Source organism: Mustela putorius, unplaced genomic scaffold, assembly GCF_011764305.1.
Source record: "Mustela putorius furo isolate JIRA1106 unplaced genomic scaffold, ASM1176430v1.1 tig00003850_pilon_pilon_pilon, whole genome shotgun sequence".
NCBI lineage: Eukaryota > Metazoa > Chordata > Mammalia > Carnivora > Mustelidae > Mustela > Mustela putorius.
In genome coordinates, this window is record NW_025422002.1 from 14,864,607 (window position 1) to 14,991,933 (window position 127,327).

At 53.5% G+C, this 127,327-nt stretch overlaps 1 protein-coding gene across 4 annotated transcripts; it reads right to left on the reverse strand.

Annotated features, from left to right (window-relative positions):
- Positions 1-17,489: 17,489 nt before the first annotated feature.
- FBLN2 (fibulin 2) lies at positions 17,490-101,475 on the reverse strand. 4 transcript variants are annotated; one of them, XM_045063366.1, is made up of 19 exons: positions 101,351-101,464; positions 98,586-98,711; positions 73,479-74,834; positions 46,403-46,514; positions 44,885-45,014; positions 43,999-44,179; positions 41,307-41,510; positions 40,556-40,669; positions 39,837-39,938; positions 37,424-37,564; positions 33,154-33,288; positions 31,040-31,177; positions 29,138-29,281; positions 28,866-28,994; positions 28,308-28,433; positions 25,810-25,926; positions 25,215-25,343; positions 20,607-20,730; positions 17,490-18,399 (listed from the first exon to the last, which is right to left on the reverse strand). In XM_045063366.1, exons 3-19 carry the CDS (start codon positions 74,773-74,775, stop codon positions 18,042-18,044), a joined length of 3,681 nt encoding a protein of 1,226 aa, XP_044919301.1. In that variant the 5' UTR covers positions 74,776-74,834; positions 98,586-98,711; positions 101,351-101,464; the 3' UTR covers positions 17,490-18,041. The 4 variants fall into 4 exon arrangements, with proteins under 4 accessions (XP_044919301.1, XP_044919300.1, XP_044919302.1 ...); XM_045063365.1 differs by lacking the exon at positions 98,586-98,711 and having other exon boundaries at positions 101,351-101,475; XM_045063367.1 differs by lacking the exons at positions 37,424-37,564; positions 98,586-98,711 and having other exon boundaries at positions 101,351-101,475.
- Positions 101,476-127,327: the final 25,852 nt, after the last annotated feature.

Sequence of the window (127,327 nt, forward strand, 5' to 3'; positions counted from 1 at the left end):
CCTGACCCCGGCTCCCTCCGGCCCCGCTCACATGGGCCTTACTAGGGGGCAGTATGACCCAACCCCGTGCACTTCCCCAGGGGCAGTGGTGAGTGGTCAGACCAAGGGTAAGGTGGGGCCCCACGTGACCCAGGCGATGGAGAACTGCTGGGAGACCCTCAGGGCCAGGCTTGCCACTCACTGGCCCTGGGCTGCCAGCACGGGCTTCCCAAGGCGCCGCAGCGCCCTCTGGCGGCGTCCTGCTCCGACGGCGCCGGGCTCTGGCCTTGGGCGCCCGCGCCCTTCCTGCGGAGCGGGAAGCCGGGAGCGGGGATGCCCTGGGCGGTGGCAGGGCAGGGGCACGCCCCGGGAAGGGAAGAGGCGCTCAAGGCCCGGCTGGGAGCCGCTCAGGGCCAGGGCAGCTGGCTGGAGAGAGCGGCTCCCTGCAGGGCTGGGCCTCACCACCTGCTGGAGAGGGATGACCCTTCAAGGGAGGCCTGGGCTTCCTGCCCTCTCCCCCTTTCGTACCCCCACCCCCACCAGGCCGGGGCAGCAGCCCGGCGGACCGGAAGAGAGCAACCACACCCCTGAGCCCGGAGGTCTCGGACCTTCCGGCTGCAGCTTTGTCCTGGGGAGGCGCAGGGAGGGGTTCAAACTCCCTACCACCCAGTTGTGCCCAACAGACGGGCCCTCCCTTCCTGCAGCGCCCGAGGGGACAACGGGAACCCAGGGGATGTCCTCAGTTGCAACCACGCTGACAGCGTCACTGTGCCCAGCGGCCCTCCCCAGCGGAACCCACATTATGCCCTAGTGGGCACGGGAGCAGGGAGGTGGGCTCCCCATTGATTTTCTTAAAGCAGAACTGTGTGCAGATGGAAATGCCGGCGCTAGGGGCATGGAGAAGGGCAGGGCCATAGGACATCTAGACACAGAGGGGCGCCGACCAGTCGGTGGCCCAGATACCCTAGGTTCCTGTGTGCCCCATCCTCCACTACTCCACAGTGAACTCCGTCCTTTAACTCGGCCCTTTCAGCATCTGCCTCACTAGAAAGACAAAACATAGGCTCAAGGGTAAGAAGGATGGTCAGACTGTACGTCCCCAGTCTCGGTCACTCGCCCCTCAAATAGCACAGACCCCAAGCTGTGTTCTCTCCCAAAGCCTGGCAGCAGGTGGGGTAGCCCCTAGAAGGCAGTCCTCCAGGATCTAACAAAGGGAGGTTAATGCTCCCTCTGCTGGAGCCCAGTGCCTCTGTTTCCATGGCAACCTCTCTTCCAGGACAAAGGGAGGACTCAGAATTACCCACATCACATTAGCAGGCTGCTGAGGAGAGAGAGCCCAAGCCTCGGGGGGACACTGAGGCAGGACCATGCTCTGAGTCCCCTGCAGACCGCAGTATCTTCCCCATCCCAAGACTCATCACACCACCATGTCTGTCTACCAGCAAGCCCCAGAGAATAACTGTACAACTAAATATATAAAATAACACCAGTGAACGTGCTTTGAAGGAATTGTAAAAGGATAAGGAGATGGGGAATGATGGGGGAAGCAAGGGCTTATTGTAGATATGAGGTCAGGGAGGAAAAGACCCAATAAGAGGAGGAAAGGAGTCATATGAATATCCGGGAAACCATGTTCTAGAGAGAGAGGACAGTAAGGACAAAGGCCCTGAGGTGGGAACATTCCAGGTAAGCCCCAAAACAGTGAGGAGCACCACAGTGGGTGTGGAAAGAGGGATGGAGAGGAGGTCAGAGAGGTGAGCAGAGGCCAGAACTCAGAGGTCTTACAGACCACAGAGAGGAATTGAAGTTTATAGTGGGTGTGGTGGGAAACCATGGGGGGTGGGAGGAATTGAGAGTGGGCCAAGTTTATTTACAATAAATGTTCAGGCAGCTTTGAGGAGAAAGGGCTGTGAGGACAGGAGGGGCGCAGATAAGGGAGGTGGCAATCTCAGTGTTCCAGGTGTGACATGCTGGCTGGATCCAGGCTGGTAGCAACAAAGCCAGGGGAAGTGGTTAGGCTCTGAAGTGTTCTGAGGGCTGATTATGAACGAATTGCCAATGGCTGGATGTGTGGAGTTAGTGAGAAGTAGAGACTAGAGAAGAGGCTGGGTTCTAGAATGTTCTAAGGGTCCAGGAAGCCAGACTCGCTGATAGTTCGGATGTGGGAGGGCGGGTGGTAAGAGAGAGGAATCTGGCCACAGGCTTCTGAAGGAGCAACTACGTGACCTGTGGTGTCACCTCCCCACATCTCTGATCCAACTCAGGTTTGCCTGCCCCTCCCCGACCTCCACCCTTCTCACTATGATTTCTGGACCTCAGTTTGAGACCGGCAAAACCCCTAACACCGCCTCTTCTCTTAGTTTTTGCCCATCTGAGTTGTCACTCACTCGTGAGGAGGCTTCATCTGCAACTCCCAGTGCCTGGAGGGACAGGTAGGAAAGTGTGCAGGGAGACAGTCCAGCTAAGACCATGGGGATAGGGGTGGGGAGTTCTCCCAAAGTAAACGGAGTGTCAGGGTGTCTGATAGGACAAGAAGGGAAGGGCCCACCAGGCAGTCACAACAAGTGATGCCCCCTGCAGGTGCACCTGCCTGAGGAGGCCAGTGGGGGCCTGCTCCATTATGCAATTCACATTTGAGGAAACAGGCCCATGCTAGGGGAAGTCCTAGCCAGTGTGCCTCAGCTGGACCAAGGCTGGGCTGGCCTCAGGCCCCAACCGTAGGGTACTTCCCCTTTACCTGGCTGGTGGGTTGGTGTGGCCGGTGAGTTCTCATCCCACAGCAGTGACAGGGTGACTTGTGTTCACTTTGGGACAACAGGGGGGCTGTTGTCTCAGGACGCCTCTGCTCCTCCTGTGCCCTTCTTAAGCAGCGCCTGGTCCTCGAGCCCTCCCCGGTCCCCAGAAGGGGTGGCTCAGCACCGGCCCTGGTGACCAGCTCTCAGGGTGGGAACATCAAGGCATAAATCCTGACACGGCTGACAGTGCTCCGGGGCAGGCTCGGAGACCCACTGTCCTCTTCCTGTCCCCACCCTTCCTGGTGTGTTTCACAGGGTCAGAGTGGCTGGGGTGGGGAGGACGAGCTCATAAACCTTGGCCCGGGTCAGGCCAGAGCAGCCTTGAGCTTCCAACCCGATACATGGACAGAGGAACAGATGAGACCTCGCCCAGCACTGAACTTTGAGGACAGAGAGAGAGAGAGCCACTGAGGGCTGAGCCCCACTGAGGAGCCTTGGGGGCCTACGTGGAAGCAATGGCAAAGCACTCTCTCCCCCAGGTGCATACAGAGAGGAGCCTAAGGCAGACAAACTGGGGAGCAGTGCAGCTCACAAACAAGCCCCAGCCTAGGACTCCCCACCCTGAGTCACCCCAGCCGCTGTCACCACGTGCTCCTCCCTTCAGCCTGGACCATTGGACAAACTCGGATTACTACCTGAATAGCTGAAAAGGCCCCAGTCTCCTTCTCAACCAGCTCATGGAGGGTGGGGGGCAGAGGGCTGTGCACAAATAAGTTTTTTTATTCATTCAACAAACATCTATTAGTGCCTACTTTATGCTGCCCCTGGTGCTAAGTGCTGGAGACACAGGGATGATGTTTATCTGCATAAATCCTGAGATTTACGGGCTACCCCACAAGGATGTGTGAAGGCAATGGGGGCCAGAGCAAGGAGATGCCAACTCTGTGTGGGCAATCAGAATGGGGTGCTACCGGATGCATAGGAGTTCGCCCGGCATTCCCAGCACAGGAAACAGAACAGCAGAGGCATGGGGTTGTGAAGGCACTTGGAGGGCATTCAGAAGAGCTAGCAGCTGGGGTACCTGGTGCACAGGGAACAGACAGGGAGTGATAGGCGATAAGGTCGGAGAGGAGAGGGTCCACAATGCAGGACTGGGGAACTTGGACCTGATGCTGTGGGGAATGGGGAGTCATGGTGGGAGTTACACTGGAGAGACCCACGTTGAGGTTCTCCTCTGCTAGGTCAGCCTCAGGCATCTCATTGTCACCTCCTGACATGGCAGGTGAAAATAGTGAGGCTCAGAAAGATGCAGGCATCCTACCCCTCATTCATCTATGGCTGGACAGCCTATGTGGCTCTAGGCAAAATATTCGACTTCTCTGGGGCCTCAGTTTCTACATCTGTAAAATGAGAGTGGTCACTGAAAGGAGGGTGAGTTTGGTGGGTCAAGAAGGCTACCGTTGCAGCCCACCCTATCTCTCTCAGAGGAGGCAGGGCAAGCCCGCCCCCCAGACCACTGAGAATACCTGTGCAGTATCTCCTCTGGGGACCAGAATGACCAGGCTGAACAAGGGGCTGTAAGTCAGGCTGTAGGTCTGGCAGGCACCGGAGATCAGAATCCCCCATTCACACACTCACACCTCTGCCACCAGCACAGCGATGCCACCGCCCCCATCAGATGCACCCCGCCAGGTCTCTGCACACTCACGTTCGCCCGCTCACAGAAACATGAGCACAGACACAACCATGGGTGCCCTGGAGGCCCCATATGTAGGGTAGTCCTTGAGCTGGTGTGCTTACAAGAGTCCGTGGACACCTGCCATCCCAGCCTATTAGTGGTGTCTTTCTCCCTCAAGTGTACAGATCTAGATGATAAATTATATGGACAGATGCCTCATACAGGGCTCTCACCACCAACACCTTTCTTCTTCAAAGGGTTTCTCAACCAAGTGTGTGTGTACACCGGCCTATTCATGTACACGTGTGTGTGTGTGTGTACGCATGCGCGTTTGTAGATGCATGTGTGCACATGTTCGTGTGCACCTATATGCATGTTTGTGTATGTGCATGCACACATGTGTGTGGGTGTGTGTGTGAGCCACAAACATCTTTGGCAGTCTGGGTGAGTTTTTAAATGCCCATGACTCCAAAATTCTAGTTATCCAAATACTAGAACGAAATCTGTACGATGGCACTACGTGGGCTTCTGTCTTAACACGATGAAGAACACGGTCTGGAGGCAGGTCTAACCACCACGGTCATTTCCAATTTCTACTGATGAGCAGAAATGACATTTGGAGATATTCGAAATGTAGTGTGAACACAGCTAAGGCTCCCGTGGTTTGTTGTCTGTGTGAATCATGAAAGGAAACACTGCAGTTCCATTAGAGGTTAGTGATAAGCAAAAAATGTCTCGTGCCTTTCTGCTCTGGGATGCAGAGCCCCACCCAGCCCAGGCCGGCACAGACGCCCCCTGTCGGCGCCTGCGCGGCCGCTTGCAGTGCCCTAACACCACCGCCAGGTGTCACCATAAGCACCTTTAGCCGGCAGCAGACTCCGAGAGCCAAGACCTTGCTTCAACCCTGATGGGATCAAGGCTCCAGGGAGGGGAGCCCAGGGTCCACGGACCCGCCTCTTGCGACTTACCTCTGCTCTTGGGTATGCCCACTATAAACCTGAGAACTTCCGCTGCTCTCCCAATACGTTGCACTTCGAGGCATCCTGGAATGTCCGCCCTGTTCCTCTACCTGGGTAACTTGCTGGAGGGGGTTAAAACCCACCAGGGGGTCCACAGGACGCCTTCTCTGATGCCCTTGTAATAGCCCTTCTAAGGGCCCACAGCCACAAATGTGGCTTCCTCATCACTGCAGTGACTCTCTAAATGGTTGTACCTGTTTCTATGTCCAACTTCTGACCAGACTATGAGCTTCTGCAGCCCGGGTAGGACAAGGCCATGAGGGTTTTTTTGTTCAGTGTTGTAAGAAATTGCCAAGCTGTCTTCCAAAGTTGCTATACCATTCTGCATTCCCTCCAGCAATGAGTGCAAGTAAAACCATTACTCTGCATCCTCAGCTGCATTTGGTATTGTCAGTGTTCAGATTCTGGCCACCCTACTCTCTTCATACACTTGTCATCTGTTTATCTTCCTTGGTGAGGTGTCTGTTGAGGCCCTTTGCCCATTTTAAAACCAGATTATTCATTTTCTTATTGAGTTTTAAGAGTTCTTTGTATTTTCTGGGTAACAGTCCTTTATCAGTGATGTCTTCGGCAAATGTTTTTCTCCGAGCCTGTCACTTGACTCATTCTCCCCAACCCTGAGCTTTTCCAGTCAGGCACACCTGGGTGTGAATATCTAGGTGACGTTAGGTGAGTCACGTGCTCTAAGCCTCACTTTCCACTTTTGTAAAACAGGAACAGAAGCCCGCCCTTCTAGTTGGAGAGAGGCAGAGTGTAATCTTAGCAATGAGCAGCCTGCAAGCACAGAGGCTGAAACCCAGTGGGTGCTGCCAGGCAGATGCCGGTGGAAGCAAGTCATGTCGGTTCCCTGGCTGGTGGGCTTGGCGCACAGTTCCACCACCATTAAGACACCTAGCCACAAATGGTGGTCACGTGGCAGCACAGGTCAGGCCAGGTCAGTAAGTCCATTTGCCACATAGATTCTTATGGATGGGAATTCGTGGTCCCATAGGTCGGGCAACGGAGCAGACCCCAGGGAGACCACAGCCTTAGAGGGACGCACCTGCTGTCGAAGGGAGGGTTGATCACTCAGCCAAAGTCAGGGCACCACCAAGGCCACGTCACCTTGAGGACCACCCTTCACTTAGCATCCAATGCTTTTCCCATCTGATGTCCCCCAGATCTCCAGCCTCTGTTCCTGGTATCCCCTTCCCTCCAGCCACAAGGGGCTCCAGTGTGCCCCCTGAGGTACCGTGGTCCTCGTTGCCATCAAAAACACCTTTCCCTGGGCACCTTGGTGGCTCAGTCATTAAGCATCTGCCTTCAGCTCAGGTCATGATCCCAGGGTCCTGGGATTGAGCCTTGTGTTGGGCTCCCTGCTCAGTGGGAAGCCTGCTTCTCCCTCTCCTGCTCCTCCTACTTGTGTTCCCTCTCTCACTGAGTCTCTGGCAAATAACTAATCTTAAAACACACACACACATACACACACACACACACCCCTTTCCCTCAAATACAAATCAAACCACAATGACATACCACCTCACACCTGCCAGGATGGCTAAAATTAACAACAGGTGTTGTCACTAATGATGTGAATAAGGAGAAAGGGGAACCCTGTTACACGGTTGGTGGGAATGCAAATTGGTGCAGTCACTGTGGAAAACAGTACGGAAATTCCTCAAAAAGTTAAAAGTGCAATCAACCCTATGACCCAGCAATTGTACTACTATGTATTTACCCAAATGATACAAAAATATGGATTCAAAGGGGCATGTAGCCCTCAATGTTTATAGCAACATTATCGACAATAGCCGAGCTATGGAAAGAGTCCAGGTGTCCATCCACTGATGAACGGATAAGAAGAGGTGGGCTGTGTGTGTGTGTGTGTGTGTGTGTGTATTTAAAATACTTCCCCAGGGCACCCGGGTGGCTCAGTGGGTTAAAGCCTCTGCCTTCAGCTCAGGTCATGATCTCAGGGTCCTGGGATCAAGGCCCGAATCGGGCTCTCTGCTCAGCAGGGAGCCTGCTCCCTCCCTCTCTCTCTCTGCCTGCCTCTCTGCCTACCTGTGATCTCTGTCTGTCAAATAAATAAATAAAATATTTTTTAAAAAATAAAGTAAAATACTTCCCCACCACTAAAAAGAATGAAATCTTGCCATTTGTAATGACATCGTTGGAGCTAGAGTGTATTATGCTAAGTGAAATAAGTCAGAAAGACGAATGACTTCACTCATATGTGGAACTTAAGAAACGGAACAGATGAACATAGGGGAAGGAAAAAGAGAGAGAGGCAAAGCGTAAGAGACTCTTAATGATGGAGAACCACCTGAAGACAGCTGGAGGGGAGATGGGGGGTGAGCTAGGCGGGTGATGGGGATTGAGGAGAGCACTTGTGATGATCACTGCGTGTTACGTGTTCTAAGGGATGAATCGCTAAATTCTACTCCTGAGACTAATATTGCACTATGTGTTAACTAACTAGAATTTAAATAAGAACTTGAAATTAAAACAACAACAACACCTTTCCCTCATACCCACCTGTCTAAATCCATCCCTCTCCTTTGGTGTTGGGCCGAGCTTGGGCTGAGGCTTCAGCCACAAGGGGGCACCATTGCCCCACAGAGCTGCCAGAACTCAGCCCCAAAATGAGGATGGAGTGGCCTCCATCCCACAGGCTGCAGAGCAAGGGAAGGGGAGAACATGTGCCTAAGAAAACCATGGAATCTGGACAAGACAGAACTTTAAGGGCTCCATCCCATGTCCTGGCCTTCCTGGCCCACCTTGCATCCTTCCTGTGACGGGGCACTTACTTCCTATGGCCGAGCTGCCTGGCCCATGGCAGAATGGCTCTTCCTGTGAGAAAAGTCTTTTTCAGATGCCATGAGGTCTTAAGGGACCACTGAGGCTACCAAATCAAAATACCTTAAGAGAACCACTTTTCCATAGGAAACTGTAAGTTGATGTGAAGTGTTGGCTCAAAACTTTTCTGAATATTGTGCCAGCCAAGCGATGGAGCACCGGGGGCTCGGCTCACTGGCTGGGGTCCTGGTTTGTGGTGTAGCTCAGTGACTCAGAAAAACCAAGCCTTGGGGACCCAGTGGGGTGTTTAGACTCCCCCCCCAAAGTGCACAGGGGACAATGGTACTACTCGTCCCCGCAGTGTGGCTTGTGTGGGAAAGTGAGGTCATCGTGGGGACAGAAGTTACAGGAGGCTGAAATGCTGCCTTTCTGGAGGACAGCATTAAAAAAATGTTGTCAAAATAGGGGTACAGGTGCCCCACAACCTGTAGTTTGCTCCTGGTTTCATGTCCAGAGGAGTCCTGAAACAGGCCTCAAAGGCACAAGGATGTGGACATTTCCTTGTGCCAGGGTCCGAGGGGGTTGGTACCTGGGGACAACCTGGGAATCATTAGGGGGTAAATCGTGGGGAGTGCCCCTGGAGGACTCCACAGCAACAGACCAGACCCACATAGCAACAATGGTAATAGTTTAAAACAGTGTCTAGTGCAAAGCAGTGAAGAAACTGAATGATAACTGTAACACGGGACCGCTGAGGAATTAAAAATAGGAGCACAGGGGTGCCTGGGTGGCTCAGTAGTTAAGTGTCTGCCTTCAGCTCACGTCATGATCCCGGGGTGCGGTGATCAAGCCCCATGTTGGGTTCCCTGCTCAGCGGCAAGCCTGCTTCTTCCTCTCCCCTATGCTTGTGTTCCCTCTCTCGCTGTCTCTGTCAAGCAAATAAATAAAATCTTTTTAAAAATAGCACAAAGGGGGGCGCCTGGGTGGCTCAGTGGGTTAAGCCGCTGCCTTCGGCTCAGGTCATGATCTCAGGGTCCTGGGATCGAGTCCCACATCGGGCTCTCTGCTCAGCAGGGAGCCTGCTTCCTCCTCTCTCTCTCTCTCTGCCTGCCTCTCTGCCTACTTGTGATCTCTCTCTGTCAAATAAATAAATAAAATCTTTAAAAAAAAATAGCACAAAGGAAGGCAGTAGGGGAACGGGGGGGGGGGGGAAGAGTAACGTTACAATCAGAGAAATGTGATGGACACGACCTCAGCCAGCTGGTCAAGTTCAACGCCGAGGGTTGATCTGTGTGTGACAGTGATCTGTCACACTGACAGCTTGCAGCCTTGATATGGTGTGACGTCTCTGGGGTCTTCCTGTCCACAGACCATGATCCCAGTCCAATCATGAGAAAAACACCAGACGAGCTCCAGGGGCAGGGGACTTACGGTGAACCTGAACAACACTCCTCAACCTGTCAACGTCATCACAGACAAGGGATGTCTGACAAGCTATCAAGGTCAAAAGGAGCCATGACTAATGGTAACAGGGTATCCTGGATGTATCCTGGATAGTGTCCCTGGATGAAGTAGGACACAGGTTAAAAACCAAGACAATCTGAATAGGTGGTAGACTAGTGAATACTAGCGTATCCATATTGGCTCAGTCATTGTGATGAATGCATAGAGTCGTGTAAGGTGCTAACAAGAGAGAAAACTGGGGGTGGGGGGTGCAGAACTCTCTGCATTACCTTGCGCTTTTTCTGCAAATCTAAAGCTATTCTAAAATAGAAGGCTTAATTAAAAATTAAATACACGGTGCCTGGGTGGCTCAGTCGGTTAAGCGTCTGCCTTTAGCTCAGATCAAGCCCCACATAGGGCTACCTGCTCAGTGGGGAGCCTGCTTCTCCCTCTCCCTCCCTGCTGCTCTGCCTAGTTATGCTCTCTCGCTCTCTCTCTGTGTCAAATAAATAAAATCTTTAAAAAAAAAAACCAAAACACTACATACACACCCAGTCACAGTACTCGTTTTCTAAAGCTCCTCCTAACACAGAGATACACAGCAAGGTGTCTAGTTGGAGGCTGGGGGCGGGGAGGAGGGCAGGACAGATGCTGACCCAGACCCCAGGAGGAGTTGTGGGGGTGACTGGCAGCCCTCTAGCCCAGGTTCTAAAAACAAATACAACAGAGCCGGCAGCCCCAGGGGCTCCCTGCACAGCCCCCTGGGCACAGACACACGGGCCATCCCTCACGAGTCCCAGGAGGGAGGCCTGAGTGCTGTGATGGTGCATATTGGCACAGACACCCCCCTGTCCCTTGCCAGTGCAGGGGGCCCTGTCCCTAGTTGACTCAGCCTAGAGAGGGCAGGCAAACCCACGAAGCTGAGCCCCAGAGGCACCAGGAAGCCTCAGCAGGGAGACCAGTGGGCAGGCTGGGTCCTGCTGTAAGACGTGGAACTAAGTGTGCACACACGTGTGCACGGGTATGTGCGTGTGTGCATGTGTGTGTGTGTTTGCACAGTGGTTGGGCTCCCCCTCACCCATGGCCATAAACTTCTGCCCATCCCCAGGGTCTGGAGAGCAGAAGGCATGCAGAAAGTGCAGAACGCATACACATTAGCATGAATGTCACCAGTGTGGGTTAAGATAGTGCCAGCAGGCTTGTCCAGCCTGATGAGTAAGTCATTGGCTCGTTCCCAATAAGGGGATAAGGGGATAACGAAGAGAGGGGCCTGGACAGGAGATAGACTGGAGTGACAAGACCAGGTCCAAGGGCCTTACTTAACCCAGCAAGTCGCTCACACCCTCCAAGGGATCCATTCCTGTAGGGACCTGCCTTCACCCCCTAGAATCCATTCTCCAGACTGCAGCCAGAGGGACACTGGTGAAAGGCAGCCTGCCAGGCTTCAGCAGCTCCTCGCAAGGATCAGATCAGAGTCCTATCCCAGGCCTCCCTGTCCACCTTCTGGTCACGCCCTGCACTCCTCACCGAGTCTCTGGGCATGTCGGCCTTCATCCCCATCCCGGGAGCTTTGCATGTGCCCTTCCCTTCCCGGAACACCCTTCCCCACTCTTTACGGCCTCCTGTTGGGTTGTCCTGTTGCATTTGACAGAAAACACAACCAAACTAGCTTACAAAGAAAAGAAAGTAATGACAGAATTCCAACACCACTGTGACCACAGGCCTGGCAGGGCTTGGGGCCCAAACGCAGCCGTTGGGGCTGTTGGTCACCTTTAACAGTACTGGCTTCAGCCTCAGTTTCGCCTACAGTGACATGCGGGCAGCGGCTCCAGACCTGATGGCCCTTCAGATTCAAGGTCAGCCCGATATTCCCAGCAAAGTTCTCAGAGCACTTCATGGCCTCAGACTGCACCAGGGACCCCCCCTGGAGCCAAGCCCAGGAGCAGGAACACGAGCACTAATGGGCAGAGGCCCCACACAGATGGACTCCGAGGTTTGGGCAGGGAGCCCCAAACAAATCTGAGGTGCTGTGCGCAAAGCAGGGGGTTTGGTGCCACACTGGCAAAGGCAGATGTCCCACAAAGCCCACCCCTTTGGCCTCCCAGCTTCCATATGCCTCTTCCTCCCACCGTGAACTTCTAAACATGCTCACACATCGATCAAAAGCACACAAAGTCAAGCATTGCCCTGCCTAAGACTCGGCTCCCTGGTGGCCGTGAAATACGGGTGTAGCTCCTCACAGGTAAGTCACCCCACATGGCCAATGTCCACAGTAAAACAGGGCAGAGAACAGCCACAATAAATCCCATCGCATCAGTACCCTTGGCTTTCTGATGTGATCAAGTTCAAGTTCAGCTTGTCTCCTTTGTTGTGGGATCACAAGGGCAGCAGAAAGAGGTGGCCAATGCTATCTAACCTCCTCATTTTTCCTCCCAAGACCTTGGATGGTCCAGCAGGTGGACTGACCAGTGCCTTCGTTGCCTCCAGGTAACAAGAAGTACTAGCTTCCGGACGAGAGCAGGGTGCCCCTTCTCTCTACCACTCCGCCACATTTAGAGTTTTCCCTTTCTAACACCTCACTCCCGTTCCCTGTTTCCACATTGGTTGTGGAGTGGAAAGTGAGAGAAACCAACCTAAACCAGCTTACACAGAAAGGAGTCCAACATTGCAAGGACAGGAAGACAAAACCACTCAGTGACCACTGGAGGGATGACAAGCGAGGCCCCTTCTGCGGCCATTCCTTGGATTCTTCCTTTGGGACACAGCTTTGTATGGGGTCTCGGATTTAATATCCCACATCCTCACAGGTGGCTCCCCATTGTTCTAGCACGCTTCCCTCCAGTTGTGCCTTTAGAGAGCTTTTCCCTGTTCTGTGAGGCTGGCTGCCTCTGGGTCACTTGGTATGGGTTCCCGTGGCCATGGCCCCAGGTCTCGGCTCTCCCCTGCGCAATGGGACCTCAGTCAGAGCCCACGGTGCGCCGGAGGGCCAGACACTCTGAGCCTCCTGACAGCAGCTCTTGCCAAGTAGGCATCTATTCCAGAACCGAAGGAGGCCCATGGAGTCACCTTGCTACCAAGTGGTCTGCTGGTCTCCCCAAGGAAGAAAGACATACTAGGGTTCAGTGTCCCTCCCCGTTGCATTCAGAGGCTCCAAGACCTCTATTTGTGCACTCATCTGGAGTGTCCAGACATGAAGACTGGCTAACATCACCTGGTTGAGCCGTTTTATCCCTTTGGTCAGTTATCCTGGCTTCCCTTCCCTGGTAGACACTCACTCATTGCCCTTAATGCGTCACACAGAGATCTTCACACTTGGACCCACTCCCTCCACCTCTCAGCCTACAGGCCTCTGCCCAGAACCCTTGTCTCTAGCCACCCATTCTTTTCTTTCTAGGCCTCTGGCCAGATGGCCCGTCAATGGCCACTCCCCCTACAGTCCCACCTCAAGCCACTTCTCCTTCCACACAAAGAGGATGACAGGGACACACTGTCCACAGCACCAGCCACTGGGAAGCTGTTCCCTCTCCGCTGTCTTTCAAGGTCATTGCTGGATGTGGCTGTCACACAGGTGCCGTTCCTGTCCAGCCTGCACCTGTCCAGAGCTGACCCTTCATTAACCAAGCTCCAGCATCATCCTCCTCTTTCAGCTGGTTCTTTTGCACCTGCCAAAAGATACAACAGCTCTGGGTGACACAGGAGTGTGTCCCACCTGCTCCCGAAGCCCCCTCATGCCTCTGGTCCTGCTCAGGCTCGTTCCTGGACCTGTTTCCATTTTACGATGGCCCATGATGGACTCGTCTGACTTCATGGCTTGATGTGTCTGACAGACATAGCTTGTAGTGGGTGTCTGCAGGTTCATGGCCATGTGGCCCCTGTGGTCAAGTGTGTGGTCTCCACGAAGGCTCAGGAGCACACCACATGCTGTTTCTCAAGCAGTGGATGGCATGGCCTTGCTCTAGAGTCCCCAGGGCCTGCACTGTGAATCCCCCCTCCCTGGCATTTGCCATAGGTGTGTGTGTCTCTGGCCCAAGGAGCAAGGCTGCCCTCATCGCTACCTACACCTGCTGCGGGTCCCTTTCCAGTTCCAGCCCCACTGCAGAAAGTGCCCCCGAGTCAGTGAAGTCATGTTTATCCAGACTCTCATTCTGGCTCAGCTGGGCCAGCACCCTCAAAATCCATCTCAGGGGAGTTCCCCTGGCTCTCGTCATCACCTGCCAGATCATTTTTGCAATTCTTGGGTGCAGAATCTTTTCCCTTCTTTATCAAGCCCAGCACACTGTTTACCAGGCTGTGTTGGGCTTTAACCCTAGTTATTGGCCTGGCGACTCCCGAGGGGCATTTGGTGCCCTGCAGGGAACTGGCAAGCTTTCTCTGCCTCTCCAGATGTTCCCCTTCCATTTTCATGGTCTCAGGTGTCTTCCCCTGGGGCCCTTGTTCCCATGACTGACTCTGGCTGAGCAGCAAATGTCCCTGGGGCTCCGTGACTTCCACAATCAAGCAGGTCTTCCGACCGCCTCCCTCAAGGGGTGTCCGCCCTTACCCTGCAGGAGGTAGGTGTCACTGTCTTACCCCAGCCACTACCTGTTAATAAGCCCAGAGTTCTCACTGTCGCTCTGCAAACCAGCACAATGTAGCAGTAAGCTTTGTAAGCTTTGGTTGCTTGTGTTTATCAAATGCGTGCATCACCGCCCCTGCTCTAGCATCCCTTCCACTGGGACAGCCCGCTGCAGGTGAAATCCTTGTCCATTCTGCTGCCACCTCAGGCCCGTGCACGCCCCAACCCCCACCAGCTCCAATACAGACTCTGGACTCCAAAGGCATGGCAAGCCTCCCTGCTGGGTGATCCTCTGTGGGGATTATCACACATCGAGACTAGGAGGAGGTAACGCCATCAGGGACTCTACGGTGAGAGCATAACCAGAAACCACATCTAGACCCTACATGTTTCTTCCCTTGGCCGATTTTGATTTGTATCCTTTGCTATAATAAAACTGTAAGAGTAAGTAAGACACCTGCTTCAGTTGAGTCATTCTAAGAATGACCGAACCTGAGGGTAGTCACGGGATCTCGGAGTTTGCAGCAGGCTGATCCAATAAGTGCTGGCGGTGTAGATGGGCACAGTGCCGAAGCTAACATCCCTTCCAGAGGTGGAAGAAATGGAGCACCGACTGAGAGGGAGCTGCTGCTGAGAGTGAAGGAGTGGCTTATGTAATGAGAACCGACCAGGTTGAGCGGAAGGTGCAAACCTGGACCAGCCACTCTGGGAGACATTTAGTCGTCCAAGGGACAGTAGACTGGCAAAAGGGCTGATGACAACATGGGACCCAGTCTTCTTCAAGTGACACCCACCTTCTGTCACATTGTGAGTGGCTTTCCATGCTGACACCAATGGCCATGGCCTTGAGTAAGTCACAACATTGAGTTCCAGCCTCCGTAGGAAGCAACGCTGCTGAAAAAGAGCCGGCCTGAGAAAGAACAGGATTTGGCTAACCACTAGCTCATTTCTACGCTCACTAGTTCTGCCCACGTTTATCAGAAAGTTCACTGCCGCAGATCAGGCGGTGGAAGCAAGTGATGTTAAACACAGATGCCCAACATGATCACTCCACTGTCGGAACGCCTAGGCCAGGGCCCAGGGGGGCTAGAATTCAGCCTACCTAATGGCAGAGCTGGCCTTTGCCCTCAGCTTCCAGGAGGTGAGTTCTAGGCCCCTGAGAGGTCCTGACAGGACTGGCTTTGCCTGGGGACATGGGGCAGGGACAGTCTTTTAATGTGACTAAGGATGGGGCTTTGGGACATGCCCTATCAAGTCTGACCTCCCAGAGGGACCAGACACCATGGGTCGGCCATGCTGCGGTACGAGCAAAGCTGGAATAGAAGTGCTGGTACTGAAGGCTTCCTGGTTGGCCACACTCTGCATGGACCGTCATCCATCATGCCAGGAAGGGGACGCATCCTGGGGACATGGGTTCCTCCTGGATTCTGCCCTGTGCATCATGCCCCTTGGATGATTTGTTTGTACATTTCCACCCTAACAAAACTGTCCTCCTCAGGTTGGCATCCCCGGGGGTGATTCAGGTGAGCTCATGGACCTGAGGGTGCTCGTGGGGGGCCCCCGAGTTTGTGTCTGGCATCCGGAGTGAGGGCAGTCTTGTAGGGACTAGTCCCTCAAACTGTGGCTTGTCAAATTGTTGCAGATGTGGAACTCCAGAATTACAGAAGCTTAGCGCCTCTGAAGTCAGAAAGAAGTGTTCCAAGAGCCACTAAGCTCGATGCTGTTTGTGTGTTGCTCATTCTAGTGGTACAGAGCCCCAGGAGGGAAAAATGGTGGGCACTGCCATCCCGTGAGGAGACATGAAATCCAGGGAGGTGGCGTCACTCACTTGAGGTCCCACAGGGAGGAACTCGGCTCGGAGGAAGAAGCTGAGCCTGTATAGGCTAGGTGCGGCTCAGTCCCCTGCTGGCGTCCCTAACCTGCTCATAGAATGGAGGAGACCCGGTCCCCACTGGTCCCTGCCTGGTGAGCGCCGATGCCAGGCGTCGTGGCTAGCTCTGGTTTTCCCAACAACCCGGGAAACAGAAGGAAGAGAGATAGTAAGGCAGCGAGAAGGAAATCCTGGCTCCTGCCACATGGCCTTGGGGACAGAGCCAGGGAGGGGCAGGGAGGGAAGAAAAGGCCACAAGATGGTGAACCCTCCATGGCAGGCTTCTGGCAGGAAGCTCCGAGGCTGGCTCATTCCTGACGCTAAGAAGTTTTAAATAATCTCCACATCTTGAATTGGAAGATCTTACATCAAAAGGTAGTCCGGGCGCTTGTCTGGAAGAATGAGAGCATCCCGGCATTGGGGGTGTGGGTTTCCAGAAGGCGGCAGGTCTGGAGCTGTGTCCTGCCTCCTCTTCCTCCCAGGGCATGCACTACCGGTTCACCACCGTCCCCCACTCACTGCGCCTATCCATGTCCCACTGCCACCTGCCAGAGCTGGTGGCACACGGGGATGTACACACACTGTTGTATCCTGATACACGTCTCTCTCGACCCCCCACAGGTGTGCAGCGCAGTGAGAATGTCCATTCTAGTCTGGTTTTCAATGGCCACTGCCACCCACCACATATAGTTCAAGACCCCCAAGGTGGCACCCTGCCTGCATCGGAAATCCACTGGCTTAGCAAAAGAGCCAAGGGGAATTGCAATGTGCATGTCTGAGGGGACTCAGACCGGGGCCCGGACGCCCATGCGAACTTGTCCCTTCCCTTCTCAGCCCTCCTCGTGTGCTGCAGACTCAAAGCCCTAGAAACCTACACGGGGGAAGGAAAGATGAATTCTCTCAGCCTTCCTCTGTCTGACCTGTTTTCAGGCCCCAGTAACCAGGACTAGTACTGGAGGCTCTGGATGATACCCAGAGTGAGAAATCCACCACTGGGAAAGGAGGAGGAGGAAAAGGAGTGGTGAAAGAGGAGGAAAGGATCCTGAAGCTAGCAGTTTACACTGGGATCCCTTCACCCCAAGAGGAGAGTTCCTGGTAGGAGCTAATTCCGTGAACTAAGACACCAAGGACAAGAGCGCCTGGTGGCTCAATGGGTTAAAGCCTCTGCCTTTGGCTCAGGTCATGGTCTCAGGGTCCTGGGATTGAGCCCCGCATCCGGCTCTCTGCTCGGTGGGGAGCCTGCTTCCTCCTCTGCCTGCCTCTCTGCCTACTTGTGATCTCTGTCAAATAAATAAAATCTCAAAAAAAAAAAAAAAGACATCAAGGACAGTCTTGATCTACAAAAGGACACATTGGTCCAGCCAGGGACCCTGCTGGGACACATAGAAATCATTGTCAAACACAAACACTACAAAATAAGGGTTTTTTTTTTCTTTTTTCATTTTTTACTTTATAATCCTTTGGTACTATTTGAATATATTTTTTGCAATATGTGCATACTACTTTTATAATTAAACAAAACACTTAAAATGATTTAAAAAAGAAAAAAGTAAGGAACTAATCACAGTGGAATATGAAGTGGAGTATCAGCTCTGGGGTCAGGTCACTGAGTTAAGTCCAAACACCCCAATGGGTTCGCTGTGTTTCCAGTCTTGAGCCCTCTGACTCCACCCACGGAGCACCTACCATGACTCTGAACTGCCCTCCAAGTTTAGGCACGCTTCCTGTGGCCAAGCTCCCTCCCGCAGGGCAGGACACAGGGGAAGCCCAGGAATCCAGGAGGAATCGGGTCAGCAAAATTAAGTTAATTTACAGAGTTATATAGTAAAAACCGCCACCATAACCTGGCCCCACATATGCAGCATTCAGCAACCGCAGAACAGCGTATGCTGGTGGGTGGCACAGAGGTTGGCGCCAGGGTCACTGAGGAAGGATCCCAGGGGTTCCGTGGCCCCGGCAGGGTGCTCAGGTGGGCGTTGGTGCCTCACAGCGCGAAGGTGGTGAAGAAGATGTGCATCTTGGCCAGGAAGGTGGTAACGGAGCCCTGTCGCCAGAGCTTCATCTCCACGTCCAGGGCGAAGTCCCGGGGCTCGCGTACCAACCGTTGCAGGTAGACCAGGCCCGTGTAGGCATTGAGCGGCCGTGTGCCAAAGTAGCCCTCCTCATTGCCCTTGGTGATGGTCAGGGAGATGGTGTCACCCGCGAAGACGGGCACCGGGCTGATGCGGAAGATGTGTGCTGGCACCAGGAGACCCGTCTGGAAGTTCAGCTGGTAGTAGGTGATGCGTGCTGGCGAGTTCTGACACTCCATGAAGTCGTGGCACGTGGTACGCTCACACTTCCTGCAGGAGGCACGGGGAGGGGGGCGGGTTGGTCAGCGGGCCCAGGGGCACTCCTATCCCTGACATCCACCCATCCAGGACATGGTGCCGGCCTCAGCGGCCTGGCTCCATTGCCAGCTCTACCCTTAGCAGCTTCTGCTAAGTCGCCTATCTTCCCTTGGTCTCAGTTTCCTTATCTGTAAGGTGGGATGATGGCCTGTGGTCTCGCTGGCGGGATGGGGTTCGTTAACGAGCATGCAGGGCCTCCCACGGGCCTGGGACGGTACGTGAGCAGCCCTGAGTCAGCCACACGTTCCTCCCTGTCTTCTTTCCTCTCTTCATGCTGACCTGCCTTCCTCCGTTTGGTTTTCGCTTGTGCACTTCCCCTCTGCACAGACTCCCTGGGCACAGTGTTTGGATTGTTTTTGTCATTTTCCAAATTCCTTTTCTTCCATAACTGACTCTCCTTGGGAGCCATCCCCTCTTCTGAGTTGGGATGGCCTGCCTTTTCCCAGGGGAAGCCTCTCCGAGGACCAGGGCCGTTGGCTCACCTGGAGCTCCAAGTCACCCACTCCCTAGGAAGCCTCAAGACTCAGTCATTCTCCATGACAATGACAACGAGGAGGGAACCTCCACCAAACCCCAGAGGAGGTCTAAGGGCTTGACGGCCAAGCATAGCAGCAATCTGTCCCTTCTTGGCTCTTGGAGCCAAGGTCGCCCCTCCATCATTAAATCACTCTCCACATGCTCACTGCTTCCAAAAGGGGACACTGCTCAGCCGCCAGGGCTCGGCAGCTCCCAAGGATCCCCTGAGCAGAGCTCTCCACCTGGCGTACCACAGCACACAGCCACACGGGCGCCACAACCACAGCCACGCCACCAGCAACGAGTGGCAATGACTCCGCACTCGTGCCACACCACGACCCCTGCCAAGCCACAGCACCCCTTCACCCCTCTCGTGCTCACACCCGGCCCAGGCTGGCTCTGCTCTCACCGCCATGTTCCAGGCAAGACGGCTAAGACCCAGAGAAGGGAGGTTACCTGCCCAGGGTCGCTCAGACACACTCCCCTAAAGCTCCCGACACCCAGGCACATGGACGTTAGGATGTTTGTGCCAGTGAAACACTGCAGAGGGCCGCGGGACAGCGGTGTGTGGACATGCATCCACACTAGGAAACACGGCGAGTGGCAGGCTGTGTGTGCAGACGTGGAGGACAGCCGTGAGGTAGAAGCAGCAAGCCGGGCCCAGCTGCGCACACATGAGTGACTGCAGAGGCCCAGGCACTTCGTGTCGGCGTAAGAAGAGGGAAGGCAGGCGCCCTCCACGGCCATGAGATCCAGCTGGGGGCAGGGGAAAGGCTTTTGCTTGACCCACTTCTGTGGTGGAAATACTTTTATAAGCAGGTGTCACATTGGCAATTATAAAAATGTGAGTCTGGAAAATACCTTACACGGCAAAATAAAGTGGGAGATAGCTGAATTATAGGAAACACCAAAGTACTTTATGAAAATGTAAAGAACTGTGAGAAGTGTGCTCACCGGTCTGCACAGTGCTGCTGGGTGTCCCACCTCCTGGTGGCCACATTTTGTGTGGTCAGGGTATCCTTAGGGTACCTCCACCTTTCACAGTGCTGGATTGTGTGGTCCATGCCACGGTGTATACCTTCTAGCATTAGGTCAGGTTACAAAGGACTGTCACCTTCTGAGGACTCATTCCAACGAAGTCACATCACAAGTGGTCTCAAAGAGAGGGCCCTACAGCAAGGAGCCTGCCACCCAGAGTCACAGTGAATGAGTGACAGGGCCCTGAAAACCCACCAGAGCCTTCAGATGACACTCTCCAGGAGACCTGAAGCCAGAACCACCCAGCCGAGCTGCTCCCGGCAGGCTTCCTGAGCCTCCAAACCATGTGAGGTAATAACTGTAACTGTTCGTCATGGAAAGATGCTGTGTGTTGGGATAACCTGTTACACAGTAACCACTAATTAGTACATTGTGTATGTGTGCACATACACATGTTGGGGGGTTAGAGGATTGAGATTCTCTGAGTTGTCTTCCCTTTGTTGTCTATACTCTGAGCTCTCTACGAGGTGCTTTTATACATACCCTGTGTGGTCAGTTAGACCACAGACCCAACCATCAGGACCTGTGAAGAGGAGGGGTGAAGGCAGGCAGCCTGAGAGAGGCACGGGGGGATCCCCGGCCCAAAGCCAGGCAGGGACACTCACGTTTCGGAGACACGGACGTAGTTTGGAGGGCACTCGAAGCGCAGGCAGCGGAAGCCACCCCGGATATTATGGCAGGTCTCGGCCTCAGTGCAGTTGTGAGTGCCGAGTGCACACTCGTCCAGGTCTGGGGGAAGAAGAGGAAGGTGAGGATGGGGACCCCCCCCCCGGCTGGGGGGCATTCGTCCAAACCACCGTGACCCACCCTGGAGGCCTGGGTCCCAGGGCAGTTCATTCCTGCAAGCACGCAGCTCCCACACTGCCCTACTCCACACACACCCATTTTGTCCCCTCCACACACAGCAGCCGAGGGCCTCGCTTTCAAATAAAGCATCTGTGTCCCCTGAGGTCTTTTCATGTTCCCAGAATAAAAAGCAGGTCCCTTCTTATACATTATAGGGCCCTTCTGTGAGCTTCTCTCCTTCCACTTGGGGCTGCAGCCTGTTGGACATCTCCATGTTGCTCCAATGCCCTGATACCTCCCCCACCCCAGGGACTTTGCACATGCTGTTTCTGCTACTGAAACACTTTCCCCACATCTTCCCATCTTTTAGGTCGCAGCTCAGGGTCACCCCCAGCAGGGCACCCTCCCTGATGGCCCTACTCCCATTTGATTCTCCTTCTACTGCCCAGCCTGCTTGGAAACACACACTACTTTTTATGTCTGTTCTGTGTCCCACCTCCCCTTCCTCAGTGTGAGATTCAGGAGGACAGGGGTGTGTGTCTTTCTTGGTCCTGTGGTGTCCCCAGCACCTACCAGAGTGCCTGGAACAGAGCAGGCACTCCACACATATTGCTGGAGGGAAGGGTCAGACTCACCATTTGTAAATACAGACTCTGAGAGCCACGGCTACAAATGGTCCCCCAACTGCACAGACATGCTCATGCCTCCTGTGCACACTCACACGAACAGACATGTGTTGAGGCATGCCCACATGCTTGAGCAGACTCCCCTAGATACACAGAGTCACAGATACAAACATCCAAGGAGGGCCCTTTCTTGATGCTGATACACGCACACACATACACACATATAGGTAAATATCTGACAAGCACTCAGAGAAGCTGATGCGTGTGCCTGCGTGCACACAGGCAACCTGCGAGACAAGAAACATTAAATAAGTGGGTCCCAGAGACCCCCTCCGTGAAGACTAGCTACTAGCTGAGAGAGGGTAGCCTCCAGAGGCCCCAGAAGAGTTCGCTGGTGTTGGGGGGGCAGAGCCTGTCAGGATCTTCCCAGGGAGGCTTCTGGTTTCTTGCTCCAATCTGCCACACTGATTCAGTTTAGGGATTTCTCCTCACTTGATCCTCATGCCAGGCCTATAGGGTGAGAGTCACAGGCCTCTCCGGACATGGGGAGAACGGAAGCTCAGAGAGGGGCACGGGTTCCCTCAAGGTCACACAGCAGGCAGCTGGAGCTGGAAGCCAGGGATCCAATCACGATGCCACACAGACCATGACAGGAACAACAGGATGGTCGTAACCATAGCAGCCAACTGCATCCTGAGTCTAAGGCCTGGTGTCCATCCACTACTCGGGGCCCTCTGCACTCATTAACTCATTTGTCCTCACAAGCCCACAAGGCAGGAATGGTGTCACTTCCCATCCTCACATGCTGACTCCAGGCTTTTGGCTACCACCCTCTGTGGCGACAGACCAGCTGACATCCATTCACCTCTCCAAGCCTCCCTCCCTCTCCTCCTCTGCAAACTGGGTCGTGATCCCAATTTCCCAGGGTGGGCACAGAGGCGAGTGGAAGAAAACAGAGCAGGAGCCAGTGGAGCCAGGTTGGGCGCGGTTGTTGTCCTAATGGTTCATTAACTGAATCCACGTGAATTGAAGGGGAGGGCCTCCTGCTCTTCCCCGCTCTGGCCCCAGCTATGCTCAAGCTGCCCACACTGGTGAGCAGGAAGCCCTGCCCCTGACCCTGGGCAGGGCTGTGGCAGGAATGTGGAGGGAGCTGCTTCTTGCTGTCTGCCGGCCCAGTGCTGATGGAGATGACCAGAAGTAGGAGGGAGGAGCGCCAAGGGTCAGCAGCCCTCCAGCCTGGCTTCCCCGTGCTCACAGGAAGCCATCACAGGACTTCCCTAGGACGAAGACTCCAGCGTCTTCGTCCCTCGTGTCTGCGGGGTCTTCAACCCTGGACCCTCTCTTGGAGAAGGTCAGGCCAAAGGGAGAGCTGGACAAGGCGACATCCTCAGGGGTGTCACTGCAGCCTCCGCTGAGACAGACTAATGCAGCAGCAGCCCAAATGGGCAGGGATGGGGGACAAAGTCAGTGCTAAGACTAACAACATTGCTAAGAGCTATGCTTAAGTCCCTTCATAAGCAGACCGCTGATAAGGGCTTTATATACACTCAAAACAGAACAGAGGCAGAATTCAAGGTTATTCTCAGCACGATCTTAACTCGTCTTGCATATATACATACGTGCGTGTATATCGGCATAATGAGAGACTGGAAAACATGCATCCAAGTATCTGCAGAACTTGCTGCTCCATTCCCTCCAGGGGTTGAACATTCAATAAGCAGCTACTACATGCTGGGCACCGCCCTGCGGGCTGACGCCCTGCCTGCACCGAGTGCGTATTCTAGGCAACACTGCCGAGTCTCAACTCCTTCACATCTTTCTATCCCCACTTTTTTTTTTTTTTTAACCACTGAAGAAGGGCAGGATTTACTGAGATATTAACCGGCATGCTCTGCTCTTCCATGGCTGTGTTCCCATCCTTCCGTTGGAGCCACAGGACCTCCACGCTTGGCCTGAGTTAGAACAGGACCACAGAGCACGAAGAGGGCTGCCTCTTTGCTCTGAAGGTCGGCGGCTGCAGACGTCAGCCCCATGCGTGCCTGAGGAAGTGGACACGACCAGGCAGAACCACCCTCCCACACTCTGGCCTTGTCCACCCTGTGACAGCATGGAGACTTTTCCAGCAAAGGCATCACACATACAGTGGGGCCTCCCTCTTGCTTAACCTGGTGGGGGCTGCAGCAGGAGCTGAGGCGGGGGGAACCTGGGCCTTTCCAGGGGGGATGCAGTGACCTGGGATGGGGCAAACACAACCAGCTGTGGGGACCGGAGCCAGAGATGGGTGCTGGGGGTCAGGTGCACCCGCGGCGGGGGCAGAGCAGCCATGCACCCGAGCCCAGGGAGCCCTCTCTGGCAGCAGCAGACACAGACCAGGCAGCCCACAGACCCAGCAGATGAGGGCCAGGGAGAGGTTTTCAAGAGCAAAGTCACTGCAAGGGTCTGACTGGACCTCTAAGAAGGGACCCCACCTGTGTTCTGCCATCAGGTGGAACAGCCTGGTTCTCCAAAATGAAATCCTAGTCTAGGAACATAGAGCCCTGTGTCCCACACAATCCCTTTGATGGGCAAAATCCTTACCTTCGATGGAGCCCATGTTTATTCTATTTTAAACTAAAAAGCAGAGAGATGGCTTTGGGGCCAGGGAGCCCTGGGTCAGCCTCTGTGAGTCTACCAGGCCTCCAAGACTGCGGTTTACCGGCACTCACTCGGGGTCTTTTCATTTATTTTTTTCTTTGCATCAGTCTATGGTAAGGAATCCTTTTGCACTGGACTAAGTATACACACACGGGCTAGAACAGTCTGTATAGTCATGGCGCACCCTGGTCTACTCCATGTTCACTGCCACCTACCCCATCCTCTATTTTGTTATTCATTAATTAAAATAAACAAACAAAAACCAGCTAGCTGAGATCCACCAAAATGATCACCATTCTAACAGTACACCCCGCCAGGCACCGACTCTAACCCCTGAGCCTGCAGGAACGCCAGGGCCTGCCTTGGGGACCAAAGCTGCAACCCAGGAGACTCTGGGCTCCTAGCCCTGCGGTCCGGGGAAGAGTCAGCCACACAGACAGGTAGAGGGTAGGCGGGCTGGGCTATGAAGCCCTAAGTGGTTGCTTCTTGAGCAGGGGCTGGCGGGGGGGATACTCCTGTGTCCCACTCAAGGGAATTCTAGCCCCCCTCCACCTTGCCAGGGTGGCTCGCCAGGCCTAGAATTTGGTGGCCTCAGTAAGTCCCAATGCATCTGAACTCAGTATCATGTCCCCAACACAGAAGGAAGATTAGATGTCACAGAACCTGGTCCCCATCCAAGGAAGTAGTTGCAAAACTGCAAAAACAGGAGACTGCCCAGCAGTTTGTACATCCTTAGTGATGGGAAGCCACATGGGGCCCTACCCAGGTCTGCACAGCTCTGGCTGTGACAACGTCCTTCATGCAAGGTTAGCAGATCAGATGCTTAGAGACAGATGCTGGGACCCCTGAGGCCACTCCCCACTGGAGCTGCTCCCCACTGGAGCTGCTGGACAGTTCTTCTGCCTTTTAGGACCACCCCTTGGGATCCTTGTCCGTTTTCTAGGAGAGGGCTCACGGCTGAGCCCAAGCCTGGAAGGCTAGCCCAAGCTGAGTCAAACAGCAGAAACACTGTCTCCTCCCTCAACCCAGGCATAGACCTCGGTTTATACAGCCACCAGTTGCATCAGCCATTCTGTGTTTATATACTAGGTGTCAGAGCTCCAATCACACAGCAAGCTCCTCAGAGCCTGCCCAAAACTCTGGTGGGGCAAGGACCCCCTTGCTTACCCTTGCAGGACCTCCCATTGGCTGTCATGGTGTAGCCCCGCTCCGGGCACGCACACTGGTAGCTCCCTGGCACGTTGACGCAGCGGAAGGTGCAGAGGATGCCAGCACCCTGAGCACACTCATCAATGTCTGTCAGAGAAAGTTTTGGCCCCCAGTGAACCCCTTGTACCCGCAGGGCCCCCAGCCGTGGACAGTTATCCTGGCCGTGCTACAGCCCTGGAGCCTAGGGGCCCATTTTACTGATGAAAACCAAAGCGTTCAGAGAAGGGAAGAGAGTTGTCAATGGACACACAGTGCTCAATCCCTGGGGCTGCTCCTTGATTACTGCTATCAGTGCAGGGCCAGTGAGGTACCAGACACGGGCCTGGACGAGGTCTGTGATCTCATCCTTCATCTCACTGAGGCCAGGACCATTGCCTCCACTTTACAGAGCAGGAGCCTAAGGTCCTCCTAGCCCAGGAGATCGTGGGGCTGGGAATCCAGGTCTAACTTGACACTGAGACGCCTTTGTGTATCCCATGTGTCCCCAGCCCAGCCTGGCACACGAGGAGGGGTTGCCTCTCAGGAAGGGTGCCCCTGGGCAGAGGAGAGATACCTGTGCAGGTGTGCCCATCCTCTGCCAGCTGGTAGCCTTGGCGACAGTAGCACTGGTAGGACCCATAGATGTTGGTGCACTCCTGGCTGCAGCGCTGGGCCTCACACTCATTCACATCTGTGGGGAGACTGGCCTGTGGTCAGGGCAGAGTCCCCCCAGCCGGATGGCGAGGACCAAGGTCTCAGCTTACCTAGAGCCTTATCTTGGCAGACCATTCGTTCCAGCCTCTCTTAAGGGCCGGTGGGGAATTAGAGACCTGGAAAAAGGCAAGGAGCTGGGCCGTGCAGCTGAGGTAGGGGCAGGGCTGGAGCTTGCTGGTGGGGTCTCAGCCTGCTGCCCAGAGGAGGAAGCCACAGATTGGGCTCAGATTTCCCCCACGGGGAGCTTGATGCTGCCCTATTGAGAGTCTGTAACAGCTGATAGGGATGGCTCTGGAGGCATCACCTAGGTGCTAACAAGGAGCCCCTCAACCCTGGGGCCTCACCTTCCGGCCCTGATCCCCAAGCCTGGCTCTGCATGGGGCTGGAGGGCGGCAAAGGGAAGAGCTGGCACGTGTGGGCATATGAGCTAAACAGTGTGGGAGTGAGCAAGTGAAAGGTCAGCTCCTGGCTCAGATGGACCAGCCACTGGACTCTGAGCTCCCTGAGGGCAGAGCCTCGGCTTTCCCTCATCCATCCAAGAACTGCTGAGCCACTACAATATGCTGTACCAGTGCCGAGTCTGGGGACTCAGCCATGAACAAGACAGACAAAATCTCCATCTCGTGGAGCTGGTGTTCCCGCATGTGCTGGGAAAGTAGGGGGAGGAGCTAACTGAATGAGTCAAGTAACTACTACATCCGAGGTGCTAGCGCTGTGAGGCAAGAGGAGAGAAAGAGACGGGGACGTGGCTGGGAGGTTGCAGCTCTGCAGCCATGTGGGCCTCCAAGGGAAGTGTTCCGTGCAGAAGGCACAGCAAGAGCAAAGGCGCTGTGGTAAGAGTGTGCCTCATGCCCTCAAGGGGCAGCAAGGAGGCCGGTGTATTAAGAGCAGAGGGGGCCAGGAGAGAGGAGCAGGGGCAGTCAGTCATACAGGGCCCAGTGGGCAGCCGTCTGACCCACATCCAGATCCTCAGGACATCCCAACACACACTGTGTCCACAGAAAACAAGCCATCATCTCCTCTCCTGGGCTCTGAGCTTCTGGTGCCAGGGGCCATACTGGTTTCATCTCTGGTCCCTGGCATCCAGGCACAGATGGCCTAGAGAAGCCATGTGAAACAGGGATGGTGGCAGTAAAGGCAGAAGGGCCAAGAAACAAGGGAATGAGCCCCGCCACGCAGTAGTGCCTGGGATGCAAGGCCCATGCCTGCTGCTGGCTGCACCCACCCTGGCCTGGAGTAGGGGCTCACAGGTGATCAAAACACAGACAAAGGGGGCGCCTGGTTGGCTCAGTGGGTTAAGCTGCTGCCTTCAACTTGGGTCATGATCTCGGGGTCCTGGGATCGAGTCCCGCATTGGGCTCTCTGCTCAGCGGGGAGCCTGCTTCCCTCTCTCTCTCTCTGCCTGCCTCTCCATCTACTTGTGATTTCTCTCTGTCAAATAAATAAATAAAATCTTAAAAAAAAAAAAAAAAACACACACACAGACAAAGGAATGCATGTGACCAGGTCTGTTCCATGGGGCCCTCCAAAAGCCCTAGGAGGCATCCAGGCCTGGTCACACTGCCCTCCCCTCAAGGCTGGTGCTATCCCACAGAAGGGCCAACTCAGGGGTCCCCACAAACTCCCCTCCCCAGGAGGGAAGTAAGGAAAGCACCTCCAGGCCGGGAATGGTTAGAGACTCACATCCCCTTCCCTCTCTTGACCCCAGATCCGTGGGCAGGGACCAGCCCATTTATATTCTTGGTTTTACTCATACAGCGTTTTTTTGTTTTGTTTTTTTGTTTTGTTTTTAAGTTTAAATCTATCATAACATATAAAAACCAGCAAATTTTACATAGATAGCTCCATTTCTAGCATCTGGAAAACCAAGAAGATCGGGTCACCCTGGACTGTCACTGTCACTGCTGGGCAGCACCATCTCCAGGGCCGTGTGGCTGCTGTCCCCTCCTGATGGCCACTGGGCTCTCCAGCTGCCCAGGAGCCTGATCTCATGTTTCACTCACTTCTATTCCTTGCCTGGACCGCCAGGCTGAGCAGCCACGACCAGGATCAGAAGCTACTAAGGGGCCAAAGTTGGGCTGCCATCCCTGCCAGAAAGGAGCTCCTGTCTGGGGTGCAGAGGACACAGAGATCCAGCCCCTCTGGTATAAGATGGCTGGGCCCTGGGCCCTCTGGAAGGACTCCTGGCAGGATATAGGCAGAGCAGCCAAGGCCAGGTTTGCCCAGATGGAGAGGTAGAGAAGTGGTATGAGGTAGAGATGGGGTCAGTGAAGGTATGAAGCTAGGGGCTGGCAGGGCTTTGGGCTTTTTACATGGTGAGGACCTCTGTGCAGGGTCAGAGGTCAGGGTCAGTGGTACCTTCACAGCGCTTGCCATCTGCAGCCAGCACGAAGCCGGTGGCACAGGAACAGCGGTAGGAGCCCGGCGTGTTCTCACACGTGTGCTGGCACAGGCGGCCCGGCGAGGTCCAGCACTCGTTCACATCTGTGGGCGGGCGGCAGGCAGAGGGTGCGTGGCCCATAGGGATGGCAGAAGGGGCCTGGGGGCCAGCTCCCTCCACCCCCGGGGTAGAAAAGAGGGGGCTGGGTGAGGACAGGGACACAGAGACCCAGAAGGAGATTAAGGGAGGAACCTAGACAGGGAATAGGAGAGGCAACAAGAGCAGGCGCCAAAGAGAAAGGCAGCAAGTGGGTCGGAAAGAGGCTGAGGCAGAGACAGAAGGATGGACAGACACAGGAAGAGGCAAGAAAGCATGGTGATGGGACCATGGCCAAGAGAAGCAGAGGAGACCAGAGCAAAGAGGAATAGCAGAGCAAGGCAGAGGGCAGGGCCAGCAGGAGGGAGGAGGAAGCTTGAGGGCTGGCCCGGGACAGGCGGACCCCACAGAGGGGCTCCCGGCCACCAGCGCCCACCTACCGACGCAGGCCCGGCCGAAGGCGTCCCGCTGGAAGCCAGCTTTACAGTCACAGCGGTAGGAGCCAGGGAGGTTGTGGCACACCTGGCCCTCGCCACACTGGTGCACACCCGTCTCACACTCATTCACGTCTGCCAGGGAAGGTGAGCAGGGCACCCTGAGGCCAGGGCTCTCCCTGTGGCCAGGGCTCTCCCAGCCAGGGCCACCTGTGGGCCAAGGAACCCGGGAAGCCCCCGGCTGGGCAGAAGGTGGGCAGGGAGGTGGTTGGCCTCACCCACACACTTGGTCCCATCCTGGTTGGCGTGGTAGCCGCGCCCACAGAGCAGAGGGTTCCTCTGGCACGTGTAGGAGCCCACAGTGTTGATACAGCTGAAGCCCGGCCTACACGGCTCGGCCAGCGACGTGCACTCGTTGATGTCTACAGAAGGGACGGAAGTAACAGGGAACCTGGCACAACCCCTCCCCGTGTCCTGGTGTCTGAGTCCAGGGCCACACCGGGAGGGGGTCGGTTTGGGGATTCAGACCAGCCTAGGACAGGGCTGCACAATTAGATGGTCCCATCACGGTCTCCTCTGATCCCAGGGCCTTCTCCTTCAAGAATCTAAGCACCCACAGAGCTCTTCCGACATTCTTCTCACAGCTGCCCTGATGCGGTGGCTGAAGGCAGTGGCTTCCACAGAACTGAGAGCTGAGTTGTAGGTTAACTACAAGAAATCACATCCCTGCTCTGGCTCTTCCCACCAACCTGTCAAGTTCATCCTCCATCTCTCCCTCACCCTTTGCCCCAGCTTCACTGGCCTCCTCATCAACTCGAGATGCCCCCAGCCCACCACAGGGCCTTGGCACCTGTTGTCCCCCCACTTCTCTCACACACAAACACACTGCCCTCTGATATTTGCATGGCTGGGTCTCTCTCTCACTCAGGTCCCTGCCCTAATGTCAACTCTTCAAGGAGGCCCCCAACCATTCTAGTGTATAGCTGTTCCCTTTAAGATTTAATCCTCTCCTTGTTTTATTATTTATCAAAGCACCTTTGAATAATTGCCACTTCCTTAAATGTGCTTTTATTTAGTCCCTTCTCTAAGACATTTCATTGAGGTGCTATAACTCCCTGACATCTAAACCAGGCACATAGTAGCTGCTCTGATAACACTGTCCACCAAAGACTCACTGAGGAACTGTTGGCAGTTTGGCAGACCATACCCCACATTGCCCCGACCCCAGCTGAGGATCGTAGGGACCCTCTCGTGCCCACACCCCTGGGGATCCCTGTGACACTGCCAGAGGCACAGAGTGAGGAGCTGTTAAGGGGGTGCCCCAGAAACAGCTCCAGCTCCCAGAATGGTAAAGGGACCCCTGCAGTGTCGAGAAAGGCTTCAGATCAAGCCAACACTCCTCTTGTCCCTAAGTGTCTTCCCTGTAAGATGGCAATGCCTGTCCCACCAGCTGTCCCACTCAGGGAAGGGTGTGGGCAGGAAGCTGCGCTCTAACACACCCCAGGGTTCTGTTCACACCCAGGGACTGGCCTTGCACACATGCCCGCCTTTCTACCTCTCCTTCTGCATCCTTCACTCCCCGCCCGCCCCCACACACAGAGTTGAGCACAGCCTTGACCATGCCGGCTGCAGATGCCATGGGTCCTGCCTCTGGGCCCGACGCTGTCAGCAGCCCCAGGGAAGGGGAGGCTGCAGGCCAGCAGCGTGGGGACAGAGGTGAAGAAAGGTGGGGAGAGTGTGAGATCTCAGACCACCTGAGGACAACTAGGCCACCATCTGCAAACAGCAGGTCTTTGCCCCTTGAGTGCAGCATGAGATTGACCCCTAGGTCCCACTAATGTTCTTTTACAAACAGAAATGTCAGCAAGTATCATGTGCAGTAGGATAACATTTTGTGGACTCTCTGTTCTAGCTCTGTGTGTGTGTGTGTGTGCGCGCCATGTCAAGAGAGAAAAATATTCCTTACTGCTAGCTAGTTAGAAACCTCTGATGCACATTCATGTGGTCTGATCCCATAGAAGGGTAAACTGAGGCCACAAGAGCAGGGACTCAGCCAGGGTCAAGCAGCTCAGGAGAGCAAGAGTTCTGTTTCACAAGTGCCTCCCGGGGCCAGGCCTCCCGGAGCCCCACCACCACCCCACACCCACCCCCCTGCCACAGCCCCTGCAGAGCCCGCTCACCCACGCAGTTGCCCTCGGGGTCCTGCAGGAAGCCCTCCATGCAGCGCTGGCGTGCCTGGCAGTAGAATGAGCCCTTGGTATTCTGGCACATGAAGCCCGCCTGGCAGTTGTGCGTGCCCAGCTCACACTCGTCTATGTCTGCCACACAGAGACAGGATGTCAGGGGCCAGTGGGCTGGTCTCCTCCATCATTGGTGGGGGGGGGGGGAGTGGCAGAGCACATCACTGCTGGGACCTGGGCCAGTAGCATGATGCCGTTGCCACAGCGCCTCAGCTCCTCTGCAGTACCAGCACTGTCCCCAGCACCCTGACATAACTGTCTTTACCTAATGCTCCCAACGACCCCAGGAAGTAGGGACCACGACAAACGTCATCTTAAACTGGGGGGATGGAGGCACGAACATGGTTGACAGCTCAGGGCACAGGCCAGAGCCTTCTCCAGCTTCTGGGCTCCCAGGGCAGAGGACAAGGGCCCAAGTCCCCAGGGGCCTGTGTCCAGCCTTCTCAGGAGGTGGCACGGAGGTTGGAGGCTGCCGGATCCAGAAGGCACCGCTGTCCCCTACCTGCTCTGTGGCACAGAGCAAGTCCCTGATGGCCCCTGACCTCTGTGCAGTACCCCACAGTTTACAAAGTGCAGGCCCTGCACCTTCCCTCAGGCTCCTGCAGCTGCACACCTGGCCTTTCCGACAGACGGGGAAACAGAGGCAGGAGGCAGAAAGGTGACACATGGAGAGTCCACGGCAGGGCTGACTGCCAGACCAAGGCATGGGAGTCTGTCTGCAGTCCTTCCACCTGTCCTTCCCTCCATCCCTCCCCTGTCGGTTTTCAAGGCTTCCACCACTGTTTCACAGCAGCCCGGCCTCTGCGAGGCCCTGTGCTGGGTTCCAAGCACCCAACTATGGACCAGTTGTGGCCCCCGTCCAGAGACAATGCCTGAGGAGGCAGCCACTCTGGTCTAAGGAGGTGGTGGCCTGTCCCTGATGACAGAGGGGCAGAGGGCGTGGGACAGGTCCATAGAGCTGGCGCCCCCCATCCCGGCAGGGTCCTCAGGAGGGGGCTGGCCCCAGGTCTGTGTGTGCACACATGTGTGCAAAGGGGACAGGGCTCGCCTCTCCTCCCAGCTCCCTCCACGCCCAGCTCAGGGCCCCAAGTAGGGCTTGCTAATCCACCTCCCTGAGCTCACGCTCAACCTCTGGGCCACTTCTCATCCAGCTTCCAGCACGTCTGTAGGGCTTACCTCTTCAGTGACGCTCTTCTGGATATTTTTAGTCAAGAAAGTGAAGACCCCAAGCGTCTTCCGGGATGGGGCCGGCCGACCCTGCCCTCCTTGCACACTCCCAGCCTGCTCATACCCGAGACTTTCTGGTCTTCGGCCACGCCAAGATCTCTCTTCTCCCCAGACGCCCTCCCTTTTGCAGTTCCCTCTGCCTGGAGCCCCTCCCAGAATTTCTCATCCTGCAGATCTGGATTCCTGGGATCTCACCTCCAAGGAGGGCCTCTTTGGCGCCCCACCTAAAGTAACACCCAGCCCACTGCCACTCCTGCCCTCCAGGTTTGCTTATTCTCCCTCATCCGGAGCTCAAGGACAAGGACACCACACCCCAGCCCATAGCCCGCCATCCAAAACACTGCCAGGCACATCAAAAGCAGCCCAGGAAGCATCTGTTGAAATGGTTTCATGAAAATTTTCCCTCTTCTTAGGAGGCTAGAATTTTCCAGTGAAAGGCACATATATGATTGCTCTGCAGAGCTTCACCGCAGTGTGGAGACAGGGGAACCAAGGCATGGTGAGGGAATAACTTGACCCCCCAGATGCCAGCAAACGTAGCAAAGCCGGAAGCACACTCTGGCCTCCCCCCACCAGCCTCAGATGCCCTGCTCTGCCCAAGTGCTTGGCAAGAAACCCAAGTGCTTGGAGCTTGCCAGAGGGAGAAGGCTCTGAGCAGGCAGGGGCGGGTCAAGGGGTGGGGTGGGGGCAGGACAGGATAGGTCACGGTATGATGGTAGGCGGGGTGAGGGAGGGGACAGGGGCGGGGAGAGGGAGGGATGGGGCGGAGCAAGAAGCAGGGCCCATCAGGCGGGGGCTCCAGCGGCCCACGTCAGGGCCCTCCTCACCTTCGCACTCTCCATCCTGGAGGGAGTAGCCAGGCTCACAGGTGAGAGCCTTGTAGCAGCGGAAGGAACCTACGGTGTTCACGCAGTGCTCGCCCCGGCTGCACGTGTGCAGGTCCGCCACACACTCGTTGATGTCTGCAGGGAGAGCGCAGCCATTAGGTACTGGGGCGGGGGTGGGAGTGGCAGGGGCTGGCGGGGCGAGGGGTGCCAGGACCTCGGGGCCCACACAGCCAGCCCTACCCTCAAGGCCTCAAGGTCCTTGCCACCCAGAGAGCCACATGCAGTTGCTGTCCACCTGTCTATGCAGCCATTCATTCAACAAAGATTTATCAAGCATCTGCTGTGCCCACGAGCATGGTTCTCAGCCCTGGGTACATCTGACGGTGAACAAGACAGATCGCTGCTAGGGGCCCCGGCAGATAAATAAACAAGCAACAGGTAGGGAGAGTGGTGGTCATAAGTGCAGTGGAAAAGCCAGAGCAGGGTGAAGGGGGTGAGAAACAGAGGGAGCAGCAGGGAGGTCCGGGGGGAATCCTCAGGCAGGCCATTCGAGCCAGCATGTGAAGGGCTGATGGAATGAGTCACGCAGGTATCCCAGGCAGAGGGGACAGTGGGTGCCGGCGTCCTGAGCGGGGAGCCGGCCAGGCCGACTCAGAACTGGCCAGGAGAAGGTGCCATTGCAGGGGAGAGAAGAGAAGAGTGTGTTCGTGGATGCAGGTGGAGGTGGGAGCCATAGAAGCTTCCAGCAGAGGAGAGAAGTGGTTGGACTCATCTGTAACAGGGTCCCCTGGCTGGTATAATTCTCTAGGAGTTAGCATGGAGGCTGTTAGAACAGGAGATGTTTGACAAGGCTCGGATCACCACCCATGCAGGGGAGGAGCAGCAAGCCAGTTCTGGAAATGCTGTGAAAGTAGAGCAGACAGGATCCCCTGAGAGGTGAGCAAGAAAGAGGAGCTAGGAGGTGCACAGAGCTTCCTGGCTGAGTGGCTGGACAGGCAGGGGTGCCAGCCTGGGATGGGGACGGCTGCGATGAGGCTGGCTGGGAAGCCTGTGGACGCGTGAAGTTTGAGTGTCCAGAGGGACCAGGCATGCACGGGAGTTCCTGGGAGAGGTCTAGGTGGGAACACTAAATGGGAAGAGGTCAGTGGCTGAGGTCCCCTGGGGGGACAGAGCACAGAGAGAAGAGGCCAAGAGCCAACTTGGGATGAGCAACTGGGAAGGGGAGAACCCCCCAAAAGTGACAGAAGGGAGGGCAGGAGAACTGGAGAATTCACCAGAGCTCGCCCCAGGCCTGGTGCTAAGGATGAGTATGAGCGAATGGCCAGCTCCGTGCTGGCCACTTCCTCACCCCACCTGGCATCCCTTGGACACACATTCCCCAGCACCTATTCTGTGCCTGGCCCAGCTGGCCAAGCAGGGGTGTCAGCCACAGTGCCCACCCTTCAGGAACTGCCCTCCCGGCATGGGGAAAGGACAGGGAAAGTAGAGATGCTGCGGAGAAAAGCTGCAGTCTCGGAGCCCCGGCCCATCAGAGCTGCTTCTCAGGAGCAGTGACCCCGGAGCTGTGCCTATGAGGATGATGGAGACCAGGTGGAGACGTGGGGTACAGGGCTTCGGGGAAGACACCCTCCCGAACTCACAGGTGACCAACCGGCACGCAGTCCAGGCTCACCCTGACTCTGGAGATGGAGGAGTTTGGGAGGTGGGAAAGGGAGAGCTTCGGGCCAGCAGTTTCCTGGGAAGGCTTGGCTGAGCAACATAAAGACTTCTGATTCCCAGGATGGGGTTATAGGAAAGATGTTCCCACAACCCCAGAAGGGCCAACAAGTCCACAGCCTCTGTAGCCTGGGAGGACCCACGGTAATAAAGAATAGCAGCTGACACTGAGGTTTGCTAGGGGTCTGGTGGTTTACAGATGCAGTTTCACAAACTAAGTGACATGACCGTACCGAAATCACACAGCCTGCACATGGCAGCAGCAAGAAGGGAACCCAGACACCCAACCCAGAGCTGTGTCCTTTCCACACTGCTGCAGGATGGGCCCTTCCTTCCCATCATCTAGTGGAAAAGCTCACCTGGAACACTTTTCCCAGGGGCCAAGGTGGTCCTCAAAGGGCAGGGCACAAACGACAAACTGCAGAAGTCACTCATCCATTAGAAGTCTTTTGGACTTGGCTCCACCCTATCCCACTTCAGCTTACACACCTTCAGTGATGGGGAGCTCACTACCTATGCAGGCTGCCTCAGTGTAACCCATTTGTTAAGTCATAACAATGACATCAAATACTATTCTTTTTTTTTTTTTTCAAGTACTATTCTTTAAGTGGACTAACTCAATCTCCGTGATGTCGAAGGCGGGTGTGATGTCATTTCACAGACTGGGAAACTGAGGCTGAGAGGTTAATGGACTCGTCTGAGCTCTTGCAACTAGAAAGCAGCAGAGCCAAGATTTGAATCCAGGCAGTCGGGCCGCAGAGGGCACACGCTTCACCCCGGTGTGGGTCTCCCATCACACCAGCCGGGCTTCACAGCTGAGCCTGGAGCTAACAGATGAACTGCAGAAGACATCGGTACTCGTCTGAGCATGAGAGATGGGGAGAACACTTGCAACAGATGCTAAAGTGAGCATGTCAATGGAGCTGGAGGAAGGAAGGGGACACTGGGGCGTCAGGGCAGAATGAACAGGAGGGAGACAGGAAAGAACGAGAATATGAGCTCATAAATTTTGCTGAATGAAATATACCTTTGCTCTTTTAATCCCAGAATCTGTTTTCTGGCACCCCAATGACCCCTTCTAGTATGAGGTCTTCTGTCCAGGCCACTGGGGGAGCCCACACCCCCGGGCATGACCAGGGCACCCTGTGCAGGGTGCTTGCAGGCCCGGGCAGGATCCACCTTCCCAGACATCCACACACAGACATGACCCAGACAGGAAGAGATGCCCAGCCACTGAGAAGCGGGTTCGGAAGGGTGCATGTTGTGCCATCAGCGGGAGGCCAGGGGCAAACATGTCTGCAGCCGCCCCTCAGCCCAGTGCCGTGGGCCCATCTGCCCAGCGGCAGAGGGTGAGGAAGAGAACATGTCCGGGCTGGACATGGTCCCCAAGCACAGAGAAGACAGACGGGGCTCTGATCGCGTGCTCTGGACACACTCTGCACTGCGTCTATCTCCGTGCTTTTATTCAAGCTGTCCCTTCCACCCTGCATGCTCTTCCCGAGTCCCAAGTCCCATCCATCCTCGGAGACCAGTGCAAATGCCACCTTCTACGAGAGTATGTCCCGATACCACAAGTGAGAGCGACCTCTCCCTTTGCTTGTGTCTCTGCTGGAGCATTTCCAACCATCTGCCCCAAGTCCCTACTGCTTTGGGTCTAACTCTGTGTTAAGGGCCATCATGTTTCCTCCATGAAAACATCAGACCCCTGAGCCATGGGAGAGCATCAAGTCTGCTCTCCTCACTGCCCCCAGGGGCACATCTGAAGCCCCAGCCCCTGGCCCACACATACACCAAGAGGCAGGAGGGAAGGACCATTTGGAGCACCGGCCATATCCACGCTCAGGCCAGGAGCTGGGTACCGATGGGTAACAGCCCTTGCCCCGTTCTCTGGCCCCAAAGTTAGAGGCGAGGAAAACAGGATCAGAGAGGGAGCACCTCTGCTCGGTGTCACACAGCAAATGAACACTGAGTTGAGGTGCGAGGTCTGCCCAACCCCAACTCCATCCATTCACCTCTGGAGGGGATTCTAGTGGCACCTGCCCAAGGGAGCAGCTGATATCAAGTGCTCACTGTGCCCCCAGCTCTGTGCTAGGCTGCACACATGTCCCATCATCTCCAAAGGAGGATCAATGCCTTCTTTTTTACAGGTAATGCAACTGAGGTCTAGACATTGTCCAAGGCCACAGAGCTCCTGGGGGGTCCTGCTTCAAACTCGGGCCTCTCTACCTCCAGACCCCATGGACTCCATCCTGCTGCCTGCACATGGGGTCTTCTTGTTCCAATGACCCAGTCACATCACACATGAATTTGTTTTCTGACTCTTGGGCACGCATGTCCCTAGGTAAAGCAGCCTCCCAGGGGCGTCGGTGAAGCAGCAGGACAGGACACCAGGACACGTAGGGCATGACACGGAGCAGGGGAAGGGGGGTGCCGGCGGTGCTGAGAGCTCATATGCAAAGGGCAGGCCCTTTAGCATGTGGCCACGGTGTGGCGGCGTGGCGTGGTGCAGAGCAGAGAGCCGTGACGGTGGTGGCAGGCGGGTGCTCTCGCTTACCCACGCATTTCCTGTGCATGTTGAGGATAAAGCCCTCGGCACAGAGCACCGTGTGGCTGACACAGTAGAAGGATCCCAAGGTGTTCACACAGAACTGTCGCAGGCTACAATCATGAGTGCCCATCAGGCACTCGTCTTGGTCTAGTGACGGCCGCAGGAGGAAAAACAGAAGGGCCATTAGAGGGATATGGCCTGTCACGGAGCTTTCCATGACAGAAACGGGAAACTGAGACCCAGATAGGGGCAAGGACCCGCCCAGGGCCTCCTAGAGCATTAGTCCTCCCCCTGGACTTTGGGCCCAAGTCTGAGATTGTACGGTCAAAAAGGCCTTCAGAGCCAGAACCCCAGTGAGGACAGGTTGCAAGGTGAGGCTCAGAAAGGCTAGGCAGCCTGCCCATGAGCACACAGCACTGTGGGGGGGTAGTAGGTAGAGGCTGTCTCCCAACCAGCTCTGGAGACTTTCCACCTCCACAGCAGCCAAGGGAGCCACACAACGGCAGGGGTTTGGAACTTAAGTGCCTAGTGGACCAAGCTGGTGACACATATAGGAAAAGGGGTTGGGGGACAAGGGGAGCTCATTGGGGCACTTTGGGCCCTGTGCTCTGTGTATGGGGAGACCAGGACTGTGAACCCCTTGTGGGCAGAAGTTTGACGAGAAACCATAAATCTGGTCATTAAAAAAAAAAAAAATTCTTGGGTTTTCATGGTTGGTAACTCTTATTTGATTATTTTAAACAGGGTGGAGCCCAGCAGGCTCTCCCCGCCAGGCGGGCTGCTCCATTAGAATGCCATCTACAAAAAAAAAAAAAAAAAAAAAAAAAAAAAAAAAAAGAATGCCATCTACAACATCTGGCCTTGACCCTGCAGCTTTTACTGCTAGGGGTCCTGCAGAGGCCGGGACAGGCACGGACACTGGCCTGAGGCCTGACAGGGACCAAAGGAGTCCTGACCCAGGAGAGATGCATTCCTCACGTCTTCAGGACCCTGAGGGATTGGGACGGAAACCCAGAAGCCACCTGAGATCTGCTCCCCACCACCTGGGAGAAAGGTCTGCCAGTCACTGCCAATGCTGTGCACCCTGGACCAGCCTCCTGCCCTCTCTGGGCACATGGATGGTTTTCATCGACATCAGAATAGTCTCAACACCAAAGGGCTAGTTGTGAGGTTTTAGCTTCTGACAGGGACATGGGCACTGGTGGACACCCACCAAAGTCACATCTCCTAAACTTGACCCTGAACTAAAGAAAGCATTTCCTGGACTATCTCCAAGCTCCCTGCTTGTACTGCCTCCAGACATGAAGAGGTGTCGTCTCGAGATCTCTTGGGTTACTCTCAAGGTGTCATTCACTGTGGGGAGCACCCCAGCAGGTGCCAGTTCCAATGCCCCCGTTTCACACCAGGTGGTCCTTGTCTTCCAGAGTCCCACCGGTCCTGGTCTTAGCAGGACATGATTTTGGTCTCTCTTTGGCCCTTTGGTGAATGCAGAGTTACCAAGATCCACTGCCCCTTCTTTGGTTTCCATAACAGAACTGAGCACATGCCATCCAACTGGGGCTCCAACTCCCCGAGAGACAAGTAGGGGGGTGACAAGCATCACCTCTGAGTCCTGCATTACAACAATGGGGAGCACGTATTCCCCTCCTTCTCTTTCTCCGCACATGGCTGGAAAAAGGACAAGGAGGTCACAATCCAACCTCGGCAAAGCAGACCAGGCTCATCAGAGTGCTGTCCAGTGACCTTGTCCAGAAACACAAACTCTCAGAACCCACCCAGTCCTACTGGGTGACGGTCTCTGGGGACTCTGTGTAATTCTCGGAATCTGTGCTGTTACCAGGCCTCCAGGTGACTCTGTGGCATGCTGAAGTTTGAGAAGCACTGCTCTAGAGAATGGCAGAACAAGGTGGAAGAGGCCTGAAGCCCTGGCCAGCCAGTGAGCACACCTGGACGGCAAGCACACACCTGTGCCTACACCTGGACGTCAGGTACACACCTGTGCATAACGTGGATGGCAGGCACGCACCTCTGCCTACACCTGGACGTCAGGTACACACCTGTGCATACACCTGGATGGTAGGTGCACACCTGTGCTTACACCTGGACAGCATGTGCATACCTATGCATACACCGGACATCGTGTGCACACCTGTGCCTACACCTGGACAGCAGGCACACACCTGTGCCAACACCTGGATGGCATGCACACACCTGGGCATGGTGACAGGAGAGATAAGAGCTATTTCAGCTTCTCCATCTAGGGCTCCCGTCAGAGCAGCCAGACCTATTCCCTTACTAAGTCAGAGAGTTTCACCTCCAAAACACCCTCATCTCATGCCATTTGCCCCGTCCTCACTCTGGGGCCCCTGCCACAGGCCAGCTCAGGTGTGCATAGGAGAGTGGCCCTGGGTGTACTCACCTTCACAGGACACACCATCCGCCATGATGGCATAGCCAGGAAAGCAGGAGCACATGGCTGTGTCCCCAATGACGCTGCACACCTGCTTACAGGGCCCGTTGTCTGAGGAAAAACCAAACAGATCAGAGACCACCGGGCTTGTCACCTCCAGCTCAAGGAGGGCCTGGGAGCCAGGGAATCCCAACTCCAGTCCTCTCCACGAGGTCCCCTGGTAAACGGGTTCGTACGCCGGGTGGTACTGGGGACGATGTTTGGGATCTCCCATCACCACCGGCACTCAGATACCAAACCCCTCCCTGGCGTCATGATGCTGCCAGAGGGGAGGGGACAGAGAAGACAGGGAAGGAAGGAGAGGAAGGATGTGCAGATAGAAGGAACAAGAAGAGGGGAAGAGAGGAAGAACAAAGAGAACTTTCCACACAGTACCACAACAGTCTCCAAGACAGTTTTTCAAGCAAAGATTCTATTCTTTCCGTATTATAGGATCTGAGGCAAAAAGTCACTAACTGACTTGCTTAGGGTCACATCCTGGCCCGAGGCTCTACCCCTACCCACTCTCACCTCCTCAGCTTCACTCTCAACTCCGGACCTCAGACAGGCGAGACCAACCAAAGCTCCAAAGCAGAAACCCCCCTTTGGCAAGAGACCATCTTGCGCATGCCTGGCACTGGGGAGCTTGCCCCCTGCACGGCCCAGATCCACTCCATGGCCCAGGTTACCTTTGCAGGTGTTAGGTTGTGGCACTGGTAGCAGGATGGTGTTGGAGGCCAGCTGGGAGGAATCTGGTTTCGGTGCAGACTCCTCTGCGGCCTCTGGCTTTGGGGGGTCACCGTCTGTCAGGGGCAAGGGGGACAGGAAGGGGCAGCTTATGCCTTCAGCCTGGCCTCAGGCTCTTCTCACAACCAGGGCACCATACCAGGCATTGGACAGAGACTGCCTTGTTTAATCTTCTCCTAGTCATTTCACAGGAGAGGAAACTGAGGCTCAGAAAGCAACGTACCCCAGGCAAGATGGATCTCACAGCTATTTAAGGCAGAGGAGGAGAGGAAAGAGGGGAGTGAGTTTTTAGACTAAAAATGTGTCTATTCTTGGAGAGCCGACAGGCAGAAAGCTCCCCAGACCAGGGACTGAGGCAGGCTTCGAGGCTTCCTATTGAAGCCTGACCACCTCAGGCCCAGTACTGGGGACATAGCTTGAGTTGGGTTGCTGGGAGGCTCTGTGGTCTGGGTCCTGGCCCTGCACTGGGATCTAGGGTGGGGCGCTGGGGCCGCCCATGCAAATGGAGCGTCAGATGGAGCAGACAGTTTCAATCTGTCCAAGTGGCCTTACAAATCCCCTTACTAGGGGCCTCCAGTTCCCATGGGTTCCAATGTGTAGGGTGACAGGTGGGGAAGGAGCCTTGTGCCCATCCCAGGAACACCACGTTCCATGGGCAAGGTCAGGCCCTGCCCCAGCCGTCTGGGCCCTTACCTGGGCGGCAGGTGCGGCCATCATCCTGCAGTGAGAAGCCAGGAAAGCAGGCACAGTGGTAGGAACCCACGGTATTGATGCAGAGATGCTGGCACAGCTCCCCTGGGAGGAGCAGGCACTCATCCTGGTCATCACCAGGCAGGCTGTTGGGCAGCTCAGTTTCTGTGCCCAGGGATAGGGCCTCCCGGTTCGCCAGCTCTGCTTCTGCAACCAGACTGGGGGTGAGTCCTCGTGATGGAACACAGGTTGGCCCTAGCAGGTGGCTGACACTATAGGCCCCTGGGAAATCAGTGTAGGTCCTCCTGAGGATCTTCTGGGTGCCCAGCTAAGATAGTGCAGATGGACAAAGCATGGATGCATGATGATGATGACAGATGGTGAAGGAGGGGTGAGTGAATGATGGATGGATGGATGGACAAAGAAACAGACCTCTAGCAAGAAGAATAAACCCATCAGAGCCACATCCAAGTCTTTATTGCCTGCAGTATGACAGGACCAGGCCCATAACAGTCCCCAGAAAGTTTTGGCCGAAGTGTTGAACTGGATCCAGATCCTTGATCTCAGTGACATCTGGGAGGCCCACCCCTAGCAACAGAAAGGACCCAAACATGTGTTCTGTCAGATGGGGATCTGAACTCTCACTTGGGCCCTCCGCAGCCATGTCCCCTTGGGCAGTGCTTGGTCTCTCCTGTCCCCTCTGCAGTGGGGAGCAGGTGGGAGTGGCAGAGAAGGCTCCTGGGGCTGAGCTGCCTTGAAGGCTCTTCATATGCCAGTAGCAGAATAGGGAACAGAACCCACAGGCCTCCATGTCCCCAATAGGCACGGGCCTTTAGCCTTGCTCCCTGGCCCCAGGCAGCCAAGCCATCCAAGAAACCAACTGCCATGAGGTCACGTCTAAGAAACATGTTTCATATTGAGCATGTTTACACTGTGCTCCGGGCCAATCAGCCCTGGCCCAGTGCATGCAGATAGGGCTGTGGCAGCTGGTAGTCCAGCCCAGAGATCAGGCACTACAGGTAGGCAGCAGACAGGTCTGGGCTCAGGACTCTGCCGAGCATGCCACAGGCTAGGCAGCATTTCTAGGGTTCACACTCAGCCCGCCCTCACCAGCATGCTCTTCATACAATGCTCCTGGCAGAAGGGAAACTGAGGCTCAGAGGAGCAAAATGATTTGCCCAACGTCACCTGAGCAGGATGGGAACCCAGGTCAGTTTGACCCTACCATCTGTGTCTCCTGAGACCTAGGTTATCCACCAGTTCTCCACTGGACAAGAGGAACATGCACTTCTTACTCTGGACCCTGGCTGGCCCTTTCCCCACCCTGTTACTCTCAAGGCCAAACTTCCTCCCAAACTTGACCTTGAACCTAACCCTTCTGGGTACTAACCAGACCTTCACAGCCCCGTTCAACCAGGCCCCTACAGCCAACCCCGGCAAGTGGTATTTCCTAGGACTGGATGCGGATCTGTGTCCACGCTAGCCTGGTAAGGCTGCCCAGTCCCTCTTAGCAGAGTCCTTGTGGGTTCCCTGGGACATCCTCATCAGGCTCCTGCTGGCTCACAGGCACGAAGAAGGCTAACAGTCACAAGTCCTGTTGACATCCCTGGCTAGGGTGACAGAAGTGGACATGGTGGCTATCAGAGGGACCATAGCACATGGAAGTCAGAGGAAAGAGGAGACCCCAGAGACACAGAAGGCTGGAAGGTCTGAGACGGCTCCGGGTCCAGGCTCTGCACCGTCACCCAAGCTCCCGTGCACACAGTCAATGGTAGTGTGGGGGCAGGCCCTGGGCAGGGGCACAGAGGAAGAGGACACAGGTCCATGGAGCCCTCAAAGGGCTCATGATGGTGAAGGGGAGGCCATCAAACAAACCCATCATTCATCAGTCATTTGCTAGTGACTTAAAGGGCCAAGCGCTGAAGATTCAGGGAGAACGACAGTGCTATCCCGGAAGGGGCTGATCAGGTGGGTGGGGCACAGTTTCTGAATGCATTCTCTGTACTGGTTCTGTCCTGTACCCTGAAGACACGGGATGGCCTAGCTGACAAGGATAGAGGGCAGATGGATGAAGGTAAATGAATAAGTGAAAGGCTTCTGCTGGCTGGGCGGGTGAGTACATGAGCAGACAGATAAAGGACGGACGGATGGATGGATGGACAGACAGATGGACGGGCAGAAGGGTGAGTGGCTGGGTGAGTGGACGGGTGGATGAATGGGTGGCTGGATAGATACACGAACAGAAGGAAGGACGTGTGAATGGCCAGCTGAGGGTACGGGAATAGACAGTGTAGCAGGATGAATGGGTGGAGAAATGAACCAGGGTAAGGAGGACGTGCCAGTGAGCAGGAAATAGGTAGAAGAGTGGCTGGAAGAGCACGAAATGGGTAGAAGAGTAAAAGAGGAAGATGTGTGGAGGTGCTGGTGGACATGGGAGGGCAGGGGAGTGAGGAGGGGAAGGGTGGCCGGAAGCTGGCGTTTTGGGGGGTGGAGCGGATCGTACGTACTTAGCTGGATGGGACCACCGTCTCAGAAGTAACAGGGCAGAGGCCACCATCGGAGGCCACAGAACTCCAGCCAGAGCAGAGCCTGGACTTCAGCCACAGGTGACAATAGACCCCAGGGTCCCCCAGAAAACAAGAGGACACCCAGCCTTAGCTGGAAGCCCCAACGGCTATCTCTGCCCCTCACTCACCTCTCCGTGGAATGGCTTCAGGCTCTGGGGGCCGGCGCACCTCGGGCACAATGAGGGGGTCTTCCCCTTCACAGCAGGAGAGCATGACGTGGTTGCAGGGGTAGCCCAGGTTGGGGTTAGACTCACATGAGTGGCCCTCGGCCCGCACACGGAGTCCTAGGCCACAGCAGTCACAGCATTGCTGGAGAGAGACACGCATCACTGCCCACAGCCCACCGGCCCCTCGGAGCCCATCCGCCTTTCCCATGGACTGTAAGCCCGAGGGACTCCCTCAGGGTCCCCAGGAGGCAGCCTGGGGCCGCAAGTGAACTCTCCAGAAGAAAGACCGCATTCCCCAGCCTCCCTAGAAGCGCAGTGCGGACCCCGGACTAAGTTCTAGCCAGAATGGTGGAAGGGGAGCACTGTCTGTCCTCAGGAGAAAGGCTCTTCTCAGCACCACAGTCAGGGCAGCGTTATTCACAGGAGGCAAGAGGCAGAAGCAACCCAACAGCCGTCAGAGGAACATGTCACAGCCACGCAATGGATGGTTACCTAGCCTTGAAAGAGAAAGAGCGCCTAACACACGCTACAACATGGTGACCTTGAGGATGTGAAGCAGAGTGAAATAAGTCGGATACAAAAAGAAGAAACAGAAAGAGAAAGCCCTGTGAGGACAGGACTTATCATGGGCTGTTCGTTTCTATATCCTTAATGCCGAACGCGGCCCAGGTCAGGCTGGTGTTTGACGAGTAGCTCCTGAGTGAGCTGGCCGCAATGAGAGCTGAGGACGGCTTCTCTCCAGATGAAGAGGCTCCCCCAAACCTCCTATGGAGGAGTCCCACAGGGAGCCGAACCCCAGCCCGCAAGGGCCTCAGGCCCAGGCTACAGATGCACAGGTCGGGCTTGCCTTGTACAAGGAGATGCCGCACGTGTCATTGTCCTCAGCCCCACAGGCCTCGCCCTCCTTGGCCCCCATGACGCCAGCCATGCAGCTCTTCTCCTTCAAGTAGGACACACAGCAGTGCTTCTGGGCTGTCCTGCAACAGAGGGGTCCCTCAGCTCTGCCCAAGCACCGGACCCCATCCTCCTAGTGACCCTTCCAGGAGGAATGACCGGGCCCATTTCCCAGAGAATAAAATGAAGCTCAGAGAAGGCAGCCCCTGCCAGAGGTCCACAGCAAGCAAGGCCTGTGCTGGTGGCACTTCCCCCACCCCTACCAAAGAACGAGGGTTCTGTGTCTGAGGTCCCTCAACAACACTCAGGCCTGGGGCCCAGGGGACTTCACGCTGTCTATCCCTGACCAGTGTGGGAAGGGTCAGCATTCCAGGTCCCCACAGGGCTGAGAAGGATAGGCAGACTCAACCCCAGGAAGCATAGGGCAGCTCAGTCTGGAAGACAGCAGCCTCCAGGTCCCCCGGCCATGACGCCCCATATCTGTAGGGCTGCTCTGGGGAGCCAGCACATAAAGATGGGGGTCTGGGAGGTGGAGTTTAGTCTCAATTGAGAAAGGACATGTCCCAGTGGGAGCTATTCAGTGACAGAAATGCCTATCTATGAAGTAGTGAGCTTCCCATCACAAGAGGAATACAAGCAGAAGTCAGGGCCCCTAAGCTCCAAATTCTTTGATAAGGCACGCTCTAACTCCTAAGTCGTCCCCAAACTGGTAGGATGACAAAAGGGAAGGGAAAAGGACAAGGTTAGAATTTAAATGTCTCTAAAAGAGGCACAGAGGGCTAGACATTGGGAAAACAGGGGCTCTGACTCTGGCCATGCTCCCAGGGAGCAGTGCGGCTTTGGGTGAATCACATCACCTCTCTGGACCTTGTCCTTACTGAGAAAAATAAGTAGGCTGGGAAAGAAGTCCTCCCTAGGAAAAAGGGAGAGGTGAATGGCTGAACAAGACGTTTTCCACACTTAGTGCCAAAGGGGCAAAGGTACAAATTATTCCTTTGCGGAGAACATTAGAGTCAGTAAAAACAATCCACACAGACAGCAGAGGACAGTGAGGGGCCAGACTTCTGGAGACCCCAGGATAGCAGAGTGGGGGAAAAAAAGAGGGCTGAAGGCTCCTGGTTCAAAGCTGAGGAAGAAAATCTCATGGGGTCTGAGCAGTACACAGTGAGTGAGGCCCCTCCCCACTCCCAGGTGGTACCAGTCCTTGAACACAGGCTCCAAAGCATACCATCTTAACCTCACTTGTCAGGCAGGCTACAAATGTGCGTGGCTGGTATATTCCCGCAGCCAGCCTTTAGGCTCTCTTTCCTGGGGTAAGCCTGGCCGGTGGGTTCACAGCAGCCACAACATGCACGTGGAGACACGTGGAGACTGCGCTCCCCTTGTACTGCCAGGGCCCACAGGCCAAAGCAAGTTGGAATCTGGAAAAGGTAAACGGGCAGCTCTGCCTGTTCCGGGGTGCCCACCTTACCTGCAGGCATCACCCTCCGCGCCACTCTCGGGGATTTCCAGGCACTCGTCATTGTCGATGGCCCACTGCTGTCCAGCGGCACAGCACGTCTCGATCAGATCCTTTGTGGACACTGGAGTGGAGGGGCAACACAGGCAAGGTCACCACTCTAGAGGAGGCACCTGGTTCCAAGATGTTCAGAGATGCTGCTGGTGCTGTCTGGACCCCCATTCCCAGGGAAGGTAACTCACTCTACCCCGGACGCCCTAAGGCTGCTGTGCTTGGTGGCCACTGATAGTTCCCAAGGACAACGGGCTTCGGAGAGCTGCCTGCGAGGTTAAGTACCCCCCATGGGGGAGGAGGTTGGCAGAACTATGGCCAATCAGTGACTACTGACTACTACTGACAAAAACCCAGCCCTGCCTCAAAGGGGACAGTGTTGGGGGCCACTCACACTCCAGAGCTCCCAAAGGGATCGGAAGGGCATCAGCTAGCTCCTTCCCTGCCCCCTCCCCAGGCCGGTTCTCCAAATGAACAACTACATGCACAAAACCCTCAAATCAGGCTCTGTTGGGCTTTTTTTTTTTTTTTCTTTTTAAGATTTTATTTATTTACTTTTGAGAGAGAGAGAGAGAGGGCACACGAGCAGGAAGTATGGGCACGGGGAGAAGGAGAAGACCCCCTGCTGAGCAGGGAGCCCAACACGGCTCCATCCCAGGACCCCAGAATCATGATCTTCAGCTGAAGGCAGCCGCCTAAATGACTGAGCCACCCAGCCGCCACTCAGGATCTGCTTCTAAGGAACCTGACCTAAGACACCAAGATAGGATAAGGCATAAGAAGAAATAGCAGCAGCGAGGGAAGATCAAAACTCATCTAGGAGGGCCGCCTGTTGGCCCAGTGGGCTGAGCATCCAACTCTTGATTTCAATCAGGTCATGATCTCAGGGTAGCGAGACCCAGCTGAGCAGGGAGTGTGCTCAAGATTCTCTCTCTTCAGGGCACCTGGGTGGCTCAGTGGGTTAAAGCCTCTGCCTTTGGCTAAGGTCATAGTCCCAGGGTCCTGGGAACGAGCCCCGCATCAGGCTCTCTGCTCAGCGGGGAGCCTGCTTCCTCCTCTCTCTCTCTCTCTCTGCCTGCCTCTCTGCCTACTTGTGATCTCTGTCTGTCAAATCAATAAATAAAATCTTAAAAAAAAAAAAAAAGGTTCTCTCTCTTCTTTTGCCCTCCCCCCACACTTACGCTTGCTCTCTAAAAAAACAAAAAACAAAACAACTCATCTAGGGAAGTTAGTGGAGAAAATATTTGTGTAGCTAGGAGAGCAGGAGGAGGCAGGGGTAGGGAAATGTCTTAAAACTGAAAGGCACAGGGGCATCTGGGTGGCTCAGTCCTTAAGCATCTGCCTTCAGCTCGGGTCATGATCCCGAGGTCCTGGGATTGAGTCCTGCATCAGGCTCCTTGCTCAGTGAGAAGCCTGCTTCTCCCTCTCCCTCTGCCTGCTGCTCTGCCTACTTGTGGTCTCTCTCTCTGTCAAATAAATAAATAAAATCTTTAAAAAAAATGGAAAAATCAGAAAGCGTGCCACATGCCAGGCACAGGTAAGAACCCTCATGCCCGGGGGTAGAAGTGGTCCCTGGCACAGCGGGTCTGGAAGGAGATAAGGCACCGCAGACACAATTAAGTACACATATCATCCTGGACCCAGAGGTTCTACTCGTGGCTGTGCACTACAGGGAAGTCCTCAGCCAGACCCAAAATGTGACCACTACAAGGATGCGAGATGTTGGTGTCATTTGTGGAAGTGGGTGTTCATCAGTGGAGGAGTGGCTGGATAGAATTTAGGGATGTCCTCCATGGAGGACCCCACAGCTGTCAGGAATAACAGATTAGATGTACCCACAAAATATGGAGTGGTACAAAAAAAAGCACTGGGGTGGGGGGAAGGAAGAAACCAAGTGAGATCTGTTACACAAATGAAAAATACTGAGAACAAAATTAAAATACACATTTTGCACATTAATTAAAAACACACACACGTGCAAATTAAACAGAGGGGACCAGTTGCCTCTGGTGGGGCAGAAGTCAGCAATGGGGAAAAGGGATAAAAGGGAATAAATACATAAATAAAACAAGGGAGAGTCTTAAAGAGACAATAATGTGTGAGGTGCCAGAAGATAAGTATAAATAATGCAACCATTTGCTTCTGAGGTCTAAAAATAAATGACATGCCAAGATAAAGCACATCTAAGCCAAAAGATACATTAAAAAGGTGCTCACATCACTAATGATGAGGCAAATGCAAATTAAAACCATAATGAGATATCACCTACACCTGTCAGAATGGCCACTATTAAAAAAAAAAAAAAAACAAGAAACAACAAGTTTTGGTAAGGATGTGGCAAAAAGGAAACCCTTGGGCATGCTGGTGGGAATGTAAACTGATACAGTCAGATTACAGGTATGCAGATTCCTCTAAAAATTAAAAATAGAAATACCCCATGATCCAGTAATCCCACTACTGGGTATTTACCCAAAGGAAACAAGACACTAATTTGAAAGATAACTGCACCCCTCTGTTGTTGCAACATTATTTATAACATCCAACATATAGGGAAGCATCCAAAATGTACATCTGTGGATGAATGGATAAAGAAGATGTGGTACAGATAGACAATGGAATATGACTCAGCCCTAAAAAAGAATGAGATCTTGCCATCTGCAACAACATGGGTGGAGCTAGAGGGTATTATGCTAAATGGAATAAGCCAGACAGAGGAAAACAAATACCATATGATTTCATTTACATGGGGAAAGTAATAAACAAAGCAAATCCGCAAATAAAAAGAAAGAAAGAAAGAAAACAGAATCTTAAATACAGAGAGCAAACTGGTGGTTGCCAGAGGGGAGGTGGTGGGGGGATGGGTGAAATGATAAAGAGGATTACGAGATAGAAGCGCGTCCAGTTATGAAATAAATGGAGATGAAAAGTACAGCTTAGAGAATATAGTCAATAATGCTGTAATTAACATTATATGATGACTACATTCATTGTGATGAGCACTGAACAATGTACTGTATTGTTAAATTGATCTAGTACACCTGAAACTAATACATTGCATGCCATTATCCTTTTAAAATTTAAAATAAAATTTAAAATAAAAAATTTTAAACCAAAAAAGGTAAAGCTCATCTAGAATACCTATATCCGTGCTAGGGCAACAACAGGGGTGTAACGGAATAACTTTGAGCCTGAGCCCACATCTTAACGCTACCATGGATAGCTATTTCCTTTCTCTGAAGTCTTAGTGTCCTCCTCTACTCTGAGGACCTTTAGCTGCAGAAGTGCTAAAGCCTAGAAAGAACTCTAAATATCCCTGAGCAGTACACGTCATCTAGCAAGGAACAAACGTGCCGGTGGATGTCAGCAGACTGCAAGGTTCCAGGAAAAGAGTGACAGCTTAGTAAGAATCGCCAGCTTCATCTGCAGAGTGGGCATTTCAAGTTATTAAACTTTTCTAGGTTTCAAGGCCCTTCTGTAGAAGAGGGGAAATAAGTTTCAGTAACAACCTGAGATCTGTACCAGGAGGAATGAAAAGAATGATCTACCGGAAACAAATAGCAAATGTCACGCTCAGCGATGAAACACTAGACACCTGTCCCACCGAAGTCAGAAATGTAATAAAAATGACTACAGACACAAATAAATACTGAGAGGGGATTACTACACCAATGTGAGGGGATTGCTACACTAATGTGAGGGGATACCATCGCATAGAGTTTCCTTTTTGTTGTTGTTGCTTGTGGTGAGAACGTGCTAAGATCTAGTCTCACAGCAACTTTCAAGTACACAATACAGTATTGGTAACTAGTCACCGTCCTGTGCCATAGATCACCAGAATTTAGTCATCTTATAACTGGATGCAAGCTTGTACCCTTTGCCCAACATCTCTCCATCTTCCCAGAACTTCCCCCCAATTCCCTGGAAGCCCCCAAACAACTCCTGTTTCTTTGAGTGTGGCTCTTTTTTGATTCCACATGTAAGTGAGATCATACTGTGTGTGTCTTTCTCTGGCTGACTAAGTTCACTTAGCATAATACCTGTTAGATCCATCCACGTTCTTGAAAAATGGCAAGATCTCCCTTTTTATGGATGAGTAATATTCCATTATGTATATACATATGTATGCATATATACATACACACACCTATATGTACATATACATACATACCTATGTGTACATATACATATATACATACATATACATATACACACATACATATACATACACATAAGTCTATGTGTGTGTATACATATATATACACACTCATCATAACTGTCTCTTTTTTCCTTGAATTATTGCATCTGCTAGTATCTCTAGGACAACACTAAACAGAGTGTCCACAAATAAAAAAGAAAACTTAATACAATAAAAGTGTAAAATCCCTATACGGCAAGAGACAGCATATCCAACCAGCCCCAGTTACTGTCATCACATCACTCATTTTTAAGACTCCTCATAGCATTTATTACTGTGTGAAATCTTGATTATTTATGAAATTACTTCTTAACCCACTTCTTTCTCTACAAAGACACTAGAGTCTCTGTGGCCACTAAAAGTGATGCCACTATTCCATGTTTAATCCTTTCTCATTACACTCTGGGCATGTGGGAGTCATGCCTCACTTGAATACTTCTGTGGATGGGGAGCTCACGCTACCTCAGCAGTTTGTCCTTTCTCTGCATAGTTCACATCTTTCTTGTACTGGACTGAACTCTTACTCCATAAGCCTTCTCCAAGACTGCCTTATTGAGTGAGATCAGGAGATTGCAGTGGATCCCTGGGTCTTAGCCAAGTGACTTGAGATAGGTGCCCTACTGAAATAACTGTAAGAGCAGAAATGAAGTACAGGCTAGTGCCAGCCTTGGGTCCAAGCACTTTCATCCTTACAGTTATGATGAGTGAGTACTCTTGTCTCCCCACTTCACAGATAAGGTGGTGAGTCAGAAGTCCCAAACCTCAGTTTCCCCTCTCCAGGCCTCAGCTTTCCCACATCCATGGCATGGATGACTTGATATAGCTGATCCTAAAGGCCCTGTCTGAGAATCTGACCAGCATCAGCCTGAGAGCGGGTTCTGCTTCCCTGTGGATTGAATGGTGTTCTCTTCCTGCCCCCTCCTTGATCAGAAGCCAGGTTTCAGCCTGCGTTTGGCAGACATCCCACCATTCTCCACTGGCCTTTCCCACTCTGGCTTCCCTCTGTTTCAGACAAAGGAACTCAAGAGGCCATGAACCCATATGCTGGGAGGGCCACCCACTTGGAACAGGAGGGACCAAGCCTGGCGCTGCTTGGTACTGTCCAAGATGTGGGAGGCAGGGCCAGGCAAAGCTGCATAAGATGTGTACCCCCGTCTCCTCATCCAGAAGACACACCTTCCTTCCCCATCCCAGTGCTGGAAGACTCAGCCCAAAGGCCCTCTCTTCCAGGTCTCCTTCCTTGATCAGCCCCTCTGAGGTCCCCAGCCTCTGTCTTTCTCTCTGGTTCTTTTTAAGTTCCCAAGCACCACCATTCAGATGTCCAGTCCCAGGATTCTTCCCTTCTCCATCTCCACCCTGGCCCTGGCTGATCTCATCCAGCGCCAAGCTCCAAGTACCTGCTCTACCTCGCACCCCCCACCCCACATACACACATTTGTCTCAGCTGTAGTTTCGTGCACACACACCACAGCTGGCTAAGGAACCACCAACAGTGCTCCCTAGTGCTCTCACTGCCAGAACTATTCAGCAACTGATTTCCCTCAAACCACCTCTTCCCAAGGTCTCCCCTGCATCAGTGAAGGGCCCCTGGCAACCTCAGAACCCTCCTGCACCCATTCCCCATTTCCCATCTCCCTCCGTCACTCAGCAGGCCATCTCCAAAGTGCATCCCAGTCCACCCACCGGGCCCTTCACTCCACCACCACCTCTTGGTCCAACATGGTCCCTGTTCCTTCAGGTGTCCTCTTCCAGGCCCTTGTCCAGAGGGCACCAGAATAAGTTCACACATAATAAATCAGACTGTGTCTCTCCTTGGCCTATAGGCCCCCAAGAGTTCCCCTTTCTTTACAAAGACCTGTTGACTGCTCCACTTCATCTCCTTTCTCTGATCCTCTTTGCCACACATTCTCTCCACTCCTTGAACTCCCTGGGCTCAATCCTGCCCCAGATCCTTTCCGTGGACTCTGCTTTCTGCCTGGAATCCTCTGCCTTTTTCCTGTGCCCTTTCCCACCAGCACTGTCAACATGGCTGGCCCTTCTCCTTCAGGGTTCTCACCTCCTCAGAGAGAAGCTCTCTGACTTCTGGATCTAAACTCACCTCTATGCCAACCCTCATCACACACCCTACTTCCCCGGCCTTCCCTGGTCCCAATCGGCTCAGGGAACCTGTGGTCCACAAACCCCTACCGGAAGGCCACTGCCCTCCAGGACGAAGCACCCCTCCCTGGTTGGACAGTCACAGCCCAGAGTCACGTCCAGTTCTGACCCTCAATCCTAGCCCTATATGCTTCTCTTTGCCACTCTGTCTCTGCATGCTGGTCCAGGTGGGGAACGCCTATCTCTGCGTTGTCCCACTCACCATCCCTAACCAGCCAATCCACGTGGGACTCCCTGCCTCTCCATCTGCAGGGCTCCCACTGGCACTCACCTCCAAACTGGGGGGACCAAAAGCCCCCACTTCTGGCTTCATTCACACCAGCACTTGATACAGGCTTCCACTGTGATGTCCCTGCTGTCAGGTGACATGCTTGTCTTAACCACCAGACTCAGAAGGTCTCAGGAATCAAGAATGTATCTGAGTCCTCTTAAGACTCCCAAGGCCTGGGGCTGAATCAAGCAGCCCAGGCCCTCGGTGTAGACAATCTCACGAAAAGCTTACATCAACAACATGATGTTGGATGATTATTTTGATTTTCCAGATGTGTAAATAGAGTTTAAGATACACAGCCCAGTGCACAGACTTAGAAAATGCGGGAAAAGAATGAAAGTGTGGCCCATCCATCTGGCCCAGACCGCCTCTCCAGCAAGGGGGCCAGAGGGGAGCATGGGCTAAGGGGACACAGACATGTCACTCACCCTCTGAGCCTCCATTTCCTTGCTTGTAAAATGGGCAAACGACCTCTCTCTGCCACGCTTCACAAAGCGGGGCAGTGAGACGATTCAGTGCCTGGCCAACAACAGGCGCTTGGGAACCAGTACCTCCCTGGCCCTGGCACACATGTGTTTGTGGAATGCTCACCAGTGAATTAGTCAAGGAACAAAGGAACTGACCGGTAAATGGATGGACAAAACAATAACCCCCTGAGCGCAGGAAGCTGGTGGGGCTCTCGGCAATCCCTTCCCCGGCCTTTTCTGCTTGCCTCTGGGTTTCTGCGGACTCCCCCATTTCTGGCCACTTTGCCACCTGGCCAGAGCCCTGGGCCAGAGGGCGTGCAGTGTCCCTAGTCTGCTGATTATTTGCGAGTGAGGGCTGAAGGGGAGGGGCCTCTCCCTCTGTGACAGCTGCAGCCGTGACCCTCTCTCTGGCCTCTAGTGACATGGGACGGCCCCCATCACTCTGGCTTCCGAAGGCTCTGCCAGCCGTCTGCCTCACAGACTCTGGCAGGAAGCCGCCTCCGACATCCCTGAGCAACAGAGGGAGAACAGACCCACTCTGGGAAACCATTAACTTCGTCTGGGAAGGTGGACAATACCCAGAGCCAATGACACTGTGATCTCATTTTCAGGTACACGCCCAGGAGAAACAGGTGTCCGTGGTCTCCACCTGGACCCCCACAAACATAAGCCCCAAACTGCAGAAAACTCAAGGACGCCTCAACAAGGGAAAGGGTGGAATTGGGCCCTGGCAGGACCACATGATGTGCACAAATTCATTACAACCATACACAACAACACAGATGAATCACAGACAGGATCTTGGGCAGGGGGAGAAGCAAGTCACAGAAGAAGACCGCAGACTGCCTTTTAGAAGAAGTTCAAAAATGGGGAAAAGCAAAACAACTGTACAGCTCTAAAGAAAAGGAAGGAGCCCATGTGCATGGAAGTCAGGATGGTCAGAATGATGGAACAGATGGGCAGGGCAGTCGGGCCACAGCCTCTGTCCCCACAGCTGGTACCTCCAACAGCGGCCCACTTTAAACACTCCTTAGTAGCAAAGAGGTTACCAGAGGCTGGAGGAGGACGGATGGGAAGTCAGCTTGGATGGGCACAGGATTTCAGTTCAGGAACATGAAAAAGTTCTGGAATGGGGCACCTGGGTGGCTCAGTCAGTTAAGCATCTACCTTTGGCTCAGGTCATGACCCCAGGGTCTTATGATCAAGCCCGGCATTGCATCAGTCTCCCTGCTCGGGGCAGGGGGAGGGGAGATCTGCTTCTCCCTCTCCCGCTGCTGCTCCCCCTGCTTGTGCTCTCTTCATCAAATAGATAAATAAAAGCTCAAAAATTAAGTTCTGGAGATGGATTAATATACTTGCACAATGTGAACATATCTCACTGACTTACAACTAGTTAACGTGGCCAATATCATGTTATGTGTATATCACTGCAATTTAAAAAACTAATAATAATGCATTGCATTGTAAAAAAAAAAAAAAAAAATGTGACCCAGCACTTCTCCATCCAGAAATCTAATCTCGCCCACAGACATAAACAAGTTGGACAGTAATGTTTGCTACCCCTGAATTTGTGAGAGCAAAGGTGAGGAACAACCAAAATCTCATCAACAGGGCAGTGATTAAATAATTTGATGTATTTCTGTCCACTCTTATGTAGATGTTAAAAAGAATTATATGGTCTGATTTCTGAATGTACTATGAAGAATTGAGAACAGGGGCGCCTGGGTGGCTCGGTGAGGTAAGGGTCTGCCTTTGGCTCAGGTCATGATCCCAGGGTCCTGGGATCCAGCCCCACGGCAGGTTCCCAAGCAGGGATCCTGCTTCTCCCTCTGCCCGCCACTCCTCCTGCTTGTGCTCACTCTTTTGCTCCCTCTCTGACTAAATAAATAAATAAATAAATAAATAAATAAAATATTTTTTTTAAAAAAGTTATCCCTTTTCATTTTAAAGGGATACACAGACATACATGGACTATTTCTGGAAGGACAGCCAAGACCCTGGTAACAGTGGTTGGCTCAGGGCAGGACCTGACCGTGGGAGGGAGGAAGCCCACTAACATTTCACTGTTCGCTCCTTTTGTATTTTTTATGCGTTTCTTATCGTATGCAGGTATTGCCCATTCAAGACACATTCTGTTATAAAAAGATTCTGAGATTCTAGAGATTGTAGTCACCTTTGATCACAGAACAATGGGTGCCCTAAACAATCCAGCTCGGAGGTCACGACCCCTTCGGACAGTCCCCTCTCCCTGGACATCAAAGTCCTAAAGAATGTTGGCTTTGGAAATGCTGCGGAAAAACCTGGGCACCTGGCAGGAGGGTGATGAGTGGGCCATCTCCGCCAGCGCCCTGTTTGGTCAGGATGTTTGAGAGGCCTGAGCAAACAGCCCAGAGCTGCAGCTCTCTGCTCCCAGCAGCCTGGCGTTCTTGGGGGCGGGGAGTGGGTACCTGCAGGCCCTGGGAGCACCTGGAGTCCTCTTACAGGGACTGTAAAGTGGACAAACAAGAAGAGTTCCCGAGCTTCATCTTCCTGAGCCAGGATCACAGGCACAATAGTCACAACCAACCTGGGCTGAGCCCACCCACCACGGCCCCCCAATTCAGCCCCTTCAAGATGCCTTTCTCCTCCCAACCCCAACCGGAAAGGGCAGTCCCGAGTCTCCGTTGCTCTTTCCAGCACCTCCCATCACCTGGTTTCCTCGTGGGGTGGTGTCTACTCCCTGCCCACCACTGCCCAATGGCAGTGGCACTGGGCTGCTCTTGTTGACGGGCTGGAGGCTGGGTCTCTGCCCTGGCCGAGCCCCCTGGGGACCCCAGCTTGCAGCCACTTCATCTCCCCTCCAGTTCCAGAAAGAGGGTCCCACATGCATCCCCATTTTACAGATGAGCAGGCAGCCACCCAGAGAGGAGGCCCCACTTGCCCCAGACCACAAGCCCAGCCAGGGGCAGCCGCACACTCCAGAGGACAAGCCCCTGAGCAGCGCACTGAAGCAAGCAAAGGAGAGGGTGAGGAGGAGGGAGGCAGGGGGGAGTTCAAGTTCCTCTGCAGCAGCTACTCCAGGGGAAGCAGGGCCCCCCCACTCCTAGGGCTCCTTTCCCATCCTCACCATGGGCACAAAAGCCCCTGCTTCCTGACAAAGCCAACAAGGCTGTTGCGGGAAAGATGGCTTTTGTAACACCTGGTGCTGGGTGAGCTGAATATGCATTTGAAAAAAAGACTGAATTTTGATTCCTATCCACACTGCCTAAAGAAACAGATCTAAATACGATCGAATGTGAAAGGTGAAACACATTAAAAGAGGAAAATAACTTCATGAATCTGGAGTAGACAAAAATTTCTGTAAAAGGACACAAAATACATAAAATTAAAGATCAAGAAATTACATTTCATTAAAATTAGGGATTTCTGTGCTCCTCACAAGAGAGCATTTGCAATGTACTCATCACATATCATCATTAAGAAAGTGGAAAGATGGGGTGCCTGGGTGGCTCTGTTGGTTAGGCTTCGGCTCTCGGTTTCAGCTCAGGTCATGATCTCAGGGTCGTGCGTTCGAGCTCTGAGTGGGCCTCTGTGCTCAGAGCAGTCTGCTTAAAGACTCTTTTCCCTTTCTTCCCCTGTCCCCCATCCCAACTTGCACGTGTTTTTTCTCTTTCTCTCTCTCTCTCTAAAATAAAAAGTTTGCCTGGGTGGCTCAGTTGGTTAAGCATCTGCCTCCAGGCTCAGGTCATGATCCCAGGGTCTTGGTATCGAAGTCCACATCAGGCTCCTTGATCAGCAGGGCATCGGCTTCTCTCTCCACCCTTTCCCCTGCTCACACTCTCTCTCTCTCTCACTGTCTCTCTCTCAAAAAAGAAATCTTTAAAAAAAATAAAAAATAAAATGTTTTAAAATGGGAAGAAAAGTTACACAATCAAACAAGATAATGTGTGATCCAACAAAAGACACACAGAATACATAAAGAACTCCTAGAACCAGTTAGACAAAGAAAGGCAATTTAAAAATGAGCAAATGACAATGGAATGTCCAACAGTAATACAAAAAATGTGCTCAACATCCTAAGTTAAGAGAAAATGCAAATTAAAATCAGAACAAGACACCACTACCTATCCACCAGATTGGCTAAAATGAAAAGGAACAACCACATCCAGTTGGCAAAGATGCGGGGCAACTGGAACACTCACTCACTGCTGTGGGGATGCAAACTGGTGGTATACTTTGGAAAAATGGCCGTGTCACGTTCCACTCCCACGTATATACCCAACATGAATGCCTACATCATCCAAAAGACTCCATTAAGAACGTTCACAGCAACTGTCCTCATCACAGCCAAAAACTGAAAATAGCCCAAGTGTCCTCTCATGCTAGAATAGATTAATAAACCATGATTTATTCTGACAATGGAATAATACAGAGCAGTCTTTTTAAATGAACCACTGCAACAACTGTAGGCAACAACATGGGTGTCAAACATATTATCTTGAGCTAAAGAAGTTAAATGCAAAATACCACATGGCTCCCATTTTACAACAAACAAACAAAAAACAAAACAAAACAAAAAAGCCTTCAAGCGTAGGCAAGAAGGTGGAAAAAGTCAGCATCGTGGTTTCCATGAGGGAGGGAGAGCAGAAATGGCTAAGAAGGGGCCCCAGGAAAACTCTGGAATGCTTGAAGTGTTTTAGATCTTGATCTCAGTGGAGCTGCCTAGGCGTCTTCATATGTGAAAATCCACTGAGCTGTTCTATTAAGATCCGTGTGATTCACATCAATTATACTCCATAAAGAGTATAATAAATAAAAATACAAAAATAAGAAGTTGTCAGGGGAGTACTGTTAGACTAATCAAGATTTAAATGGCATCTACAGCATACGTCAGCACAAGGTTTTAGAGAGAAGAAAACTCAGGCGATGTAACAACACAGATAAGCTAGATAACATCTAACCGGCCTTGATTAGAGGGGACTTGACAAAAGGAGCTCTGCAATGCACTCTGGGGGCAGGTGGGGAAATAAATAGGACTGTGGTCTGAGAATCAGATGGCATTAGGGATTACTAACTGTATTAAGTGCAGGGTCCCAGTATGTACTAATATGAGAGAAGGCCTTTATTTTTCAGAGTTGTACCATATATATAGTGTCACGATTGAAAGGTCTCCATCACACACACACGCGTGTGCACGCACACTCACACCGCATCTCGAATGAGAAAGAAGAGCAAGACCTGAACAGTCATGGGCCTGAAACTTCTTCCCTGAGCCCCTGCCCCTTACAGCAGCCCCACCAAGGGTCCATCCCGGCTGCCCGGAGTGTGCTGGGTTCCGGTGGAATCCTGGGGTGTGGGGGTGTTGTGGTTGGTGGAGCCACAGGTATGGGGACTCTCTGGTGGGCTTAGTCAACACAGAGGGGCTATGAGGCCCCATGCACGTGGCTGCAGCATCATCTTTGGGAAGCTCTGTGGGGGTGGTAGGTGAGCAGCAGGATGACCCGTGCAAAGGAGGGCCCTACCGTCCCCAGTTTCCCAGGGAGCCAGGAGTAGGATGGGGGGTGTACCTGTCCTCTGCATTTTAACTAGACTTTTCCACTTAGAATTTTCCAGCTGATGACAAGTTGACTCCATGGAAAAAAGGAGAAAAGTAGAACAGGCTGCCCTGATCAAGAACAGCACAAAAACTCTTGACAAGCTCAGTTCTGTTCAGAGAGAGTGTGTGGAACTGGCCTCACTTTTAGAGGAAACCACCCTAGGGAGAGTCACCAGACACACAGAAACCAGACGCAAACTCTGAAAAACTGAACGGGACCATCCCCCTGTCTGAGATAATAACCTTCCCAGAAAAAGGACAGGACAAAGATCCAAACGCTGGAACCCAAGAGTGGACAGCTCACATTCTAAGAATGAACCAGTCCCTGAAGATCACTCCAGAGTTAGATCATGGCCTACAGCTTTCTAAAACAGGGCCCGTGACCAAGAGCGGATGCCCATGAGGGCCCCTCACCCACAGGTGACCTTCATCTAAAAGGAGGGTTGTCCCTCCCTCCACTCAGGCTCACCCCAGGCTACTGGCCACATCCACCGCCAGCTGAAGCTCACGATGGCACCCAATCCCTGAGCAAGACTCCTCCCTCCCTGTGCTCTGGGAGGGGGCCTCTCCCAGCCCCCAAGCCCAGTGCGGTCTTCCAGTATCACTCAAATCTCAAACCAAAGGCACCGACTATCAGAACTTCATCAAGACACTTTGGGACATGCTCTGTTCTGCCTCAAAAGAACTGTGAATTGTATCTCCCTCATTATGAGTTGAAGAAACTTGCTGCCACCTACAAGACTGTACTTTTTGCTCAAAAAGGTTTGATGGAATTCTGGTTCTAAGGAAAACATTTTGTTTTATACATGATTCTTATCAGTGACTTCATTCTACTTCCCTGGTCTTTCTGGATAGTTCAATTTAATTACCAGTAATTATCGTACATATGTAGTTTAGTAAGAGAAGATGTTTAACTATAAGGCAGTTTTAGTTTCCCCAGGCCAGTTTTTTTCTATAAGAGAAATGTAAACATTTATTTTTCACCTTAATAAAGAGGGATTGGTTAAAGAATTACAGAAATTAGGGGCACCTGGGTGGCTCAGTGGGTTAAGCCACGCCTTCGGCTCAGGTCATGATCTCAGGGTCATGGGATCGAGTCCCGCATCGGGCTCTCTGCCCAGCAGGGAGCCTGCTTCCCCCTCTCTCTCTCTCTGCCTGCCTCTCCATCTACTTGTGATCTCTCTCTGTCAAATAAATAATAAAAAAGAATTATAGAAATTAAAACATCACATAAAAATTGGATTTTTTTTTCCTCCTCCTCTTTGAGGCAAACAGAAACAGGGCACCAGCAAGGTTTTCTGCAAAGCCCCAGGTGGTGACGCTGACACAGAGGTCCAGCCTAGGGAAGAGACAGGGAGTACCCAGGGATGGGTCACCAGACGAGGGGGAGGGGCCAGGAATCTGGGACCACAGGCTCTCAGTTTTCCCAAGGGGGATACCACAGGACCAGGCTGGGGTCCTTCCAGAGCCAAATTCCCAGTTACTTCACCCAGCAACTTTGCATTTCTCTTAAGTGACGTGGGACTGCAGCCCCATCAGATCCCAACCCCACATAGACCTTTACCACATTTCTCCCCAACCCCCAAGTAGCTTGGTCCTTGGTCCCCTGCAGCCTGCACCATAACTCAATATTCAGTGGGCAATGAGCACATCCCGGGGGCCCAGGAGAGGTGAGCTGACACCGCCATTCTGTACCAGCCAGAAAACCCCACCAGAACCCTGCTGTCCTTCCACTGGGAGAGCAATCTCATGCAAGTCCCTTGGCCCATCTGGTCCCACATCCAGGCTTTAGGGGTCATGTGATGACAAACAGGGAATCATGAGGCCTTCCTTGGGCACCTCCCCACCCACCCACCTACTGCCCACCTGCTGCCCACCTGCTGAGCAGGGCAAACTCAATGGGGGAAGAAACAGAAACCCAGCAGACCTCTAATCAGGTTTCCACCTCTGGCCCAGACCTCTGTCTGGCATGCCAGATGCTCATGGTCACTGTCAAGGCTGTGTCTCTACCTGAGTATCAGCCACCGGCTCCAAACCCTCCAGAAAAAGACCATGAGTAGCCCTGGCCTACAGACTTGGGGGCACCCCCTCAGGAAGCACAGCCCCAAACCAAACCTGGGAGGTGAGGCATCCTGGAGAGATCCTAATCCCTCCCCAGCCACAGTCTACGTGGCCATCATCCACAAAACCTGCTCCTGTCCCCATCTGTCCCACACCTGCGTCCCACTGCTCTCTGCTGGCAGAAGCTGAGCGGAAGGGGCAGCAGCACAGATCCCCAGGCAGGCGTGGCCACCTCGACCAAAGTCCACAGCACCGTGAACCCCAGCTCTTGCCAGGCTCCTCTCCAGGCCCAGGAGCAACACCTTCCATGGCTGCCAGCACAAGCGCCACACCAGTCTCTGCGGGTCCCCAGCCCCGCCCACACCTGTGCTTGTGGCCTCTTCACGACACACTCTTCAGTCACCCTTTGCAAGGACCATCTGTTCCCGGTGCTTTGACTCCACTGGGCTGGAGGTCAGGGCTGGGGGCCCATGTTCTGAGCTCACGGAGGTTTTGGCCAGCCCCTCACCCACCTCTGGGCCTCCGGGTCCCAGCTGGGTAATTAGGGGTGGTAAGGAGTAGGGAGACTGAACTGTGGCAGCGAACTGGCACTCCCTGCCTCCTTTACTGGTACTTCAGTGTATCTGAATGAGCTGCCAACATTTACAAATTGGGAGATTTCATAGAAAATTCCAGATCCCTGGCTTCTTTTAGAAAACCCGAAGTTATAGGCCACACTGGGCCTCCCTGCCCCAGGGCACCAATCAGAGCTGGGGAGCAGCTGCCCCCACATTCCATGCGCCTTCCTGGTCCCACGGTCTGCACAGCCCCTGTATGGCCCCGTCAGCCGGCGGCTCCTATCCTCCAGCTACCCCACTGCCAGCGTCTGACTTTGCTCCCCCATCCTGTGTGTTCCACAAGTCTGCTTGTGACAGCAGGTACACACACTCCAGGCTGGGGGGGAGTGTTCTGCTTCCTGGTTCCGAGCACGGGGCCCATTAGCACGTTGGGGCTGAGTGGGGCAGATGGCGGGGCGGGGGGTGCCAGTGAAACAAGACATCTTCTGTCACTCTCCACCCCCCTCCTACCCCCCTCTCAGGAGCCAGGGGCTCTCTGCGCCCAGGTGGGCAGTTCCCTGCAACCAGATTCCACTCTTCAGCCTCCTCCACCCTTCCCCCACATGTATCCCAGGGAACCCGAGATTCCAAAAACTCTGTGCCTGGGGCTGAGGGCACAGGCAGAGCTTGGGGCCTGCAGACCCCACCCTGGGTCCTTGGTGCCCCATGTGGATCTGTGACACCGGCAGTGCTGGAGTCCCTGACTGCTGGCCACAGGAGCTACACGCTCATGCCAGGCAACTGGGCAGACCCAGCGGGGTGGTCAGAGCAAAAGGCTGAGAGTCAGTGGTCGGCAAATGTCTGCTGGCTTCATCAGCACCCTCAGTGACCCTGGACAAGTCGCTTCACTTCCCTCTGCCTCAGTTACCTCCCTTGTAGTGACGAGGAGGGGGTGTCATGAGGCTCAACACACCAACACAGGTCAAGTGACCAGCACAGCAACTGCCTTATCATGACCGCTTCCGCCGTAGGCCAGTCCCGTGAGGGTGAAAGACGAGACCATGTGCAGACCCAGGGAGGGCGCCTCCTCCCCGTCTCTGGGATATCAGCCACCCGGTCAGGCTGTGCCCCTGAAGACAAGACCTTAGGATCAGGGCGTCTGCTGACTCAGCTGGCAGGTATTGGGAGAGAAGTGTGGAGTGGGGAAGGAAGGGCCAGGGAGGACCCCTGTCCTGCCCATCTGGAGGCAGCTAAGAGTGACAGCCCGGGGTGGGGCACAGGAAGTGAATTCCCCCACCTAACCCAACTAGGCCTGGCCCCTCGGCTTTTTCACCAGCAGGGACAGCTCCTGGCCACAGAAAAGACACAATCTGTTCACTGAAGCACAAAGGCAAGTCTGCAGGCCCAGCCCCCAGGGTGCAGTGGCCCTCTGACATCAGGAAGACAGGAACTCAGTCCCAAGTGGCTGACCTTCCTAGTGCTGCTCCTCTCCGTAATCCTGCGGTGGTAAGGTCACTCTCCCATCTTACAGATATGGACACTGAGGCTCAGTGAGTCAACCGCCTGAGGTCACGCAGCCAACATAGAGGGGCAGGATTCACACCAAGGATTTTCCCTCTGAGGACTGAGCTGGCTTATTATCCTCAGTGCCACTGGCCCTGAGCCCATTTTCCCAGTATGTGGACCCAAGGAGGGCCCCGCAGAAGAACCTCAGCCCACATAATGCTAACCTTGGTCTACAGAGGCCTCCTCTGTAAGGCCCCAGATGCTGTGGGACAAAGGACACAGAGGACACAAACTCCTGGCCGGGCTTGGGGGAGGCACTGGCAGGCAGGCAAACTGACACTGCTCTCAGGAGAGCCCTGAGCACAGACCTCTCAGCTCCAGTTCGCTGAGGCACCAAGGATTCTGGAAGGCTCAGGGTACAGGAGGCCAAAGGGCTTGGTTAGTCCTCAGGCCAGTCTCATCTGCTGTCTCGGGCTCAGTGTATAAACAGGAGGCAGCCCAGAGCGCAAAGGCCATTGCCTTCCTGACAGAGACCCGAGGCCTAGAATCCACACCCAGGGCACCAGCTGTGAGCAAAACTTGCTGGGAGACAGACCCCAGCACCCAGTGCCCAACACCAGCCTTCTTCAAACTGAGAACAGAGCTATAGAAAAGAGCCCTCAGAAAGCCCATTTTACAGACAAGAAAACGGAGGCTCAAGCAATAGGGTGATTTGCCTAAGGTTACATAGCTAGCGAGGGGCAGAGCCAGTGCAAACCTTGGGAGCTCTGTACCAGGCCTACCAAAGGAGGCAAGCAAGAAATCCAGACATGCCTTAAGCATCAGCAGACCCGGGTTCAGACCACTTATTTGCTGCTGGGCCACGGACCAGGCCAGCATTTCAGCCACCCCCCAACCCCAGTGGGAAGGGACTCACTGTAAAGTCGTGTGGGGCCTAAGTGAAATGAGGTCCATGGAGCACCCAGCCCAGGACCAGAATTCTCCCAGTCCCAATTCTCCTCCCATCCTGTACGCACACCCTTCAACATGACTTCCCAGCAAATCCCAGCAAGAGGAGCCTCTGAACCTGGGCTGGTCTCCCAACTGTCCGGCTACAAAATGGGGCATTAGAAACGGTGCTAAGTTGTTCTGGACCCAGGCCTAAGAACCCTGTGTGCTTCTTTTCATTCACCTAGAGCCCCGTTTCTGGGGCGAGAACAAGCCAGGGCAAACCAGCTTGAAGAGGTCAGAGAGCAGAGAGTAGAGATAAGCCATCCTGGAAGAGGCCGCCCCACACCCACCAGCCCTGGCAGAGCTGCCAGCCAACCACAGACACTCACAAGCAAGAGCCCAGCTGCCATCCCCCAATCCCAGCTCGGGACAGCAGAGCCTGTCTGCCCCGTGCACTTGGCAGTGATAATGAGAGTTTACTGTGGGATGGCTTGCTGCTCACGTTACCATGGCAATAGATCATTCATACCATGACCAAGTTGTGTCCCAAGCACAAGGACTGGCACAGGTTTGGCAAGAGAGCCGGAAAGACCAGGTGGCAGCTCCATGCCGTGTTGGTGGGAGCATGGCCAGACTTGCTGGGGAACCCTTGGCCAAAATCGGGGATGGGGAGAATTAAATACATGTGTTAACGAAAACCACCCTGAGACACCATCTTCCCCCTCCAAGGCTGGCCATGCTGAGAACATTTTATAGCACCCTGCTTCAATTTCTCCTTAGCGCCCAGCACCATCTCATGTAGATTTTACACATTCATGGGACTGACTGCGTGCTTCCCAAGCCTGCCAGAGTGGACCCTCCACAAGGGATGGGAATTCCATCGGTTTTGGATACGGTGCTCTGTCCCCAGCACTTGGAATAATGCAATAAATACTTGTTCAATAATGAGGAAATGCATTCTCATGTATTACGGATATGGGCCAAAATCTGGCACAGCTTTCAAAGGACAAGCTAATGTCTGCGGAGGGGATAAACATGCTGAGCACTGAGCACACTGGAGCCAGCGATCATCCAAAGCTTGGTTCTAGCAGGTGCACAGAAACATGCTTCCTGATGGTCCTAGGCTGGAAACAACACCAGGACCCCTTCACAGGAGAATAAACAACAAAACTGGGGTCCATCCATATGACGGAGCACCTCTCGGCAATCAAAAGGACCAGCCCCAGTGTGGGTAACATGGCCAACCTCAGAAGCCAGATGTGAAAGAGAACAGACTCCTCTGGTTCCCTTCAGAAAACTCCAGGAACAGAAAACTAACATCTGCTGTTAGAAGTCAGGGCAGTGGTTCCCCAGGACAGGCACTGAAGGGGTGACCTGGCTTGTGATCTGAGTGGCTGCCCCATGGGTGTGTTCCATTTGTGAAAATGTGTTACTGAGTCGTATGCTTCTGGTAAGTTCTATTGATTTTACTTCAATGAGTTCACAAAAAATACACAAAGAAATGCATATGCATACTGACCCAGCACTCTGTACCAGGGCACAGCATAAAGATATTCACTTAGAACACTGCTTTTTAACAGCAAAAGGCTAGTAACAACTAGAACATCTGTCAGTAGGGACCAAAAAGAAAAGCCGGAACACGGGGACAGTGACATGCTGGCTGGTAAGGGAACTCTCTGCATAAAGATAAGGAGGAGTCCCAAGATATGTTGTCAGAGAAAAAAAGCACAGGGCAGAATAGTGTGCATAAAATGCTAGTATTTATGGACTGACTGGTGGTTCTCAAGTGTGGTCCCAGGCCCTGGAGGGTCCCTGAGGTCTTTCCAGGCATCCAGGAGATCAGCACTATTTTCAGAACAACACAACAACATCAGTTGCCTTCTTCATGCTTTTTCTCCCATGAGCATATGGCAGCGTCTTCCAGAAACAACATGACATTGTGGCGATGTCATCACTTTAATGGCTAATGGAATGTGTGCTTGTGTGTTTTGTGTTTTCTAGAATTTTTTAAAGGAAGCTCATGACAGATGATCAACATCACAAGTCAGAAAAATGCAAATCAGAACTGCAGTCGGATACCAACCACTTCACAGACACTAGGATGGCTATACTCAAAAAGGCTCAGCAGCAAGGGGTGCCTGAGTGGTTCAGTCTGCTAAGCGTCCGACTTGATTTTGGCTCAGGTCGGGATCTCAGGGTCATGAGATGGAGCCAGGCATGGGGCTCTGCCCTGGAGCTCTAAGCATGGAGTCTGCTTACGATTCTCTTCACTCTCGCCCTCTGCCCCTCCCCTCCCCTGGGGGGGAAAAAAAAACATAAAGGCAGACAGTAACAAGTGTTGGCAAGGATGTGGAAAAGTTGGAACCCTCATGCACTGTCAACAGGAGTGCCAAATGGTGCTGGGGAAACCGGCTGGCAGCTCATCTGGTGATTAAACATACAGTCACCAGGTGACCCAGCAGCTCTACTCCCGGGAATATTACCAAGAGCAACAGAAACCTCTGTCCGCACGAAAGCACGTACACAAGTGTCAGTGTCAGCAGTCCTCATGAGGGCCAGAAGGTGCGAACACTTCAATCGTCGGTGGATGAATGGGTGAAAAACAAAGTGCAACCACCACACGGAAAGCTCCTCAGTCAGAGAAAGGCACAAAGTAGTAACGCCTGCCACAATGCGGACGAACCTTGGAAGCATTATGCTAAGTGACAGAAGACAGTCCCCGAAGACGACCTCTTACATGACTTCGTGTCCGGGAATGTCCAGAATATGTGACTCCACAGAGACAGTGAGGAGCTTGGTGGTGGCTGGGGGCTGGAGAAGGAGGAAAGGGGAAGTGGCTGCTACCAGGTGTGGGGTTTCTTTGGGGAGTGATGACAATGTTCTAAACTTGGGCACAAGTGATGCCGGTACAACTCTTACAAAAGCTACTGAATTATACACTTTAAGGGGGGGCTTTATGGTACGTGACTGTATCTCAGTAAACCTGTTCTGAAAGGGAAAGAGAGGGAGGGAGGGAGGAATGACGGACGGACGGAAGGGTAAGGGAAGGAGGGAGGCAGCGAGGCAGGGAGGGAAAAGAAAAGAAAAGAAAAAAAAAGAGAAGAAGAAAAATAAGCCCACCTAGGGCCACTCAGACCCACTCATGGCTCCAGGTCCCCTGTGAGAGCCATGAGCCCACCCCTCCACTGGGAGCCTGCATCCCCCTGCCTGGCTCTCCGATGACCTCCAGAAAAGCACCCCCCCCACCAGATGCCAGTTTCTCTTCCATAAAATAGAATGACCACACAGACTACAGGGTAAAAACTCTATGCACCGACAGGTACCCCCAGTACAGGACCCAACCCAGCTGCCAACCAGGGCCAGACCGCTGATGAAACCGAGGACAGCCAACCCCACAGAACACGGAGCACCTACGCAGTCCAAAGGGCAGAGAGCCTCCGCTCAACAACCTCGACGGCCAGCAGCACATGGGCCAGTTGTGCCCACAACTGCCAATTTTCCAGGAAAGACAGAGAGCTGAAATTTACATGAAATCTTCTAATTTCAAAATAGTCACAGCAAAATTCTACGGCTTACAATGCTGCTCTGCAGAAAGAAGTTAGCAGGTGGACAGAGGAGAGCCACGTGTGCTGTAACAGGACAGCAGGCCCAAGTGCAGGTGACACTGGCCCATGTCCTCGCTCCATGCAGGCCTCGCTCCTGACATGCTCGTTCTCACTACAGCCTTGGGCACTCGCAACCATGCCATTTGGCCAATAAGGAAATGGGGGCTCAGAGGGGTGACGTCCTGGGCCCCAGATCATACAACAAGCAAGTGGGGGGCTTCAGACCAGGGTCTTACTGTGGATGTGGGGAGCCAGGGCCCCCGGTTTGCCTGTCTTATTGCTCTCCACAGGACCCACCCAGCCCGAAACAGTCACAGACCCCATTTCCAGCCCCTGTGGTTAGGGTTGAGCCCAGGAAAGGCTGGCCAGGCCCTCCTGTGAGCTCTCCTGCCACAGCCTCCACAGGCTGCCTCCATCCCCTGCCTGCTCCAGGAGCCTGGGGCTCTAGTAGGAGGTGATTCTGTTGCATGGGTTGGGGGCTCAGGTGTCCAGAATCCCAGCCTGGTTCCCTTAGGCCCCACACAAGTTAAAATCTCCCATAGGCCAAGACTGGAAAAGAGAGGGCAGGATGAGCAAGGATCCTCTGGGGAATGAGGACAGGAGAATCTGGGCAAGTCCCTCTCTCCTGTGTCCCAGCAGCCACAGCCTGGTGATTCTGGGAGGGGGGGTGGAGGCACTGGGAGTGGTGCTGGACACCCACAGATGCTAGAGAGGCCCACTGCTAGTCCTTTGTTCTCCTGCAGCACTCCCTCTGGGAGTCACCAGATAAGATCATACTGGCCTCCTGCCTTACAACTTCAATGGCTCCCCACTGCTTTTGGGACAAAGACCCAAATCTTCATCTTGAGGATCAACACCACTGTGGCCCCTATACCCTCCCCAGCCTCATACCAACCGCACAGCCTCCTTTCAATCTAATTCGCTCCTTCCAGCTACAGGGCCCCTGCATGTGCTGTGTCCTCTGCCTGGAGCACTGTTCCCTCTCTGCTTGCCACCTGCCGTGGAGTCAAAAAGGCCTCATGCTCAAATATCACCTCCCCCAGTAAGCCTTCCCTGATCCCCAGAAGTCAGATCCCTGAGAGATAGGTTTAGATAGCATACCCACCTCCTTTCTCAGCCCTGGTCACAGCTCAGAACATCACACCCATTTGACTCCAGGCTATCTCCCCCACTAACCCGTGAGCTCCCCGAGGGCAGGGACTGGGCTGGGCTTTGTTCCACACTGCACATTCAGCCACTGTCATAGCCCACACACACCAGGCACTCAGAAATGACAGGGATGAAGACACGAAGAAATACGAGGGAAACCTGGATCCACCGCTCCCCGCACGTGTGTTCTCAGACAAGGGATCTGATTCCTCTGCTGTAAACCAAGTCGGTGGTGGTGAGGATTAAAGGGGTTAATTATCACAGCACGCTTATAATGGTGCCCGCGCAAGACGCAAGCATGACAATGTCTGCACTTGGTAGAGTTACTTGAGTTTTAAAGTTTCTCTGTTAGCCAGAATGTCAGAAAATCCAAGGACCCCTGCCCTGCAGAACCTGGTTACATGGGTCCCAAGGAAGGGGGCCCCTTACCTGCCACATAGTCTGGGAGGCCCACAGAGGTCAGCTGGAGCCTTTCCCGGGAAGGAGAAAATCCGCCTTCCAGAGGGTCAACCCTGCCCCAGGGCTCCCTCCCTTGGGGCCCAGCAGTCTCCTGGTTCCCTCGGTCATGCCAGTCCAGTGGCAAAAGGGGTGGGCATGCTCACAAAGCCCCCTGAGTGACAACAGACTTCAGACCCCTTCTCCCCAGCCCAGGGAGCCGGGCATATGGCTTCCATTAAGCCACATCTGGACATGCTCAGAGGCAGCCAGGATCCCTGGCACAGCTCCGGCTCAGAGACAAGACCCCCGCCCCAGCCGGTCCTGGGGCAATGGCTGGAAACCTCCTTCTCCAGGCCCCAGGGCTGCCATGGCAACATAGCTGGGGGTCATTTCCAGCTCCATGGTCCTCCTCTCCGCCGGCCCCACTGGCAAGCAGGGCAGAGCTACCTCCCCAGCTCCTCTGCACTGAGGGCCCCTCCATCACTTGAGATGCCCCTGCCCTCGCCCCCAGAAGGTCCCCACTTCCCAAAGGATGCTCCATCAGGCCCCTGGCCCCCACCCATCAGGCTTCCCACCACCCACACTTCCTGGGCAGCGTGTACTACTTTATGGCCACGAAGAAATCTGTGTGTGTGTGCCTATCCACTGAACACCCTCCTGCCCCCAGGAGACCTCAGGAAGGGAGAGGCTGCGCTGGCCTCATTCACAGGCACAGCCCCCAGTGCAGAGAGGGTAGGCCACAGACATCTGTTGAGGAAATAAACAGGTAGAATGAAGAGTGGAGGGTGACAACCAGTAGCTAACATTTTTAATTACTCAGCAAGGGCTAAGCTTCCTGCCGAGCACTGGACATGAATCAGCTCCTCTCTTCAAGACATCCCCACGAAGCAGGAGCCTCCCCGTTGCTGATGGATGGAGGAAAGGAGGCACAGAACGGTAAGCCACTAGCCTGAGTTGTGCAGGGAGTGGAGCAGAGCTCATGAGCTGGCAGGGGATGGCTGGTCCCAGGGTGAGGAGGGGAGGAAAGATGGACGGGGGTGGTCAGTGGCAGGCCAGCCCTTGTTTATCTGGCTAGGACAAGTCCCCCTGCTCCCAACTTCCCACACCTTCCTTTCCTCGCACACCAAAAAATGCAGCTGCCTGTCCGTGCTCTGCTAATTATCTCCGGGCTTTGCGTGGGCTGGGCCCTCTGCCAGGACAGCCCTTGGATGGGAGAGGGGACACCCCATCAGAGGCCCCTGCCCCAAGGCAGCCCTCATCAAAGGCCACACCCCAAGATCCATTTGAGAAAGCACAGGGCAGAGGAGGGAAAAAAACAAAAACAAAACAGAAAAACCTAGGGCTCCTGAGAACAAAGTAAGTCTCCAAGATTCCAAAGGCCTGGAACCACAGAGAGGCCTCTGGAGTGAGAGGCGGGGGTGGGGGGTGGGGGTTGTGTCTATTTTGGAACCCCTCAGAGGCAGCAACCCAAACACACTACGTGCGCCATACTCCAAAGCCAGGCCTGCAAGCTCTCCCCGGGCACACATGTACTTCATTACAGCTCCCCCCACCCCATGCAGCCTCCCCACATCCTGTAGGCTCAGTGCTGGGTAAGGAGGATTCCTCTGAAGCCCACTGCCCTGGATCCAGCCCACCAACTCCCACTGTGTGACCTGGGGACACAAGCCACACCTCTCTGACCTTGATGTGCTTGGTTTTCAAGAAGAACCCCCACCTCCACAGCTTGTAGGAAGGATCAGAAATGGGGTCTGGCACCTAGGAGGTACTCACTCGGCAAAGGTGAGTTCTATGCCCCACTCTCCATGATGGTGCTGGAAGGAGAACCATCTGGGCTGGGTCAGGGGAGCTGATCCTCCCACCAGGTCGGGAGGAGCCTGCAGTCTCACCCTTCCCTACATGTGCACGGGCTTTGCACACAGTCTATGTCCAATAAGGGCTGGAGTACTTGACTGATGGGAAAAACGGGGCCCAGGACAATTAAGAGACCAAGGCCACAGAGCTGTGGGCAGCAGCAAGGTAGGTTTATGGGAATGCTGCAGAAATCCTGGACCCTCCTCATACCCCCTCCTCCCCCACCACCACCCAGACATCCCTCCCTCACAGTCCCCAGTCTGTAGACATGGGCCATGGGGGTCCAATTCTGCCTCCCCAAGGCCCACTAGGACCCAGTCACAGTTAGTGCCTAATGAAGGTTTATAGCGAAGGTTTAGGTATTAGCTTGAACAAGACACAGACTCTCAGCTATGGGGAGGGATGTCTAGACGACCAGACAACTGCTTAGGGTACCTCAGAGGTGAGGCAGGGAGCTGAAGAAGGTTAGTGGTGAGGGCATCAGACAAGGCATAAAGATTCAGGGAAGGCTTCCTAGAGGAGGTGCTGCCTGAGCTGGCTGGGAACAGTGTGAGCAAATAGGTGGGAGAAAAGGGATATGTCGGTGTAAGGTGTTCATAGGATGGCAAGGAAGCTAGGATGACCAAGGATAAGCCCCCATTGATTCACTCGTTTATTTACCTGATATTTACCAAGCACCAACTGTGTTGCTAGGCCCTGCCAGAGGCCCTTAGGTATAGCAGAAAAGATGACAGATGTGGTCCCTCCATTCATGGCACTACCATTCTACTAGGGGTGACAACATTAAACAAGTCAACTACGTGCTATCATATGAGGTATTGCTAGGAGGAATTAAAGCAGGATAAGAGGAAGGTGGAGTGCTCTTTTAACTGCGTGCTCAGAGAAGGCCTCTCTGGGGAGGTGACCTGGAAATGAGAGCATATAGAGGGAAGGAATGAGCCACATGGACACCTCAGAGAGCATTTCAAGAGGAGGTGTAAAGTGCAAAGGCCCTGGAGCTTCAGGGTACCTGAAAGGGGCTAGGAAGCCAGTGCTAAGCAGGTCAATAGGGACTGAGTGTTTAGGCCCCACTTCCAACTTTGTATGTTAAAACCCAAATTGGCGGGAGGCAGTCAGTTAAGCATCTGCCTTTGGCTCAGGTCATGATCCCGGGGACCTGGGATGGAACTCCGCACCAGGCAACCTGCTCAATGGAGACTCATCTTCTCCCTCTCCTTCTGCCCCTCCCAGCCCTGCTCATGCGCTCTCTCTCAAATAAATAAACAAAATTTTTTAAAAACCTGATAGGGATGGTATGTGGAGATGAACCTTTGGGGATATAATTAGGCCATGGGGGTGGATCCCTCATGATGGGATCAGTGCCCTTCCAAGAAGAGACACAAGAAAACTTGCTCCCTCTCTGTGTATCTCAGTGAGATGCACCCTCATCTCTCATGCAAGGACACAATGAGCAGATGGCCATCTGCAAACCAGGAAGTGGGCTCTCACCAGACACCAGGTCTGCCGGCACCTTGATCTTGGCCTTCCCAGCCACCAGAACTTTAAGAAATAAATGCTTGTGGGGTAAGCCCCCCAGTCTTTGGCATTTTTCTAACAGAAGCCAGAAGAGACTAAGAAAAGGGTGATGGAGAGGTGATCCAGGAGGTCATGGGCTGACCAGGGCAGAGCCTGTGATCCTGGAGAGAGCTTTGGCTTCTATTCTGAGTAGGTGGGAGCCCCGGCAGGTGCAGCACAGAGCAGGGACAAGAACGACGTGTGTGTTAACAGGAACCCTGGCTGGCGTGCATGGCAGGTCTGGTCCTAGGCTCTCACAGGGAGCCCCCAGGAGAGACCATGTCCCTTCTGCTATCAGCTCAGAGACCAAGAACACAGCCATGACCCGAGGCTACTGTCAGGAGGGGGTGGATGGAGCTGGACCAGGTCTGTGAAACTTTTCACTTCCTTCTAGGGCACCCATGGACCCCAGTGGACCCCACCTGCACCCGAGCTGGAACCTTCCTTGAGGAACTCTAGCCCTGAGAAGGTATACCTAAGAGCCCTTCAACCATAGCCCCACCAGGTAGCCCAGCACCTACCACAACAGGGACCTCACCCTTACCCACCGTTCTGTCCCCAGGAGTACAGCTGGGAAGAAAGCGCCATCTCAGTGCCCCCTGCCTTATAGTGTGGGGGTTGGGCTGACCATGGGTAGCCTGGCCCCAGGCAACTTTGCAGAGCTGGGGGCCTTAACAGGGCCCTGAGGCTGTCTTTCCCTGGGCTAAGTGCCCCTGGAGGAACTAGAATGGGTTCTTACCTTCATGGTCACCTCTGGGGATAGAATGAACAGAGTTGGGGTCTGTGTCCTCCTCCGGCTGAGAATGGGGCAGAACCGGTGGCTGCTTGGGCACTTCCTGTGTGGGTGGGACCCAGGCTGCCTCTTGGGGAGATAGGGTCAGCATGGTGTGGATGCTGGGCTTCATCGTGCCCCCAGGAGAGTTCGGTGTGCCCTGTGATGGGGGGACACTGGTCGTGCTTGACCCCAGAACAGGCACGGCTCCCTCCTGCCCAGCACTGTCAGGGGTGGCCTGGGCTTCCGGGATTAAGTTCTCTTCAGGCCCTGCCCTCGCCTCTGCCTTGTCCTCTTGGACAGGGAGACCAGGCCCAGTTGGGCCTGGAATGGGTGGTTCATCCAGCCCCCTGGGGCCACCTGCTGCCGGCTGCTCCCTGATGACCAATTCCTCGGTCTTCTCCAGCCCTTCGCCATGGCTGTCCTCTGTCACTCTCCTGGCTTGCATGGGGGCCGGGGGACCTAGAGCAGCAGCTGCCGTGGGCCTAGGGAGGGCGGCTGGCCAGGGGGTGGCCTGGAGGGCAGAGGATGGCTGACTGCCACCTCCCAGAGCAGCCGGGCCCCCGGCACCTGCCTGGAGCTCGGCCGCCAGGGCTGCTGCAGCTTCTGCCTCGACCACCTCCTGGTCGTAGCTGTAGGGGTCTTCATAGTGTCGCTCGGGGTCCCCCTCCTCCGTGTCGGAGAAGTTTCCCACGGCAGCCGCAGGCACACCTCCAGCATCCCCACGGCAGCCAGGGAGCTGGTAGCAGATGAGCTCGCCCCCTGTGTCAGGACAGTGGCAGGCCCGGCAGGGCGGCAGGTGGACAGTGTGGCCAGCAGCATACTTGCGTCCAGCGTGGACACAGCCCACCTGGCCGCACTGCGGGCAACTGTCGGCTGCCACCACAGCTTCAATGCAGTTGGGGGGCAGCTCCGGGCACAGCATGAACTGGCAGCTAATCTTGCCACCGCCCGGTGGGCAGGAGCACTCGGTGCTGCCGAAGTCCACGAAGTAGGACTGGCCGGCGGGCACGCGGCCACGCACGAAGCCACCCTGCAGGCAGTCGTAGTACTGGTAGCCCTCGCATGCACAGCCCTGCTGCACGCACACCGCGCAGCAGGCGCCCGGCTCCAGTGCCTCCTCGATGCAGTTCTCCAGCGGTGGGCACTCGACGCCCGTGCAGTCCTGCCTCGGGGCTGCCGCGCCAGCCCTTGGGCCCAGGGCCAGGGCCATGGCCAAGACCACGGCCAGCCAGGCCAACACGGGCTCCCGGGGCCACGCCATGCTCCCACAGCCGGCTCAAGGGCTGCCTTCAGTTGAACCGCCTCCTCTGCTGCGAGGCTCTGTGGGAACAGGAAAGAACAGCTGTCAGCGCTCCTGGGCCACCACACACGCGGCTGGACAGCCCCCCCAGTACAGCACATGCACGTGGCTGGGCAGCACCCCCAGTACAGCACACACACACAGCTGGACAGTGCCCCCAGTACAGCACACGCATGTGGCAGGATAGTGCCCCCCCAACTGGATGGTACGTGCGCACGCTCCTGGACATGTCCACTCAGACGCACCGCCATCGCTCACGTGCCCCAGGTGTTGGCGCACAGTCATTAACGTGACCCCAACTTGGGGATGCTGACCCCTCTACCCCCCCGCCTTGTGACACAGGCCCTTTGAGTGGGAGCCTCCTGCCCACGGCCCCACAGCACCCCCAAACGCACCCCTGCACCCTCACTCAGTCACACTCATTCAGGGCATATGTCTGGTCTCTCACACCCTTGGTGACAGACACCGTGGTCTCTCACATACACAGCTACTCACGCTATCTCACACATAGGCTCATCCACATGCCAGGACGCCACAGGAAGTCTCTCTCTCTCACACACACACACACACACACACACACACACACACACGATCGCCCAAACGATTTCTCTCCCCACAGAAGTCCCACTCGATCCCCAGCCATCCACTGAGAGGCTGGGCGGCCAGCCAGAGGATATGGTCAGATAGATGATAGGCAGGAACAAACCCCCCTCTGAAGCCACGGCGCAGCCAGCCAAGCCCCCCACCGGAGCCCTCAGACCGCAAGGCTCAGGAACACCGCCCGACAGGAGACACCCCCCGTCCTTGGACTACAAGCTTAGCCTCAAAGGGGCTTCCTGCTAATGTCCTCAGCTCCCTCCATGAACATTACCACCATTCCCAGAACTTTTCTAGATACCTGCTCTCCTTAACACCCCATCCCCATGTTCTGTCCACTCTCCCTCAGGAATAGCTCTCCACTCTCTACCCCTTCTCTTTGTTTCCTTGGGCCCACCCCAGACCCAGCCTCACCTCCCATCTGCCCTGGGAGATGCCCTCCCTGCCCTCCACAACCCCACTCAGCTCTTCCTCTGCAAAGCCCATGGGACCTGAGAGCAGCTGACCCCAACACGCCATGGCCCCGAGCCCCGTGGAGGCTTCCCTGCTCCAGCAAGAAAAGGGCCCCAATCCCAGTGAGAACCGCCCTCACCCTGCCCTCCCTTCCCAGACACCGGCTACTTCTCCACCCACCGCAGTGAGGCTGAGCTATAGTTTGCAGTGGCTTTGCTAAAATTGTCTGGCTTTCTAAAAAGGGGGGTGGGGGATGGGGAGAAAAAACAATAAAGTGGCTTCTCTAGCATTTTAAGTACTTGTCATTTTAAACCTATAAATATTATAATTTCAAACATTTCAACATTCAAACAATGTAACAATAACTTCATAAAAGTTTCTGAGAAGAGGAGAGAGGGAGCAGGGAGCAGAGTCACCACTGTGTCAAGAGGAAAGCGGCTTCAGGCTCAAGCATCCACCCCGCCCCAACCCCCTCCCCCAAGCAATGCCCCGGACAGGGCTAGCAGACAGGACTGGAGTGGAGTGCAAGGACCTGAGTCGAGGAGGGCAGTGACAGTGACTCAGCACCCAGCACAGCGAGACAAGGAGGTCGGCCTCTGCCAGCCAGTCAACCAGAACGGACTCAACAGGTCCTATGTGCCATGCACCTCTAGAATTGGGGGCTTCTCCAAAAATAAGACAGCTCCATGGCCATTCCACCAGTGCAGAGTCTCTGATGTGGGGAAGCAAGTAATACACCCACAGCAAAGCCCAGATGACGAATACCCGGCAGTAACAAGGACAATGAAGAAATAAATGACAGAAAGCAAGGAAGTGGAATAGGAAGTGACTAGGGCTGCGGGAAAGCCCATTTTAGCCAGGATGATCAAGCAAGGCTTCTCTAAAGAACTGCCACTTCATCTGAGACCTGAGTGAATCAAAGGAGACAACCACGTGAATATCTTGAGGTAAAGGCCCATCTGTAGGCCACTGAACAGCAAGTGTAAAAGGCCTGAGGCAGGATGAGCAGGTGGGAGATGAGGAACAGCAGAAAGTTACCATAGTCTGGGAGAGCCAGGGACCTGGAAGGATGGAGCTCTGGCTTCCCAAGGCAGGGGAGGCTTCCAAAGGAAGGCCTGCAGAGGCGATAAAGTTCTAGAACCTAGGTGAGGTTCGGTGGAGTAAGGTCCAGAGCCGATGACCAAGAAAGAATTCTTGAGAGATCTTTGGTGCAAAATGGTGGTCTATTAAAGCACGGGGACAGGACCCGTGGGCAGAAAGAGCTGCTGCCTGGGGTTGTGAGGGATGGCAGGTTATGTACCCTGCGGTTGGGGGAAGGTGAGGAAAAGGGAGATTTCAACGGAGCTTTCATATGCTAAAGAGGGCCTACAAGGTGCAGGGATACGGGAAGTCTTGCTGCTAGATCAATGTTGTCTTTTGGCAAGCCATTCACATTTCTGTTATCAAGCGTCTTTTTTCGTGAGATTTGGGTTTAGAAGAAATTTAACTTTATTTAGGGCTTGAGGAACTGAGTTATTTGCCTCTGGAAATTGTGCTATTGCTAGATAGCTTCTTTGTTGTAAATCTCTAGGACACTGGTAAACCAAGGGAGACTCCTGGCTTGCAGGACTGTGATCTCTGCAAGTTAACTATTTGCTTTTCCTTTAGGGCAGCCAGGGGTGGCTGAGGAATGGCACACATATTACTGAGGGGAGTAGGTGGAGAGGGGGTGCAAGGTGCCAGCTTTTGCTTTGTCCTCAGTCAGCCTCCTGCTCCCTCATCAGAGGGATGTGCAGCCCAGTTTGGGACACGTCAAATTTGAGAAGCCCAAGCAAAGTCCAAATGAATTTCGTAAAGATGTGGAAGGACACCTTCCCCATCCCCCAGCTAAGAAGCCATCTCAGGAGGTAGGTTGGTGGGCATCTAGGAGAATTGGGGCCTGTGATCCCCCTTGACCAGGTCAACGACCCTCTACTTGGAGATGGTGGGACATGAAGGCCCGAAAGCAGCCCGAGTCCACTCTAAATAGTGTCATTTAAGAAAAAAAAAACCTTTACAAACCAAGAGCCAAACCTTTAACAATGCATCCCCAAGATGCAAATATGCCCACCAGGCTGGCAGCCTTCTCCCAGAGGAACTTTGTTCCCAGTCAGCCCTGCCACACTCCATTCCACCTCACATTCTCCCACAAGTTGGTCCCCTAGTTCCTCTCAACCCCCTGGGTGCCCTGGCCTTGGACCTTCCCCACCCCAAGCATCACATTCTGCCTGCATCGAGGTGATTCTAGATCTTGGGTTCACCCATCACCCTAACCCGAGGCCCTGGCTTTGTGTACTCATCTGCTGTGCAACCCTGAACAAGGCTCTTGTCCTCTCTGAGCCTCGTTTCTGCATTTGGTTACCACGGAGAGGCTCCAGCATACCTCAGATCACAACAGAGGGCCTACGGGTTCTGGAGTTTTGTCAGCCAACTCTTGTGTTTTGCTTGTCCCACACAGTGGGTTTTAGTCTTAAATTAGTTAACCAGCCTTTACAAACTGGAAATGTTCACATGAAAATTCAGGTTTCTAAAAAAGAAGAGAAAATTTCTCACTCCTCTTGAAAACCACCAAGCCTGAGCCACACTGAGATAATCACACGGGGTATGGGCTCCTGCTCTCCCAAGAGCCTATGTAGCCTTATCGCTGACTTACACATGGTTGGGTGTGCTTGAATTCAGGGTCCCCCCAGCTCCACTGTGGTCTCCAGCTAGAAGAATGGAAGTCTAGGGTGCATGACACACTGCACCAGAGCCTTCTGGTGCTGTCTGAAGGGTGGGACAAACGCAGATATATTCAGAGAAGGTGGCCCACTGGGGAGGGTCCTGGGCCCCTGAGGGTGGCTCACCTGGAGAAAAGCAATTCAGAAAGCCCGGGTCCATCTCCACGGCCACTCGGGGCAGGGCAGGACCTACAGGTGTGTATGAAGGGTGGAGGGGAACAGATCTCCACAGAGCTCCATAAGGGCAAAGCTCTCTCCAGGTCAAGCATTAGACCAGGCTGCTAGGGGGAAGAGGTGAACTCCCTGTCATTGGACATAAGCAAGTGGGGCTGGAAACACACAGGTGAGAAGTTGGAGGGCCTAATCTCAACATCGCTGGTTCTCAGATTCAGACATGTCCCTCCTGGAGACTCCAGCTGCTATTTTCCCATGGCCCCCACAGCAAGTGGCCCCCTTCACACCTGGCTTCTGCAGACATCCCCCCCCTTGCAATCTAAAAAGAGGAGCCACAAAGGGGAGGGGCTGAGAAATGGAGGCTGACCTCCCTGCAGGGGGGAACCCCAGCAGCCAGACTGTGGTCACAAACAAAGAACCTCCTGCCAGGCTGCCCAGTGCTGGCAGGCTGGGTCACACATTCCCAAGGTGGGAACTTTCCAGGGAACAGGGAAAGGCAGTTAAACCTGCACAGCTTCTGCCTTGCACCCATCCCACTGGCAAGCTGGCTAATAATGTATGTACATTCATAATAACAAAACTGTGATTATGACAAGGCCGACTGCCCCATGTGACCAGGGAGCGGACACCTTGGAGAGGGCTACCTATGCAGTCATGTCCACAAGCATATGCCATGCACACACGCTGCGTCCCCCTGCCAAGTGAGCTATCCAAAGAAATCTACAGAGATCCACATGCCCACAGTGGTCACTGGGTACTCGTCCAGTGGTAGGTGGGGACCGAGCAGGCGCAGGCCCTGATGCTGTTCCCTGTCCTAGATCCACTCCCCGCCCTTCTCCTCCACCCTGCTCTGCACCTGGGAGGCTGACCTCTCCAGCCTGCATCCCGGAGGATCCTGCACCCCTCAATGGCAGCCACTGATAGGAGATCAAAGGGTGTGGTATCTATTCCCCACCTCCCACCCCCCTTCCCCCGAGGGCAGGGGTTGGTGATGGCTGCCCCTCCAGCGACGGCTAGGACTCCAGTAGGGTGACCCTACTGTGTTCAGGATTTCATCCCCACCCCTGCAGGCCCAGGGTGCTAAGGGCTCCCCACCCACAACCATGACTCCAAACATGTCCCCTAGTTCCCCCCAACTCTGCCCATATCTCTTTTCTAGGTATCTTCATTAACCACTCCTCTCGATCCCCTTTCCTGCTGGGACTCTGCCAGACACATCCCTGTGAGGACCCCAGAGAATGCTAAGTCCATGATGTGCTGTGCACAGAGCAACACGGATGGACCTTCAAACTAGAACACAAAGTGGAACAGGTAAGAAATAGAAAAAGCTAGCCCAATACCATTCATGTGGAGTAAAAATACACATCCCCTCCCCACATGCCCAAAGTAAAACACACCATTTGCAAAACACAGGGAAACAGATACACACTGAGCAGAGCTGGAAGTCTGCCATAGTGGGCAAATGGAATGGCACGGGGAACAGAGATAATGGGAATAAACCGACCAATAAAATAAAAGCAGGACCCTGCAGAGACCAAGATAATAGTGTGTTATTAGCTGAGGAGTATAATTAACTCAACTATGAGTGCCTGAGGTCTAGCTGAAGGAAAAAAAGAATCCCATGTCCTAACAGGGCCCTTCTAGAAGCAGGAACCCCAGCAGCCTGAGGGAGGATTCAGGGCGGGGGTTCTTCCTGCACCCAGCTCCATGGTGAGGGGGGCATGGCCACATGACCACTCCCAGCCCATCCACAAAGCTCATCCCCCCTTCACTGCAACTGGTTGAGGGATGGACCTGGGGAGTCATGTAACCAGTGAGACTCAGAACTCCCAACTGCTCCAAGTAGGGGAATTTGGCAGTGGGGATACTGAGCTGCCTGTACGAGGCCTGGCAACTTCCACCTGGGTCTCTGAGGGCACAGAGTCACCAGGAAAGGCATGTAAGCACCCTGATGGTGGGACCACAGGAGCCCAGCATCCATTCCTCCTGGTTGCAACCCTGGGTCTGTGAGTCCATTCTGGAGGCCCCCATCCACCCGGAAGGCCAGGTGAACACCACTGAAGGAGCCAAGGCCTGCCTAAATTTCTGACCAACTTCTGTTGACTGTTGTGACTGTTGTTGCTCTCAACTGCCAGGGGTCGGGGATGTTGGTCACAGAGCGATAGGTAACCAAAACCACTGGGATCTAAGCAGACAATCTGGCTGGGGGACATTCCACAGGACACATGTCACCCACAGCTTCAGCACATAGGAAAAGCAGACAGAGGAGAGGCTGCTCTAGACCCACACAGGTCTGAGATAAAATAGCCCAGTTCGTGTGGGGCTCCTAATCGGCCCCAGTGTGAACAAACCAATAAGCCAGCTAGCTGTCTCTGCTCACTGAAAGGTTCCAGGATGGCCTGAGGACCAGCCGATCATTCTGTGAGGTGTGATGGCCACCAAATACTTTCACATTTTTTAATTAATCCTTTATTTAGCCATCATGCCTATGAGATGCCCTGACATATTTCAGCATGGATAGCAGTCAAAAGCAAAACATCCAAATGTTCGCAACTGTCAAATCTAGATGATGGCTGCCTGATGTCCTTTCTGGTATTCTGGGTTTCTGTCTGCCACTCCTCACAATAAGCAGCCACTACGGGTGTGGAGGTGGGACTGAAGGCCAGGGAGCCACCGACACTCATATCTGGGAGTGCATCCAGCTCCATGGAGTGAGTCCCTGAATTCCAGAACTGGAGGTCCTGGAGCAGGCTCCAGGCAGGACCAGCAGGCTGGTCAAGGTCACCATCCAGGCTGCTAATAGCTTTGGTCTTTTGTTAATGGGACACCTGCTGTGGGCGGGGGCAGTGGGGATTCTGTGGTAGCCTGGGCTCAGGTTCTCATGGATGGGGGTGGGTGCACACTCAGGAAGGGTCTCTTCCCAGGAAGCATCCCCCCAGAGACAGGGCCTACTCTCCTCCCCACCCCCCACCCCAGGGTGCAGGGTGTGGACCTCGTCAGGGAAGGAGATCTCTGGCATAGCAAAGTCAGAGGTGCTTTGGGGTGCTGCTCGAACCTCAATGACCCTCCCTTGCTCTGGCTACAAGCTCCTCTCTCCACCGCCCTCAGGACTGCCACCCCAAAACTCAAACACGTATCCCCACAGGAAGGTGCCACCACCTCCCACAGCTGCCATCCAGAGCAGAGCAGGATGAGAACTTTCTGGGTTGGCAAGGCCATGCTGCAACCCCTCCCCACATGGCCCCAGGAGACCCTGATTCATCACCAGTGCTGTTATCGAAAGTGGGGTCTGGCTTCACATAGCATCAAGCCACAAGATAAGGAAATGCTTCCCTTCCCCAGTCCTCTGATCCTTCTGATCCCAACAAGAACAGGCTTGCCAAAGAGAGCAAATAAAAAGACAAGACACGCAGTTATGGGGGAACTTCAGATAAGCAATGTGCAAATGTTTAGCATAAGTACGTCTTGCACAATACAGGGGATGTACTTAGACATCGTGTATCTGAGATTCCAATTTAACTGGGCATCCCACATTTTTTACAGGGCAACCCCAGACAAGAGGAAAAGCTCAGGTTGATGCTGGTATGGCTTCAATACTTTCTAAATATTTGCAGGGGATCTCTCTTTTAAACAAGTCACATCTATAACAAAACACTGGGACTTTCAAGCAGCAGGGGAAGGAAAGAAGAAATAAACATACAAGGCACTTGTAGACACACCAGTCACAAACATGTGAGTCATCAGGACCACCTGGGCCCTGCTCCTCCCAGAAGCCTGCCCAGGAACAGCTGCCCCCTGCTCCCAAGTCCAACCAGAGGCTGCTCACAGGGCACATCTGGGGGTCACGTGTCCTCTTGAAATCAGTTGCTGATATTCTAACCTTCCAATGTCATTAATGTAGCATCAGTTTAGTGGTGTAACATTTAAAATCTGAACACTTTGCACTGAATAGACCCCATCATCTCAAGGAAAACCAGAGGATAGGGCCTACCAGCAGAGCCCCTCTGGTCCACGGTGAGTCCACGTTCACTCTCCACTGGCATCACTGGTTCACTGTCTCCTTGGACCCACTTGCGCCTTGGGTTTCTCTTATCTACGCCCAAAGGAGGGAGGCCCAGAGGAGGTGGGAGTTTCTGCTCCCTCCTGCCCGGCGTCCCCTCCTGAATGTCCTAGTCTCCTGGGTTAGGATCCCTCTTTTCTCTAAGTGGCAGACAGTGGGAATTTTGTCCCCCTGCAAGTGCCTGCTACTACCCAAGTGGCCTAGTAGACAACAGTGTATTGGTCCTATCCGATTCCAACTGCATCCCACAGTTATACAAGATACACCACACAGGGGGGAATATGGGAGTTACACACTGTCATAGATGGTGATGCCCAGAAGCAGAACCTGACATGGGTTCTCATATATGTGACTTAGTGGGGGACAAAACTTGGCAAAGAGGTTGTATTGGCTAGAGCCCAGCATTGGCCTGATTCCTGGGGAGCCCTGCAGGGTGACCAGTACCCCAGGACTTGTCCCACTTAGGGACCTCCGTCAGTCACTGGCCAAGGACCACAGTGGGGTGAAGAGGTAAGGATTACTTTCCAGGCATGTAGTGGGAGGCAGTGCCTGTTGGCCAAGGGCAAGCGGCTGCAGAAGGACACAGGTGGGAGCCATTAGCAGCCAACACCTGAAGCATCTGGGGGATGAGAGGGTCCAGATGGGACACCAGCAGTGGCCACAGTGTCTCTCACACACAGGCATGCGCGCGCACACACACACGCACACATACAAAATGCAGAAGCCAATGAAACAGTATAGTCCTTAAAAATGTCCCCAAACCTACCTTTAATTTATAATTCAGTCTGAGATCACCCCAGGCTCAGAAAGGTAACAAAGTATATACTAAAAATAATATTTGTACAGCCATGCTCATGGCAGCATTATTCTCAATAGCCAAATGGCAGAAACAACCCAGGTGTTCCCCCCAGCAATGAGCAGATGAATAAAATACAGTCTACACCTACACTGGAATATTCTTCAGCCTTAGAAAGGAAGTTCTGACACAGGCTACAGCGTGGACAGATACTGCAGACAATGTACTAATTGCCACGAGGCAGGCACCACAGGACAAATCCTATAGGTCTCACGTGAGGTCCTTGGAGTCATCAAGTTCATAGAGACAGAAAGGAGGGTGGTGGGTGCCAAGGGCTGGGAGGTAGGGAGCTGTTTCCTGGGGAGAGTTTCAAGTTTGGGAAGATGAGGAAGTACTGGAGATGGGCGGCGGGAAAGACTGTACCACAGCGTGAATGTGCTTAATGGCACCAAAATGTCCCCTTAAAAGTGGCCAAGATGGTCCATCTTCTATTTCATGTATTTTACTACAATAATGAGTAAAAACACATGCACTGCGGAGCCAGAAGTGAATATTAGGAAGAGCACAGAGAGGGGAAGAAACAAGGTCCCACACTGAAGGCTCCACAGGGAACAAGGGCTGCCCCAGATACTTCCCCCTAGGTTGTAAGCTTCCTGGCAGCCAAAGTCAGAAGGGAAATTAGAGGATGACCCAGAACTCCTTGTCTGATCGGAGGAAGTCATCTAGTTCATCGGGAAAAATAAACTTGTTCTTGGCACAAAATGTGAGTGGGAATTATAGCTGTTAGTTAGGTTCATGCTCAATGATCACTTCCTTGGTGCCAAGGGAATGCCAAACACCAGACCCAGGCTTTCCAGGAAGGTTTATTTTCTTTTTACAATCTTATTTATTTGAGAGAGAAAGAGGACAAAAGCAGAGGTGAGTGGCAGAGGCAGAGGGAGAAGCAGGCTCCGTACTGAGCAGAGAGCCTGATATGGGGCTCGATCCCAGGACCCTGAGATCATGACCTACACCAAAGGCAGACACCTAACCAACTGAGCTACCCAGATATCCCAAGGTTTATTTTATAAACCATGGTCTGCAGATAGGGAACCTCAGGCCCAGACAGAGGGCATATCACCAGTAAGAGGAGGCATGGAGATTTGAACCCAGGTCTGTCTAGCCAAGGGAGTACAGCCAGAGTCCTTCAGCTTCTAGATATTCATCACACACCTGCTACCTAACACCTCTTTTTATAGGTGCTGGGATGTGGCAGTGAACAAAACCAACAAAGGGGCAATGGGGCCAACACTGGTGGAGGGAAGAGACAGGGAACAAATGAATAAGAAGGTAATACGGGTGTTGTGAATAAGGGGGATTGGAGCACTTCTTTGTCAAGAATGGTCAGAGCAGGGCACCTTGGTGGTGCCGTCAGTGAAGCATCTGACTCCTGGTTTCGGCTCAGAACACAATCTCAGGGTCCTAGGATCAAGCCCTGCAGCAGGTTCCATGTTCAGTGCAAGTCTGTTTGAGATTCTCTTTCCTACTTCCTCTGTCCTTCCTGCTTGTGCACTCTCTCCTTCTAAGATAAATCAATAAATCTTTAAAAAAAAAAAAAAAAAGGAATGGTCAGAGCAACCACATGGAACAGGTGACATCTCAGCTGATAATTGCCAGGGAAAAATGTGGTGGCCATGCGAAGATTTGGGGAGTGGCATCCAGGCAGCGGTAAGATCATGTGCAAAGGCCCGGAGGCAGGGACCAGCTTGACACATTGTGGCTGGTATGCAGGGAACAAAGCGAGCAGAAGATGGTAAGGTGAGAAGCAAAAGGAGAAAAAAAATGAAAGAAGAGATGTGAAAATCAAGGAGAGAGAGAAGCTCCAAAGAGGAGGTCCATCAGTCCCCCATGTACAGTGCCCCAGGGAACTCCACAAAGCATCCAGTACATTTTGCAAAAACTGTTCCAGCAGGGTAGTAGGGGTCACCACAAGGTCCAGCATACTGGGAATTCAAGAAGGAATTACAAGTGGGGCCCAGGTGGCTCAGTCAGTTGAGCATCCAATTCTTGATTTCAGCCCAGGCCATGACCTCAGGGTCCTGGGATCTGGCCCAGCATTTGGACATTCTCTCTCTTCCACTCTCTCTGCCCCTCCCCCAACTCACACTCTCTCCCCCAACCCCTCTCCAAAAAGAAAAAGAAAAGAAAGAAAGAAGGAACTATAGACATCCTTTCCAAGGAGTCCAAGGAAGATTCCAGTCCATAAAGTCTGAAACAGGTAAAACCTAAACAACATCATATAGGGATCACAAATGTAGGAGACAGAACTAAAAAGCCAAGCTGGAATGGCCACCATAGAGGTCTGGTGATGAGTACCTGGTGGGTGGAGGGACACAGGTAAGTTTGATGGGAGCTCCTGGGTGTGGGCGCTGTCCTCCTGATACCCCCAGGTAGTGGTCACTCAAGGGTATGCTGATGTTTATAGACTTTCTTTTATGTATGCTTTTTCACAATAAAAGAGATTTTTCTAAAAATCTCTTCTCTAAAAGAAAAGCCAATTATAGTAGTCCAGGAAAAGAAAACAAGAGCAAGAAATGGTGTTGGCCGAAGAAATGGGAAGGAGGGGAAAGATGAGAAAAGTAGTCACAAATTACTGAAAGAAAGTGGTCACGTTTGGCTTCTGTCTTTAAAGTCTTATTTCCCTTCGTTTCCTTGAGGCAGAAGTCTATGTAATCGCTGGCATGGTTTGTAAGAAGACAGGGCTGGCCATGAGGAGAAGGGTTAGGAGACCAGGGATGTGTTAGGAGATGGGGTCTGGGTCCTTGGTGCTGGGAGAGCCAGACAAGGCTGAAGGCACAGGTAGATGGCTTGAGATCCCCAAGGAGAGGAGAGAAGCTGGGTCCAAAGTACAGGGGGACACTGGGGCTCTGAGCCAATCCTGGGTGCAGAGTGCTAACAAGCATCGGGACCCAGGTGGGACACACAGAGGGGCTGGGAGCCTTGTGTCCTCACAGGCTCACTGGCCCCTGGGGACTGCCAAAGGCGTGAGCTCATGAAAACACTTGCAAAATCATTCTTCAAGTAGAACAGCCAGGGTATTTTTCCCCTCCCTGCCCTCTCCTCCCTCAGAAGAAAAAAAAAAAAAAATGAAATGAGTAAAAAGCTCCTTAAAGCTTGGGTGAGAGTTGACCCCATGTATATAACCATTAATCTCATTACCAGCATAAGCAGGTGAAAAATTACAAAGATGAATGTCCATGACTTATAATCAACCTTTAAGCAAAGAAAATGTTGCTTTTGGCACCAGGAGGGAGCTTCTATTTTCCTTCCCCACAAGTCAAAACTCTGGAAAGAGGAAACACTCCCAGGGAGTAGTGATGAGAAACGGGCCTGCCCACAGCCACGCTGAGCTCACTGCTCTCCCCACCTGGCGTCCAGGGGCCTCCACCCGACCCCAGATGGAGGGGTGGATGAGCAGCGTCACACCCCTGACCTCTCCCTCTCTCTCTAAAGAGCCAGGCATCTCCATCCAGCCTGCCCTGGTCCCACCCACAGGAGGTTTTTTGGCTGATCTCTCACTCCTGCTCAAAATCCTGAATGGTGCCTTAGAGAATCCACGAAAAGCTATGGGTAATATGCCCCTCCATCAAAAAAGGGAAAATGCAAGCAAAGCAGGGTAATGGATATGGGGTGGTTTCTGGCCATCACATTATATATTTACCCGCCTTTCAGGAGCAGCCCGGGAGCTTCCTTCTGGGGTCCACACAACCCGTCTGCCCCCCACCCCCACCATCAGTGTTTCCTATTCCTGGATCCAAAACTGAATTTTGCAATGACACGAACCCACAGTGTGTTAAGCTAACCTGGACCAGATTTTCTGTCACTTGCAATTGAGAATCTTAACAGAGATAAGGGCATACACCAAAATCTGTTGTGTATCATTTTAGGAGTCTCACAGACTCCCTAGAGCTCACTCACACACCCCTGGTTGAAGACTCCTGGCCCAGGGACATAGTGGAAACTCCAAAAGAGGCATTCAAAGTCTATCACTACCTAACCCCCACCTATCTTCCCAGACGCTTTTCTCTCCACTGCCTTCCATTTACCCAATTCCTGATAAACTGGAAGATTCCCAACCCCCGTTTTCCTCATATTGCTAGCCCAAACCCGAGTCCTCCCTTCTGAATCTCTGAAGACCCAAATCCCAGCTCCTACTTTAAGGCTAAGCTCCAAGGGTAGATGGATGGATGCATAGATTAGTGGCGGATGAGCAGTTAGCAGGTGGAAGATGGCTGGTGGAGAAGGCAGAAGGTCAATGAGTAAGTGAACTGGTATACAGAGGGACAGTTGATGAAGAGAAGGATAGAGGAATAGACAGATGGTGAACAAACGATAAACGGGTGAGTGAACAAATGGCAGATAGAGGACAGATGGATGGGAAAGTGGGTCAGTGGATGAAAGGGCAACCAGCATGTGGATGCCTGTCCAATGGATGGGCAGATGGGTGGGTACATAAGTGAGAGGGTAGAAGATGGATGGATGGGAAGGCGGGTTAATGGGTGGGCGTATCACCGCAGGAATGAATGGCTGAGGAGAAGTTCAATGACCAGGCAGGAAATGGGTCAGTGGACAAAAGGACGCAGGCATAGCAGGTGGGTACATAGGTGCGTGAGCAGCAGATGGGCAGGTGGAGCTAGGGAAGTTCTCTTGGTGCTCAATCAGGACTCTTCCCAGACCCCCTGGAAAGCCCTAGAATAAGGCCAAAGGCTCTCTGATAGGCCAGTATCTCAAACAATTCTTGGCCAAACAATTCTTGGCTATTCACATTGAATAGCTTGGAAGCATGGCCATCAAGTCACACTGGCCTACATTCACAGCCCAACAGAGTAGACTCCCACTATTTGACCACAGACCAGGGACTGGCTCTCTGAACCTCATTTTCCCCATCTGTTAAATGGGAACCATCACGGTTTCCTCACAAGGTACTGTGGGATGAAATAAAGAATTCTCTGCAGAGGCTAGCCCAAGACATGGACAGTCAGAGCTGACAAAAATTTCCATCCTATTAAAAAAAAAAATTGTTCTGGGGCCTAGAAAAAGAAAAGGGCAGCCACCTCACATTTTGTAAGACAAGGAAAATCCTGACGCCAAAAGCAGACATGGATACTCTAAGCAGACAGAAGTAGAGGCCAGTTTCATTTACAAATCCTAGCTGCCAGGTCCTAAATAAAATACCAGAAAATTGAACCCAGCAGCTTGTTAAGGGGGATAATACATTCTATACAACAGCATTACTTCAGGAATTCAAGGGTAGTTCAATATTTTAAAAAAGCAATGCAATTCACCAAAAAGAAAAATCGAAGGGGTCACCTCACTAGATGCTGGGGAAAAAAAATTCTATAAAATCTGACATCCTGATTAAAATTTCGGAGAGAGGGGCGCCTGGGTAGCTCAGTGGGTTAAGCCTCTGTCCTCCGCTCAGGTCATGATCCCAGGGTCCTGGGATCAAGCCCCACATCGGGCTCTCTGCTCAGAAGGGAGCCTGCTTCCCCCTTTCTCTCTGCCTGCCTCTCTGCCTACTTGTGATCTCTCCCTGTCAAATAAATAAATAAAAATCTTTAAAAAAATAAAACAAAATCTCGGAGAGAAGTCAGCTCCTTTTGGTAGAGAGGACCACCTTCCAGGCTTCTATGGAAATGGACTCGCCCGAGTGTTCATGGGAACGGAAGTCGGATGTATGAATGTGTCCACGTGTACACTCTGATGTGAGGGAGAGTGAACGCATTCACATGTCTGTGAACTTTTAAGGGTGTATAATGTGAATGCCTTTGACAGGGTTGTGTGCAAATTTAAGTGTGTATGATTCTGTATGAGGAGGTGTGAATATGCACATAACACAAACATGTGTGTGCATGTACACATGCTAGGCCATCCCCCACTGGCGGGTCCCACCCCTCCTGCAGCCCCAGCCAGTGGGTTACTGCTTGCTTACTCCTGAGCTTTCCCCTCTCTCTACCTGTGTCCCTTCCCCTCTGCCCTGACCACGCTCTCTCCTTGATGCCCCCATGACTGGTTTCCTGCTCCCCGCCTCAGCCCCACCTCACTCAGAGCTCCAACACAGGCCATCCCGTGCCATCAACCACATCTCAGAGATCCCATCCTCTGCCCGGCCAGATGGGATGGCCCTCAGGGACCGGGACAGGCAGGGTGATGTCCTACACTTAGGAGCCAACATCATACACTGATGTCTCCGCCTGCTTGTCTCCCCAGCTGCACTTGATTCTGAGGCAAGGACTCTGCCCTCCTGCTCAGGCTTGACCTGGGGTCTGGGCCACAGCGGGCACTCAGAATGCTTTGGGTGGGTGGGTGAATGAATTAGTGTGCATGGCCCCAGCAAGTCCTAATACAGGACATGGGATGAATTATAAATGTAAGTGCCACCTACACTCATCCCAGAAGGGCCTTTGAGATCAGCAAAAACTTGCCTGAGGTCACCTGGCAAGTCACCGACTGAACTGGGAGCCCCAAGCACACAGGTGCTCAGAAGCCTTTTCTCATGTGTCACCATTTAGCCTCACAGCTCCACAGGGGGCAAGGGTGGAACAGAAAGGGACTTTCTCAGGGCTTCCAGTGGGGAGGCCTGTGTGCAGCAGACCCTGCCAGGTCTCGCCCCAGCTATGGCATCCCCAACGCCACCTCCCCCCCACCCCCCGCCAGGCCATAACCCGCCCCTGCCAGAGCAGAGACAGACAGTAATCAGGACGAAGCTCTGGACTCCCCAGGCTGCTGGGCCACTCCAGCATATGACGTTCTGAGAAGGCCTGTTCCATTGGCTTATGGGCCCAATCAGAGCAGCCTCCCAGCCACACCCAGGTAGGGACTCAAGGAGATGATGCAGAGACCCTAGCATGTCACCTGGCAAACAAAAGGCACTCAATACATGCTCAACATTTTAAGAAATTGCTATTCCCAGCTACTCTAAATCTTTCACAGCTCCTCGACTCCACCTGTTCCTTGATTCCCTCTGCCAGGCCCAAATGGTCTCCCCTTATCAAACTCCTATTCATCCCTCAAAGCCCAGCTCAGTATCTCCTCCTCTGAGAAACCTTTCTTCAGAGTTCACAGCTGCCTCTCTCGATCTCCCTGCACTCTGTACACAGAGCCCCCGATTCTGCACAGGGTTTGCAGACAAGAAAGATATAAAAGCAAGAGGGTTAGACCAAACCCACAGAGTAATAGATTCTGCTCATACCCTCGCCACTTGGGACAAGTGTGGTTGGGGTGGAGGTCAAGACCCCAGAGCCCCCAGAGTCAAGACTCCCTATTGAGTCAAGAGAAGGGGTAAGGGCTACCCTAGATGGTGAAGAGCCGCTGTTCCTCATCCTGGAACATGCTAACATTCCCTTTGGGATGGGTTTACCATGTGACCTGGGAACAGGGAAGAAACTGCAGACCAAGTATACAGAGCAACTCAATGATGCTCTGGGGACCTCCACCTCCTTCTCCTAGCAAGAGAAACCCAATCATCCTCTGGGGAGCCACCCTCTCGGGTTACATGGACCACAGGATGGCCATCCCCCATCCATAGGGACCACCACATGGGCCCACACTGCAGCTTCTGAGCTCAAAGGAGTGAGCCCAGAGCTGCCGGGCCATGTGACTCCTGATGGAGACACAGACCCAAGGGCATCTTTAGAGCCCCTGGATAAAGCCATGCCTGAAACTGCACCCTGTACTTTTTCGTTCCATGACTTTTTTGTTGAAGTTACACTTTCTCTCAACCTGTGATCAAAAGAATCCTGACACTTGTGATGAAAGTAAGAGTAGCCAACTGTGTTGTGTTGGTTGCTGATTCGACTCTGAGACTGTTGGTCTCTGGAGTTCATAAACTTGGTCCCTGCAGCAAGGACCTCCTGGACTGCTAGTCTGCTTTATGTAGAGCCCATTCTCAGGGACCAGCTGGAGAGAGCTTACAGAGCCCCTGTCACTATCACAACCCTGCCCCCGGCCACAGCCCATTGGCCCAGCATGGACATTTCACCCACGATGGGCCAAACAGAGCTCTTCCCCAGGATTCTGCACTGGACCTAAAAGAACATACAGAGCATCTCCGGGGGGAAGAACTATGAGCCAGGCAGCCTCCAAGCTGAAGGCACATTTAAGTCATTTTGAGAAAATCGCAGAGCTTGCAGAGAAAACCAGAGACAAAATAAAGACGGGGTGTAAGCCAGTCTTGGCTGCATCAGAAACCCTCACTGTAGTTTTCTCTGGGCCAGCGGGGCCTAGTCTCCCCTGACAATGCAGTGGAGCCCCCTGCTTCTCCTGAGTGACATCCAATGAAGCCCGTGTGAAGGAGAAATCACTCACCCCACAGTGGACAGGCCCCATCTGAAGCCCAGCACAGGGGAAATCCCTGTGGGACAGAGCCCAGGGCGTGGGTGGGCCACCGTGCCCTATGCTGAGGCCCTACCCTCCCCATGAGACCCCTGAGATCTGGAGCCAAGAGGGAGGGTCACTAGTCCTACGCCACGCACAGGAAGCCACAGCCATTCCAAGGGGCGTACCTGGCCCAGGCACGTCCTGCATTGGGATCACAGTGGGGCATTTCAGGGACAGGCAACTGACGTCACCATATCCTTTCCCCGGCCAGCACTCCATTACATGAGTCTCTCTCACTCGTCAGGGTGCAAGGTCAGCCATTCAGTTCAAGGAAACGAGTTACGAGGGGTGATGGGAGTAGGGCAAACTTTTCCTCACACTGGGGCATGTCGTTAATTAAGGGCCCAAGCAGCCATTATCATGAGTGTGATTGGAATTACCCATGAGACGTATCATTAATGACCTCTGCTCACCAGACTTCATAGCTTACACGGCACTCTCCCATCTAGCCAGGCCTAGATTCCCCATGTCATCCAGAGACTGGGCCCAGCCTCACCTCGCCAGCTACCATCAACTTCCTTCCTCAGCACTAGAGCCCTGGTCCTAAGCCCCTGGCCCACGACCCCCTAGCATGGGTCCCAGGCCACCGGACACCTCAGAGAATGCCTCAAACCCCTGGCCTGAGAACCAGGGACTTGGCCTCAGAGGAGACATCCCTGCTGGAGGGACTGCAGCCTCCTGTTACATCCCTGCCCAGCAGGAAACATGCCAGTGAGGGCCCAGAAAGATGGAAAAGGGGATTCCCAAGAAGCTGGGAGGTGTGGGAGGACCAGCCAGAGGGGTCTGCCCAAGTGGGACTACAGAGGACCGTGCAGGATGAGCTCAGATCTCAGAGACAAGGCAGAAGCAACAGAAGCCCATGGAGAGTAATTCCCCCCCTATCCAGTCTCTTTCCACCACTCAGGATCACAGAGAACTCCCTGTGGAAAACTCGTGTGCCTTGCACGTCTCCCTGCTGCTTGCCAACCTTTGTAGCAAAGAGAGAGCAGGTCCCTCGGCTCAAGGCTGAAGCAGGGAAAAGAAGTCATGAGGGTTCAAAGCCCTGCTTGGCTGTTGTTAATCTTTATTTTTTCATGGGTATTGCTGATTTAGGGCAAATCTGATTTTTATCTACAGCTCTGACAAAAGGTCTCCTTTTAAATAAGGACAAGTAAAACAGAGAAGGGATTTTTTTAAATATACTATGTGTCACGTAAAGGCATGGCAGGTCGTGAGGTCTGGCGGAAAACGCTGACAGTGTAATGCTAAGCATTACTTTATCAGAAGAGGAAGCCGATACCCACTGGGTTTTTCCCCAAGAGAGGACACAAGTACCCCTATGGGGCCTCCCTTCATCAGCCCCATAGGCAGGGACCAGCAGCAGAAACCATGAGATGTCCATGGTCAGACAACATTTGAATTATTCTGCTTGGAGGACACGCCAGGGGACAGATAATGAACACTGAGATGCTCGATCAGCACCAAACCACCACAAGGACAGCTAATCTCTCAGCTCCCGAGAACTAGGAGGCTGACACGGAAACCACAGGGAAGAGCTATGGCCGTGTGTCTGTGGGCATGTGTGTACACACATGCCTGTGAGTGCTGGGAGTCAAGAAGATAACAGTTCTGAACCACCGCCTTTGAGGAGTTGGCATGTGTGAAGACCACCAGGGGCCCAGATCCCCTGAGGTGGCCCTGATCCACAGAGGTCCAGCCCCACTCTGCCTGTCCCACTCATTCCCAAATGGGCTCAGAACCCTTTCCTGGCTCCCTCTGGCTCAGACAAGAGGCCACAGACTTGCTAGGGGTTTGGGAACTCTTCTCCGGGGTCCTGACAGTTCTCTACCAGAATGTTTTTAATGTTGTGCTCTCATTTTAAGGAGTCATCGAGAACAGAATTATCTGGATCACTGAATGCTCACTTTGTGACCAAAGACACAGCTGGGAATTCAGGGCTAGGATGGGAGACCCAGGCTGAGGAAAGAAGAACTCTGGGAGGCTTATCAAACCCAGTGTGACCTGGGGTACCTGGGTGGCTCAGTCATGATCCCAGGGTCCTGGGATCGTGTCCTGCATCGGGTCCCTGCTCAGCGGGAAGCCTGCTTCTCCCCCTGCCCGATGCTCACCCTTGCTTGTGTTCTGCTCTCTCTCTGATAAATACATAAAAAATCTTTTTAAAAAGTGGTGTGTCCTGCCCACAAGGCCAAGGGCTGGCCCCTACGATGGCATCTCAATGATGAGAAGGAGGACAGGAGAGCGGAAAAAACCCAACTCGCATAGGTTAGTGAAGCACGGTGTAGCTGTCAAAAATGGTGCTCTGGGCCCCCTGTAGCCTGCACACCAGCCCTGCAGGCAGGCCACTACCACCAGGCCCACTTTACAGATGGAGAAGCTGAGGCTGGGACACAAAGCCCTCATTATGCGGGCTCCCAGGACTCAGGCCAGGCAGGCGTGCCAGCATCCTCCAGGCTTCCCTGGCCTGGCTGGGTCCTCACCCTACTGGCACTCCACAGGCCAGGCCTTCTCACATTTCAGGCCATTCCTGGCCATCAAACCATAGCAGAGCCAGGAGGGCTGTCCCAAGTTTGCAATGAGGAAATTGAAAGATTGAAGTTCTTACAGGTCAGGGCCTGCCTGCAGCCAAAAAGGCCTCTGGTGGTCAGAGGCAGCCATCCCAGTCCCCTGGAATGTGGGTGCTCACTGCCCCCCACCCTCTCAGCCAGGCCAAGTCTCCTAGCCCGGGGCAGGCAGGCAGCCGCGCTTCCTCACCAGCATGTGACCTGGGCGGGGTCACTCTGGCCTACAATGCAGCATCCCCCCACCAGAAAAGCTAGGCTCCCCACCCTGGAGGAAGGAAATAACCTTTCCCCAAACCAGCACTTTCTTTGCAACAATCTCCATATATGAGAAGACAGAGGCATTTTTGCAATGCTTCCAAGTTCCAATAAACGTGAGGACAATGGTGCAAAATGACGCAGGGCTTGACCTGAGAGGGGCCCTGGGAAGGGACCAGACCGGAGGAGGTAAATTAGCAGGGCGTGCGTGCCAGTGGTGCCCGTGATCAAGGGGCAGCCCATCCGGAGCAGGACCTGAAGGTGGACAGACCTGGCTCCTGCCCCAGTTCTTCCTCCAGACTTGCCATGTGGCCACAGGCAGACACGACCCTCTCGCAGCCTCAGTTTCCCTGCCCTGTCACTCTCACAAGCCTCCCACCGATCATCTCACCCCCCTCTAGTCCCTCATGCCTGGACTGATTGCCAGACAGACCCTCCAACCCTCTGGCCATGCCCATCCTCTTCTAAGAAATGCCCCAAGACTGCCCATCTCCAGGTCACAGGCCAGGATTTGAGGTTCTCCATTGTCAGGGTTCAGTCCACCAGCACAACTTTATGGACCACCTCTCCTCCAACCCACCTCTCCAAGAGAAATTGGGTTTTCTCCTGTTCGTGTCTCCCTCACCTTTTTACCTTCACATCACAGAGCCTGTACACCTCCTCTGGAAGGTCTACCCTGTCCACCACCAGACTCAGCTAGATGCTTCCTTGGCTATCAGGACCACTGTGCTCTCTCCTTCAGGACAGCCCTGACTGAAGCAGGTCAGAACTGCCTATGTGCCTCCCTGGAGCCCCTGAATTGGCATGGGAGGGACAACAGGCCATCCCACACCAGAGGCTACTGTGAGCACCCCAAAACCTTGGGCACACATCCCTGGCATGGATGTCCAGGGAGCCACTGTCCAGGAACCCTGACTCTGCAAGTAAGGTGTTCCCAGCAATGCTCAGCCTCCCATACGGCCCAGTTCCAGGCCCCTGTGGCTCTCCCCCAGCAGCTCAGGAATGGGGGTACTTTAAAATCTCAATGAGGGCTGGCCCCTCCCTGAACTGAATCTGTATCCACCCAGAATAAAAATGAAAGCCTTCCTGTGGCGCCCAGATGTGGCCCACCCTCCAGTGGCTCTCCTTGCTCATAGGGGTCCTGATTTCTAGCTGCCCCAGGTCATTTGTGCCTGCCATGACCTCTGCCTGAACAGCCCTACTCCACCCAGGCGTCTGCTCCATTGACACCTCTCATGCTCAACCTAAAATATCCAGACCCAACTCCCAGCCCCAGACCAGGTTTGCCATCTCTTTAGCGCAACCACAGCCAGCATAGGACATCACAGTGAGCACCCACACATCCCCTGTGTGTGTGTCTCCCACCAGAAAGCAGGCTCTGTGGGGGCAGAGGATGTTGCCTTGGTCATTGTCCTATGCCCAGCACTCAGAACAGCATCCAGGACCCAGTAGATGCTCAATAAATGGAACGAGTGATCTCATTTCCTCCTTCAGTTAACCCTAACAGAGACAGGACACCCATTTTACAGATTAAAAAAACTGAGGCTCAGAGGTGTAAGTCACTGGCCTGACGGGATCACAGCCTGCGAGCGGCAGAGCCGGGAATCCAAACCTTGTAGGATGCCAAAGCAAGGATTTCTTACCCCTGGCTTCCCCTGGCAGGGCTGACTGGGGAAACAATCTCAGGGCAAAACCGTAAGTGCTGTGGGTGCCCAAGCCAGGAGGAATCAGCGGTCAAATCACCAGAAGGAAACACACCCACAGGAAAAAGGGGTAAGAAACGGAGTGAGAGAGAGAAAGGGTGGGTTTTTTCTTTTGTCCATTTGCCAAACTTTGCAAAAAGTGACTTTGTTACCATCTAATTTAATCTCAGTGGAAACTTTTATGTACCATGCCAGGAAGAAGTTAGTCCGTTCAACAACAAGGTCAGTGAAGCAGGGAATTTAAAAACCACCCTTAAACACTTCCACTTAAAACTCACAAATGAACGGTCACCCACCAACAGCCCATCTGCTTTTTAATTTAATGTTTTGAACAGGCAATGCAGTCGTGTGGTTCAAAAAAGCAGAAAATATTTTTAAAAATTTTTAAAAAGGCACTAGGACATGTCACCTCACCCTTGCACCCTTGTCCCCCTCCTGCCCACCCCAACCCACCCCCAGGTGACCACAGGTGAACACTGCAAGTTGTTCCTTGTGTTTCCTCCCAGGCCTTGTTTATGTTTACACAAGCTAACAGGAAGTTGGATTTCTTATTGGACACAAGAGGCAGCACGGTTTACAAGCCATTCGGCAATGTGGCACCTATTTTCTTCTCTTAATAGATCTTGAAAGACCTTTCCACAAAGAGTGTCCTCATTTTTTAAAGCTGCATACTATTCCAAGGTGAGGCCATCCCAGCATCTGTCACCCCGATCTCAAATGTCCAGTCACAGACCTATCTCCCTCCTCTGCCAGTAGCTTCTCAAGGGTGAGAACTGCACCCCAGCATGGGGCCTAGCACAAGCCTCCCAATCTTCCTCAAGAGGGTGTCAGAAAACGGAAATCCGATCTCCTTGCTTCTTCCACCAAAACCTTTCAGTAGCTTTCAAACTCCCTATGCTGACCTCCTTCACTTCCTTGGCACCCTCTCACCTCTCCCTGACTCACTCCAGCCTCCTCCTTTTCCATTCCTCACACATACCAAACAGGATCCTACCTCAGGCCCTTTGCACTAGCTGTGCCCCCTGCTTGGCATTCTCCCTCACCACTCTGGTCTCAGCTCAGAAGTTCCCTCCTCAAAGGGCCCTCCCTGCCCTTTCTGTTTAGCTGTTCTGTTGACTTAAGCTCCTTTACAGCATCTGAAATCAACGTGAATAATTAATATCATTAATTTCTTTGTTCCCTGAATCACACCACCTCACCTATCTAACTAGAATATAGACTGCATGGGAACAAAGAGAGTATCTGCATTGCTCACCCTGAGTACCTACCTGGACAGTGCCTCTTCTAGGATGTGACTCCCACACTCCAGCCCAGGAAAGCCAAGCTCCCGCAGCAGCTCCCACCTGGTAGAATTATTCCTGGCAGCCCTCACAAAGCTTATGGGACTGTGGGAGTCCAGCACCCAGAATCCTGCCACGAGCTGGAACTGCATCCCAGGCCAAGGTCTTCAGCTAGGGGAGGCCTTTCAGAATTCAAGAAGCCTGGGAGCAGGGCTACACCCAACTGCCTCCCAACAGTGGTCCCAAGGATTCCATCCTCTCCCTTCCCCTTCAGATCCATGAGCCCTAGAAAGCTCAAGAGCACAGTACCCATTTTACAGTAGGGAAGACTGAGGACCTGAGAAGGGATGGATGGGCCCTCTGCACCATCTTACACAGCCCAGCACCTTCCTCCCCAGTGGAAAAGAAAACCCCCAGGAAGCTTGAGGAAGAGGTCAGGGCTGCCCACCATCCCCAGTCACTACAGAAGGGCTGGCCCTCATTCAGTCAGACAACAAACTTCCAGGATGTTGCACATACCAGGGGGCACTTCACTGACATCAGCCACAGAAGTGTGCTCACAAGAGAGAGCAGAGTCACAGAAGCTGGGACTTAAAGTAACACAGCAACTGCCCCACCCTGTGCCACCCATGGAGAGGCCACCCAAGGGAATGCGAGCTGGGACCTGGGAGCCTGTTCTCCACCTGAGTCCCTCCTTGTAAGGAATCTCGTCCACCAAGGCTGACCAGGGACTTACAGGGAAAATGCAAGGTTAGCATGAAACCTGATGTCCAGCTGGGCACACTGTGATGCTCCTGAGGCCAGACAGACTTGAGACTCAGCAGTCTTTATCCTGGTGGTCAAGGGGTCATTGTGGATATGACTGTAAGACGAACAGAAAACCATGCTGAGCTTTCAGGCTGATGAAAACGGCCTGGCTGGCTTGGCTGGTGGAGCCTGTGACTCTTGATCTCAAGGCAGTGAGTTCAAGCCCCATGTTGAGTATAAAGATTACTTAGAAATTTAAAGAAATCTTTAATTTAAAAAAAAAAAAAAAAGGAACCTGGGTGGTCATTTAAATCTTCACTTTATTGTGAAATCTTCTTCATTTTAGGTCCTGAATTTAGCTCTACCCTGACCCCTGTAGAGAATGCAACTTCACTTCCCTGGTCATTCCACAAGCATTTATTAAGCACCTACTGTGTGCCAGGTATGGACCTGGCTCAGGGACTTCACCCAGGGTTGATGAAACCAAGTCCCTCCACTCATGGATTCATCAAAAGAGGGCAAAGAGCTTGGCTTTAGGGCCAACAAACTGGGTTGAAATTTCAGCTCTACCACTTGCTTGCTAGAAAACTCTTTCCAAGCCTCAGTTTCCCCATCTGTCAAATAAGGTAAGAATGTGACCTTGCAGAATCATTGATGGGATCTGGTAAGAAATTTGACTGTCAAAGCTGGCTCTGATATCATGGCCTTCCTCCCATGGGGCTCCCAGGCCACTGTTCCCACAGTCCAGCAGAAAGCGCCTGCCATCATCACAAAGATGCCTTGTGGCCCAGGCCTCTGGTGTGCCCAAGTGCTGTGAAGAGGTGTAAGGCTCCCTCAAGGCTTTCCCAGTCCTGGGTGGGGGGACTAGCCTGGGCCCCTTTGGGGTAGGCAAGGCGCAAAAAGAGCCCAGTTTATATGGCAGGCACAGTCAACAATAGAGGTCTATGCAGGCCAGGTAGGAGCTGAGTCCCGGGTGGAGACTATAGCCAAATGATGCTCCTGTCCCATCCCCGTGGGGGCAGAGGCAGACAGCACTAGACAGTTGGTACCACAAAGGAACGTGGATCCTGGGCTTTCAGGTCTTATGATTTTTCAGGTAAAAGGTGAAAATCTGGACTTTTCTGTGAAACTTGCCAATTTGCAAATGCTGGCAGCTAATTAAATATTTAAAAATAATAACAACATGGTAAGAGCCAAGCAAAACACACAGAGCCAGTCAAAGCCGGGGCTGGCAGGTTTGCATAGCCAGCGTAAGATTCTTTGATTTCACCCATCCCCTGCCCGCTTCCCCCGTTTCACAGCTCTGGATCCAGGAAGGGAGGGTGGAAGTCAAGGAAGCAACAATTACAGGTCCCTCCCTCCTCCTGGTGGGGATCTTCACCCTCCTTTGCACGTGAGGAAGGTGAAGCTCAAAGCCCCAGTCATTCAGCTACAAACACTAGCCTGGCCGGCTCTTGGGGGCTTGCTCTGAGAGGGGCTATACAAGGGGCTCTGCGTGATGATCAGCACCCAAATCTTTTTTTTTTTTTTTCTTTTTCTGGCCTGTCATAGTGACACCTGCTGGCTCACACCAGCTTTGGCTCACACCAGTCCTAGTGTAGTCACCTTCTAACAGGGCTGGTAATTGGGCCAAGAAATGGCAATGCAGCTTGGGAGAGTAGAGTGGGGGAAGGGGAGAGGATGCAAGGGGTGATGAGGAGTGGAGAGGCTGTCGGAGTCAGGCCCAGCTCTGAAAGCCCCTCCCTGTGCTCCTACAACCTCCCAGTCCCAATGGTAAGTAAGAGAGCCTCAGCCAGGAGGCTTCCCCTGCCACAGCCCTCCTCTGGCTCCCAGCTAACTCAGGATAGCAGGCAGGGCTATGCCCATAGAGATGGAGGGTCAGGGGTGCATGGGACTATGAAGTTGGTGGATGTGACTCTGGGTGAAAGATTCAATGTGTAAGGCACTGTTACTCCAGTTATGCGAGAGACATGTGTGTAACACATGTGAGATAGAAATGCATGTGTGATAGACACACGTGTGGCAGACATGCATGCGTGCCAGAGGCACACGCGTGTAACACAGACACAACTGTTTGAGAGAGAGGCGTGCCTGTCTGGGACACGCCCATGTGTGAGGCACGTGTGTGCAAAAGGGATCCAGGCATGTGTGTGAGAGATTGAAGGGGGGAGCGCTGAGCATGGGACTTTGCAACTGGGGGGCATGGGGGATGGGGTAACGGGTTGGTGGGTGCGCCCAAGCAGAGAGGGTGCAGGAACTTCTTTTGGCTACTGGTGCGCCTGTGTGGTAGTGTGGCAGGAGGGGGAAACTGAGAATGTGAGCTTGATGGTGGGGAGGGAGCTGAGGGGCAGCGGGAGGGGGGTAAGGGGGCGTAGGGAAGGAGTGCAGCAAGGCTGGGGGGGGGCGGTGACCGGTTGGATGCAGCGGAGGGAGAGAGGGCGGCAGCACCGGCGATGGGGGGCGCTCGAGCCGGCGGGTGGGGGGACCCGCCTGCAGACCCCGAGGCCCCCCTCGCTCCCTCGCGCCGGCTTCAGTGCCCGTATCCGTCCAATGGGACCGAGGCCGGGAGGGCGAGCCCGCAGCTGCGCGGCGGTGTGGGCACCCGGCGGCTTGGGGCGTACATCCGCGGGGCCGCCGAACCGTCGGGGCGTCCGAGGGCCCCCAAGCCGAGCTTACCAACGGCGGCCCGGGAGGGGCGCGGCGCGGGAGGAGAGATGGGGACCCCGCGCGGGAAGGGGATCAGTGCGCACTCACCGCGGGGCGCTCCTCACGTCCAGCCGCCCGTCGCTCAGTCCGCCGGTCCGCCGCGCGTCGACAGTCGCGAGCCCCGAGCCCCTGCTGTGCGCGGCGCGGCGCGGCGCGGGGCGGGGCGAAAGCACGGAGGGGCGGCCATTAGCCCGCCCCCGGCCCCCTCTCCTAACTCCGCCTCCGGGGCGGGGTCTCGCCGCAGGCGGGGGAGGGGGCCGAGCCCGCGCCTCTAGCAGCCAGCGGAGCTGCGCGAACCGACGCCCAGAGACGGCCCCCAGGCGCGTCCTCAGCGGAGTCCCCAGCACCTCACCGGTCCAGCACCCCTCGTGCCCCGCCCAGCCTAAACTCAGTTCCAGATCCCGCGCTGCTGCCTTCAGCCTCAGGGCCTCTGGGCCTGCCACCTCGACCAGCCCGGGCCTCAGTGTCCCCACCTGAAAGTTGGGCTCGACAACCCTGGGCACGGCCCGAGGGGTCTGCGTACCGCAGTGCCAAGGGACAGGCGGTGTGACAGGATCAGAGGGCAGACTTCTCCATCCCCCTTGCTTTCTACCCTGGGGGCTCCCACACCCCACCTGACCTTCTGGCGCCCCACAGGGCTACTACTGGTCCTTGGACAGACTGATCCCAGCCCCCAGTTTTGGGGCAATCTAAGCTTGTCCTTTTCCTCAGCGCATACAGCTAGTTGCCTGTGACCCCTGTATGACCTCACCCAAAACCCTTGAACTCTGTGAGTCCAGCCTCCTCGTGTCTTGAATGGATTAACCCCTATGGGTAATGGGAAGCCAAGGAGAATCTGGCGTCCTACCCACAGCACAGGCCCCAAGACATAGTGAACACTCTGCCAAATGTAAACTAAACTCTTAATTACTGAGACTGTCATCCCCACAGCTGAGGCAGAATGTGGGTATCCAACTTAGAGTCTATGACTGACTGCTAGGAGACCCTTCTCAGAGCAGGCAGCTGGCAAGCGGCTACCTCCCAGGTCCTGGCCAGGGCTCAAAAGCCCATCCTCGAAACACACAAGCAAATTCTGGTGCTGCCTGCCCACTGCAAATGTCTAGCTCCGGAGGAGCCTAGGGAAAGGAGGAATGGCCCTAAATCCTCAGGCCCTGCAGGCCTGGACCTTAACACAGGGACCCCGAGCCCCCAGTCCCCTCCCCACCACTATCTTAGCATCCCAAAGGCCAGTCAGCCTGTGAGAAAGTCACAGTCTGGGAATTCTGTCCTCCCATCTCTCTCTTTCTCTCTCTCTCTCTGCCATCTTCTGTCTCCCTGTTTCTCTTTTTATTGTGGTAAAAGTTACAACAGCATAAAATTCACCATTTCAACCACTTTGAAGTGTCCAATTCAGCCGCATTTAGAATACACACAACTTTCTCTCTTGTCCTCTCTTGGCCATACCACCTTTGTCTGTCTCTCTGTCTCTCTGTCTCTCTCAGTTTCTCTCTGTTGGAATCCACCTCTATCTGCATTTCTTGCTGTCTCATTCAGGTGGGCTGGTGGCTCTCAGGGTGTCTCTCACTCTTTCCCCACTTTGTCTCTCCCTTTCTGTGTCTCTGTCTCTGTTTTGAGGCCCATCTGTCTCTCTGTCTTATTCTATCCTCCTTGGGCTCTGCATTTCCCTATGATTCTATCCCTTGGTCTCTGTGTGTTTCTCAGTCCTGGGGCCGCATCTCTAGGACCAAAGCCTAGACCAGGACCTCCAGGACCATCTTCCACCGCGGCCCAGAGACATGGAGCTTAACACTTGCCACCTCACATCTGGGCAGCAGCCATGGGCCAAGGCCTTCTCCCACCCCCACCCAGAGGCCTCGCCATAGCCTAAGAGAAGGATAAGGCCTCCAAGAGCAAGGGCAGAGAGAAGGGAAGCTACTTGCTCAAGGTCACACAGCTGGAAGGAGGCAAAGCCAGGCAGTGTCCAAGGGCTAAGACAGGACTGACCACAGAAGAACCAGGAGTGGATGGAGGGCCAAAGCCTGAACTGAGAACCTAGGTCCAGCCCTACCCCAGCTGTCTGTCTAACCCTGGGCTACCTGGCCCCTATTCCCCCACTGGAGCTTGTTTTTCTTCAAGGGCCTTTGCACACCCCCTAATCTTCATGACTGGCTCATCCTTGCATTGAGATATGGCTGAAATGTCACTACTCCAGAGAAGTCCTCCCTCAGACCCCAGTGCAGGTCGCCACTGCCCCTCCTTCCCTGTCTACCCTCTCTACTCTTGAAAGTCCTTGTCACTAGCTGACCTCTTTTCTTCATTTATAAATGACTACAGGTAGTAGAGCCTGTACTTAGGACTCCCACCACTCCCCAGCTGTGTGACTTTGAGCAAGTTACTTCACCTCTATGGGCCTTGAATTCTTCAACTGTAAAATGAGCATAATGATATCAGGGAAGATTAAGTAAATCAAAATATAAATATATAACATCAAAAGTACTTTGAACAGGGCTTAGCGGGAGGGAGTACTCAGTAAATGTCTGATGAATGAATGAGTGACAGATGGAATCTTTCCTTCTGTTAGCAATCGAAGAGCCCTGGGGCTTAGAAGGCGCTGAGCCTTGCCTCCCTTGTGCCTAGGTAAGCCACTGTCCCCTGATGAGGCTCTCCCCATCCCCATCCCCACCCCCTGCAAGTCCCAAGCCAGGAGGAGAGGCAGTGAGCCAAGGTTTTGCCTCACCTTTGCAGCCTGGGGGAACCCAAGACTTGGCAACTTTCACAAGATAAAGTGGAGACACTTCAGTCGTTCCCTGTTATCTGAGCTGCAGATGTGGCCAAGGCAGCTGACTCCTCGGAGTCCTGCCAGGGCTGTTATCACAGACAGAGCGGACATCACCCACCAGGAATTTGGGGCCCAGGGCCTGGCCGAGACACGGTTGGAGGAAGTTCTGGGCTGATAAGGCACAAACAGTGCTCAGAGTGGGCAGCGGAGTTATTAACATCAGTGACAATCTCAGCAGCACCCCCAGGCACCAAGGCGCCAGGGCTGGCCGGCTCAGAACACACCTGCACTGCCTGGCCAGCCAGGCTGGGGAGGAGATTTACTGGGCTTCCCAAGTCTGCATCCTCCCTTGGTAGCCTCCAGAAGGACCCCGCATTTCTCCCGGCATCTGAGAATAACAATAATAACAACACTCCCATACAACAATGGAGTAGGGTCTAGGAGCAGTGCCCTGGAGCCAAATGGCCTTGTTTTTTGTTTTCTTGTTTTTTTTTTTTTTTAAGATTTTATTTATTTGAGAGAGAGCACATGCAGGAGCAGAGGATAAGCAGGTTCTCTACTGAGCAGGGAGCCCGAGGTGGGGCTCCATCCCAGGACCCCGAGATCATGACCTGAGCCGAAGGCAGGCACTTAACCAACTGAGTCACCCAGGTGCCCCTGAATGGCCTTGATTTAAAGACATATTCCTCAGGGTGATATTCAGCAAGTGGCTTCAGCTCCCTAGTCTCAGAGGTTTCATCTATAAAACAATTCCTGCCTCATAGGATTGTTTGGAAGTTAAGATGCTTCAAGCGAAGCTTGGCATGTGATAAGCTTTCAATTAAATATTTGTTTTTGTCAATTGCACACAGCCTAAACTAACATGAGCCTGCAACAGTGCCCCAAATCTTGCCACCAGAACTTTTCCTGCTGCTTCTGATGGCTGATGTGACACGCCTTCCTCCACACTGGGCCCACTTACTCATCGCGCCTGCCTCCTCTTCGGCACCCTCTGTAATCACAATGACTGGGCAGTGTGAGACAGCTGCCTGTGCCTGGCCACCAAGGAGGTTAAGAAAGTGGGTGTCTGGGCCCAGCTGCTGCCGAAAGAGAGCATTCCACAAATACAGAAAAGATATTCAAAGAGGGTGGGCAGTGATTTTAAGATGGAGGCTCTCCTCACCTGGGGAAGGCTTTCTCTACCTGCCGTCCTGTGGGCCAGCGAAGACCCAGGACAGCAGCGGCCAGACCCAGGCTTTAGAACATAGCAGTCCTCAGGGCATCTGGCTGAAGGAATGGGAGACTCTTGATCTTGGGCGTCATGAGTTTGAGTCCCACATTGGGTGTAGAGATTACTTAAATTAAACACAGAAAAATAAAAACCAAGGCAGTCCTTTCGAATCACCCAGGGGCTTTTTTTTGAAATACCAGTGTCTATGTTCTACTCTAGAACGATTAAAACTGAGTCTCCAGAGGGTGCGGGGGGGACATCGGTTATTTTTCATCCCCAGTAGATTGGAAGTTACTGCCAAGGACTTCCCTCTGGCTCTCTCCTTCCAGCTGTACCCTTCTGGAGAGGACCAAAGAGAGATCAAGGAGATGCGTCCACCTGGAGCCCATCAGGCTTCACACCAGTCCCTGGGATTCCCCACTCGAGTGGCCCAGAACCCCAGTGTTTGTGCTGGCTTCTTCCACTCATCCCTCCCCCTAGGAGAGGGCCACATCATCAGCAGACGCACTCCAGGCCTAGGGCCACTGCTCCAGATGACATGAATGGAGTGTGCAGTCAGTGGGTACGTGATCAGTCCCTGCAACCCAGGTCAGGCCCAGTCTAGTCTGCACGTCACCTGGTTCTCCAGCCTCATCCCCCACACACATCCCTGACTTTACTCTTTAACCCAGCAAAAAGCTGACTCTACACCAGGAAATTCCCCACCTCCCCGCCTTTTCATCCACCATGAAGACTGCTCTATCTAAGGTACAAGGCACCAGGCACCAGTCACACCCCACCCTTCACGTGAGAAACAAAACCGCAGACGTTTTACGTAGACCCAGCCTCCACGGCAGCCAGGTAGGAAGTGTGAGGCCATTGAATGGGAGAAGAAGTGATGTGACCTCCTTGCTTCCCTTTCCTCTTCCTGCCGGCTGAGTAAGGACTGGGTGGTGGATAGAGACCTGGAAAAGCTGCCTTGCATGGGGTGGGGGGAGGTCACACTTGGGTGGAAGGAGCCCCCGAGCTTCATAGATGGAGCACCATACCTGGCCTAGATTCTCCCATGGAAGAGTCAAATATACTGTTTCAAATGTCTCAGCCATAGTCTTTCAGGATCTCTCGTTTATAGCCACCTAACCTATACCTAACTAGTAACTAGCGCCCCCCTTCAACAGCTGGCTCGAACGCTCAGCAAGCCAGTCATGGACATACTGAGTGCACACCAGCCTTCCCCAGGAGCTCGTGGTCCAGAGGGCCCCTACCTCACTCCCCATCCCCCACCCCCGCCATGAACACTTGGGCCATCTGCCGCTGTCTCAGCAATTTGTTCCAGCTACCAGCGACCAGCCTCCTGAGCCTCGTGCCCATAAGCCTCTTCTCTCCATTCTGAGTCCATGTGTTTTTTTCAGATGGAGCTGATCCCCCCTTTCTGGCTGGTAGCGGGGGTGGGCGGTGGTCATCTGGCCCAGGTGTGCCCCACTAAAGTAATCTATTCAGAGAAGGAACTGAAGGGAGGAACCTCTTTCTTTTCTTTCTTTGTAATGATTTTCTTTACTTATTTGAGAGAGAGAGAGAGAAAAAACCCAAGCAGGGGAAGTGGGAGAGGGAGAAGGGAGTCCAATGTGGGCCTTGATCTCAGAACCCCAGAATCATGACCTGAGCCGAAGGCAGATGCTTAACCATCTGAGCCACCCAGGTGCCCCCAGGAGCCCCTTTCGTTAAGGCAGCATATCTGTCTCGGAGCCTGGGACAGAGGCTCTCTTCTGGGGCATGGCTCGGCTATGGGTATGAGCCTGTGGTATGGAAGCCACCTCTTAGCAAAACCCACTAAGAAGGAAACCAGCTCAGAGGAAAGCAGAGAGGAGAGAGAGAGAAAGAGAGAGAGAGAGACAGCTTTCTGACAACATTTAAGCACCTGATTATAGCTTGACCTGGCAACCCCCCTCTGGAGTTTTCAGTTACAAAGGCCAATACATTCCCTTGGGGGCTTCAGCCAATTTAAACTGGGGTTCTATTACTTGCACCCAAGACTCTTGGCCAGTGGAATTCATCTCATCAAGGCAATGTTACCTACCCAGTCTGGTGTCTGCACTTCCGAGGTTTGCTTCAGATACTGAGGTTAGTTAGCCATTGGGGATCAGATTTTATGATGTCCAGACTCTCTCCAAAGGCGCTTTGTCTTAAATAAAGGGGACAATGATTGGAATGAAAAATAAAGTCAGATCTGTTCACCATCCACTGTGTGCCAAGCATTTGAATAGACACCTTCTATTGGTTCATTCATTCATTTAATCCTTGAAACAATCCTAGAGATGCTGGATATTATTACCCCCATTTTACAAAGAAGCGGGCTCAGCAGCATAGCCAGGGCCTCTGCCCAGGGCAGTCTGACTCCAGAGGCTGCTTGTTTCTCCCTGCTCTTGCAAAGGAAGGCGTGGGGCACGTCCACGGGTGATCATTCGCTGATCATTAGATCAGCCCTTGCTGATCATTCCTCCACGGGTATGGGAGCCGGGACTAGATGGGCTCTTGGCAGAGCATTTGGAGGGGCTGAATGAAGCACATGGAAGGGGACGTGTGGAGAGAAGAGGTGGGAAAACCATTACAAGTTTTCTTCCACTCTGGGGCTTCTCTGCATTTTCCCAAGCTGTCTGCTGAGTGCAGGAAAGCTGCCCAGCCTGGAGCTTCCCATCTGGGAATGGTCAACCCTTACCTCCCAAGGCCCAGCTCACTCTGCTCATTAGTGACTCACCCCCGCCCATCTCCCTGCCTGGTGTGATGAAATTTCTGGCACTTCTGAAAAGTTCTGGTCACCCTAGACAAGACTTGGCTCAGCCTTGCCATTCAAGCCAGCTCTCCCTGCAAGGGCAAAGGCAAGGGGGCGAGGGGCACTGAACTCAGAGGCTGGGATCTCCCCAGTGGGCTGGAAAACCAGGCTGAGGGGTCTCAGAGCCCCTTTCCTGGTGGAGCAGCCCAGAGAGGGAGGGATTTGCCTGAGGCCACACAATGAAGACCTACAGGGCTGAAAGGGGCCCCCAGGACATCAAAAGTAGCTCAGAGACAGGAGGCCTGGTCTTAGCATGGCTCCCACCCTCTCTGAGCCTCAGTTTTCCTATTTGTGAAATGGGAGAGGCTGACTCTGATCTTAATACATAAGCTGGGGAAAACAGACAATAGAACATTTAATACTAGCAAATCTACCTTCACAAGAGAACCTCTTCCAACCAGTTTTGTTCTAGACCTATGTATATATGTGTGTGTGAATGGATGTACGCGTGGATGTATGCAAATAAAATTACACAATCAAATTATAATGAACACTGTTCTCTGTCCATTTATTTTTTTATTTTTTTTAGATTTTTTAAATTTATTTGACAGACAGAGATCACAAGTAGGCAGAGAAGCAGGCGGAGAGAAAGAAGGAAGCAGGCTCCCTGCTGAGCAGAGAGCCCGATGCGGAGCTCAATCCCAGGACCCTGGGATCATAACCTGAGCCGAAGGCAGAGGCTTTAACCCACTGAGCCACCCAGGCGCCCCTTCTGCTCCATTTTAATGTGATATATTGTCACCATTTTTCTACATCAATAATGGACCCACAGGATCACTGTCAACAGAATATTCCACAGTCTACCATCACCATGATTTACTGAGCCCTCGCTGATCATTCCTAGTTTCCTTTATTATAAAAACCGGTTTTCAAAGACATCCTTGAATCTATGTATGCAGACGTTTGTCCACCTCCAAGAAGTTTCCAGGGCAAAGGGCATGTATGTTTTCAAGTGATTTGGATATACAACTATCCAAGGACACTCCCAGAGACATGTCCAAGTCTTCTCCCACCAGTCCTGTGTCCGAAGGCTCGTTCTTCATGTGCTCACCACCTACCCGCTGGCCTCAGTCCTGGGGATGTTCAGTCAGCCTATTAGGGGAAGAGGGCATTCTGTTATTTGACGGTGACTGCCTTTTTAAATGGTTACTAGCCCCTTGGGTTTCTTCTGAGAACTCCCACACATACTCTTCATTTTCCCTCTTGAAGTGTTTCTCTTAAGCTCAACAATTTTTTTTTTTTTAAGATTTTACTTATTTATTTATTTATTTGTTTGGGAAGCAGGGGAGGGGCGGGAGGGTAAAAGGGAGGAGGGGAAAGAATCTCAAACAAACTCACACTGAACACCAGCCATGGCCGGGCTCGATCTCAGGACCCCAGAGACCATGACATGAGCTGAAACCAAGAGTGGGATGCACTTAACAGATGGAGCCCCCCGGGCGCCCCTTTAGCTCAACAGCTTTTAATAATTCTTCAGCCAGAGGGCATGTTGGCCCTTTGTCTTCCAAGTACGTGAGGCAGACAACTCCGTTCTAACTTTAGTGATGTGTTTTCTGACATAGGGAACTTGTGAGATGGGGTGTGGAAAAACCGACCACTGTTTTCTTTGTGCTCAGAAAGCCTTTCGCCCCTTCTACAGTAGACCCTCAGGGCTCCTTATTCATTCACTCATCCTTCCATCTTGTGTTTGTTGCTGCCCTCGCATCTAACCCCGAGGCCCCCGGCCACCCAATCCCACAGAGCTGGTGGCTTGCTGCTCCAGTGCACGGCCGGGCTGTGGGGCAGAAATCTCCAGTAATTCCTGGAAGCCTCCCTTTCTAGGAACGGGCGGAGGGAAAACATTTCTGCTTCAATAACAAATCTTGGCCTCTGAGACTGCAAATAATCTCTGGTTACCTGACAGGGCTTGCCCGAGCAGTCCTTGGGTATCGAAATTTTAGAATAACCATGATTATGGCTGCCAAGAAGATTCACCACTCAGATCTCCTGCTTCAGCAGCACAGGTGGCTGCCTATCCCTCTACATTTACTTCTGCATTTTTGCTGAGGCCACAGTGAGCTGCCCCCCATAGTGGCTACGAAAGCAGGATCATTCCAGCAAGACCCTGACTTCCTCCCGCCAGCAGGAGGCTGGCTGAGGGTTCCCCGTCGTCCTGCCTGGAGCTCTCAGGAGTTGTTCGTGCTCTGAGATTCTTAGTCCCTAGCATGCTTACTTCCCCATTTCTGGTAGCAAGTGTCTGTGCTGCATTGGCCTGAGTTTCTCCTGCCTTCTCCTGCTCTCTCCCCCAGAAATGTCCTTGCACATCTATCCTGTCTTGGCAAAATTAGTATGGACTCCTTGGCAGACCAAAACTCATGCAATGAAAAAGATAGTAACTAAAGTCATCGCCACTGTGTCACACATTTATGAAGCTTAGCTACGCCCATCTCTCTCGCATCCCTCTCCGTCATGCAGGAGGTTAAATGCTGTGCCCACGTTATAGGTGAGAAGACTGAGGCTCAGAGATAGCTGAGCTTTGGTCCAAATCCAGGCTCCGTCCTTCCCACCGGAAAGCTGGGGAGAGCCCCGTGGCCCCCAGGAGTACCAAGCCCTTCAGACTGGGCATCCCAGTCCATAGCATTTCCCCTGGAACCCCAGCTCAGCAGGCTCTGTGTTCCCTCCTCCAACTCTGAAACCCGTGGGCCCCTCTAGGCCATAGGAATGTCAGATGGACAGGGCCAGAACCCCCTTCCCTGAATGGGAGGAGCCCAGGACCGCCCACCCCAGCTGAATCCAGAGGAAGGAGCCAGGAACTCAGCTATGGGATGGGAGGCAGTGCGTCTGTCCTCAGGCAACTTTAGGTGTTGACAGAAAGTCTTCGGCACAATTAGAGGGGACTCCCTTCTTCGGTTCTGGTCGTGCTCCCTGGCACTCCAGACTGGCCTGCTCCTCCTCAGTCAGCGCCCGTCCACTCCCCGCAAAAGCTGCTATTTTCCATGCAGAGTCACCCCAGCTCCTCTGCTACCCTGTGCCCAACACAGCCTGTCCCTCTCCCAGGGCTAAGCCCGGGGCTGAGCACTAGACCTAGCGCTGGTCTGCACTGCCCAAAGAGATGCTTCACCTTCCACATTCCAACCTTTAGACTTCAGGTAATGTGACCCGATGTAGAAGTATTTATTTGGGGTGACTTTTAAATTGCCAACACACACTGACTCCCAGTCTCTCCACTTCCCAGCTGTACATGCAGATCTCCTTGGCTTTGTGCTAACCCACTGGGGCTCAGGAACCTTCAAGCAGACCAGCCCATTTATCCTGGGCATCTACACTGAGCTGCCCTCTGGTCTCTTTCCAGCCCGTGCAGATCTCCCTAGAACCTGCCAGGCCTCTTCTTTCTTCCATTCTCCTCACTGAGGCCCAGAGAAGGCAGCAGGAGGGTGGGGGACCCACACTCTCTGTAACACACCAGCCAACTGGCTCCAGCCCCAGGAAGCCGAAAAGGTCCCTGGTGAGGTGTGTCTTAATTCTGTATCTCCATCTGTCCAGCCCTGGCCTCCTGACATGCTCGGGATAAGCGCCCAGTCTTGGCTCCACATCCCTGATCTCTGCTCATCCTGTCCTCCCCCCCATTAGAATCTGTTCTCAGTGTTTGTCCATCTATCTGTCCCCCCAGGCAGGTGTAGTGTGGTTACAAACACAGATTCTGGAGCCATGCAACCTGGGTTCGAATCCCAGCTCTGTCACTTACTAGCTGTGTGACCTGGGGATGTTCCCTCTCAATGACTTGGTGCTCCTAGCTATAAAATAACCTTCAACTGGCACACGCTGTCAGAAAGACTAAGTGAGCCAATATATGGCAAGTGCTTAGGAAGTGGCTTACACATGGCAAGTGCTCAATGAATATTGGCTAATATTACTCGACAAATCTTCCCTGAGCACCTACTCCATGCCAGGTACCAAGGTCCAGCAGGAGGACAGACTCCCTCTTGCCCTCGGGGAGCCCACACTCTTGCAGGAGACAGATATAAATTCAACAACCTCACCAACACCCAGCAAGAAGCACCCTGAGGAGGCAGTGCAGGGGAGGCCATGTGGGCTGGTGGTTAGCCCGCAGAGCCTGGGGGTCCTAGGGGGTCCTAGCTGCACAATGCCTGGGGAGGCTCATACCGCTCTGGGCCTCATTTCCTTCTCTATAAGTGGGGACAACAAGGATGCCTAAATCATCAGGTTTCAAGAGGGTTACGTGAGTTCGTAGGTGAGCAGAACTTTGTCAAGGCCAGACCCAGAGTAAGTGCTCCAGAAACGTGCTCCTGGGGGAGTGATGTGCAAGCTGAGGGGCCCTCGGTGGGCTGCTGGAAGAGTTCAGTGTGGCTTCTGAGAGCAAGGGAGTCCCTGGAGGATTTTAAAGGGAGCCCCTGAGGTGGCAGGTGGTAGAGTCCAGGTGGGAGACGAGGGGGTTCAGATGGGTGTGGAGGCCTCAGGAAGTGGTAGGATAGGATAGATACTGAGAGGAAAGAACTCATGCTCACACGGGTGTCTCACCAATGCTCATGGGAATATTTACAGTATGTCTGTTCACATCAGGTTTAAAAACAACCCAGACTCAGTAACAATTTGAGGATGGATAAACTTGGTGAGGCCCTGCAACTGGGGTGGGGCTCAGGAAAGGATGGATATTGGGAGCCAGGAAAGGGAGGGACAGGGATGACTCCCCCAGCTTCTGGCTCAGGATATGCCACTGATTAGCTGGAAGGGGTGCTGGTCTGGACTTTCTGGGGCAAATCACAGTATGCTTGAGTCAAACAGGCTTAAGCCAAATGAGGGAGATAGGGAATTCCATAAAAGAGTAGAGGGATGGACTTCAAGCATAGCTGGATCCAGGTGCTCAAACGTCTCCAGGAACAAGTTTCTCTTCCCTTGTCCCTCAATTCTCCTCTCCTCCTTTTTCTGCCAAAATGCTCTTCTAGTAACCAAACATTCCAGGAAGTCCAGCATACAACCCTTAAAGTCCAGACAAATGAAGTACTAATCCTCTCAACTTAAAGACCTTTCAGATTGGAGGGGCTGAAGTCAGGTGCTCAGGTCTGAACCAATCACTGCAGCCAGAGGAATGGGCTGTGCTGATTGGCTCAGCCCAGGTCCTAAGCGTTACCCTAAAAGCCTGAAGGGGTAGGGTGAACTTCTAAATGGAAACTTAGGCTGTTGCCAGATGCTGGAAAGAAATCTGTGAATGGCTCCGATGGGGTGCGTGAATTTGCAGCCTTGGACTTTAAGTTGATTTTGTCTACATTGGATTCAGACACTGTCAGATAATGGCACATATTTTTAAAACATGTTCTCTGTAAAAGCTTCAACAGTCACAAGGGGACTTCATCAAGCTTGTCAGTGCTTGGCTCTCGGCCAAGGGAGCCCCCCCACCCCCCGCCCCCAGCCCGGGAAGTCCAACCAGTGAGAGCCCAGAGAGGCCTGGACTTCACACGTCATCGACTCATGCTAGGCTAGGTACCAGAGGCCAGGCGCAGCCACCGTGGAAGCAACATGGGTCTGATAGGAGAGTCGTCGCCTGCGGTTGGTGACTAATAATAAAACAAGCAGGGTCCGCCCATTGCAAAAATGCGAAGCCAGCAGGCAGGAATGCCACACGAGCCCATAGTTGGATTCCGGTTTTGTGAGAAAATACCAGAGCTGGGGACTCTGAGAGACAGAGACTAGAAATCCTCTCCCGCACCCTGCCCTGGCTGCAAGGTCTCCCCAGTTGATGCATCCTCAAATCGTTATGGAGGTCAGACTGTTTTTGAACTCGCTGTCGGCAGACATCCTGGTGGTGTGGATGGGAGCTGGCTGACAGCGCTTGCAGCTGACTTTCGTTTCTTTTCAGTGCTGTATAGTATTCCACTGGCTGGCTAACACGAGGGACTGTCTTGTTTGTGACTCTTTTGGTTGTTTTCAGGGTTTTCTTTCAAATGACAAAGAAGGCTGCCATAGCTCTCCTCGTCCCAGTCTTCCTGTGACATCTGTTTCAGTCCTCCAGAGCCAGCAGCCAGGAGAGGGAGTGCTGACTCATAGGGTGTGCACATGTTCAAGTTCACCAGCTCATGCCAAACCCTTGTTTCAGAGTGTTTGTACCAGGGCTGCCAGCTGCTGCTGCCTGCCGCACCTCCTCAGAAACATTTGTTGGCGTTTGCCCCTGCAGTAGGTGTGAAATGGTATCTCGGGCAGTTTTAATTTCCGCGTCCCTCGTCACTAACAGGGATGGGCGTCTTGTCCTACGCTTGTTGGCCGTCTTCCTCTCCTCTTTTACAAAAGTTCTGCTTACGGCTTTTGCCCCTGAAAACATTGTTTCTTCTTGGAAATCCCTGATTTCTTCAGCACGGTCTAGCCATGTGACTTTCTGCCTTGAAGCCCTTCTGTGACTCCCGGGGGGCCTCCAAGTAAAGCTCACGCCCAGCAGCCTGGCTAGCCAGGCCCTACCGTGGTTTGGCTCCCATCTGCGTCTCCATTCTAGATAGGAGCTGTTTCTTGACACTCTTCTCACATTCTTCCCTCCCCTCTTCCATTTGCCTGCCTGAACCCTGTCTCTGCAAACTTCCAGCTCCTGCTCCTGCTGGGGCACTGTCAGAAAACCCCTCCTTCTCCCCCATTGACCCCACATCCTTGCCTGGCTGCTTCTTTCTCAGCCTTCAAGTCTCAGCTAAAACATCACCTCCTCTTGGGAGCCCTCCTGATTTCTCCCCACCCCCACCCCAACTGTAGGGGCACAATGCCTGCTCACTGTCTCAGAGTCAGCACTCCTGTGCTGTAAACTGGACAACAAACTCCCTGAAGAATGAAGAACAAAATCCCAGGAAGTGACAGTGACAGTGATTGTTGCAGGCTCCTATTCCTGGTAACTGGGAATGTGGCTGCAGTCAGCCAGCTTTCTAAAACTCTAGAAGAGGGAGAAGGAGGGAGGGATGGCAGGGGCAGCATGGGACTTAAAGAGAAGTGGTTGCACCAGCACAGACCCTGGAGGGACCCAGGGACCACTAGGATCTGAGGTTAGGGAGGGCAGAGGAGGGGAGCTGGCTTCTAGCTGGCAGACTCAGCTTCCTAGAAAAGTCTCTTGTCTTCTCTGTCTCCGTTTTCCCATCTCAAAGAGGGGAGCCCTGGCCTACTTCCTATCAGAGACAGTGCCCCTGGATGGTCAGCCTGTAGGTCAGCCTTGTCTGACCTACAATTTTAGGCCCAGGGAGCTGGCATACCCCAGGCCAGACAAAGGGGGCCTTGTTCCCAGGCTCTTTCACGGAAATTCCCCCCCCAACAGCTTGGCTCCAGCTGAACAAAACCACATGCCAGCACGTGGGAGGAGGGGGTAGGCGTGCAGGCAGCATCCCAGCGCCCCTCTCAACTCCAGGCCCTGCCCAGAGTGCCAAATGCCACAGACTCTGAGGAGAGCTCCCTTTCTTCCCACCCCCCCACACCCCCTGCTGGCTGCACTCCTCCAAGTCTCCCGTGGGGGGCCAAGGGAGCCAGTGGAAGTGTGTTCCCTTCTTGTCTCCTGCAAGGCTCACGCCAACCCTCCAGGCAGGCATTGCCACTGGGCCTGTTGAATATATGAAGAACTTGGGAAGCTTGGAGGTCACAATCACAAGCCCTCGGCTCTGCCAGGAGAGGTAGAGGCTAGACCACACGTGGGCAGCCTGACTCCAGCTATCCACTGCCCTGAGGCACACCACAGTGTCCTCCCTGTATGCTTGTCAGTCATCTGCCTTTCCTGGTGGGCAGTCTTCAGTGGGGTGGAGTGGGGGTTGTCTTCCAGCAAACCTCACCCTAACCTTCCTACAAGAACACATGGCACAATATGGCTTCCCCTCAGCAAGTCAGAGAACGGACAGGAGGGACAGGATGTCATCTCAGGGCTGCTGGACAACTTCAAGGGGAGGAGGAGGCCCCAACCCTACTCACCACTTCCCATCTGGAAATCTGCTAGAACTCTGACTCAAGTTCCCAGCCTGCCGCAAGCTGTGCGATGTGGGGTGAGGGACTCCCCTCTCTGAGACTCCAGTCTTCTCATCATTGAAATGTGGGCAACGGCTGGGGGTGGGAGTGGCCCCCCATGGAGACTGTAAAAAAAGCCATGAAGTCACAGAAGGAAAACAATGGAAAGACCAAGTGTGGGCAAGGAAGTGTAGCAACCGGAATTTTTGTCCGCCCGCAGGGGTGGGGGTGGGGGGTTCACATGGTCCCATCATTTTAGGAAACTATTTGGTGGGATTCACTAAAGCTGATCACATGCGCATACTATGATCCAGAAATTCCACTCTTGAGTTTTGCCTCAAGAGGGGGAGAGCATGTGTCCTCCAGAAGTCCGGACAAGACAGTCCCTAGAGCAGCACCGTCCATAACTGCCCCAGCTGGAAACCACTCTGACGTCTGGCAGCAGCGGTATGAATATGCGGGTCGTCGTGTGTTCACACAGCTGGATCCCGCCACAGCAGGGCAAACACACGATTTCTGGCCACGAGCAACAACAGGGATAGAGTTCACCACACAGCTCTGAGCGCAAGTCAGGCCCAAAAGTTTACACACGGAGGAGTCTGTTTTTTAGGAAGTCCTAAAGTAGGGCAAAACGAATCTCTTGCTGTTAGAAGTTAGGAGCAGGTCCAGTTCCCCTCAAGGAGGTGGCAACAAGAAGGGACCACCACGGCGATTTTCAGGGGGCTGGTTGGGTTCTGCTTCTTGATCTGAGTGCCACCTTCATGACTCTGTTTGATCTGTGGAAAATTCAGCGAGCACACACTTAGGATCAAGGCATAAGGAGTTAATCAAAGACAGGGCTGTGTGGTAAGCCGTGATGTCCCCACTCCATTCCCGGTCTGGTTTTGTTTTTATTGAGACTCTAAAGGGATGGCTGGAGAGTGGTCTTGTGGCAGACACCTCTGTGCCCCGCCTGTCACCTCTCAGCCCATGGAGGGAGGGAACTGAAGCCTCCGTGGTCACTTTGTACGCAGGTGGCTTCTTTTGGTGGGAGGGCACCTGGCCTACGGGGCAGCCCTGAGTCGCCATGCTATGAAGGCCTCCAGGAGCAGCCTCAGCCAATAAGGTGTAGGGCTGGTGGGCAAACACCCTGGCTTCCTCAGCCCGTGCCTGGCGATTCTGAGGTGTGTCCTGTGCAGTCCCTACAGAATCCCCTGTTGGCTTGAGTCCCTGTTGTCTCTGATGGTAACTCTTTCACAAACATACCCTTTGTGGGCTTTCTTCCTTTTCCTTCCCCTGCCTCACATGGTCATGTTGCTTTCTGAAAGCATCGCCCAGAAAAACCACTTGCACTCAAATCCTTGCCCCAAGTCATCTTTTCGTATCCCTAAATGTCAGGACAAGAGGGAATGATGGAGGGATTGTCCCTGTCTGGGAATCCAGAGAAGGGAAGCTGGTCCCCGATCTGATGAGAGTACCCCATGTGACCGTGGGCAAGTCACCCACTTATATAAGCCCATCTGCTGCCCTGGGTGCTGAGACTTTTGCTTTAGCAGAAGCTAGTGACCAGGACCCAGAGCTGAGAACCAAGAAGAGCCCAAAACCCACATTTTAAAGAAAACCAGAAGCCAGTAGAAGAGAGACCCAGCCTGTAGCTCCAGCCATCACCCAGGAACCTCTGTGCCCCACCCCATCAGCCTGTATATGTGGACTCCCAGGAGGAGGGGGGGAGGTGAATTCTTGCTATTGGGGCAAGAACCAAGCTTCCCCTCCCCCACCCCAAAACAAAGTAAAGCCCTGTCAAAAGCCAAATTGCCAAGGGACTGGGTACATCTGCAAGGAGGGGAGATGGGGTGCCTCACTCCCAGTTTGGACATCGTCTCTTACAGTGGGCCAGGAGCCTGGGTCCTGGGCCTGTGTGTACAGGAGAGAAGAGAATGGGAGAGATGGAGTGGGGCAGGGAGCAGCCATGAGGACTGCCTGCCAGAGCCCACTGATGGGCACTACAATAGCGGGCCAGGGGTGGATGTCCTTGCCAGTTCCTTGCCCTACAGGGATACCTGGCTATGGGGCTATGGGGGAACCACAGCATCAGGGCACACTGCTGGGGGCAGGAAATGAGCAGATTGGAAGGAATCCAACTGGGGCCAGGGGCTCTTTGCAAAAAGGGGTCCCCCTAAGAAGGCTCTCCTTGTGCTTCAGGAAGGATCCCATGTGCCCAGAAATGTGCTGGTGGAGATGGAGGTCGCATGATGGATGCCCGCAGTGCAGCCCAAGAGGCAACAGGGATGGACTGAGAGAGGCTGGCCGTCCTCCCTGCAAACTCCTGCCTCCCCAGGCTAGATTGCAAAAGAGGGCAGGGAGAGCAGGGAAGACAGGCCACACCCTCCCCGCCCTGTCCAGGGCCACAGGCCACATCCAAGTCTAGAGGGAAGAGATGGGGAGGGGAGGAGATTTTAAGTCCACCGTGGCCTGAACTTCATTCTTCCTGTCTGAGCACTCTAGGTTCTGCCCCCAAACCCTGTCCCCATCCAGCACGCCCAGACCCCAGCCCACTGTGCTGACTTGGGGGGACAAAGTCACTATCCCCTCAGTGACTTTGCCGGTGACCACCAACCACACACATCATGAACCTCCCACCTCCAGAGCCCTCCAGGCTACATAGATGGGCTCATGCTCACACCGGGCCCCCACCCTACCCAGGGCCCTCAGTCTCCGGGGCAGGGCTGTGCTGAGAAATCAATTTCCCCCAAGGATGAGCAAGGTAAAAGCACAGGCCAGTCTCATCCAGAGGCACAGAGGCAAAAATTCCTAAACAAACATCAATAAACAAATCTAACCATCTCTAAAAAGGTAATACATTACATACAAGTATCGTTTATCCCACAGCACGAGAAAAATCTTATGATCGTCTCAATAGGTACGTGCAAAAAATCTATTTCGTGAAGTCGACCTCTCAAAGTAGCTTTCTTTTTTTTTTTTTTTTAAAGATTTTATTTATTTATTTGACAGAGAGATCACAAGTAGGCAGAGAGGCAGGCAGAGAGAGAGAGGAGGAAGCAGGCTCCCTGCTGTGCAGAAAGCCCAACGTGGGACTCGATCCCAGGACCCTGAGATCATGACCTGAGCCAAAGGCAGTGGCTTAACCCACTGAGCCACCCAGGCGCCCTCAAAGTAGCTTTCTTAATCTGATAAAGCATACATACACACTTCAGTTTCCATATACGATCTAGAAATTCAACTTCCACAGAAAATGATGACCTGGGCTGAACCTGCCCGCCTCATTTCCATACCAATTCACTCCTCCAGTCAACAAGCGTCCCTTAGCACCTCCCATGCCAGGCCCAGGACCGTGTGCAGTGGTGGCAGGACGGCACCGTGTCCCTGCCCCAGTGGGACTAGATGTACTCACTGGCTAGGCAGAGTTCTCATCTTGCTGCAGAGGTAGGCGCCCGGGAGGTTTGGGAACACCAGGAATGGCCCCAGCGACACCATGCCTGCCTCCTTGGCCTGCTCCACGTGAATATCACTGCCACTTCTTTAAAGTAATTGCAGCAAAATACACATAACAGAGACTTGACCATCTTAACCCTGTTCAAGGGTGCAGCTGAGCGCCAAGGATGTTCTCACTGTTGCGCGACCCTCCCCGCCATCCATCTCTGGACTTTTTCATTCCTCCTAAACTGAAACTCTGTCCCCGTGAAACACTGACTCCCATTCCCTCCTCCCCCAGCCCCTCGGCAGCTACCAGCCTGCTTCTCGTGTCTAGAAATCTGCCAACTCTAGGGAACCTCATATAAAGAGGGAATCACTCAGAATTTGTGATTGATTATTTGTACTGAGCATAATGCCCTGAGGTCCATCCATGTTGTAGCACGAGTCACAGTTTCCCCCTTTCTAAAGGCAGAAGAAAATTCCATCGTATGTCTATGTTGTTTATCCATTCATTTGTCGATGGGCACAAGTTGCTCTCAGCTTTTGACTGTTGTGAACTTGAGTGTGTGAATATCAGCTTGAGACCCTGCTTCTGATTGTTTGGGGTCCTATACATTTGTGCTCCTTTCTGCACAAAGAAATAAGTGAGTCCACCCTTAGTATCCCCGCTGGGACACGGGGAGAAGACGTAGCGCAGAAGAGCTGAGGCATGTGTTGGAGAAGAGGAAGGATGGAGGGAGGGCAGAAGAGGGAGAGGGAGGCACTCGTCGGCATGACCCAGCTAATCTTCCCAGATCAACCCCTAATCAACCCAGATCTGGGCCTCAGATACATTTTTTGCTGTCTGAGAAGATATTTTGAAACGCAGGATACAGCCAGATCTGTATTTCTGGATTCTCTTGGAAAGTCAGACAGTCTGGTCTGGTCTGGGTTCCCATGGCTGGAGCGGAGCAGCAGCCCACCCTTAGATGGGACCTGTGCCCTCAGGGTCTGCATGGTTCTCCAAAGCCCTTCTCTCCCTCCCTGGCACCCCTCAACAACTGCTGAGCTGGTGAGCCCTTACCTGGGAGCTATCTCCCCACTTTACAGTGGAGGAAAGTAAGGGGGAAGTTAAGTGGCTGAGCTGGGACTTGAACCCATGTTGCATCACAGACACGGAATGAAAACCTAACTGTGTAAGTGGTGACTGGATGCCTGGAGAGAGACGCGGTGACACACCTGTACAACCCATCCCCATCCCACTTTGCTCCTGGGTCCCCACTACCGTCTGCCCAGCCCCACAACTGGTCCTTTGCCAACAGGATGAGGGCAGCTCTTTTGCTCGTAGCTCCATTCTCCTGTTTTACTGTCTCTCCCCTGGGTCACCTGGAACCCTGTGCCCCCCCTCACTCTGCCTTGCTCCTGCCTGGCACCCTTCTGATCTGCCCAGACATAGGCCATAAGGCTCTTCTGGAAACATGCACCTGCCCACAGAAATTTCCTGCCTGGAAATCTTTCTCAGCTGCAGTGCCTTGAGGACGGAGTCTGACTGCATCAGGCTGGCCTTCAAGGCCCGTGGGAAATGCTTCAGCCCTCTCCCACCCGCCGCCTCATCCCCCATGCATCTTCCCCTTTGGCTAGATTGTGCAGGTAGGGCACACCAACACCATTCATACCTCTTGCCTTTGCAGATACTGTTTCCTTTGTTTCGATGCCCTTCCCTCACCTTTTCCCTGGTAAACTCCTACTCAGCCTTCAGAACCCAGCTCAGGCATCGGTCCTCTGGCCCCATGGGTCCTCTCTCACAGCTCTGATCATCATGTTTTCTTACTGTCCCTCTCCCTGAGACCACACCTGAGTCATGTCTGAGCCCCCACAACCAGCCTTGGGCCTGGCACAAAATGGGGTAAAATGAATAAATAAGTGGCCAGAGGGAGGGATGGAGGGAGATGGAGGGAGAGATGGAGGGATGGAGGGGAGGATGGAGAGTGGAACAGGTGGAAAAATGGAGGGATGGAGGAGAAGGGAGGAAAAGTCATGGGAAGGGGGATGGAGCAAGGGAGAGATGGCCAGAGGGACAGAAGGAAGGGAGGAAGGAGGAGGCACTGGTGAAGAGAGCATGGGATGGGCTGGTTCTCTTTACTCCACTGTTGGAGAGACCCTCAGGGAGGGGAGGACGTCTTTATTTGCCTGTGGATTCTTCACGGAGCCCAGCCCAGGAGTGAGAGTGCAGCAGGAAACTGACAACGAACCCAACAGGAATGTGCTGGAAGTGGTGCTTAGGACGAGGAATGGGGGCCACTGGGTGGAGTAGACGGAGTAGGCAGGTATGATAATAGTGCCCAAGCCCAGGGTAAGAGCGGGGACTGGGGGCTGGAGAGGTGAGACATTGGATAGCTATGGCAGAGGCAGAACTGGCTGAGCATGGTGACTGGGGACATCCGGGAGAAGAGAGGAGAGCAAGGGTGAGTCCAGGATGGACATGCAGAGTATAACTGTCCATCAGGGCTCTGTCCAGGACCGGGGCTGGAGCTCAAGTGAGTGCTCTAGACCAGAACCAGGTTTGGGAGTGCTCTAGACCAGAATCCGAGAGAGGGTAAAGGAACATGTGGGATTGAGAGAAATTTCCAGATCTTGGTGGGGAAAGCAAGAGGATGGAGGCAAGGCCTTGGGGACAGGAGAGTGAAGATATCCAAGAAGAAACCAGAGGGAAAGGGTTGGAGAAGAGCAGGGTGAGAAGCCCCAGAGGAGCCCAGTCTGCAGAGGGTGGCAGAGAGGCTGCCCACGGTGGGAGGGCATTCAATTGGGACTTGCTCACGCCCTTAGGCCCCCTCTACCATCCAGTCCTGCCCTTGGCATTAGACAAATAAGTGCAAACAAAGAATGAAGGAGTTAGGGCTTGGCAGAGCAGTCATCATTTGCTGTCCCGGAGTGGTAGGTCTGCCCACCAAGCAGGAGCAGCCATGGGTCATATTAACGGAGATATGATGTATAGAAAGTGGGAGTAGAAGTTTCTGGTAAACTCCTCCCAGTCACACGCACCCCCATCCTGTCTGGGCGCTATCTGGAACCTGGCTATCCACAGCCTCAGTTTGGACCTCTTACCTACTCCTACTTCAGCTGTGCCTTCAGCACACCCCTCCCCAGCCCAGCCTTGCTTCCTACTCTGACCTGGGGTTTAGAGTCACCTTCTTTAGGGCTTCATTTCTCAGACCCCATCCAGCTCTTTCTGTGGTTGCTTCAACCCGGTGGCAGACCTAGCATGTCAGACACTCAGGATCCGTGCTCAAGAGCCCTGTTGTCGACAGGACAAGCATTTCCAGTAGTAATCACAAAAATGGAAATATTTTATAAATGAACAAAAATGTGCGCTTACCAAGCAAAAAGCATTTCACTCCGAGTTTGCATATTTCTTTTCACTGGATTAAATTTTAAGCCTACATAAAAACTCCACGTGGTCCCATGGAAAGAACGAAAGTAGGTCAAGTTGTACTCCTTCCATCTTCAGAAACACGGTGCGATTATTGATTATTTCAAATCCACTGCCTAACACAAGAGCAGGTGGGGCCACAAGCAGTCAGAGACACTAAGCCGACTTTCCATTGCCTGAATGCTTCCAAACCATCACACACTCACTCTCCAAACACATGCTCATAGTTGAGCCCCCCCGTGTCTGGGTGACCACATCTCAGGAGTCTGTACATCAGCAAAACATGCTATTTTGAAGCATGCATCTATGTAATTAAAATTTAACAGTATCTACTGCCATTGTTTACAACAGGCAGGATTATTTTTATCATTGATCCTTTTTTTTTTTTTTTTTTTTTTAGGATTTCCAGAGCCTGGTGCTAATAAAAAGCAGACTGCATTTGGTGGGGTTTATGACAGATTTAAATCATGCACAACTAATACCAGACCACCATTGACTGTTCCCAGGAGAAACCAGTCCCTTCTCCTGCCACTGGCCCGTTCTGGCCCTGGCATGTCATCAGCTGCAAGGGAGGGTTTCCCCAGCGGCCCCTGGCACTCTGACCACCAAAGCAGGTTTGTGGCTGGAGCCTTTGTCCTTTTTCTCAGCCCACTGGCATCATATCGACTGGAGTCCTCCCCTTGAGTGTGTCCCATCCCAGGAAACCACCAGCACCCCCATCTTCCCCAGGGGGAGGGAAGTCTCTGAGGATAAGAACATTTCTGGCCCTGCCCTATAGTTCCAGAAAGATACTCCTTGGGATCCCTTTCTCACTTCCCCAGGCCAGATGGCCATGAACACCCCACCACGGAGATGTGGTCTGAGAACCACACCCCCACTCCAGCAGTAATTCCATGCTTGGCATGCAGCCTGGATTAACCCGTGCCTGCACTCCAGACTGATGACCCAACGTGCCCGATGGGGCCAGCCAGAGACCTCCCTCTCACAAACGGCCTTTGTTCTGCTGCCCCTCAACCCTGGCCCCCATCATGGCCTTCCCCACACCCCCAGAGAGGGGAGGTTTCCTGCCCTGCCTCTATCACCAAGCAGGCCCTGTGGGGCCTGTCCTGATCCTGCAGCTGTGGAAGATGCTAGAAAGGCCAGGAGTGGACTTTGGTGTCACGCCCAACAGGGTTTGCTCCTGATGGCTGCACACGAGCTGCACAAATCTGGACTAGTTCCTGAGCTGCCCTGAGCCCCACTTCTTAGATCTAGAAATGTTCTACCTCTCAGAACAGATCTGAAGGCAATAGGAGACCACGTCCCCCTCCCTCCTCTGCTGGGACTCCAGCACCCCAACTGTGGTCCAGGCCCCAGGCCCTGATACTCCCAGAACCTTCTGTCTCAGCTCTCTCCCCTCCATGGCTCACCCAATGTCCCCGTGTCCCCAAGCACAGCAGCCTAGTGCTCTCCCTCAATCTTGGAATTATGACCTGGTATATCACCTGTTGGTATATTATACCAGTGCTCCTCAAATATTTCGCTGTCAGGATGTTTTAATAGGGAAGCCAGGTTTGGTGCATAGATAAAAATACAGAATGCGCAGTTCGGTTTGAATTTCAGATAAATAACAGATAATCTTTCTAGTATTAAGTATGTCCCAGATATTAGATAGGACATAATTCACATTCTATCTGGAAACCCTATCTTCTTCACTCTTAAATATCATTGAGGAAGAATCTTAGTTTATGTGAGTTATAACTATCAATATTTACTGTATTAGAAGCTAAAATGGAAAAATTGTTAAGATACTGAGTTATTTTGTAAAATAACAAACAACATATTTTTGTGAAAAATAGCTACTATTTTGAAACAGAAAAACAAATGAGAAGAGAAGCACTACTTTGCATGTTTGCAAAGCTCTTTTATGGGCAGGAAGGAATGTTTGGAGGGCTGGGGCCTCCCCGAGGAGGGACACTATTATGTCCCCACCTGGGCGATGGGACACTCAGCTGCTCCTGCTATAGCCCTCGGAATCCCAAAAGAAGTCGCTCCACGCTCACCTCCCTCTTGTCCTAAGTCACCACAGGCTTTTGTAAACAGTCTAGCCCTGCTGCTACGGGACCCCAGGGCAGGACCTCCAGCATGCTGGGTCCAGGGTGTCTAAGAGAGACAGGTCACCCGACCTCCTCCAACCAGGCCTAAAGTTGCTGGTGAGGGAGGAAGGGACGTGGGGTCCAAATCCTCAGGGGCACTGTGATCTAGCTTCTCCACCCACCACCGAGGAGGCTGCTGCTCCAGGGCCGGCCTCAGGAAGAGAGGCACCCTCTCTGAGGACAGCCCAGGGCTGCTGTGGCTGGTGATACTGGGATACCGGGCTCTGGAAGCCCCCCCGCTCTCCTCAAGCCAGGGCAGGCCAGCCGTGTCTGCCAAGGGGGCACTTTCTTCTAGCGTGCACAAGGCCATGCTGAGATGTAGCACTGGGGCCTCCTGAGTCTTTCCAGCCCTCCTAGAGAGGGAGCTCAGACCCCTGGAGTCTTGGCCCCCAGCCCCCTGGCTTTGTGGTCTGACTGCCAACCCCAGCTGGACACCCTCTTCTCTGTCAGCAGGTGCCGCCTCCCTCCTCCCATCCGGCATTCCACAAGTCCAAACCCCCATAGGGAGCTCCCCCAAGTGAGCTTTGTTCCAAGCATCCTTTGGGAAAATATTTGTTCACTGCCTGCAGGCTTCCCCAGGCTCCCATTTCCAGCTCTCGATGGGGAGCACCACTGTTTGCACTCAACCCTGGCTGCCAGCCCCTGGCTCTGGACTCTGCAGGCAGGATCTCCTCTCCATCCTGTGACCAGGAGACCTTGGCAGAGCCCTGGCCAAGCCCCTACCCTGCCCTCTCTCCTTCCCACCATCTGGCCCATGCTCCTGGGATGGACCCAAGTTCCCATGGGCAGAGAATCTGTCCCTGGGTTGGCATCATCTGGGAGAGGCAGCTGCAGCCTGGCCTTAGGTTGCCAGGGACTTGTGAACTGCTGCCAGAGCAAACATCACCCACTGCCTGCTTCCTCGGGCCCCCTGGACCAAGAAGGGAAGGTGGAAGAGGACAGAGGCACAGAGCCCCGACTGCATACTAGAGCTTTGGTAGACATGTGGCCAAGTTCCATAGGTTGGAGGCATTACTTTCTTATCTGCAGAAGAGGAAATGGGGACTCAGAGAGGGAAAAGGCCTTGCCCAAGGTCACACAGCCCAAGAAGTGGCAGGGGCAGGATTTGAACCCAGGACGCAGTCTCAAATGCCCCTCAAGGCAGCCTTTTCTCTGTTTGGGGTCTGGGGCCAACCTGACCAGGGATGAAGAGGGCAGCAGCCGCCTTTCCATCAGCAGGTAGGGTTAGAAGTCGATGGCCTTGAGCCCTGAATTCACAATGACCGTGGAGCCTAAGTGTCCACACAGTAGCCACCTCCTGGGGAGGGGGGTGTGGGGGGGCATGTTCATCACGCCCTGTAACTGAGCTTCTGTGTCAATTTCCCTTGCTGCCTAGAAGACTCGGCCCTGCTGCTCCTCCTTGTTCCAGCAGACAGTCATGGGGCCCCACCTAGACTAGGGTCTGCCCCACCCAGGATCTGCCTGGCCAGGACCAGCTTCCCCAGCCAATGCTCTAAATCTCACCTCCCCTTCCCAAGAGCCCCTGCAGCTTGCTTTGGAGCCCTGCCCCATTTGGGGGAATGTGGCCCATCCACACAGCCCAGGAACTGCTCTGCTCGGCCCAGACCCTCTCTGAGTCAGGGCAGGGGGATGGTGGAGAAGGTGGGAAGGCCGGGGCTGTGGTAGCCGCCCCCTCCGCCCAACTGCTGGGTATGCACACTCCACCCATAAAATGGCAATGTCTGTTTCTGCCTCCCATGTGCCGTCAATTCCTGATGCTCAGCGTTGGCCCCTTGCCCCGCACCCTCTAACACTATGCCTCCAGGCCTCTCTCTCCAAGGCCTTGGGTAAGAAAGGCACTCAGAGAACAAGAGCTCCGTCCCCTGGTTTTCGGGTGGAGGTGAGGAACGGAGCAGCAGGGTCCACCCCTGGTCACCTAGCACGACCTCCATTAGCAGGGGCCATGCAGGCCAAGGAGCAAGGGGAGCCAAGGGGCGGGTGGGGCTGGGGCCGAGGACGGCTCTGTCTGCAAACAACAGTAAGGGACAGCAGCCAGATGAGTCGGGACAGCTTGTTCCCGTAGCTGGGCCCAAGGGAACCTGGCTGACCGTATTTCAGTTACACTGGACCTGACATCCGCTCAGCAGCTAGCCCTGTCCCTCTCAGGCCTCCATTTTCACTCCTGCACAAAAGGGTGATGGAACACAGCAATAGCCCAGGGTGGGGGCCCGAGGTTGACTGTTTCTGGGGCTGAAGGAGCTGGCGGGTCCTCCCAGAGGTCAGGTGACCCACGCTGTGCAGGGCAGGGGGGAGGGGGTGGTGCAGATGCCGACAGGGGACCTCACACAGGCTCCCAGC

Excerpts from the sequence above, each read along its gene's own strand:
- FBLN2 (XM_045063365.1), bottom strand. The coding sequence starts at position 74,775 with ATGGCGTGGCCCCGGGAGCCCGTGTTGGCCTGGCTGGCCGTGGTCTTG. Across the intron at positions 45,015-46,402 it reads GCGGAGGGTGATGCCTGCAG|GACAGCCCAGAAGCACTGCT; the intron begins GTAAGGTGGGCA and ends CCTCTGTTGCAG. Across the intron at positions 33,289-37,423 it reads CATGCACAGGAAATGCGTGG|ACATCAACGAGTGTGTGGCG; the intron begins GTAAGCGAGAGC and ends CTCTCCCTGCAG.